This window comes from Spea bombifrons, chromosome 7 (assembly GCF_027358695.1).
Source record: "Spea bombifrons isolate aSpeBom1 chromosome 7, aSpeBom1.2.pri, whole genome shotgun sequence".
In the NCBI taxonomy this organism is placed as follows: Eukaryota; Metazoa; Chordata; class Amphibia; order Anura; family Pelobatidae; genus Spea; species Spea bombifrons.
The window spans coordinates 16,982,896-17,090,000 of record NC_071093.1 but is presented as its reverse complement, the minus strand read 5'-3'; the positions used below and the strand labels follow the sequence as shown (position 1 = coordinate 17,090,000).

The window sequence follows — 107,105 nt, the reverse complement described above, 5'->3', positions numbered from 1 at the left end:
TAACTGTGGTAATTCTTGAGCTAATACATGCCAACGAGCGATGTTAAGTTTTCTTTTGAGGGAACTAGGGAATTGTGTTATTAAAATATCAATCAGATGGATTAATGCTTTATCTACAGCATACCATCTAAAAGACTTATGAATGTGTTATGTGCTTAAGATTACAACTGATCCAACAACAGATACATCCAAACACATATCAATGAAATCACAATATGTATTCCGATATATCTCCTGAAGGCTAATGTGTCTTCTAGCTACAATAACTACACTTATCCAGGTGAATGGGTATATGGATACACTTATGAAATATGCACCGATAAACCCACCCACTGGCTTATTAAGTTAAACAATCCCTGTTCTATCTCTTCTAACTTTTAAGGTTTTTGAACTGAAAACTTTCGCTTCTTCCAGAATGCAACAGAATATTTTGGAAACAACAACAGGATATCCAAGAATCCACAATGCGGCTATGATACAACAATACAAACTTTTACTAGAACGTTCCAAATATAAAACAATACAAATAACAGTACAATAACAATAATCCCCACATTAATTGACAGACTTACAACAAATACATATATATAAGTTCCTATTTACAATATTCAAACATGCATGTTCATAGTTACCTTCCCTGAGAGCTCCAGGTTAGTGATGTTACTTTTTCTCTTTACTTTCTCTCCTCCTCCTCTCCTCTTTACTTTCACTACCTGTCCCTTGATATACTAGAGGGTCCCAATTGAGTCTACTGGGAGATCCCTGATTGGACCCTGTGGTTGCCGTAGTTACCCTTTGAAGTTATTCCCTTTGGCCAACACCACACCCTGGGGTCTTTACAATCATGGGGCAGTAAAACCCAAAGATCTCCTGATCTGATTATTGACATGACACTCTATTTTATGCGAAAACCTGTCTTTCTTCCACACACCCTTCATCACGCATATCAGTGTTATCTAAACTAAGACAAAAGGTTTCCCAAATATTTATCATTCCCGGCCACCTCCCATGCATCTTGATTTAACTAGTATTAACAGAAACCATGATATATATATATATATATACACATACACATACATACCTACATATGCATATCTACACACATGTACATCCATACACCCGCATACACCTGTCCATATACATATATATTCACACAACTGCTTATAGTGTAACAAGCGCTGACCCCCAGGGATGCGTGCATTTATCAGACCAAAACCAATCCGGTGGGCTCGCCCCCGCCGGCCGCTTTGGTGACTCTAGATAACCTCTGGCCGATCGCATGTCCCCGTGACGGCGACGATACATTCGGATGTCTGCCCTATCAACTTTTGATGGTACTTTCTGTGCCTACCATGGTGACCACGGGTAACGGGTAACGGGGAATCAGGGTTCGATTCCGGAGAGGGAGCCTGAGAAACGGCTACCACATCCAAGGAAGGCAGCAGGCGCGCAAATTGCCCACTCCCGACTCGGGGAGGTAGTGATGAAAAATAACAATACAGGACTCTTTCGAGGCCCTGTAATTGGAATGAGTACACTTTAAATCCTTTAACGAGGATCTATTGGAGGGCAAGTCTGGTGCCAGCAGCCGTGGTAATTCCAGCTCCAATAGCGTATATTAAAGTTGCTGCAGTTAAAAAGCTCGTAGTTGGATCTTGGGATCGAGCTGGCGGTCCGCCGCGAGGCGAGTTATCGCCTGTCCCAGCCCCTGCCTCTCGGCGCCTCCCTGATGCTCTTGACTCTGCCTCCTCCCCCCTCCCATACACCACTCTGCCTCCTCCCCCCTCCCATACTCCACTCTGCCTCCTCCCCCCTCCCATACTCCACTCTGCCTCCCCTCCCACACACCACTCTGCCTCCTCCCCCTCCCACACACCACTCTGCCTCCTCCCCCTCCCACACACCACTCTGCCTCCTCCCCCCTCCCACACACCACTCTGCCTCCTCCCCCCTCCCACACACCACTCTGCCTCCTCCCCCCTCCCATACTCCACTCTGCCTCCCCTCCCACACACCACTCTGCCTCCTCCCCCTCCCACACACCACTCTGCCTCCTCCCCCTCCCACACACCACTCTGCCTCCTCCCATACACCACTCTACCTCCTGTCAGCAACGGAGGTTCACAAAACACCAGGGAGTCGGGAGAGAGGCAGAGTGGTGTATGGGAGGGTGGCTCCCATACATCCCTCTGACTCCTCCCCCTCCCATACACCACTCTGCCTCTCTCCCGACTCCTTGGTGTTTTGTGAACCTCCGTTGCTGACAGGCACTTTCACTGCAGCTTCATAGAAGCCTCAGTGTAAGTGAAGGGCAGTAACGGAGGCTGTCTGTGCGATGCAGACCCCCACCAGCTGAAAGAGGATGATCCTCTGCAGGAGACCTTGATTCTTTGTCAGCCGGTGGGGGTCTGCGCGATGTGCACAGACAGCCTCCGTTACTCACCTTCACTTACGCTGAGGCTTCTATGAAGCTGCAGTGAAAGTGCCTGTCAGAACGGAGGTTCACAAAACACCAAGGAGTCGGGAGAGAGGCAGAGCAGTGTATGGGGGGGGGCGGAAGTGAGAGACCGGCCGACAGTGAGGGGAATCCAGGTCCCCTGCAGCGTTGTGGGGGATCTGGATTCTAGTGTTATAATCCGATCTCTGTTTGAGGTCGGATTATATAAGGAGAGGAGTTTGAAAAAAAACTCTTTTTATAATCGATAAAAATCGATTTGACTAATCAATAATGAAAATCGTTGTCAACGATTTTAATTATCAATTATTATCGATTTTATCGATTAGTTGTTTCAGCCCTAATTATTACATCAAGAGATAATGTCTCTCATGTGAAATATGTACAAATTTCATATAGTTGGTTTCTATAAATATATCAGAGACCGAGTGGATGACACAATAGTACTGCTGTTTGTTATGTAAAGCATTTAAAATATAGTCCTCTGTGAAAAAAAGAGTATATCATATTATTCACAGTTTGTAGGTGATAACACTTATCAGTGTTCGGTGTGTCTGTGAAGACTTCCTTAGCAATCCTTTCTATGAAAATGTTTTTAGATACTGTGTGTCTTTATTGTGATTTTTCGGGAGAATTAAATATGCGATCTCACCGATCTTCTTATGATGTGTCCCGCGGAGCTCTCACACTTACCCTGTAGGCTTTATTGACCGTGCCTAGCCGCTGCCGAGTTAGCGGATTGCTGGCAGTTGTGGGCGCAGGGAGGGAGAGGTCTGCTGAGTAGGTTAATGGAGGTCCTTGATGTCAGCAGTGTTATCCTCGTGCGTGATGGGCACAATATAGATAAAAAAAATAAAAAAAAATTGTTGATTTAACAAGTCAATCTTACTCGGTCCGGAGTGCCGTGAGCAGTGAGCAGTGTTGATATTGATGCAGGTTATGCACAGGGGGAATAGCAGGCTAAACGCGTTTTCGAAGCACACTTGGCTTCTTTTTCAATAGCTCTGTTGGTAATGAAAAAATGTGGGCCTTATATGTGGATCTGAGTGCACATGATTGGATACTTGCTAATGGGTGTTAAAACATTTGTGGAATGGATTAACAAGGGACTGGGGGGGGCGAACTGGATTAAAGGACTCTTCTTAGATCAGTTACAGTCCTATGAATTGAATGAATGACATGAGCAATGCAATAGTGGAAGGACAGTGATGTGGAACATCTAATGATATGAAAATCTCTGTACGAATGTAAGAATATAAATAAAAATAAAAAATATAATCTAAAAATAGGATATATAAAAATAAATATCAAAATGGAGGTCATGAATATTAATAATAACAATAATAATAATGGAAGGCATAAATGAAATATACACAAAAATGAAATATACATAAAAAAGGGGGGAAACATTTGTAGGAGAGGGTAGGCCCTTCTGCGGGGGGAGTCTAGGCGCTGGGTAATCAGCCTGGGTCATGATTCACCGTGCGACAATGTGGGGGCCTGTCTCTCATCACATAAAGTCAAAAATTTAAAGTTCTGCATTGAGTCCCTTTGGGGCTATTGTGTCCATCTGGAAAATCAGTTTAGATTCAGCTCTTGACATTTTGGCAATAAAATTGCCTCCTCTCCGATCTCGATGTATTGTCTGGAGAGCTGCATATGTGGTACCTCTAATGTGACAATTATGGTGTTCTTTATAGTGTGCTGATAAAGTGTGTTTTTCAAAACCTCTTTTGATGTTGTAAAAATGTTCAGCTATACTTTTTTGGGGTTCTTGATGTACGTCCTACATATTGTTTGCCACATGGGCATTGAATGATATATATAAATGTTTTTGCTATTACAGGTAAGCAATTCTCTGATAGTGTACTATAGGATACTATAGTTTCTGTTTTTTTAGGAAATGTGATTTTGCAGCTGTTACATTCTGTGCATCTATGGAAGCCCTTGGATCCCGAAATAGATGATTGGTGTTTGTTATATTGTGTGTCTTTAGTGAGTTTGGTTGTGGGAGCGATCTTCAAACCTAAGTTCGGAGCTTTTGTGAAAACAATGGGGGCTTGTGAAGGAAGTGACAGACCTATTGTTTTGTCGGTTTGTAGTAGGTGCCAATGTTTATTTATTATTTTCTTGATCTGGCGGTGTGCTGTGTTGAAGGGTAGGACTAATTTGGCTGTTTGTTCTATATTTTCTTTTGTTTGTTGTTGTGATTTGTCTATGAAAAAGGTTTCTCGGTTTTGTTGTTTAGCTTTATTGTAAGAGTGTTCGAGTAGTTGTTTGGGGTAATGTTTTTGTTGTAATTGGTTAGAGACTGGGCTTCTTGGTCAAACTGGTGTATATCTGTGCAGTTGCATCTGATCCGTCTGTATTGTCCATATGGAATGTTTGTGAGCCATTGTGGTAGATGGCAGCTATCAAACCTGATGTAACAGTTTTTTGCTGTTGGTTTGTGGTAAGTGTTGCAAACAAGTTTGTCACTGAGTACTTTTATGTTTAGGTCTAGAAATTCGATTTGTTCTGTGCTAATATTGGGGGTAAACTGGAGGTTATAGATATTATGATTGAGTTGATCTATGAAAGTTTGCATTGATTGTGTTGTATCTTTCCAAATGATAATGATGTCATCGATATATCTTTTCCAGAGGACCAGGTTCGCACCCAGGTGGAGGGATATGGTCTGTTCCTCCCAAAAGGCCATAAAAAGGTTAGCGAAACTAGGCGCGAACCTGGTCCCCACCGCGGTTCCGAGAACCTGGAGGTAGAATTGGTCATTAAAGCAGAAAAAATTGTGAGTGAGAATATATCGTATGCCTTCTAGTATGAATGTGATATGTTCCTGAGGGATGTTGCTTTTGGATAGGTAGTGATCTATTGCTTGTATTCCCTGTTCGTGATTAATAGACGTATAGAGTGAACTATCATCTAAAGTTGCTAGACACCAATTGGGTTGCCATTGTATGGTTTCAATTATTTTGATTATTTGTGTTGTATCTTTGATGTATGATGGAGTTTATTTTACATATGGTTGTAGTATGATATCAATGTATTCTGATAAGTGGGAAGTTATTGATTCTATTCCTGAAATAATAGGTCTGCCTGGTGATTTGGTTGGATTTTTATGAATCTTTGGAATACAGTAAAAAACGGGTATACGGTTTTCTGTATTAATGAGATATTCATATTCCTGTTTAGTCAAAATTTGTTGTTCAGAGGCTTTTTTACATAATTTTTGGAGTTCTCTAGTGTATGTTTCTGTTGGGTTATGTGTTAAAGTTTTGTAAGTTTTGGTGTCTGCTAATTGTGTGTCACATTCTGCGTTATATGCGTCGACATCTAAAATAACTATACCGCCTCCCTTATCTGCTGGACACATCACAATTTTATTATCTTTTTGTAATTCTTTCATTGCCCGGATTTCTTTCGCTGTTAGATTGTATATGATTTAGGGGCAGTTATGGTTGATGGGGTCTTCAGGGTTAATTTAGGGGCAGTTATGGTTGATGGGGTCTTCAGGGTTAATTTAGGGGCAGTTGTGGTTGATAGGGTCTTCAGGGATAATTTAGGAGGAGTTATGGTTGATGGGGTCTTTAGGGATAATTTAGGGGCAGTTATGGTTAATGGGGTCTTTAGGGTTAATTTAGGGGCACTTATGGTTGATGGCGTCTTCAGGGTTAATTTAGGGGCAGTTATGGTTGATGGGGTATTTAGGGTTAATTTAAGGACATTTATGGTTAATGGGGTCTTTAGGTTTAATTTAGGGGCAGTTATGGGTAATGGGGTGTTTAGGGTTAATTTAAGGGCAGTTATGGTTAATGGTGTCTTTAGGGTTAATTTAGTTACAGTTATGGTTAATTTAGGGGCAGTTATGGTTAATGGGGTCTTTAGGGTTAACGTAGGGGCAGTTATGGTTGATGCTGTCTTTAGGGTTAATTTAGGAACAGTTATGGTTAATGGGGTCTGTAGGATTCATTTAAGGGTAGTTATAGTTAATGGAGTCTTTAGGGTTAATTTAGGGGCGGTTATGGTTGATGGGGTGTTTAGGGTTAATTTAATGATGAGGACTGAGAGTTATTATTACTGAGAGTAATTTAATTAATGAAATAAAGTTAACTTAAGGTGCAGTTAGAGGTAAAGGGGTGTAAACTAAGGGGAATCTAAATCGTGGGGGAAGTGACGTTTAATCCTGTATTTATTTATAAAGGTATTCTGTCAGTGTGATGTGAATGAGTCTGTGAACAAGTGGGCAATATGACATATATGGGGGGGTATAAGGCATATCAAGGGGCACAGTGGCATATCAGGGGGTATAAGACATATAGGGTATATAAGGCATATGTGGGGAGGGTGGAGTGGCATATCTGGGAGGCATGTGGCATATCTGGGGGTATGTGGCATATCTGGGAGGCAGTGTGGCAAGCCAGGGCTCAAATGTTCATAACTGGGGGGGCAGGTTGGGAAATAAAAACACGAACTACATTTTTATCAAAGTTTGTTTATTCTGCTGCTTGTTTTTAACATCCTGTTTGTTTATTAAATTAAATTATTTTAAATAAATTATTTTTTTATCCAATTAATCGAAAAAATAAAATCGGCCAACTAATCGATTAGGAAAATAAATTTGCCAATTTAAAAAAATAGGTATGTGTATATGAGAAAGAGATATCCCTTGCTTGCAGTGTAAGTGCAGTAGTTAAATCTGTAACCTGCCACCCCAACCCACTTGACAGCTACGCTGGGATTGACAGCTGCACCCCCATATTACATTTATATTGCACGCTATTATATATGTGTCTAACAATAAAAGAGTGCCATTTATGAGTTCTGGGGCCCCATCTAACTCATTAGTTCACTGTAAATATTAGCTATAAAAGGTATTTTGTTAAATATATAATGTATAAATACCTGCAGTTAAAGAAAGTTCCTCGCACGGTGTGCAAGCTCCACAGCAGAAAGGTGTACAAACATCAACGTGGCCGTCGGACAGGCTGGTCCAAAGAGAAATCTCCCTGACCATATTATCTAAAATAAAAACATCTTCATAGAGTTCACATTTCTTTTGCTGGAGTCCTGACGCTCTCCAATTCACTTTGCCAGGAAATCAGCTGTCTTGGGATGGATACCTCAAATGGCACTCTGTGTGTGGAGAACCAGTGTAATCTTTGTACCTGCAATTGCGACTATTTCCTATGCCTGGAAAGGACATGGCCCTTCTGCTGGATAAGAACTAGTCGCACTCGCATCCAAGCTTAAATACCCGACTCCAACTGAATTACTACCTCGTCGTGGACGTATGAATGCCTGTTTGCGTAACAAGCCTCACTTTCGCTCAGTGGTCGTTGATTGGATAGAATGGCGGAATAGCGTAATTGATCTTTTTTTTTTTTTTTTTTCTTCAATATAGCTTTATTTTTTGTTGTCAAGTGGCGAAGTCGTCGGCAAAGGTTATTCGAGAATCAGTGCCGTTTCCAGTGACGCTTTTTCCGTTTCCGTTCAGAGTGCCCCCTCAAGGAGACTAAAGGCTGCAGGTAAGGGAGGTTTACGTCTAAGCGTATACTGAGGCAAGAGATCCGCTCAGCTGTTAATAATGACAGCTCAAGGGTTGTAATTGGAACAAAGATACACGTGCATAGGTTATAAATGTGGTGTTTTACCATGCCTTAGATGTGTATGGTGGTCGGTTGTATCCACTTTCCTTTAATTAATTATTCTGTTCTGGGCCCCCGTTTGCCCCAAGGATTGTCGCGTAAACCTGTTCTTTAGATTGTTGTGTTGTCCCGCTTGGTATTGCATGAGAGGCATTGTGCAGAACCATAATGCACTCACCCATTTGCCTCCCCCAACTATTTTCTGTGCAGGAGATGTGTTTGGTATCACCGTGCACATGCGGTACATACGCAGGTCCATGGAGGAGGTCAGCTGTAGCTGCAATTTCTACAGGGTCCACTAAGGTGTCATTAAATTGAAAATTGACTAAACACAGTGCACTTTTAACACAATGTTAATATGCACCTTATGACTCGTTACTTATATCATGATCTGTCGGGAAGGAAGGTGTTATAGATTTGATCTAGGGGTTTCCCTTAAATTATGTATTGCTAATATATTTAAGGGTGATATGAAGTAAAATAAATGGTCTGATAATGTTTTTTTTTTACGAGTACGTTAGATATGCTTTATGCCATTTAAAGACAGGACTTTTCATTTATTGATCCGATTCCATAGCACTGTTGCAAAAGAAAAGTACAGCATGATCATTAATGTTAGAATTGACAATAACAAAAAAGAGATGTTCAGACATACTGCTGCAGGATTAGAAGAGAGAACTCTAATCTTGTATTTTGATTACTACCTATTAATATGTTAAAATCAAAGTCTGATGCTGTATTTCTGGATGTGGTATCTCTGATGTGTCGTTTTTTAACAACATGTTACAGATGGCCTGTAATCTACAATAACCATGTCTCACAGGTATGGGCCACGGACATGAACACCATGGGCATGGAAAGCTTCACCTACCTGATTATAGGCAGTGGAAAATAGAGGGGACACCGCTAGAAGAAGTACAAGCGAGGCTAGCTAAACGAGGCTTGAGGGATCCATGGCTAAGGTATACCCAAAACAGACACGGGATTGCCTTAATTTGTGTGCTGAACTTTGATTCGGCAAGAGAAACATTAATACAAGAGAGGATGTAAAAAGAGTATCTGCGTTGCTATGTTTACATTTTTACCATGCATCCTAAAAGCTGCTGTCATGCATGTTGCATATCTTTTACATGTGTTCATAAACGGTGTCAGTAGAACAATTTTCCGGCTAACAGCAAACAATGCTTTGTTATTGTTTTAGTATGTTTTAAATATTTTTATTATTATTATTTATGAAGAGGCAGGCTCCCTACCATACTGAGCAATAAAGGAGGGAAATACTTACGTACTGATCCTTTTATCAAACATTTTAAATTGTTCGCTTAAAGACACTTTGGGGAGACCAGGCTGTCAACGTACAGCCTTTTCACCATGATCCTGGGTGATTATAAGCAATGGCTGCCAGATATGTCACTTACCCTACATACCTTGTTTGCCGCCTATTGCCACATGGTAAAAAATGTTTCTACAACATTGTTCTTTTTCCCTCTTGACACAGCCTATTCCCTAACTTGCATTTGTATTTTTGTTTCACAGGAATGAGGCCTGGAGATATATGGGAGGATATGCTAAACCTGCTACCTTTAAGGATGTCATTGCCAGAGGCTTTAAATGGGGCTTTGCTGCGTTTGTTGTGGCTCTGGGGGTTGAGTATGTCTTGTTTCCTCCAAAGAAATCTGGAGGTCACCATTAAAAGAACAGTGTATTCATTAAGTATCCAGTTTGTGTAGCACTTGCAAGAAATATATCTATTAAAAGTGGGATTGTTGAATTATATGGTGTAGCTTGTGTAATATTTTTTCATTAAGATTATGGATGCAAATGTATAGAAAGTGGAGGAGGAACATTAATAATGTACAGTAATTATGTAAAGATTCACCACAATTTTGTAACTACGACCTTCTCATGGTGGTGATGGAACGTATATACATTTTGGCTTGCAGATATCAAAATAAGGCTTGATCTTTAAATTAAATTGAGTTCTCTGTCATTGAGTAGCCTTCAACATAAATTGTACTGTAAAGTTGGCATACCATTGGAGATTTGGTAATATATGTACCATTTTTAAAGAACACATGAGTGAGCAGGCAAAACACATTTATTGTATTTCTTATGGGATTCATATTCAACTGTAGGTTATAACCGAATGGCACAATCATAAAACAAAACATGGCAACAAAAGTCTGCATACCCTTAGTTCGTAATACTGTGTATTGCCCCCTTTAGAATCAATAACGGCGTGCAGTCTAGGGATGCAACCAACGATTTTCATAATCAATTAGTTGGCCAAATATATCACAGGTAAGCTGTTTGGAGGTAAGGATGGTACTGATAAGCTGCTTGAGGCAAAGGTGGCGTTTACAAGCTGTTTGGAGGCAGAGGCTGCGAGTGATGCTTGGTGAAGTTGGGGACCGCAGGGGAATTTTCCACCCAGGGCCTGTGGTTTCTAGTTACACTCCTGCGCGTGCAGCCACATTCACCCATTTGTTGGACGCACCTACAACGAACATCAGGCAGGTGCTCTAACATACACAGGCAGACACACATGCATACACTAACATACATAACCAGACATAAATACCCAGACACACATACATACCCAGGCAGACACACATTAACATGCGTACCCAGACAGCTCGCTTACCTGTGAAGCACCGGCCTGTCTTTGATGCACCCCGCCCTGCGGGCTGCCGCACTACCTCCTTGTCCTGAAAGTTAGAGATATAAAGAGTTACTGTTGGTCCAGGTGTTAGCACTTACCTCTTTATCCCTACTTCTATAACATGCCTCCGTCTATCCCACCCCGCCAGGATTTGCCAATGGTATGTACACAGTAGCGTACCTAGCGGGGGGCGGGGGGGGCGGTCCGCACCGGGTGCCGCTCATCAGGGGGTGCCAACTTGCCGGCACCCGGCACCCCTCCAGAGACGGACAGTAATGTCCGCCGCTGGAGGAGCAGGCTCGCAAGAGAGCGGTATCGGAGGTCTTTAACAGACCTCCAGCTCCCTTGAGTGATTTTAAGCCGGTTCCCTTGAACCGGCTTAAAATCACTCAAGGGAGCCGGAGGTCTGTTAAAGACCTCCGATTCTGCTCCCTTGCGATCCGCGCGGCAACTGCTGCTGTGCAGAGGGCACTGTGGGCGCGGCTTCAATGCCGCCGGGATCTGACAACAAACCCCGGCGGCACTGAAGCCGCGCCCACAGTGCCCTCTGACCCGGAAGAAGACAGAAGAAGAGGAGCGAAGAGGAAGACTGCTGTAAAAAGAAAAGACTGCTGTAAGAAGAAAAGAAGTAGAAAAGAAGGTAGGAAATCATTCATTAAGACTGAGTGACAGTGAGAGTGGATTGGTATATGTGTGGAATCTGTGGATTGGTATATGTGTGGATTGGTATGTGTGGAATCTGTGGATTGGTATGTGTGGAATCTGTGGATTAGTATGTGTGGTATGTGTGGAATCTGTGGATTGGTATGTGTGGTATGTGTGGAATCTGTGGATTGGTATGTGTGGAATCTGGATTGGTATACGTGTGGATTGGTATGTGTGGAATCTGTGGATTGGTAAGTGTGTGAGAGTGATGGGTGTTATGCTGTACCATTTCCAATGTCTTTTTCATTATAATTATGCTCTAAAGTACATCATAACTCCCATCACTCTATACTGTTCCGTACAGTGGCAGAGCTGGGAGACAGAGGCCTTGCACCCCCACCGCAGGGTGCTGGTCAGGTTCTATGTGGGCAATGTGGACGCTGGCTTTGGGGTGTGCAATCTGTGATCTATGCCTGTAATTTAGGGTGTTTTATCTATAACTTTAATGCTGAGTTTTTATGTGAATTCCAATTGATCAATACCTGAAAAGCTGGGTTTGTGTGTTAATGTGTTGGTCTATATCTGCTATGCTATGTTTCTATACATTATTTATGTTTACCAGCAAATACAGGATTTGTATGTCTTATTCAGTTGATCAATACCTGGGGTACTGTTTCCATGTGTTGTTTATTTGATCTATACCTTCAGTGCTGAGTGATTTCCAGTTGATCTATACCTGCAATGCTGGGTTTGTGTGTTCTGTTGATTTATACATGCTATGTTTCCATACATTATTTATGTATACCTGTAAATACAGGATATTTATGTCTTATTCAGTTGCACGTGCTGTTTCCATGTGTTGTTTATTTGATCTATACCTGAACTACAGGGAGTAATTAAAAGAGAGTTGTGGTTTAGTGACGTAGGGGACAAATGGACTTTGGGGATGATTACGGGGAGAGGACCTCCCAATGTCACGGTGCAGTCAGAAGAAGGGAAGGCTGTACTGACTCTCACAGTCTTCCCCTGATCTGCAGTTGAGGGCAGTACAACATAATCCCTATCACTATACATCGATCTAGACATTTACAATAATGCAGCATAACCCCTACCACTATATACTAAGCCAGACACTGAAGTGGTAGGCCTACACCACATCAATGGCTTTGTATATAGTGATATGGGTTATGCTGCATTATTGTAAATGTCAGGCTCAATGTATAGTGATATGGATTACGCTGCCCCACCGTCAATGTGTGCTCAGTATAAAGTGATAGGTGTTATCCTGTATCACCGGCAATGTGGGCCTCGGTATATATTAACAGTTATGTTGTACCACCGTCAGCGCGTGCCTCAGTATATAATGGAAACAGTTATGTTGTACTACTGTCAGCGCGTGTTTCAGTATATAATGATAGCAGTTGTGCTGCACAACTGTCAATGTCTGCCTCAGTGTATAATGATAGTTATGTTGTACTACTATAAGTGTCTAGCTCAGTATATAAAGATAGCGGTTATGCTGTACCACCATCAATATCTGGCTCAGTTATAGTGATAGGTATTATGCTGTTCCACTGTAGTATCTGGCTCAGTGTATAGTGATAGGAGTTATGCTGTTTCACTGTAATGTTTGCCTCAATATATAATGAAATTACTTAAGCTGCACCACCGTCAATGTCTGTCTCAGTATAGAGTGATAGGCATTATGCTGTACCACCGTCACTGCCTGGCTCAGTATATAGTGATATGTGTCATGCTATACCACAGTCAGTGTCTGGTTCATATGGTATATATAATCATGAGTCGACATGGCAACACCACTATATATGCAAATGCTTAAATAAAAAGAGAACAATGTTATGGTGACTCCTGATTATAATATCAGAATTTTTTTTAGTTTATAGTGTCTTTAGCTGCTTAGCCAGTACTTAATTTGTAATGTTTGTCACTCATTTGTTAGGGTTATTAAAGAAAGCACTATTATGTTTGTTAAATGTTATTTAAACTTTTATATTTGGGGGGGGGGTGCCACTTACAGGATCCGCCCCGGGTGCCAAATACTCTAGGTACGCCCCTGTATGTACAGTATAAGTGTATAGTGTTTGAAGTTGGAGTGGTTGTGTGTGTGTGTTTATGTATCTGCAAGTGTATGGTGCTTGAATGACTGTGTGTGTATATTTATGTATGTGTAAGGTGTTAGATATTGTGTGTAGAGCTGCCCCAGACTATCATCACACCCATTCAAATCATAATTCATATGTCATGTTTCTCCCCACTGCCATCATTATATTCCTCCCGCCATCATCATCATTATATTCCTCCCCGCCATCATCTTCTTCATATTCTTCCCATCTTCATCCTATTTCTCAAACCATCATTTCCACGCCCTATTATTATCACCCTGTCTTGTACCAAAATCATCCCCCTCCATCTCTATACTCGGCATTATTTCCCCTTCATAACCCCCAGCGTAATTCCCTCACCTTCCTGTTGTATGCCTGTGTGCAAATGACTGCCTGTAGGTCCACAGAGAAGTCTTGTTTTGTGTGTCTGCCGAGCCAGATACTGTAGTGCTGTATATGGTAACAAACCCTAGCACTGTATACAGTAATAACCTGTCAGTGCTATATACAGTAATATACCCATCAATGCTATATACAGTAATTTAACTCCCTGCTGTCTATACAGTAATAACCCTCTGCTCTGTATACAGTGTTGAGAAAAAAATGGTTTTATGTCATTTTGTTCTAATAAACTCCATTTATCTGCAGACCTGGAGGCCATCGTTGTTGTCAGTCGTGATATTTTGTGTGATGTTTCCTGCTCAAACACAACACTGAGCTAATGATTTATGGCAATTCTAAGGTCCTTTCCTCCATAGACTTTTATTATTTAGGGTGTCGGGCTGGGTGATTAAGTCTGAGCCATTCTATTGTTTCCCAAAGGCAGTATGAAAAGGAGTCGGGTTGTTTGATAACAGTGAGAATGGCTAATATGCTGCTGCCTGAAGGCATTATATTATGGAGTCTGAACTACAACTGGATTAAAAAAACGAAAAAGCAAAATATTTTCAAAAAATTTTTTTTAGAAAGGGGACAGAACAATATTTTGAAAATTTTATTTCGATCTGATACTACTAATAATTTACGGGTAACCGTTATTTCTGTTTTTTGATGAACATGAAGAATGCAGCTTATCCCTGGAGTCACATTTCGGTTGACAGCACCCAACTCATTCTGTTCACAAGTCACATATGACATATTTTTATTTTTTTTTACAGTAAGTTGTTTTATTAAATACTGGAATTAACGCTAGTCTTATCTCAGCTATGGCAGTTCCCCATCAAACAGTAAAGTGTGAGTTAAGAATTAATGTATGCATTTGTACAATATTTCTTAACATGATTGTATACAAAACAAGAGATGAATAAAAAATCTATCACTTCTAAGTCTCCTTGTTCTTTATAACCAAAAAAAGACAATACCTCTGTAGTTTATCTATACATAGAAGGAGAAATGTTATAACAAGATGTCATGATCCCAAACTAGAGAGTCAGAGGCCTAGATGTACCGTAAGGATGTTTTACTTTACTGAGAAAGATGTAGATATGTGGAACTGCCTCCAAGCAGGGGTGGTAGAGGAATTTGAACATGCATACGCTCCTAAATCCTAAAGAGGAGACCAACGACTGACAGTCATTGAGAAATTGTTGCCACAAACCATGTATCTTCTTTATTTGGGGCTCTGTCACTTCATCGGAGGTTAATAACTGAAATATCTCTGCCCTGTGAAGATATGTGGATAGTGTGATCTCCGCAAAACAATTTAAAGACACTCTCTCTCTTCTCTTTCTCAAAATTTCTCCCCGTCTCATTGTCCACTTTCTCCACACATCTCTCCTTTCTTCCTACCTCTTTTCTTATTTATTATTAGACTTGGGCACCGGCACAAATATGTCTTCATATTCGACAAAATTTGTCTGTCTATTTTTTTAGGACGAAATTCAGTTTTGTTTTCATAAAATCCAATTTGTCCGTCAGGGTTGCCATGGAAACAAGAAATAAATGGATAGAAAGGGTTAAAGGACAACTGTAGTGTGAAAAAAAAATGTTTCTTTAAATCCTTTAACCTCTAATCACCTCAGAACTGCTGTAAAACTCACCTATTCATATGTAACAAATTAACTTTGAACAAATTACCACAAAGCAGCAGCCGGGAACATGTATTTCTGTATGCACAACATGGGTGCAGTGGAAATTTGTGTGGGTGCAACGACAAGTATGTTTTTTTTATTATGGGTTCAGTGGAAATGTATGTGTATGGAAAGTACGTGTAAAGTCATTTATTTTCATTATGGTGTGCAGCGGAAATGTATATAGTTGCAAAGTGGGTGCACACGCTGCCCGGACTACGCACCGGGGACTTAGAATCTCCTGTAAGTTTGGAGGAGGGAGGGGGAGGGAGTGTTAAATGGGGGGCATAATGCATTTCTGGAGGCAGAGAGCTCTGTGAAATGCCTTTTAACCCCCTTAATGCCACTCTGCCTCCAGAAATGCCTTTTAACCCTCTATACACCACTCTGCCTCCTGAAATGCCTTATACCTCCCTATATGCCACTCTGCACCATAATATGCCTTTTAACCCCCTAAATGCCAGAGTGGCAATCACACTCCTATCACCCCAAGTCAGCCAGTACATGCTGAAACCTGGCTAGCTTGTCCCCTTGTGTATTGATGCTGCCAGCAGTATGGGGTCTGCACATCACTTACAGCCACCATGTGCCATGCCATGCCCCCCCCCCTTACACATCCATCCCTAGATATGCTTTATGCCCACCTTACATCCCCAGACTCCCTGATGTCTAGTGGGGGCAGCTGGTGGACGTCTGCGCAATGCGTGTAGACAACCTCTGTCATAGAAGCTCAGGCGGAAGTGCCAGCAGTGGGGGTTGTCTGCATCGCACAGACCCCCATCGGCTGCCAGAGAGGAGGATCCAGGTCCCCTGCAGCGCTCCAGGGAATCTGGATCATAACCCTGCTGCTTCCCCGCAGCAGGACTAAATGAAAAAAACACCTGTCCGGCGCCCGGAACTGCATGTCCTAGGTGTCGGGTGATACAAATTGTGCATCCCTGCGCTAAACTCCAAATATAGACTGTACCCCCCACTTTAAAAACTTGTGGCCTATAATCGGGCAAATACGGTAAGTATTCAGTTTCATTTATAAAGCCGCTAATTGCAATTGTGTTGACTGTGTAATTGTACACTATATGACCAATAAGTATGTGGACAGCCCTCCTAACTATACTTGGGCAACGGCCAACTCTTCGTGTTAGCCTTCGTGGGGAAAGAAAATCTTTGTATTCCACGAATATTCGCCTGATTTTCTTAAAAGGGGTTAATACGGGGTTGATGCGGTACGCACTAAGCAACAGCTTTGGCGCCAGGATTTTAAAGGTCTGTACGAGCAACTCTATTGGTCGCCGGCATCAACCAATGAAGGGCACCTGCACTTCCCGCTCCATGAGTTAAAGATCCATACAAGCAACCAATAGAGTCGCTCGTACAGACTTTTAAAATCCTGGTGCCGAAACTCTGCCTGGGGAGACCATTCCACTCCCGTTAACTTCTGCGATGCTGCGTAGATAATGGGAGCGGAAATGCATAGGTTCGCTGTCAGGCGTAACTCTATTACGTAAGAGCTACTCTATTGTTCGCTGTTCGCTGGCTGGGGCCTCCTCAGGCATCAACCAATTGAGTTTCTTGCATGGACCTTCAACTCCTCACGCGAACCTACAGATTTCCGCTCCCGTTTAGTGCTGCCTAGATAAGGTAGGCTAGATGGGGAAGGGACCTGGGAGATTAGTAAACGAAGACCAACACGAAGATTCTTCGTGTTGTATGTCTTCGTATACGTTTTGATGGTGCCATGTTCATTTCTTCGGTACTTGGGCTGAACAACGCAAACACACCCATTGTGTTCGTTTTCATGTTCGCTGGAATACGAATGCACATGTCTGCTCCTATTATTTAGGTGTTTCAACCACAGCCATTGCTAACAGGTGTATAAAATCAAGCACGTAGGCAGCCATCTCCAAAGCAGATATCCTTTGCCAGAAGTCAATTCATTAAATTTCTGCCCTGCTAGATCTGCTCAGGTCCCCTGTATGTGCTATTATTGTGGGTGGGAGCATCTAGCCTTGGCAGCTCAGCCATGAAGCAGTACACCATGCACACTCAAAGAGCGGGGCTGTCGAGTGCTGAAACACAAAAAGTTGCCTGCCTGCTGTAGCATCTCAATGTGTTTTTATAGAAACATAGACAGCAGATAAGAACCATTTGGCCCATCCAGTTTGCCCAACCTCGGAATACTTTCCTTAGTCCCTGGTTAGCCTTATGCCTATCCCATGCTTGCTTAAATGCCTTCACTGTATTAACATCTATCACTTCTGCTGGATGGCTATTCCAAGCATCCAGTATACTCTCATTAAAGGTTTACTTTTAAACCTTTGGCCCTATATTTTAAGATTATGTCCTCTTGTTGTGGTAATATTTCTCCTTTTAAATAAATCCTCTTCCTTTATCATGTTGACTCCCTTTAAGTATTTAAATGTTTCTATCATGTCCCCCCTGTCACGTCTTTTCCCCAGGCTATATATGTTAAGATCCTTTACCCTTTCCTGGTAAGATATATCCTGTAATCTATGAACTATTTCACCAACATATATATATATATCCTTCTGGAGATACGGTCTCCAGTACTGTACACAATACTCCAAGTGAGGTCTCACCAGTGCTCTTTACAACGGCATGAGCAGTTCCCTCTTTCTACTGCTAATACCTCTCCCTATACAACCAAGTATTTCCTATTGTCTATTCATTGATTTTTCATGGCCAAGCAGCTGCACACAAGCCAAGGATCACTATGCACAGGGCCGGCCCGACAATGGAGCCGAGTGGGGCAACCGCTCCGGGCGGCACTTCGCCGCCCCAAGCCCCTTTTTTTTTTTTTTTTTTAAAGCGAAAGAGAGAGAAAGGGGCCCCTCTCTCTCCTCTGCGGCAAGTCTCCCTGTTCGGTCTCGGTGCTGGCTTGTAATGCTGAGTGCCGGAAGATTTCCGGCGCACAGCATTACAAGCCGGCACCGAAACCGAACAGGGAGTCTCGCCGCAGGACTGCTGAAAGGTAAGTACGGGGGCGTGGGGGGTAGATAATATGCGGGGGCGGCAGGGACGGAGGGAGAGGAAGGGTAGATAAGGGGGGGGCGGCATTTTAAAATTCGCCCCAGGCGGTATTTTGCCTTGGGCCGGCCCTGACTATGCACAATGCTAAGTGTCGTCTGGAGTGGTGTAGAGCACAGGGCCACTAGGCTCTGTAGCAGTGGAAGCGTGTTCCCTTAAGGGATCACACTCCACTATCTGGAAGTCTAATGCATGAATCTGGGTTTGTCAGGGAAACACTAGCATAGTGCCTACTATAAAGTTTGGTTGAGGAAGGATAATGGTCTGAGGCTGTTTTTCATGATTTAGGTTGGGCCTCTTAGTTCCTCTAAAGCTAAAGCATACAAAGACATTTTAGACCATTTTGGGAAAGGCTTGTTTAAGCGTGGCTGTGCCCCTGTGCACAAAGCAAGGTTCAAAAAGATCTGGTTTTATTAGTTTGGTGTGCAGAAACCTGAGTGACCTGCACAAAGCCCTGACCTCAACCCCACTGATCACCTTTGGGATGAATTTACCCTCTGAATACATGCCTTCATATCCAACATCACTGCATGACTTTATAAATGCTCTTTTGGCCAAATGGGCAAAAATTCCTGCAGACACACTCTTCAAAATCTTTCCAGAGACGTGGACACCATTATAGCCACCAAAGGGGGGGGCACTCCATATTGTGGAATGGAACCTACAACAAGCTCATATAGGTATGATGGTCAGGTGTCTGCAGATTTCTTGGTATTGAGTGTATCTGTATTATGAAATCAAGGAGGCACTGGAGAAATAAACACACATCTCAGAGGAGAATGTGAAAAAAATTTTGGGTATGTCTGCCCCTTTGCATGTGGTGACAGTCAGTTTCAACAAATATCCACATAAACAAATTTTGTAAAACCACAATATTATTAAACAGTTTTGATTGAGGCCCATGGTTGTTTTAACCCCTTCAGTCCCTTATGGACGTACCGGTACATCCAAAAAACGCATCCCAAGAATCCCTTATGGACGTACCAGTACGTATCGGACACATCCCTGCCGCTGCACGGGAGATCGGGCTGACAGCCTAGACTCCCCCTGACAGCAGAAGCCAGCATTGCCAGCTTTCTGCTGCCCGATCCAATGTAACAGCTTCCGGCACGAACGCCGGAAAACTGTTACATTTTTTAAATGCCAATCACTGCTGACGTCACCCGGAAGGTCATCAGAGGACAGGATATCCCATGCAGGGTCTTTACAGACCCTGCAGGGATATCCGATCGCTCCTATGAGGCACAAGCACTGTGGGGACTTGCATAGAGATCACAGTGGACACCACTCTCCTCCCATGCTGAAGCACGAAACTAAGAAAAGAAAAATTACCAAAATAATACAATAAATAATAATAAAAAAAACAATAAAGTGAGCTAAGTGATGTAATTGTGACCTCTAACCATTTAAAAAAAAAAAAAAAAAATATATATATATATATATATATATATATATATAAAAAATACAAAAAATAAAATAATATATAAAAAAATTACATCCCATTGCCCTAACACAACATCTAAACAGTATAACCCTCCTGGCCCCGTTCAACACTCCCAAACCCGTTAAGCCATAAGCATAAAAATTCTACGAATAATGTACACCTTATGGTATGTTCCCTATAAGTGCTGGGAAAGTATGGAAAATCTATATAAATTAGGTATTTCTGAAATCAGGACACCTGAATTGATAAACTTGGAGGGGATTTTCCATCACTTTACCTAATTTTGTGAGGATTCAGAGGGAAAATTTATAAAAAATAGGTGTTTCTTTTCTCATTTTCGCTAATTTTTACTAAATTTCTCATTCTAAAATTGCAGCTAATCATCTAACTATGGTATCAAAAAAAAGTTCTATCTCTCCTTGAAAAAACAATATATAGTTTATATGGGTACACTATTCACAGGAAAAGAGAATAATCGCTGAACCGACATAGCGCAAAAATGGCAAAATTGTTCCGGGACTTGAGGTGCCAAAAACCCCTGGGATTGAAGGGGTTAAACCTGATAGCTGGTGGATGGCAAACATTTTTTCTCCTGGACAGTTTTTGTAGTTCTGCTTTATACTTACATTTACAAGACAACCATATGTAACGTTTTGTGCAAGGTGAAAAAAGAAAAAAAACCACATCAACCACATCATTTTCTATTTCTGCTAACCTACACAGGTATGCTACTGTGCAGGGACTCAATTACTTCAGTTTACCTGGGACACTCTCCAGATCGAGCCCTGCACCCTCTGGTCAGTTTCTTCTTTCTCTGGGCAGGGAAGCAGCATCTAGCCTTGCCCATGCTATAGATACTGGTCAGTAGAATGTGAACTACATATGTGTCTTGCAAAAAAGCCCAGTTTGGTAACCCTAGTACATAGTGTCATTTTTTTAACTGCAAACATACACTTTGTCATGAACACTCACATACCTTGACAAGCCCACAATAACAATCCTACAGAAAAACTAAAAGGCCATTGAGCTCACACATCCCCTACCCCTTTCCACACATCTTAGGGAGTGACATGCACTCACAACGGTTACATGGTGTCCCCTTCCTCAGATCTACGGCTCTGGCCCTGGCCTCTCTGCTGTCTTTCCTCCAGCACAGGTACTAGACACAGAGTTCCCTGACGACTCTCTTCCAGGTGGTAGATACCACAGATATCCGTGACAGCTTTCTTCCAGGTGGTAGATACCACTGAGATCCATGACAGCTTTCTTCTAGGTGGCAGAGTTCCGTGACAGCTTTCTTCCAGGTGGTAGCCACAAAGTTCCGTGACAGCTTTCTTCCAGGTGGTAGACACAGAGATCCGTGACAGCTTTCTTCCAGGTGGTAGACAGAGATCCGTGACAGCTTTCTGAATAGTTTTAGTTAATGCCCATCAACAAACATTTCTGCCTTGCAGAATGTATAATAAAATAGACATTATTCTCTAAGTGTTCCATGCAATCGCAGCAACTATTTTCTCAACAAGATGTTTTGTGCGTCTTAAATGAGAACAAATAACAAACGCATAAACAAACCCCAAATAAAGCTTTACTAGGTAAACGTCAGTCAATATGCGGACATTTTACTGGCGACAGTCCTTCATAAGAGATCATTGTCCTGTAAAAATCGGAGTAAATAAAATCCGAAACGCCCTACTTCCTGGTAGAAAGAGCGTCGTTGGGTGGGGTAAGTTTTTATACTCGAATTAATGCTTTGGACCTCATGTATGCAATACCGAAACCAACTTAACACTGCCAGATTTTAAAAAAATCGAACACAGTACAGTCGAGAATGTCCCAGCGCGAAGATCCGAGGTATTTACTAACATGTTTACTTCCTAGAGGGGCGGAGGCAGACGGATGTGCTTTTTGGTAGTCTACTAGCTTCAAACTGTTACGCCCAGAAAGAGGTTAAATATGCGTAATTATGCGAATCCTATGTAACGTAATGTATCCATTAAACCCGGGACATCTAAGCTTCGTACTGTGACTTTGGATTATGGTTTAGTTTTTAACCCGTTTAATGCCATCATCAAGTGTGCAGCACATATTTACAGGGTTAAGGTAAGTGGCGGATGGAATAATTTCTGTTATTTCCTTAACTGTGTATGGAGACGCGACGGTTTAAATGTCCTTTATTGCAAACAAATAACTGCATAGAGCTTGGCCTGGGGTATGATTGAGGAAGTGCGACGTTTACTTTCCAGTTTGCTATGCTACTTGTATGCTTTTCGGTTGAGGAAGATATTATATGTGGTTGTATTACCGTATTGGCTCGGATATAGGCCGCCCCCGTATATAGGCCGCACCCTAAAAGTTTGGTGCTTTTTTAAAGAAAAAGTTTTTTTCTTTAAAAAGCACCAAAAAAAAAAAAACAACATTCTGCCACTCTGTCTCCCCCCCCCCGAGATATGATACCACTGTCCTCCCCCCCGAGATATGCTGCCACTGTCCTCCTCCCCCCGAGATATGCTGCCGCTGCCACTGCCCCCCCCCCCGAGATATGCTGCCACTGCCCCCCCCGAGATATGCTACCACTGTCCTCCCCCCCGAGATATGCTACCACTGTCCTCCCCCCCCGAGATATGCTACCACTGTCCTCCCCCCCCCCCCCGAGATATGCTACCACTGTCCTCCCTCCCCGAGATATACTGCCACTGTCCTCCCTCCCCGAGATATGCTGCCACTGTCCTCCCCCCCCCCCCCGACTTACCGGAGCAGACTCCCGGGTGTCTTGCGGGGCCGGCTGGGGGCATCTACGCAATACGCGTATACAACCGGAAGTTGTATACGCGTATTGCGTAGATGTCCCCCGCCGGCGCCCCGCAAGACACCCGGGAGTCTGCTCCGGTAAGTCTTGGGGGCAGAGGTAAAACGCATCGTGTGGCCGGTCACCGGCTGCGGCGATGCGGGTAAACAACCCGGAGGCTGTTTACCCGCATCGCTGCAGCCGGTGACCGTCCAGACGATGCGCTTAGACAACCTCCCGTGCCGGCACCCCCCCCATGGAAAGTGCTGGCAGGGGAGGCTGTCTGAGGACATCCGAGAGTAGGATGCAGGTTTCCTGCACCGTTGCGGGGGATCTGTATCCTAACCCCGCTGCCTGCCCGGCGCCCGGGACTGCATGTCCCGGGCGTCGGGCACTAGACCCCGAATATAGGCCGCACCCCCACTTTAAAGTCTTAAAGTGGGGGAAAAAAGTGTGGCCTATATTCGAGCCAATACGGTATATTAGGGTTGCGTAAGCTACGTGTGTGCTTTTCTGTTGAGGAAGATATTATATGGGGTTGTATTATATTAGGGTTGCGTATCATACATTATGCTGGGGGAAATAAATGGATTGGGATTTTACTGTCATCTTTTGGCATAATAATAAACCTCATAATTAATAAGTGTTATGTGGTAATCGCACGTAAAAGTGTTTTGGGGGTTGTGACGGAGCCCCCTTGTACCTCCAGCTGGATACCCCCAGCAGAACCTTGCTTCCTTGCTTACCAGCTCTCAAAAGAGCTGAGGAATGTAATATGCGTCACCGCCAGTCACCCCAACCACTAGCCGAAGCTTAGTGTAGAGTGAAGAACAAGAACAGCACGCAGAACATGGAGTGTTGCCAATTCACTCTGGCATCGTCAATGCAGAGCGAAACAGGAACTCTCTCAGAGTCACACACAGGGTTCTTATACATGTCCGGATCATGAACGAATCGTTCATTTGATCCGAATCTTTTTAGTGATCCGGATGAATCGGTTCAGTAGACTGAACGATTCATTTGTAGCAGTTCAGTCTGTGAATCATGCAGTTGTAACCTGATCCTAGAGCGAGTCATCTGCAGAGCACTCAGACACAGACTCTGGGATCAGGTTACAGCTCATTACTTCACAGGAGAACGATGACTCATAGAGTCAAAAAGTCGTTCAATGATTCATATGATTCGAATCTTACAAGGATCCGGATCTTACAGGGTTTCGAATCATTCAGAGAATATCCAGGGCCGGCCCAAGACTTAATGCCGCCTGGGGCGAAGTTTAAAATGCCGCCCCCCCCCCCGGATGCCGGGGGGGGCGGCATTTTAAACTTCGCCGACGCCATTATCTACCCTAACCCCCCCGTACTTACCTTTAAACAGTCCTGCGGCGAGTCTCAGTGCTCTGCCACAGTGCCGGCTTGTAATGCTGAGCTCCGTAAATTGACGTCACTTCCGGCGCTCAGCATTACAAGCCGGCACCGTGGCAGAGCACGGAGACTCGCCGCAGAGGAGAGAGAGAGGGGCGCCGAGCGGGTAAGCGAAAACCACTCGGCGCCCCTCTCTCTCCTCCACGTAAAAAAAAAAAAACGCAAGTGCCCCAGTCGGCTCCATTGTAGGGCCGGCCCTGAGAATATCACCATACTTTTATAAATAAATACATTAATAATCACTGCCCCCAGGATTTACATTCCCCTTTACCTCCAACTGCATCTTAAGTTAACTTTATTAAATTAATTAAATTAACCCTTAGCATTAAATTAACCCTTAACACCCCATCAACCATGACTGCCCCTAAAATTAACCCTTAACACCCCATTAAGCATAACTGCCCCTAAATTAACCCTAAACACCCTGTTAAGCATAACTGCCCCTAAGTTAACCCTAAACACCCCATCAACCATAACTGCCCCTAAATTAACGCTAAACACCCTATCAACCATAACTGCCCCTAAATTAACCCGAAACACCCCATTAACCATAACTGCCCCTAAATTAACACTAAAGACCCCATCAACCATACCAATTTATTAGGTAATTTATCTGGAGTACATGCAATTAATTTAGGGCCAGTTATGGTTAATGGGGTTTCGAATCCCAATGAAGGCAGAGAGTCGTTCAAAGATTCGGATCTTACAGTGATCCGGATCACTGTCAGATCCGGATCCCTGTAAGATCTGAATCTTTGAACGACTCTCTGCCTTCATTGACATCGCTCGAGTAAACAGGCAGGAGGGTTCATTGACTAATGAAAGGGACGGGGCCAATCGTTAGTGTGTCTGCACGGAGGGACTGGGAAACAGTAACTCCTGTGAGTCACACTGAGTGATCCGAAGATTCGGATCATGAATCGGATCATTTTAGTGAACGAGTCGAAATGGTCCGATTCACTTTAACGATCCGAACTTCCCATCACTATATACAGACATAAATACATTTTTAACAGTGGAATACGATGGCGGGAGGGACGGGAAATACTGATTTAAACAACATCTTTGGGGGGGGGGTTCAGACATTAAACAGATTAACTGAAACAATAGCTTGTCACTCCCTGGTTGGCGGTTGCATATCCTGGCTGTCTGCAAGAGTTAATCCCCCTCAGCAAGTAATGAGACAATATACTTCTGGGAGTGTCTGAAAACGTGGGGAGTTACAGGGAAAAGTTATGATATACAATAAACAATTGCAAAACTTCATCTGTGTTGGCAAAATACAATATCAATATCAGAGCTCCACAGTCTTCAGAGTCTCTCATATTAAGAAAATGTGGTAAAACCTGTACCAGGGGGGAAATCATTGGAAACTGACCCCCTGTACCTACACACCATCTTTAGAAGGCCAGGGCCCATAGTCGGTAGGGAGGAGGCTAGCCTTCAGCCCACTCCAGAGCCCCAGTGACTGAGGTTCCATCACATCGCTAATTTATGGAGATAGAGAGGAGGGACTGCGAGGTGGTTTCCGTGCTATTGGGTGTACAGGTACATTTCTGGTGTTTATAGGTTTACTGTCCAAACCTGAACCTGTAGTTTAATTAAAAAGGGAATGAAAAATTGCATGCAAAAAAATTGGGGGAAAAACTGAGGAGATGCAAGAGAGGAAAGCAGAGTTGCTCGTTAAGACAGGGACATGGAAGCGGTCGGAGGAGAAGGTAAGGAGACATTCAGAGAGATAGTGTGAAAGGGCATGACAGATTGAATCAGGGTGAGTAACAATTAATTTTACTCACCCTGTAGTAAAATGCCCTATGATTTTAGTCTGAACCATAAGGACAGGAAACAAAATTGTCTGAAAATGAATGCACAAAAAATTAAAAATTTTGTTCAAATCATTTTTGGCTCATTTACAAGTCTCATATCAACTCTCCTGGTTCTAGAAATCATTGTAGTAGAATGTGGGTATAGGGCTCTCCTTCTCCCATGCACCCCTACTGTCCAGATCTAGGCAGGACAGCCCTGATTTTGTCCCGCTTATCCCTACCTCTGTCCTGCTTTGCCAGGGCAGGCGAGAGAGGCACTTGCCTCGGGCGCAGCTGTGAGGAGGTGCACAGCCTGATCAGCAGCTGCAGGACTGGTTGGGGAGATCACAAACCCCCTCCAACATTTGTTACTTCAGACCTTGGCTTTTGTGGTCCCTAATCATTACGTGCCAGCAATTGATGCGGAGCGCCAGAATATGACGTTGTACCCCTGCACATCAAGCACTGGAACAATACTGGAACAATATCTATGCCCTTCCTCTAATTACTGAGTTTTCTAAAACAACACTGTGAGTGGCTGTATGTGAGTCGCTCCCTCTATTGTATCTACGGTATGCATCCGTTATATACCCACTGAGCTTCCGGGTTGATGTATTCTTGCTTTAGAAACCCCCTTTTAACAACCTTGTCATTTATGGTAAAATGTTCACTGACACGCTGATCCCGTGCCATGGGGGATAAAGCCTGGATTTCCACTATTGATCTTCCTGCGCCAACTAAGAAGTTTGTCCATTGTTTTATTGGTACTTTACTAGACGTGTCAACCCTGTCACAAATGAATTGACTTTGCATAGGAATCTACAAATTCCCAGAACTCTATGTATAATTACTCAAACCATTCTTGTTATTCAATTTACCACCATATAGTCATTGCATATTTTACATAAGACTATTATAGATACATTTATATTTAGATAGAACTCACAAAACATTGGGTACATATTGACAGACTAAGCAATATATGACCATAAAGTCTGACAAAGTGGAATAGTAAAACAGTATTTTATCTAATGAACAGTCATACAGGAAAACCAATAGCCATTTTAAGGTGCCCCCCTTAATTCATAATGCACCTTACTTATAGATATGTCCCTCTGTCCCCTGATATACTTTATAACCCCTGAAATGCCACTCTGCCCCCTAGATATGCAACTCTGCCCCTAATATGCTTTATAACCCCTGATATGCTTTATGCCACCTAGATATGCCACTCTGAACCCCCCAGATATGCTTTATGCCACCCCCCCTACTAACCAATGCACCCCCCAGACTCCCTGGTGTCTAGCGGGGCCGGCCATTGGACGTCTGTGCGATGCGCGCAGGCAACCTCCGCTGCCGGCACTTCCGCCGGGCTTCTATGGTGGAGCAACGGAAGGTTATGTCATGCCGGTGCTCCACCATAGAAGCCCCGGCGGAAGTGCCGGCAGCGGAGGTTGTCTACACATATTGCGCAGATGTCCACGGCTGCCGGAGAGGAGGATCCGGGTCCCCTGCTTACCCGTAGAAGGGATAAATGAAAAAGAAAACAAGCACCCGGAACTGCATGTCCCGGTTGTCGGGCGATACGAACTGCGCATCCCTGCGCTAAACCCCAAATAAAGGCTGCACCCCCACTTTAAAGACCTAAAGTGTGTGGGGGGCGGTGCGGCCTATATTGGGTCCAATACGGTATAACTTGTGTGGGTTCAGTAAATGGGAGAGGAGAAAATTACAGCTAAACACGAGACCAGCCTTGGCCACAAACGGTACGAAAAAAAAATCCCTTAACGGATTAAAAGGGCTAGGAGGCTAAACACCATTATGCATCCTAGGGAATAAGAGTGACACAGGGAATCTGCTTTTTACCTGCAGACTCCTAGTGAAACTTGGTAGTTCCCAGGTATGATAATGTGGCTATACTGGATTGTTCTAAATAACGCCCTTAAAGTTCCAGTGGACCACATTTTAAGTAACACTGTCAATTACTAGGCAGATATATAAGAACTAACCGTAGTCAGAAAGCACTTATGTGTTTCAGGAAGCTGTTTCTGGTGCTGCCACTTCTTTCAATATTGTTGCCCTCAATACAAAATAAAAATTCCATTGTTGTCATAGGGCTTTCCTTATTGTGTGGGTAGCCCCCAGTTATCATTCAAGCATGGTGATGTAGTAGTGCGTGGGTGTATGCAAACAATCGGGTTTTTCTTTTAAATGGCCTTTAAAAATTGTGTACTTTCAAGCTGGTCAAGTGAGTTCTCTGTTTTTACATAAGAAGACTGTTATATATTGAAAGGCTCTATAGTTTTGCTTTTTTTAAATGTTGTCTCTTGCCTTTAGCTTACTTTTATATAAGACATCCACATTTAAGATCATCCACTGACAGGTGAGGAACGTTATGAATGTTCATGTTATATGCTTGCGAATGATTTTATAAAGCTAAATCTCAGTATAATTTTGTTTTTACATATGAATGTATTTGGTAGAATCAACTCACCTACGCACTAACTTAATGAATACACATAAAAATGGGAATTCTGCATTAAGTAATGTAATGTAATTTTTTTGTATCTTCATTTATATAGATGCCTTCAAAAAATTCACTCTCCACTTCAAACTCATCTTGGAGAAATTTGTCACTCTGTGGAGTAATAAATGTCAAAAGTGGAATGAGTTTCCAGGAGCCACTTTCAGAAGAAACTATTTTACACATAGTAGATGAGCTGGACCCCTTAGAAGTTGAACGGATACTGTTTGTGTGTAGAGATTATGCCTGTCACATGCCAGTGCATGAACTCTTAAAGGAATTGCATGAGAAGAACATACTTAAACCTACAGGATTGGTTGAATTACTTTTTGTGGTGGAAAGGTTTGATCTACTAAAAAAATATATGCAAATGTCAAAAACAGATGCAAGTCAGTTGCTGAAGTCACACCCCAGGCTCCTTTCAGATTACAGGTAAATGTTTGAATGCCATTAGAAAGGGTCTTTACATGCTAAACCCCCAACTCTCCTGATGTTTGTTTTTTTGTAATAACTTTCTGCGAGCAGTCCATCATTTCTGCATTGCTGTTCTTGTGTTAGCATGGAGAGCTACATTTCACTCTTAACTTTAACCCCAGTGGGTTCCCTGTCCTGAAATGCAGGGATCATCTCCAACAGAAGTATAAAGGGAATCTACTATATTCAAAAAAGAGTGTTTGGGAATCATGTGTTGGGGAATCAAGTGCTTTGGCTTGGCTGATTATTATGCTCACGTTTTCTGTCTGCCTGTTAATTAATCCATATGATCCCTGGGGAAATTTTCACATGGCTCTCTAAAGATATTATGAATTCCACCCAGGGATTCTATTATTCATAGCAAAATAGTCCAATATAAATTGACTTCTTAGCAAATGGAATCACCAATAACTTGTATAGGGATGACCATTGGGAATAGTTTTGTTAGTGGCTATGTGACGTTAATAGTGTTTAAGAAGCCCTCATACTACTACTAGTAAATAAAGAAATATTTATCTGATTCATTTAGGTGGATATGTAAAGTGTATGTAGTTTAATAATGATTTAGATCTATGTGTAAACAAGTAGGTTAAATTAAAGTGCTAGGAGTTTACTAGTGCTCCATATACGTGAAATGTGCACCCATTATGTCATTTAAGTGATGAGAGATTTTCCCCTCACTTTTGATTGACATTGGTTTGTTCTTTAAATAGAGACGCCTACTATAAATGTTTAAAAACACACACACATATACCGGTATATATTTCAGTACTTACAAATCCAATCAATCTGTACAAATTATTACATTTGTTTCTTAACATTTTTTTCCTGAACTTCTTCATAGCAATACATTTGCCATTTGTGTTCTTTTACACTTTTTTCCTCTTAGGGTTCTTATGGTAGAATTCCATGAAGAGCTGACAGACTCGGATTTAGACTCACTCATATTTTTACTTAAACCCCACATGAAGAGTGGAGGAAAACTACAGAAAAAGGCATGTATTACCCTTGTTTCAAATACATTATAAGATTTTGATAGCATAGAATGCTGTATGCTGAAAATCGGCAAAAGGGCTGAATAGCTAATTTAAAAAAACTTTTTTATTGTGCGGATAATTAAACATAAAAAACTCTTCCTAGTAAAGGGAGAAGGAGTAAAATTAAATACTGCAAAAGTCTCTGGGACACATACAATATCCAGAAGGCTGTCTGGGATCCCTTTTAACAATGTAATTAATTCTGTCTTGGATCTTTTCATTGTTTTTTTTTTTCTTTCTTGAATATGGTGCAAGTCTCTAAGTCAATATATTTAATTTCTCCTATACAGCACTTCAATAGGTTGTTTTGTACCTGTCATAAATTTTGCTTAAAATCCAGTCGTCACGCTTACCATGCATAAAGTAAGTACATGATTTCTCCCATAGACTTTCCTGTCTTTAATCATCGAACTAGAGAAGATGAATCTGGTTGCTCCAGACAACTTGAAACTGTTGGATGAGAAATTCCAAACCATCAACAGAATAGATCTGCGAAGTAAACTTCTCAAATGCATCCAAGCTGGTATGAAACAAATGTACACAGGCATTTTATTGTATGCTGCTATCTGAAACTACTTTTTCCTGCTGTCTGAAAGCTTAATAATATTTACATAATTGCATTTTCCATAATTGCCTGTTTAGATAGTTTGTACTCTTTGTTTTTTTTTTAATTTTTTTTAAAGAAAATATAAGTACTCTTTGTTTTTAATACATATTGGTGGTCGAATTAAACAACACTTGCAAACTGACAGGGATTTTATTAGTATCATATGTGTGGAAAATCTTGCAGTTATGGTTCTGATCCTGCTTACATCCAATAGCAGGGCCAGCTATATTTCTAGGCAAGGATGCAAATGGGAGGTTGAAGGTATTAATGGGTCTTGTCTCACTGTCCCATCAATACTTGTAATGCAGGTGCTCAGTGTGGTCACCTGATGCAACATCATGTGACCTCCAGCTGGTAAGACAGCGGGCATTGAATAGAAGGTGGTTTGCTACCTTACCCAAAGTTAGATAAGATGATCATATGTGTGTTGGGGTTGAGTCTATGTGCGTGTGTAGCTGAAAGTGATGTGTAAGCTTGCGTGATCTGTGTAATTGGGTCTAATCTGTGTGTCTGAGATTTGACTTTGAAGTTAGATGTGTGTTTGGGTATTTTTCAGTATTGTGAGAATGATCAAAATGGTTAAAATACAACCATTTTGAATGTGATGTGTCTGATATGTGTAATGTAAATGTTTGAGACTATGTGTCATTTGAGAATACTGTGTGGGTTTGAGAGTGATAGAGTGCTTTTTACTAATATTGGCGCAATTGGTAAATATGGGAAAGAAGGCAGTGAAAATTGTTTAACCCTTTGATCCTTTCTTCATAAAATATGCAAAAATACTCTGCTTTCATGGCTATTAAAGAATTGCAAACACAACAAAGGTTTATAAAAAAAAATGCTGAATATTTGTGTATATCCCATTTATATTTTATGATTTTTAGTACACCAGTATATTTAGCAAGGGTGCCAATATTAGTGGAGGGCAGTGTATGTGTGTTTGACTGTGTATCTATATGGCTACATAGAGTGGACAGTATGGTTAAGTGGTTTATTGTGGAGTGTGTGGCTGAGATGTGTGTTGAGTACACCTGAGTGTTTGTCATTTGTTTGTGCTTTAGTATGGCTGGGAGTGGCCAGTAAGGTAAAGAGTGGTCATTGGGCTGATGTATGTTTGAGAGGTTGTGGTCAGTATAAGAGTGGTCTGTGCATTTGAGTTAAGTCAGTTTGGCTGAATACATGAATAACTCAGCCTTGTTAAATGGCCCGTCTTTTTGCGGACAATTACCCAATTTGTAAAGGATGGAATTTTATACTATAAAGGATATTGATTTCAGGCCCTGGCTTCAACTCATAAACTTGTCTTTTCAAGATAACCTCAACAAAGGATTGCAGGGACAAGGTGCTACAGGAACGTCGTAGGTAAAGAGACATCAGGGCAGTGCTTTTTTGGCATATATATTTTTTAGCTAGGGTTTATGTCTTTAGCAATTACAGACTTTGACCCTTACCTATATGTGCCTACCTTGTGCTATATTGTGTACTATGACATTCAAGGGCTACATGCGCAATTGATGTGTAAGTATAACCACTTCTGTCAAATGGATTTACTAATGGAGTGGGGGCTTTTGAGTAAATTATTCAGTTTAAGGTTTACTGTTTGGCTTTGAATTTATGCAGGAGTGAAGAGAAATTGGAGCTGTGAGATAAATACTTAAAGGGATCTAATAAAGTTTTATGTATAAGGAAGAGAAATGTTTAGATCAAGAGGTCATAATCTAAAACTAGGGAGTCGGAGGCTTAGGTGTAATGTAAGAAAGTTTTTAACTTTATTGATAAAGTGGAACAACCTTCCAGCCAGAAAAGGAGATAGGCATATGGCTATTCAGGATCTAAGACCAAGGACTGATTAATGTTTGAGTGTTTAAAGCAGGACAAAAATGAGCGGAACATAAGTCAAATGGTTCTTATCTTAAATAAAAACATATATTTGTTATTTATTTTGACTCAAATACATATTTAACATGGATTAAGGGCAGTCATTTTTCATTGATCTTATTCTGATATACCTCCATTACTTCATGTTTTGTTTTCTCATGATATGTTTTTTGTTTTTTTTTAATAAAGTTAAGTTATGAAAGTAGATAGATGACCTTTGGTATTTAGTGTAGCAATAATTTCGATAAAGGCAGGGTTGGTTGCTGTTTTTGTGTGTAAAATGTGGCCAGTCCGGCCAAGGTTAAATCATACCACTTCACCACAATTATTAGTGACTAGAACTATCTTTCTTCCTTATGGAACAATATCACAACAATATTAAATGAATACAGCATTAGATGCTCTGTCCAATTAATTTTGAATAATAACTTATACAAATAATACCCGTCTTTTTTAATACTCACTGCATTTGCTTGATCAGCTGCTTATAAATGAATGTTATATAAGAACATATGTCTCCATGTAGATGAAGACTCAACTTGCACGATGTCTTCTGGAGGATGTAGAAATATGTATTAAAAATATCTGAAACTGCTGAACCATTTTTTAATAAAATTTGCTCCACACATTTTTTTGTCTGTTTGCAGTAAATTGATTGGGCCACTTTTAAATGTTTATACGTCATTTTAGGTTGTGAGGTTTCCAGAGGACCATACATCAATGCATTTGGAGTAAGTTCTGCAATCCATAAATTAAAAGCTCTGCCTGAATATTCCTTGAAGGTAAGTATCCAATCAAAATACCAGTAATAGTGATGCAAATGATCAGAATAGTTGTATGGCAGTTATTTCAATAGTTAGAATATAACATTTTATTTAAGGTGTAATAATTATGAATCCAGGCCTTAAGGGCTGGAATCAGGTCAGGAATTCTGTGCATCATTTTATAAAAAAAAAAACTTTTTTAATTGATTGAGATGCCTGTGCACAAGTCAATATATTTCAAAATTGTGGGCTGTTTGTGGTAACCAAGAACTGGAATTGTGTACCACTGGAACAATACATTTGTTGACCGTTGCCTGGCTTCCACACATTGTGTTCACTCTTCAATTCCCAGTCCAACATTGGCATACAACAGAGGATGAGTGTATATTGAAGTCAAGGAGTTGAAGGCACACCTCCTGTAAACTCTGCTACTAACTTTTGTTGCCAAGGTTTAGACATTAATGGCTATGTGTTGTTATTTTGAAGGGACAGCAAATTTATACAGGCTGTACACTCACTACTGTACATTGTAGCAGAGTGTAATTTCTTCAGTGTCACATGAAAATATATAATAAAATATTTACAAAAATGTGAGGGGTGTACTCAATTTTGTGAGATACTGTATTCATGTGTAGAAGGCAAAGTGAAAGTGATTCTATAATTTTGCAGTGGTGGAATCTAATGAACAGATTGTTGTCTGCTTTATTTTTGTAGAATGAATTGATGCCAAAAAGTGGAATTCATTTTTTAAGTGGTAAGTGGTTTTAGAATCAAACCTTAAGAACAAAAGTTTGTTTGTTTTGTATTTATTTTATTTAGCATTTGGACAGATAATGTCATGAAAAGAGACATTTAGAAAACGTATAATGTTTAACCGACAGCTAAATCCTTAAATGTATAATGTAATGTGTTCAGGGGCAACAGTACTTTTAAATAACACACTTTTATTAGTTTTCACTCAAAAAATGAAGTGTTATTCATTGATTTATATTGCACCATCATATTTTACAGTGCTCTATAGTAAAAAGGGCATAACAAGTAGTGCATCATATAACAGTTTGGACTTACAGGAACAAAAGTTGAGGAGGATCCTGCTCAAACAAGTTTACCATCTAGAATTAGGTGGAGTATATTATAGAGGAGTTGAAAATGCAAATGTTTGAGGAAGTCAAGAAGCTCACTAGGCATATGTACAGACTGACTGAAGAGTAAGAGGAAATATGGGAGAAGAGCAACTGCAGGATTGAGGCTAGGAAAGGTGAGGCATTTGTAGGTTGGAGTAGGTGAGTCAACCTGTCAGTTCATAAGCTTGCCCGAGGAAGTGGGTCTTGAGGTTTTGAGAGGAATTGGAGGGGTGAGAGCATCACAAAAGATAGGGCAGCCCTTGGGAAGTCTTGTATATGAGACTGAGAGAAAATGAATGCAAAGGTCATTAAATGAGCACATGGACCAAGTAGATAAGTAAAGAGATGTAGGTGGAACCCCCGAGAGTCAGGATTTTAAAATTTGAGACCTTTTTTCATTGTAATCCTGAAGCATATAGCATCGACTATGGATAAGAAAGATAAGTTTGTCAGAGAGACAAAACTGTGTTGCATTTCAAAATAACTTAAAAATGCAGATGGAATATAAAGTTCTTATTTACTGTTGTCACACAGGTATACCAGTGCAAGAAACTGGGCAGTGCATTCAGGTAATACAGTTTAAAGTTTAAATATTTTATTTAGTTGTATCTAAATTGACTTAAAATATGGTTATAATGGTGAGACTGACACATTTTACATTGACACAATTCCTTTTCCCTCTCTTCCCCTATGGCCTTCATGGACCCTCTGCTTAGCCGACCCTTTAACCCCATGTGTGTCCAACAGGTTTCCTTATTGATGGCATGGACAGGGATCCACTTATGGAATTATTCACTAAAATTAGAGTTTGCTGGAGAATTGGGGTTTCATATTTATGACTTCACTATACGTTATGAAGGGGAAGAACTTGGCTGTGTGTATAATGTATAGTTAAATCAGTGAAATTTCTTTAGTCTGCTCAGCCATTAAAATATGCATTATAAAGTGTTTGGTGCTTCTAAATGAACATTGAAGTGAGGAAGCTGAAACACAACTGTTGTTGCAAACTCGCCTGTCAACTTTCTTTAATGAATAGACCTAAAATAGACTTAACCCTTTCAGTCTCCTATAGACGTACCGGTACGATAGTCTGGGTTGTCTGCTTTACAGAAATATATACTTTAGTGGGTATTTTTGGTTTATTTGTTTAAAATTAGAGTTGCAATCCCATCATACCGAATGTAAAAATTCTACGGCTTTGTAAAGAATAATGTACACCTTTTATAGTATGTTCCCTATAAGTGCTGGGAAAGTATGGAAATTCTATATAAATTAGGTATTTCGGAAATCAGGACACCTGAATTGATAAACTTGGAGGGGATTTTCCGTCACTTTACCTAATTTTGTGAAGATTCAGAGGGGAAAATATATATAAAAAATTAGTTGTTTTTTTTCCTAATTTTCGCTAGTTTTTACTAAATTTATCATCCTAAATTTTCTTCTAATTAGGGTATCAAAAGAAAGCCCTCTCTCTCCTTGAAAAAACAATATATAGTTTACATGGGTACACTATTCACAGGAAAGGGGAAATATCGCTGAACGGACATACCGGGACTTGAGGTACCAAAACCCCCTGGGACTGAAGGGGCTAATCAAGCTATAAATATATCTATGTAAATGCACTGGGAATGTGTATATACAGTCAGAACAAAAACACCGGGAATACCTATATGCCTATATTTATCTTTTTCCCTCAGGGGTGTCTAAAATTTTGCCTTCAAAAAAGCCCTATGGTTTCATCAGTTAGGTTGGTGCTTATCTGAAAGGTTTTTTTGTTATATTTAAAAGAAATGTCACATGTGCTGGGGAATTTCAGAGTTACGCATTCCTTATATAAAAGATTATAGTTTTCCAGTCTGTTTCTTTTTCTTCACACCCGCTTGACTTTCCATACATTTGGCAGCACAAAACATTCTTTATAGATTGCAAGGGGAATTCCAGCTTTTAGTTTCATTTCAGTTTCAACCAGTAGGTTTTTTTTCTTCTGTACTATTTATCGAAGTACTGACCACAAATGATTTCTAATTAGCTAATACACCCAATATGCAGCTGCAGTGCTTTTCAATGTGTCATACCTTTGCTATACAAATAGGTAATAAAATGAAAAACACAATTTTCACCAGATCTTGGTAAAAGTATTGGAAATCTGCACCAAAGCACAGTCCTTTTTTAAAAAAAAATAATAAATTTTATATCCAACATATTAATAATGTTTTCCATTCCTATTAACTTGATAATATAAAAATTGTAAATTTTAAGGCAAAGTAAATATAATGGTTTTATAGTGTACACAACTCCTATATATTTTTTAATTTAAATTACGCTATTCAAAAATACCCAGTTTAAGGCAAACCACATCAAATCACATGAAATATAAAAAAAAAAATAAGAGAAGAAATTTTCCCCATTAATTGCCAGTATATGACAAACCATAACATTAATAAAAGTATTTTTCTTTGAACACTCCAACACCTCTTAGTAAATCTATCATATATATGTTGCTGTAGGATAAAGCTTATGTGATGGCACACAAACCCACATAGGTGCCAAAACAGGCATATGGCCCACAAGATGTGGCTACATGACATAAAGGAAATACAATTTAGGCACACAAATTCCACATCTGTGGACAACCACTCCCATTATCTTCGTCATTAATCTAGCCAAGGATGATGGGAGTCTCTGATAGATCAGAAGTGTACTCTGCTCTGTAGAGGAGGCCTGCACGATTAACTGTAAACATTAGGCTTTACTTTTTTATTAGCAGTATCGCCTCTAAAGTGTAACACATAATACTTCTGCTAGAAGTCATGGCCACTGGTTGGCAGACCCCTTATACTAGCAGTTGTAGAGAGGAATGTACACTGCTACCATGTATGAGACACGTGGTTGGCTCTACTTTCCAACCATGTACCACATATGTGGTTGGTACTGAAAAGGTTAAAAAGTTACTTGAATGTGACTTGGATAAGAAACATCATCTGTTGTTCCTACAGCATCCAGGAACCCCAAAAAACCTCTTCGTTTAGTTTTCCCCATGAATTTTTGGTCAACAGATATGCTAAAATGAAATACAACACGTGAACACAATACAAACATATTTACAGAAAGCAAGAAGTGCCTTATTTGCCTTCTACCGTTTCCTTTGTCATTGTTATTTCTCATGGCTAGAAAAATAATGAATTAAATATTAAACTTGAGTGTTTTTTTTCTCCATCAGGAAGAGGTCAATGACGATGAGTATGTATTGCATCCCAAAAATGGACGTTACTGTCTCATCATTGACTGTGTAGGAAATGATGCAGGTAAGTCGACAGAGTCAGATTGAAAAACAAACTCAACAGGGCTCTAAGCAGACTACAGGCCCTCCAACTGTACCGATTTGGTCAGGAGAGTCATGATTGTCGCCAGCTTAGTCCTCCTTTATAAACCAAACGTCTCTCAATGGGTTCTCAGGCAGTGATCGAGGGAGGATCCCTACTCCCAACAAATTGTCTGACGAATGATGTCAGATAAAATTATATATTCGCTTGTATTAAGGTCCTTCACAGTAAAAACCATGGCAGTTGTAATCCATAAAGTTCATGAATGAAAAAAGGTGAATAATTAACATGTCTCGCACAAAAGATGCCTAACTAAGGACCCTAATAAATGCAAGTCTATAATTTTTTTTTATCTGATTACAAAGCAAACAGGTTAAATCAGAAATACATTTTTCAGGTTTAAAACCCTATAACTGTCTGCCTGTTATCCAGTCTGGGTTTCCATGACAATTGGTGCCGGCAGCGAAGATCAACTACTGTTTGGCTCTGGCTCACAATCCCTCCAACACCGATGACATATGTGGCTCAATCCCCCGCCAGCTCACCCAGTTATATTTTATAATCCCTACAAAAAAATGAAAAACATTTAAAAATGTTGGAAATTGATTTATACAGAAACAAAATCAATGCAAGAATAGTATTTGAAGTAGAACAACAAACAAGGGGTTTTTAAAAAACCTTTGTGTTTGGTACTTTTTTTCTGTTTCTATATCTTTACTTTTTATGTCATGGTTTGTTCAAAGCCCTAGGCAAAATATAAAATACTCACATTTCACGTTTTACCTAAAGGTAGTGCATGTTTAACACTCTCCCTGCAGCATACAAATATTCAGCAATGAACAGTAAACTATAAATTATTACTTATATTTACTCACAATAACATGTATATGCATTCATTTCTTTTTGGTCTACAGACTTATTGGAGGTAACATTTAAAAGCCTTAATTTCACAGTTCAAAAACACATGTACTGTACCACAAGGTATCTAGAAGAAGTGCTTCAGGACATGAAAACGATGGATCAGCTCCAACAGCAAGATATATTTGTGTGCATTCTTATCAGCCGTGGGGGTTCTAATTGTATTTTTGGAACAGATCAGAGATACCCTGGAATTTCTCTAGACAAAATAAGGAACTATTTCACAGAACAGTCTTGTCCATACCTGGCTGGAAAACCCAAACTCTTTTTTATCCAGAGCTATGTTGTGTGTGATACAGAGCAACAATGTGCTCCCTTCATGGTAGATGCTAGTGGGTTTGGACAACCAATTGCTCCAAGTGATAAAAAGTTAAAGTGCAGTGATAAAATACAACAAGAGCCTCATGTCTTTTGGAATCATTGTAAAGTGGAAGAGAAAAAACTACAGCATTTTCCAAGCGAGGGATCTCTATATTTAAAAAGTTTATGCAATGTACTCTTAAGACCAAGGTAAGCACCAAACCAGACAAGCCTGTTAATGTGCACCAATGTGTCCATATAAAATAATGTCTGCTTAGTTCAATCCAGAAATACACTGTGTGCACAATTATTAGGCAAGTTGTATTTTTGAGGATTAATTTTATTATTGAACAACTACAGTGCAATCCGTCACTCCTAAATGTTAAAAATGTGTGCACAATTATTGGGCAACTAAATGAAAAACAATAATTTCCCCATCTTATGTGTTTATTTTCTTCTATTAACAGTCTGGTCACGTACCAGTTACGACATGCCCAAGTGGGCTCAGCGGTTCTGTGAAAAAATGCCCCCATGTCGCCACAATCGTGGTGATCGCGGGTGCGCTACTGTACAGCCACCCCGAGCCTTTGGTCACTCCCACGGGAGCAATTCTGCAGGCTCAAAACGCACTTTTGTGGGGACCTGCCACAACGTTCCCCTGCTGCCTGATTTCTCTATGAGAGTGACAGTGCAGTGTTAACTCCTTCAATGCCACAATCGTGGCATTTTAGGGGTTAATACATGTTCTGTACGGGGCTCTGCTGCTGCAACAGCAAAAACGAGCCCCCACAAGCCCTTTGATCACTAATACAGGAGTGATCAAATAGACTCCTACCTGCAATCGTCAGTCTCCCTGATCAATGTCAGTGGCCTAAACTTGTCACTTACAAGTGATCTGATGAAAAAAATATTAAAAAAGTTTAAAAATTTAAATGCGCATGTTCCAGTTTTGACTCCATGACATGTGGGGTATTGTTGTACTCATGGGGTGTTACTGAACACAAATCAAGATATGTTTTGTTCATTTACATATCCACTCAGCAAAATTAACATGGTGAAACTGCAAAGTGGATGTGAAAAATGTTTTTTGTTAGATTAAATTTGGGAGGCGCTGGTGTCGAATCAGCTGCAAGTGACAAGCCAATATGCCCCTAACTAGATTCCCTGAGCCATCTAGTTTTTTTAAATATATACGTTTAGGGGGTTAAAATGAAATATGGGACCTCTACTGTGTCTCAAATAAGACCATGACCGAACAAACTGATCTGTAAAAATTCTATGTTTGAAAACTGAAATACGCATGTTCCAATTTTGAACCCGCAGAGCCAAAGAGGCATGCCCTACCCATGTCTATGGGGTATTCCTGTACTCGGGAAGTGTTTCTGAATACAAATCGCAAGTTGTTTCAGTAATTTTATGTACTCATGGAAAACAAATTACTGAAATACTGTGTTAAAAATAAAAAAATAAAATTTACTGCAATGTTTAGGACAGCTTTCAAAAAATCTTGTTTAGAAACAGCGATGAATGTCATTCATATTTAACCTAGGGCTGCAACTAATGATTATTTTCATAATCGATTAGTTGGCCAATTATTTTCCCAACCTGCCCCCCTGCCCCGAGTTACGCACATTTGAGCCCAGGCTTGTCACACTGCCTCCCAGATATGCCACATGCCTCCCAGATATGCCACTCCGCCCTCCCCACATATGCCTTATATACCCTATATGCCTTATACCCCCTGATATGCCACTGTGTCCCCCTGCTATGCCTTATACCCCAGAATGCCTTATACCCCCATATATGCCACTCCATCCTCCCCAGATATGCCTTATACCCCCCAGATATGCCATAGTGCCCTCATAGATTCGCAGACTCATTCACAGCTCATTCACTGCCCCCAGGATTTAGATTCCCCTTAGTTTGACCCCCCTTACCTCTAACTGCACCTTAAGTTAACCTTATTAAATTAACTCTTGCTCTTCAGCATTAAATTAACCCTAAACACCCCATTAACCATAACTGCCCCTAAATTAACCCTAAACACCCCATCAACCATAACTGCCCCTAAATTAACCATAAAGACCCCATCAACCCTAACAGCCCCTAAATTTACCATAAAGACCCCATTAACCATAACTGCCCCTTAAGTAACCCCACCTCCCCTAACTTTCAGCAGCCCAAATATTCATTTTATACTTACTGTTAGATGAGTTGCTGAGCAGTGTGGACGCTATAAGGAAATGAGCGGGCCAATCATCAGTGTGACCGCAGGGAGGACTGGGAAGCAGAAAGAGGCAGGGCCAATCATTGGCAACGATTTTCATTATTGATTATTATCGATTTTATCGATTAGTTGTTGCAGCCCTAATTTAACCCGGTAAGTGCCAAAATAAATGAAAATACCAGGCATATGTGGTGTTTCCGAAAACGGTACAAATACCTTGCTTGTCCTGAAAACCCCCCAATATATAACGTGTGGGGGTGCACTGAATGAGTTAGTGGGCAATCAAAGTTGAATAAAGTCATAGCAAAAGCACAAAAAGTGCTCTGCAAATCGCAGGTATTGGAAATTCAGATATAACCATAAAATCCCCCCAACCACTTTTCGAGGATTATTTTCCTCCTCTATGGAGTAAGATAGCTGGGAGACCTCAGCAAATGGTCCAAGTTTTAGATTTCATGGCTCGTGGAATAACATCTTCTAAGATAAACTCCCTCCCTGAAACTACTGTACCTGTTTCGTACTCTCCCCATTATAATCCCGGCGATGTTTTTGCAGACGATCCAAAAGCGACTTACAAGATTTATTTGGGCAAACAAACATCCCAGAATTTTGTTTAAAAACACTCCAGAGGCCAAAAACATTGGGGGGATTGGGTGTTGCCGGTATCCAACATTATCACAAGGCAGCTCTACTAGCTGAAGCTCTGGTTCTTTTTTCGGATCGTGAGAGGGCTGACTGGGTTGATCAGGAAACATCCTTTACTCATCCTTTCTCGCCGAAGACCTTCCCTGGCTCCCTGGGCTGATGCGTCCCCTTCTTCCAGAGGTTCTACTCACAACAAAACTCTCCCTCTACACAAGAGCACAGATCACGACTACGTTTCCCACTGTTCCTTACAGACAACACCCTGTTATCGGCTTTGAACTCGATTCTCCCACATTAAAATATCAGCACTCCACACATTTGCCTGAGAAAATGAAACTGCCTAATAATTATGTACACCTTGACAAAGGGTGTTCATCTCCTTAGGCCACAGCCTCCCTCTTTACACAAATACTCAACACCTGATATGCTTAAATCCAATAAACATTAAAGTTTATACAGCTTGGAGTTGGAAAAAATGCATATATAAAAATACTTGCCTAAGAATTGTGCACACAATGTAGAATAATGCTTCTCAGTAGGAGACCAGTTTTAAAGCATAAAGTAGCCAAGCAACTACTAGGATGGTGAGTTTGGTGAGTAAAATAATATTTTAAATATAGTAATACAATTAAAAATAATCAGACCTCTGTGATGTCATCATGACATCTTTTGGGGGTAGGGGATATCATTTTTATTAACTTTAGCCCCAATTTTTAATTATATTTTAGTGCTGTTGTATATTATATAATGTGTCGTTTAGAACAAATGCAGTACTTGTCCTTGAAAAAAGGTTAAAATTTTACATTAACATTGTTAATTTAAAATGTTCTCGGGCTTGTAACTAAGCTATTGTTTACTTTGACCTCAGGAAGCTCCATTTATTGGATACTCACACAGAAGTGAGCAGCGTTCTCAGTGGTGAAGAAGAAAACGAATGTTCTTTGGAAATGTGGCATACGCTGACAAAAAATATCTTTTTGAATTCACATTAAAGGTGCTGTTCACAACATAGATGTCTGGCAGCATGGTGCCCTTTTATGGTGCATCTGGCTTTTGCGACTACAACTCCCATCACGTTCGTCCGTATTCAGTTTGAATACGATGAGGGTTGTGTTCTAGAAATCTCAGAAGATATTTTTTTAATTAAAATAGTAAAGCAAGTGTACTTAGATATATTTGTCACAGTCTAGGTGTTGGTCCACCCCTTTTCCCACCAGGGGCTGGGACAGTTTTTGGAGTTTTGCTAAAGTTATGTTTAGGTGGCAATCCTATACACAGCTTATTCTTGTACTAGGGAAGCTTATATCTTTTATTTAACCCCTTATTATATATCATTATATTAGGTTAATATAAAATATAGAATCGGTCATAAAAAATAGTTAATTAAAGCAGAATCTATATCCCATGACATTATCCAACAATAATAATTGATATGTAATAAAACAATGTAAATCCATTTTACTTATTTAAATAAAAAAACACCTAATCTAGAACATACAGACATACTAGTTGTCTGTGCTCACATTATATAAGTAACATCATAATATAGGGCTGTAATTGTACAATTTAATGCTGCAATCTAGGCCTATGGCACATATACATTCTGTTTATTAGGTGATTGGACTGTCAATCACTGTGTGGTTACAAAAATACTGTATTTGCTCTGTTATAAGACAATACTTGTCTTATATTCAAGATCATCTTATAATCAGACCTCAAATAGAGGTCTGACTACAAGACTAAGATCCAGAACCCCCGCAGCGCTGCAGGGCACCTGGATCCTCCTATCTGACGGCCAGTAGACGTTTGCACGATGCGCGCAGACAACTTCTACTGCTGCCGGCACTTCTCCCTGGGCTTTTACGCCAGTGTGACATCACCTTCTAGTGCTCTACCATAGAAGTCCTGGCGGAAGTACCGGCCAGCAGGAGCAGAGGTTGTCTACATGCATGCTGGAGTCTGGAGCACGACGGACAAATCTTCGGGTGCATCGGTAAGCTGGGGGGGGTATAGGGGGGTGAGTATAAGGCATATTGGGGGCAGATTGCCAAATAGAGGAAATAAGGCATATCTGTGGCAGAGTGGTAAATAGGGGACTATAAGTCATAGCTGGGTTGCAGAGTGGCATATAGAGGGTATAAGGCATACCAGGAAGGCAGAGTGGCATATGGTGGTATAAGGCATATCCGGGGGCAGAGTGGTAAATCTGGGGGCAGATGTGCATAACTGGGGGGGCAGGTTGGCAAATAAAAGGAAGTAAAAACAAAAAATGCATTTTTCTCAATCATAGGTTTCATTAAATATGAAAGATAGTAATTGTGTCAAAGAAGCCTCTATGCCATGGGCTCCTAAAGGGGCCTGAGTGCCAGCTTCCTTCCTACTGACTATGGGCCCTGGTACGGAGTGCCACGTTTCCCAAAATACAAGAGACCCTAAAGACTGTGAAGCTCGGAAACAGATTTGGGGCGCCTTCTCTCTACAGCTCTGGTTCTGTCTGGCGCTGAGGAGGTTAATCGCTGGTGTCCCGACAGGAGGAAGCAACGTTTGGCGGGAGTACCCAGTTGGGGTACAGGGTGTCCCATCAAAACATATGAATTAATATTTACTTTTCCAAATTTTTCCAATAGCGTAGTCTTATTTTCAGGCTTTTTTTTCTAAATTAATATTAAAATTTTGGGAGGTCGTCTTATAATCAGGATTGTCTTATTATTGAGCAAATACGGTGTTTGCTTGCTCGATGGTTCAACCAATTTTCATAAAAAATAAACTATATTTGTACTGGACTGGTTCCTGCTCCTGGCTCTGGGTTGTTTGTGCCTATGCACCTGGGCATTTATTGTCTAGTTCATGACCTCTTCCATTGGACTTTGTCTTTTGTATTTTACTCACTCTTTCAATACTTTGTTTTGGATACCTGGTATTTAACCTCGACCTGAACTTAGATTATCCAAGTTCTCCTTTTCTTGTTTTCTCTATGATTTTGTAAGTCTAACCCTTATTACATTTCTTCTGTCATCCCTGGTACTTGTGCTACCAATCACTGTGTACTGCTACAGCTTCCACCTTCCTTCTTGTCTTAAGTCTCCCATCGTCTGCCAGTTCCTGTCTCTGTCTTCTCATGTCTTCCATTTACCATCTCACTGGTGAGCTCCTGTCCTTGCTTGTAGATGTCATCAAATAAAGGACTAGACTGCAACAGAAAATACCACTTCAAAGCAAGGTCTAGAACAAGCACTTTATTTTATGGAACATGAAGTTCAGAGATTGGCTGTGGGAATTCTGCTGTATATATATAAGTTGGACTTTATTAGCGGGATCATTTACTATAATTTATACTAACAAGGGTTACAGGGTTGGCAAGGTGTCCGTCACCACGGACTAAGTATTGTACATCCTGTGGGTGCAGTCCAGATGCTGCGGCAAATCCTTATGTAGATACTACAGAGTTATAATTGGATGTATAAAGCAGATAGACTTGGTTGCATATTTGACAGAGGTTGCTGAAAATGAAGAAATTCGGATTTTGTTAATTTAGAAATGTTTTGCAAATATTTATGTGGGTATGTATGTATATACATGTCTGTGTGTGTGTATATATATGTATATATAATTTGTGGTAGGGGTAAAACAATAGCGAATGCCCGATGGGTCTGAAATGTGCCTAGACCCTGAAAATGTTCCTTAGTAGGTAGGATAGGGGCCAAAGAAAATAACCAATGCTGAATGCAGGAGTAGAGTAGGATTTATTAATAAAGACTGTTTTAACCATGATATCATTTGTGAGGTTTTTCTTGACTCCTGTTCCAGGTTTGGGATGTGAGATCCCTGCCTTTTCTCTGTGGGCTGTGGACTGTGGGCAGTTCTTTGAAGGTCCACCTTGCTCTGGCCTATAGACACATACAGCCTGCAAGATTCATTTGCGCTTGTGTTTTGTTTCCTGCCACCAAGTGCATTCCATTGTTTCTGTGTTCCTGTGTATGACCTTCTGAGCACCCGCCTGGCTCCTGATTCCTGGCAGTAATAAACATTTGAAGAGTTTAAAAGTTTCTAAACTTAGGATAAAAGTTGTCAAATCTGGACTGAGTTGGGGGGAACAGGATGAAGCCCAAAAATTCAACAGATGTGGCTTCAAAGACATACCTTTTCGAATTTCATATACTTGCTTCCTGAGGCTGAGGAGAACCTGCTTAACGTGGGTTCAGTGTTGCTGAAGGGAAGGTAAGTTTATCAAGATGTAATTCTGGTTTTCTAAATGGGAAAATACTGGAAGGAAGCAGGGGCATTGCATAAGCCATAAGGGACAACAGTGTACTCAAATTACCCATCGCAACTTCTGAAGGCTGTGTTTCACTCATCATCCTCCAGAATACACACTAAGTTGTTTAGTGAACACAATAGCGGAGTAGACCCTTTCCAATAATTCTCGGATGAGCAGCATAGGATACCTGTTCTTGTTGGTTATTCAGTTGAAGTGAGTGCAGTCAATGCAAGATTTTTGATTCTGGATGGTCTGGTTGGGTAGGAATGTAAGAAATGTCGAGCTTTGCCACAACAGAGACACATGTTTTGTGTGCGTCGACAATTCCCCTGTTGGGAGCTGAAAGGTCTGGTTGTCGAGCTAATTTGCATGTTTTTTTTCAGAGCAACAAGGGCTGTAATATATTCTTCAACCGGACGAGGGCCTTGATCTAAAGGCCTCGTCTTGGCCTGTGCATTGGAGGTCTTACAGTATCTCACAAAAGTGAGTATACCCCTCACATGTTTGTAAATACTTTATTATATCTTTTCATGGGACAACACTGAAGAAATGACACTCTGCTACAATGTAAAGTAGTGAGTGTACAGCCTGTATAACAGTGTAAATTTGCTGTTCCCTTAAAAATAATTCAACACACAGCCATTAATGTGTAAATCTTGGCAACAAAAGTGAGTACACCCTTAAGTGGAAATGTCTAAATTGGGCCCAATTAGCAATTTCCCCTCCCCACTGTCATGTGACTCGTAAGTGTTACAAGGTCTCAGGTGTGTTAAATTTGGTGTTATCGCTCTTGTACTCTCTCATACTGGTCACTGGAAGTTCAACATGGCACCTCATGGCAAAGAACTCTCAGAGGATCATACAGCGGTTTCACAGGACAGGTTCCACTCAGAACAGGCCTCGCCATGGTCGACCAAAGAAGTTGAGTGCACATGCTCAGCATCATATCCAGAGGTTGTCTTTGGAAAATAGACATATGAGTGCTGCCAGCATTGCTGCAGAGGTTGAAGGGGTGTGGGATGAGCCTGTCAGTTCTCAGACCATATGTCGCACACTGCATCAAGCTGGTCTTCATGGCTACCAGGTTAGGAGTACAAAGACAAGCGTGTCTTGCCTACAGTAAAGCATGGTGGTGGGAGTGTCATGCTCTTGGCCTGCATGAGTGGTGCCGGCACTGGGGAGCTACAGTATATTGAGGAAACCAAGAATGCCAACATTTACTGTGACATACTGAAGCAGCGTATGATCCCCTCCCTTCGGAGACTGGGCCGCAGGGCAGTATTCCAACATGATAATGCCCCCAAACACACCTCCAAGATGACCGCTGCCTTGCTAAAGAAGCTGAGCGTAAAGGTGATGGACTGGTCAAGCATGTCTCCAGACCTAAACCTTCCTCAAACGGAAGGTGGAGGAGCACAATGTCTCTTAACATCCACCAGCTCTGTGATGTCATCATGGAGGAGTGGAAGAAGACTTCAGTGGCAACTTGTGAAGCTCTGGTCAACTCCATGCCCAAGAGGGTTAAGGCAGTGTTGGAAAATAATGATGGCCGCACAAAATATTGACACTTTGGGCCCCATTTGGACATTTCTACTTAGGGGTGTACTCACTTTTGTTGCCAAGGTTTAGACATTAATGGCTGCGTGTTTAGTTATTATTAAGGGAACAGCAAATTTACACTCTTATACAGGCTATATATTCCCCACTTTACATTGTAGCAGAGTGTCATTTCTTAAGTGTTGTCACACAAAAAGATATAATAAAATATTTACAAAAATGTGAGGGGTGTACTTACTTTTGTGAGATACTGTATGTGTGTCTTCATACAACATACCCATAGGTTGGATAAAGGAAGACCAGGAATTATGTATAGGACTTTGGTTCTGTGAAAGGGGATGAGCCCAGTGGTTCACTGGATGGAAGTGAAATCGCTGTGCAGGCTTTGATGAAATCGTAACTATATGTGCATGGTTTCAGGGAAAACAGTACTTCGCAAGATTAAACAAAAGTTCTGTACTGGTCATGTTGCGCAGAGAATATCTCTGGTAATGGAATGTCTGATGTTCCAAATTCCAATTCCCCAGAAGAGGCCAACGGTTGGGTTGGCACAGTAGAAAGTAATTGAGGAGTGCTGGATGGGATTTTCCAGAGTTCTTACCCAAGATGGAGTTGCCCAGTCTTTAGTTCCACTCCCATGGGTTTCACAATGACTCAGTTGTAATATCATGACATACCTGGTCCGTAGCTCAGGAAACAGTACGTAGTAGAAGTGACCACAACCTGCAATCACCAATAATGACCTAGCTAGACGGAATGGTACCAGTGAGAAAGAGCAGGGTATATACTGTATATGTTAATGCAGTGGTAAAGACAAAGGCACAAAAGTGGCTCTGTTTAAAACTAATACAGATCAATGAAAAAGCTAAAATGGAATTCTCAGTGTTCTGCTGCAAGATACTCGCTTCTAGCGCTTCAACATTTCACTCCTCAGCAAAGATGGCGTGGATGTCGTCATCTCTGTGTTCGTCAACCCGTACATTGTAACCAGCGCGTTTCGCATTTGTTTTTGTATGAACTTTATTTTTAACAAAAATTTCCTGTTTTTCATGTGTACGAATAAACGCAAAACAGGGTAGTCTCTGACAAAAACGAAAAGTTTTCATGATTTCTCCATTTGTCGCCACGTGTAGGCACCATTACAGCTATTTTGGCGGCATTAAAAACCGCTTTGATACGCGTTGATGAGGAAAAGTGGATGGGCTGTGTGTAGAAGGGAATGTATCAATGAACGATGGGTAGAAGTAGCCAAAAAAAATCGATAGGAACAACAACCTGTGAAAGTTTTTCTTTACTTTTTTCAGCATTTACCAAGAGAAAGGACAAGCATTAGAGATATGTGTGCTCACACCATTTTAACTTGTCAGTAGCAGCAGTTACAGACTGATGAGAGTAGTAGTATGAGACAGGGACAGCTTAACAGAGGCTGAGATTAATGCTCATTGCTCACCTACCATACTGTGAATTAACAGTAAATTTTCAGAACTAAAATAAACTGTTGTAGGGTAGATTGGAGAAGCTGCAGTGTGCTACTATAGTGTATTACAAGACTGCAGCATGCATTTTTGCCCATGTTCCTGAGTAGAGTTTAGTTGATGAAGGCACTTGCCCGTTTATGATAATAGCAAAATCTGTAATTTGTGGACAAGTTACTTTTTTATTACCTTTCTATCATATCATCTATTAGTCTTCATTGTTAAGTAAATATTGGTGATGGAAACAGGCATTCTACTAAGGTTATGAACACTGCCTTTTAGTTGTTTAAAATGTTAAACATGTTTCTGAGTACAGTTGCTATTTATGCTACCAGCCAAACCTCTAAGACAGACCTGGGCAAAGCACGGCCCGCGGGCCACATCCGGCCCGCTGAATAGCTCGGACCGGCCCGCAAAGAGTGTCCTGGTGACTCACCAATGAGTCCGGTCAGGGCCGGCCTTTGGGGTGTGCGACCTGTGCGACCGCACAGGGCGCCACACTCCAGGGGGCGCCGCCGCGGGGTCCGCCGCCGCCAGTAGCGTACCCAGCGGGGGGGGGCGGTCCGCACCGGGTGCCGCTCATCAGGGGGGCACCCGGCACCCCTCCAGAGACGGACAGTAATGTCCGCCGCTGGAGGAGCAGGCTCGCAAGGGAGCGGTATCGGAGGTCTTTAACAGACCTCCGGCTCCCTTGAGTGATTTTAAGCCGGTTCAAGGACCTCCGATATCGCTCCCTTGTGATCCGCACGGCAACAGCTGCTGTGCGCCGGGGTTTGTTGTGAGATCCCGGCGCACAGCACTGAAGCCGCGCCCACAGCTGTCCGTGCCCTCTGACCCGGAAGAAGACAGAGAGGACAGAAGAACTGAAGAAGAGGAGGAAAAGAAGCTGTAAGGAGAAAAGAGGAAAGGTAGGAAAGCATTCAGTGAGAGTGGATTGGTATGTGTGGATTGGTATATGTGTGCATGAGTATATGTGTGGATTGGTGTATATGTGTGGATTGGTATATATGTGTGTGGATTGGTATATATGTGTGTGGATTGGTATATATGTGTGTGGATTGGTATATATGTGTGGATTGGTATATATGTGTGTGGATTGGTATATATGTGTGTGGATTGGTATATGTGTGTGGATTGGTATATGTGTGTGGATTGGTATATATGTGTGTGGATTGGTATATATGTGTGTGGATTGGTATATATGTGTGGATTTGTATATGTGTGGATTGGTATATGTGTGGATTGGTATATGTGTGGATTAGTGTACGTGTGGATTGGTATGTGTGTGGATTGGTATATATGTGTGGATTAGTGTATATGTGTGGATTAGTGTATATGTGTGGATTAGTGTATATGTGTGGATTGGTATACGTGTGGATTGGTATACGTGTGGATTGGTATACGTGTGGGTTGGTATACGTGTGGATTGGTATACGTGTGGATTGGTATACGTGTGGGTTGGTATACGCGTGGATTGGTATACGTGTGGATTGGTATGTGTGTGGATGCGTATATGTGTGGATTGGTAAGTGTGTGAGAGTGATGGGTGTTATGCTGTACCATTTCCAATGTCTTTTTCATGTTCTAATTATGCTCTAAAAGTACATCATAACTCCCATCACTCTATACTGTTCCATACAGTGGCAGAGCTGGGAGGCAGAGGTCTTGCACCCCCACCGCAGGACTCCTGAAAGGTAAGTGAACTTCAAAGAGGGAAAGGGTAGATAGTTAGGAGGGGGAGGAGATAGTTAGTTAGAAGGGTAGATAGGGAGAAGGGAGTGAGGCAGGGGAAAGGGGGTAGATAGGGAGAAGGGAGTGAGAAGGGGTAGATAGGGCAATCATACTCCTATCATGCCAAGTCTGCGAGTACATCCTGGAATCTGGGTATGCCTGGGCATGATAGGAATGTGATTGCTGTTAATCATATATATATATATATATATATATATAATATTGTTATTTAATTGTTTTGTCCTATTTTGGTGTGTTACTTACTTTAAATGAAAGTGTTAGATTTCTTTATGGTATGGGGGGGTCATATTCGGTTTTGGCCAGGTAAATGCTGCACTTTCGGTTTCAGTCCAGAATTCGTTTCGGTGCATCCCTACTACTAAGCCAGACAGTGAAGTGGTAGGCCTACACCACATCAATGTTTGGCGTAGTATATAGTGATTGGGGTTTTGTTACAAGTTTTTATTCCTTTCTTTTTTTGGGATGGGGGGGCGCCAGAGGAGTAGTCCGCACAGGGCGCCAGAACACCTAAGGCCGGCTCTGAGTCCGGTGTCAGCAACGGGAAGCAGCGAAACTATGCACTCCGAAGCCTTGTTCATTTTGTTCACTTCTGTGCTGTGCTAATAGTTATTCAGGCCTTACTTATTCAAGCACCTCTACCAATGACGTAGGCTTGAATAACTTTATTAAACAGCACATAAGTTAACAAAATGGACAAGGCTTCGGAGTTTGTAGTTTCACTGCTTCCCGATGCTGAGTAAGTGATGCCACTGTAACTTCTGAGTGCCAGGATGCTCGTTGCGGACCTTGGGGAGTGCCAGGACAATCGTTCCACGCTCGTCATTGGTAAGTGTCAGGACTTTTCCCTTTGCATTGTAATTACAATAATAATAATGCTAATATTCACTTTTTTAGCTCTCTTCTTGGGGCAGCTCTCTGTGCCCTCTCCTAGGAGCATACTACTGTGTATTAAAAAAATCTATTTTCCGAGGTTAGCTGTTAACCCTTAAATATGGCGGCTAACATTAAAAAAAGAAAAATTGATGCAGAATGCCCCATTACGGCAATGTGCATGGAGCCTTCGTATGTTGGTCTGGCCCTCTAAAACCATTACAATTTCTCATGTGGCCCCATGGGAAAATTAATTGCCCACCCCTGCTCTAAGATGTAGACAACACAAAACATTTTTGATTGTCTTCAGTGAATTGCTGAATAATAAAATATAATAGGCAAAATCTGGCATTTGATTGTGTGAAATTCCTGAGTATTATTATGTTTTATTTTTATAGTGCCAACAATAAATATATTCAAGGGGTATGACAAGACAAGCATTGACAGACTAAGACAAACCAATACATTAGATGGAGAGAGCCCTGCTCGCAAGCTTACAATCAGGGCCGGACTGGGACTGAAAAGCATCCCTGGAAACTTTTGGAGACCAGCCCCATATAGCTTATCCCACGGTCGAGCTCTTGTACCCACACGCACCCCTTAAACGTACCCGAGTCACACTATTTGCCATACAAATAACTATAAAACATTCTTTTTATCACATTATTTGCATTAAAATGCCAGAAAGCACAAGTGTTAAAAGGCCCTAATAAATACATTAGACATAATGGAATTTGCTACTGCAAACATTTTTAGATGAAAAAGTTCAATTTTATTCAGTGTAACAAAACAGTGATCACATTATTCTTCATGTTCTTGTTTTTTTCTTAATGTAAACTATTTTTTCAAATTGAATAAAAGCTATTATTGAGAAAAAAAATGTTTTTGTTTTTATTTCCTTTTATTTGCCACTCTGCCCCCAGAAATGCCTTATATCCTTAATTGCCACTCTGCCTGCCTGATATGCCTTATTCCCTCCTATATGCCACTCTGCCCCATCATATGTCTTTTAACCCCCCTTTATGCCACTCTGCCTCCAGAAATGCCTTATACCCCTATATGCCAGTGGCATATCATAGGACATAGTGGCATACAGGGTGTTAAAAGGCATTTCTAGAGGCAGAGTGGCATAAAGGGGGTTAAAAGGCATATCATGGGGCATTCTGCCTCCAGAAAAGCCTTAAGCCCCCCATATAACACCCCCCTCCAGACTTACCTCTGTTTCTGGCGTCTGGTGAGGGCAGCGGGTGGAGGCCAGCATTCATGAAGTTAAAGGGGCACAGTGTGCACGTGCCTCACCTCTTCGTCCCACCCCTGTTTTCAATGTGGGTCTGCTGGCCGACCGGCCCACCGGGAAATTTCCCGGTATCCTGCTTACAATCTTGAGGGAATGGAGTGACAAACGTAAGGCACAGAGAAAGGGTGAGAGGTAGTGTGGTGGTTGTATCAATGACAAGGAAGTTCTAGCAGCTAAGATGGAATGCTTCTCTGAAGAAGTTGGTTCTTGAATGTTGGGAAGGAGGGCAAAAGCTGAATGTTCGGTGGAAGTAGATTCTAGAGCCCTGGGGCAGCCCAGTGAAATCTTGAAGATGGGGAAAAAGAAGAGGAGAAGTGATAAGTGAGGAGGAGAGCCTTAGCCCATGGGAACAACGTAAGGATCGAGTAAGAGAGTATTTGCTTATGAGGGCAGAAATGTATGAAGGAACAGTGTTATGGAGGGCCTTATGTGTTAGTACCAGGATTTTAAATGTAATTCTAAAGGTAATTGGGAGCCAGTGGAGGGTTTCACAGAGTGGGGAAGCCGCGGTCAAGGAAGATAAGCCTAGCAGCAGCATTTAAGACAGACTGTAGAGGAGAGAGTCGAGACAGTGGAATGCCAACCAGAAGAGTGTTGCAGTAGTCAAGATGGGAAACGATAAGTGAATGAACCAGTGTTTTTGTGGATTCTTGGGTGAGGAATGGGCAGATGCGAGAGATGTTTTTTAGGTGCAAGCTGCAGGATCTGGCGAGGGACTGAATGTGGGGGATGAAGGAAAGGTTAGAGTAAAGGATGACCCCAGGCATCGGGCCTTGTTAGTAAGAGAGATAGAGTGGCTATCTCTTCTTTGGTTGTAGAGGAAAAGGCAGTTAGTATGGGATGAGTGGTGGTGGGTGGTGTAGGAGGGGGTTGTAAAGAAGAGAGGTCTTGTCTAATAGTCTCGATCTTGTCTTTGAAGTGGGTAGCAAGATCTTGGGCAGTGAGAGAGGTTTGTGGTGTGGGTATGGAGGGACAGAAAAGGGAGTTGGTAGAAAAAAGGCATCGCGGGTTGGAAGAAAGGGAGGATATGAGAGTGAAGAAGTAGAGCTGTTTGGCGAGAGAGAGGGCAGAGTTGTAGGTGCGAAGCATCAATTTATATTGAGTAAAGTCTTCGCTGGGTTTGGATTTTCAGAAGTAGCGTTCAGCCGTGCAGCAGCACTTCTGAAGAAACCGTGTGGTTTTGGTATGCCACGTTTGGCGTTTCAATAGTTGGGGGTAACATTTAGTAATTGGAGCTACGCTGTCGAGGGATGAGGCAAGTGTATTGTTATAAAAAGAGGCTGCTGCGTCTGTGCAGGAAAGGGTTAAAATGGAAGGTAAGAGAGGTTCTAATGAGGCTGGTTAATGGTATTATCTGGTAATGGCCTACAAATATGAGGTGAGCGCTGTAAGTTTGTTTTGTTAGGGGTTTGTTTTGTTAGTGATTCCAGTGATCATGGATTGGGCAGAGCTGGTGGCAGGCATGTACCAAAAAGTAGCAGTCAGGCGACCACCGGTATACCAGTCCCATGTAGGCAGAACTCTTCTTGCTTGGAGTCATTAGTTGAACTACCCTACCATGAGTCAGCAGCAGCCATACCTACGGACATCCTGAATCTACTACTAGTGCTAAAATCTTGTCTACCCCACCTACCAAAGTAAGGTGTGGTTTTAGTCAAAATTACAACCAAGGATTCACTGAGGGGTCAGGATCCAGGGCGAAGAGAAAACCACAACTACCAGTGCAACTACAACCGCCCTTGGGACTACCACTACCATAAGCACTCTCCAGGGCAAAGAGGGGTAGCAAGCTGTGGCAACTTTTAAAAGTTGTGTGAGATGCAGCACAAAATAAGCATGCTAAGCAAAGGAGAGATGCAGGAGTTGGAAATAGGAATTCTCAGCAGCTGTGGCAGTAGTGCCAGCCACATGTCCTATTCCCAATCCTTTGCACTAGACCCACCGAAGCATCAGCCATTTGAGTAGTACCTCAATGGTGGAAGCCTATCTTGAGGCACTGCCACTACTTCCTGGAACTGACCCTCTGTGTTATTGGGACCAGAAAGCTGTTGTCTGGCAAAGCTTCTCTTTTCTGTGGACCAACAGTTGCTTTCATGCCAACGACTCATGTTTACAGTGAGAAGGTTTTCTCTGTGGTAACATACTCAACCTCCAGACAATAAAGCTTCCCCCAGAACTGGTTGAGCAGATGGCTTTCCTGAAAGTCAATCTTCCTAAATTAGGCTACCCGGCACTCAATATTCAAACTGGTGAGTGAGGTCTAGTGATGCCAGTGCCTGTCTGCCCAGGCCCAGTGCTCTACTACTACTACTACTGCTGCACCACTTCTTCTGACTGTTCTGGGGGAACTTTTTTGTAAAAATTTCTATAATATTGTGGTGGAAATTTTCCTATCATCTGCCAGTGCCTGTCTGCTCAGGCCCAGTGCTCTACTACTTCTGGTGCTGCACTTCTTTGACTGTCCTTACTCTGGGGGAACATTTTTTTTATTTTTATAATATTGTGGAAATTCAGTCATGCTCCATGGGACTGCATGTGCCTACCGTCTGCCAGTGTCTGCCTGCCCAGGCCCAGTGCTCAACTACTACTGCTGCACCTTTTCGACCATCCTTACTCTGGGGGGAACCTTTTTTAGAAAGTGTCAGGGACATTCCCCTTTTGGGAAAGCCCCCAAATATCCTTCTGAATTAAAAAAGGCTCCTGTATTTTATCCAAAACGTTGCCAGACAACGAATGCACCAAAAACAAAACAAAAATTTAGTATGACGTGATTTTGGATGCCGTGCACATGTCTAGATGACAGTCCTAATTGACTCATGTGTATATATATATATTTGTGTGCGGAGTCTGGGACATTAGTGTGATGAGCGAGAATAGTGAGACTGACGAAACGCCTACCTACAAGATCTGAGGTGTGCCATGATCTTGATGGACGGTACGCCAAAAAGAGGGCATACCCAAGTAATGAGAATTAAGATAAGGCGAGGGTGGGTGGGGAAAAAGCATGACCCCGACTCAACGCACTTTCAATTCATGGTGAGCTGGGAGAAGTGCGGTGCAGGCGTGGGTAAGGGGTCTGCTGCTGGATTCTGTAAAAAGAACATATGGAAATTAGCTTGGGAGAGGGCATCGACCACCATTCAAACGGGGACTGGGGAAGGGCAATAAAACCCGTATGAAAACCTGAAGTGAAACCTGTGATTAAAAAAGCTCGTAGCTGCTGAGATGGGTGACCCTGGAGATACATAGCTAACTGGTCCACATTGACCCGGCTCAGTCAGCTGTGCTGCTGCTTAATAGTACAGGCAGTTTTAGGGTGTGCCTTATAGCAAATGAAACACACGTGAAGCAACTGACACTGTGTATAATTGCATACTACAAGGTTAAAATTATTGCCTTCCCTAAATAACGAATCGGCCTGCCCAACTTATCCACCTGTGGTGTCGCTGAAGAGGATGGCTGAAGCTGCGCCCCTCCCCTATCCAAGCTGGTAGAAGCTGCCAGAGCAGCTGTGGGGCTCCAGTTGGTGGTGTGAGCTGAAGACTGGCAATTGGAGCAAAGCGGGGCCTTAATCTCCACAAAGTGTCTACAAAACAGCTCCATATCAAGCACAGCCCAATTAGTAGTGCACTGGAACTGGGAGAGAGCCGCCGCCGATTTGGCCGAAAAGGAACGGTGATAATCATAAAAACATGAACCTCCGTACTTGTTACCCAAATCTACCACATTGTACAAATAGAGGTCCAGCTCTTCTCTCCTATACGGGTGCACCGAGCAGATTATATCCCTAAATAGACTAAACACCAGCACAAACTCTGGGATAGAGAGTTTCCTGTTAAACCTGAGATCCTTAGACTTAAGAACCACTGACACATCCCCGCAAATATATGACTTATTGTCCGCGACATCATGCGTGGTAATCAAAAGAGAAGCAAGGTTAACATCTTTGCCTTCCAAGATATCCCTCGTAATACTAGCCGACACAAAATGAGCCGGGGTGACAGCAGGGTTAGTGGGGCCTGTACCTAAAGGCAGAGGGGCTGCCGGCTGTTGACCAGGACCAGGCTGTGCGACATGGGCGGCCAGTATACGACTACCGGTGTTCATTCTCTCCAACGCTTCCGTACGTTGTTGAAGCTGAGAGAGAGAATTCAACACTTTATGAATCTGGACTAGCGAGGTATTAACGGACTGCAGAGACACAGCCTCCGAAGTTGAGGCTTGTGCAGTAGTGGGAAACAAAAGTCTGAATAGTTCAGCCTTTCTGGCCATGGCTGGATAAGCTATCCCCCGTTTCTGTAACTCCGCTGCAAGCTTGGGAATAGTCCAGGCACTGAAGGACTGATTGCTACCCCGGTACAAATCTTGAAAGTCAGAGATGTTAGACATGACGGCTGGGAGAAAACAAATGGATAAACTGCGGTCACTATGAGAAAACACAGTAGCAGAGAAGAGGGAGGGAGGGAGTGAATACCACCTGGACAGAGCAGTGCGAGATGTGAGCCGAGGTGGAACCCCCACGACCATAGGGTAACAAGCTGGACATGCGGCTACCTAGGGGAAATGTACGTGCTAGGGCCCGGTATGCCGACCTGATCCATGTGGACTGGATGGATCAATTAACCCCTTCAATCCCCTATGGACGTACCGGGACGTTCAAAAAACGCCTCTCAAGAATCCCCTATGGACGTACCGGTACGTCTAGCCCTTCTTGCAGCGTCAGGGACACATCCCTGCCGCTGCACGGGAGATCAGGCTGTCATTTGACTCCCCACTGACAGCAGAAGCCGGCATCGCCGGCTTTCTGCTCTCCGATCTGATGTAACAGCTTCCGGCTTTGACTAGAGAAAGCTTCTTAAGATTCAGATGGACTAGAAAATTACGTTTATGATCTAAATTATAGAATAAACTGTAATAACTTTTAAAAGCTTCACTAATTTGAGCTGGCAAAAGTAGAGAGTCATTAGCAAATATTCTGTTTACTATATTTATTTAATTTCTGAACTTTCATTTGTTGGTATCAGCTCAATTGTTACTGCAATATAATTATTTGTTTTAACAATTGTATTTTTCTTTTTGTTTTTTCTACAAATGTAATTTTAATTTTAGACAAAATTTCCTTAATCCCATTAACAAGAAAAGAAGAAGGATTTAATTTAGTAAGGGATTTCCTTTTGGCTAAAGAAATGTATAGATCAGTAAAAGTTTTGCTATTTTTTTTCAAGAATTTTCTTTTCCTTTTCCCATTATCTCATCTATTCTCTTTGTCTTTATCCCCCCTTTTCTCACTGTCCCTTTCCTTGGTATATCTACCACTTCTATTTATCCTTTCTCTTTCCTTTCTTCTCATATCTCATTATCCCTCTACTTTCTCTATCTCTCTTCTTTCTCCCTTTCTCTCCTTTTATTCATTATCTCTCCATCTTTTCAAATTTTTCTTATTTCCCCCCTGTCTTCTTATCTATCTTATTTCTCAGTATCCTCCCCTTCTCATTACCTCTCCCCATTATCACCACCTCTCCTTATTATTACCCCTTCTCTCTATCTCTCTCCCTTGTCTATATCTCCCCTTCTCCAGATCTGTGGTGTGAGTGCAAGATCTGTTTGTACAGGCTCCAGTCTCACTGCTCCATCGCACTGCACAGTGCTGTGTGTTGAGATATTATGTCGTATTACGTCATATGCCGGGGCTCAACATTAATAGCTGGTTCGCTTCAAGAGGCTCCCTTGGGGAGACATAGGTCTGCATAAACAGACCTCACACCTTCTTTTTTTGGGCCAGTTAGCGGGAGAGCTATGAGCTTCCCAAGCGGCCCTGCCTATCCAGTGCCACCGGCAGCATTTCAGTTGGAGGAGCACAATGGGAGCCCCCTAGCGACTACAATGTGATTAAGTAGCCTCTTATAGTGCATATAAAGACCAAGGTGTAGCTTCTTAGATCAGATGATTAGCATTTAGATCCAGGATGCTTTGCACCTCTTTAAGTAATTCTTCAGTTAGATCTGGTAGAATAGTGTGAATTGCTTCTAATTTCTAGAAATAGTGGAGCATGGTCAGACCATACAATACAGTTGTGCTTAAAAATTTGCATACCCTGGTAGAAATTGTAAAATGTTGGCTGAAAGGTTGGTTATCATATGAAGCCATTTATTATCACACAGTTGTTTGGCTAACCTTTAAATTATAATGATAACAGATATCACCAAATGGCCCTGATCAACAGTTTACATACTCTTGAATGTTTGGCCTTGTTACAGACACACAAGGTGACAAACACACAGGTTAAAATAGCACTTTCCCATATTTCCCATACCTGAGGCTTTTTAACCCCTTAATGACAAAGCCCCTACATGTACGGGCTCAAAATGCATTGTTTTCAATGGGTTTAGGGACCGCTCATTGTCCTTAAGGGGTTAAATTGCAATTAGTGTCTGTAGTCAATGAGTTTGTTAGCTCTCACGTGGATGCACTTAGCAGGCTAGATACTGATCCATGGGGAACGGAAAAGAACTGTCAAAATACCTGCGTAACAAGGTAATGGAACTTTATAAAGATGGAAAGGGATATAAAAAGATATCCAAAGCCTTGAAAATACCAGTCAGTACTTTTCAATCACTTATTAAGAAGTGGAAATTTGAGGATCTCTTGACACTAAGCCAAGGTCAGGTAGACCAAGAACAATTTCAGCAACAACTGCCTGTCCTGGTATACGTCACTGTCACACAACACCCCAACATGTGTTCAGTAACATCTCTTGAGTACAGTAATACCACCCATGCATGGTTTTGCCTGGTTGTTTGGGAAGTTTTTCAAACTGGCAATTTGACATGTGGTCATCCTTCCCCCTGCTCTTTTCTTTATTACAAAAACTTTGCTCTCCTCACCACAAAAGCAAATACAGTGGACAAGAGAGTTACATTAGTTATCTTTAGTAGTATGCCTTCCTGGCAGTTAACTCCAGTTTTGCACTTAGACATTTTGCACTTGTCAGGATCACAGAGGCTCGGGATTCGCCTTGCAGCTCTGTTTCAATAGAAAACAAAACTCCCACAAGCCAACTAGACCTAATGCTTATGATTTCTATGATTTCACATATTTTTTTTTTACTTTCAGTGGTAAAGCTGAGAGGTGCCATACAGAAAGCTGTTAGATTGGGTGACCAAGAGAAGGAAAGCAGGAGAAGCAGGAGACCTGTGGTAGAGAGACCTGTAAGCTGTTACTGTGTGATGTTCGCATGTGTGTGAAACAGTATACTGTTAGCAGGGGCAGTAACTAGAGTATTTAGCACCCGGGCCAGATACTGTATGTGGCACCCCACCCACACACACTCAAAAAAATGAATATATATATGGTACAATGTAATTCCCACCACTATACAATAAGCCAGACATTGACGGTAGTGCAGCATAACCCCTATTACTATACACTAAGCCAGACATTGACGTGGTAAGCCTCTGTCCCTGAAACAGCCTGCCTGTGCCTCCTCTGCTGCTCAAACAGTCTGCCTGTGCCACCTTTGCGCTGAAACCACCTTTGCTCCAGAAGCAGCCTGTCTGTGTTAACTCTGCCCCTGAAGCAGCCCGCCTCTGCCACTTCTGCCACTGAAACAACCTGCCTGTGCCAAGTCTGCCCCTGAAACAGCCTGCTTGTGCCAAGTCTGCCCACATTAGGTGCCACCAGGCACCCCCCTGATGAGTGACTCCCCCATCAACCTTTAGGCATGCTATTGAGCATGTTGCTGTATGGTGGGTGGGTGTCAGCATATGGTGTTAACGTTGTCCCAATCACAGAGCTCAAAGGGTTTACAATTCATTATGGGCACAACTGGGAGCTGTATAGGTTTTGTCAGGAGGCTCCAGGTAAACTAACTCTTCTCGGGTCACCACAGAGAAACTCTAGGTCGCGAGAGCACGACTGCCCATCCATAGCCCCAAAAGAAAGGGCTATGAGTAGTTGGACCCTGGATGTACCCAGGTATGATTATATGCCTGCAGGAAGGCCCCAAGATACATAGTTAAACATTTTAAGATATTATTCCCCTATACATGATGTTATTTTCTTCTTTTTGTTAATTTGATATTGATATACGCAATAAAGCTTCAGTTTTATGACATCTAAAGACGTTCACAGGCTTTTTTCATTCCATGACTACCAGGAGGTCATCCAGTTCTGATTTTTTATTTAGAAATGTTGCTTTGCTGCACCCTGCTGTCAAATTTTATATACAAGAACAGCAAGACACTGCATTCAGAAATGATTAACCCCCTCATGACAAAGCCTTCACATGTACAGGCTCACAGTGCTTTGTCCTTAATGGGTTTAAGGCCAACCTATTGTCCTTAAGGGCTTGTGTCAAGGCTCTACTTAGAGCGGTGCCAGGGCCAGGGTGACTTCACTTTTTCACTCCACTGGTGACAAATACTGAGAATGCAAGAGCTCAGTGTTTTCTCAGGATGACTGCCCAGCAACCAGGGGCGGTTCTAGGTTCTAAAAACATCTGCCGAAGAGCAGATTAATTGTAAAATGTGCACACCAAAATTTTTACCTACCCTTTCTGTATATAGGCATGTACTTATTATTTCATAACTTTTGTATCAATGTTTTGCATGTAAAAATTATGCTAGGTAAAATAAAAGCAGGCCAAAAGAAAAGCAAATACTTTTACCCAGCTACTTTCCACCTTAAATAATAATAAATATACCACACATACCAACTTCTTTATTTACACATCATCAAATTGTGCAAATGTTTTGGGGCGATGCACTTTTAAGCAAGGTGGTGCTGCTGCTCCAGAACATTTGCTCAATTTAGTGAAATGTAAATTCAGCGTATATTGTACTTTTAAAGGTTTTAAAAATACCTCAGTTGTCTAGGTAGTGCTTGAACCCATTTAACCTCCATAGGACATACTGGTACATCCTTAAAACGTGAGCCAAGAAGCCCATTAGGATGTACCGGTACTTCTATCAGTGGCACCTACTGTGTTGAATGAATTATATGCAATTTTTTTAGCACTCACAATAATTATTATTTGCATGGTTCTATTGTTTCAAATGAAAGCCCTATTTTTTCTGAAACAAAAGGATATATAATTTTTGTGGGCACATCAAACACAGAAAAGGAGGAATCTTGATTAAACCAACAAGTGGTAAAAATATGTAGGGTACTAAAACTCCCAGTAGTAAAGGGTTTAAGATATCTTGGCGAAATGCAAAATTAGTTTTTTAATCCTCCTTTTTAGTTTTCCTTTTTCATGCTTATATGACCGTGGAAACTTTTCAATAATACTTTGAAAGCTATTATAACAAAAGAGTCTCACTTATCTTAATAAAAAATAATAATACTGACATTAACAGAAGCACATTATGGTTGAACAAACTCGGGGAAAATTGCAAAAAAACAACAACAAAAAAACCCACCTCAGGTGGTTGGGGTACAAAATATACAAAATAACTCTGGTCATGAAGAGGTTAAATGATGTAAAAATTGTTTACCACAGTCAATGACGTATACTGCAATTGTTATAGATCCATCCAACTAAACAAATTATATACTGTCTGCTCCTCTGCATATAACCTGCATATAACCTGCAGGAATAAAATAAGAGATTTGGTTAGTTTAGGTTACAGTTTACTGAGCAAAGGAAAGAACTCCAAGGTGGCAGATCACTTTACGCCCAAAGATATATATATATACAATGATGCAAGCATGCACATTTATGTGTCATTTCTACAACTAGGAAGTGGCTATTACCAAGTAAAAGCAAGTAGACGCAAGCAGATGTGGGAGGGCCTACAATGTCAGAAACACTCCTGGAAGTTCCAGCTGAGTTTCAAGTGTCTAGTTACAGGAAGTTTAACGTACAGAGAGAAACAGACAACTGTGAAATAGTGCTTTTAATTTTATTTTTGTTTTAAAAAAATTCATACCCAAACTCTCTGAACAATCCAAGGAACATTTAATAGGTGAGTGCCTTTTCTTATTCACTTGATGTGAATTTTGTGAAAGTGACTTCTGTGAAAGTTTTTTCTTTTTCTTTTGGTTTTAGGCCGACTGTACTTTCCTCTTAGACTGCTTCCTGATGTGTGCACGGCATTAATACCACTCAGCAAGTGGTGTATTTGGAAGGAAAGCATAATGATTATTAATTGGGTAAAGAAAATGAGAAACTAAACATTAGATGATTAAATTGACATTATATAAACCATAACCAGGTCTCAATCATGTTATAATGTAAAATGAAGTTTATACACAAAATAGTTTGTCATAATTAAATGGTAATTATGCCGGTGCACATTCATTCTAAAATTCCATCTCACCCTACTTATACACATAACACACAAACACCTACATATCCATGCTCACACACACACACACAATTACACATCCATGCTCATATACACCAAATTACACATCCATGCTCACATACACACAAAAATACAAACACATATACATAAATCCCACCACTGCTGCTTTCTCTCCGGCAGCTCGTAAACTGTTCAGACAGCGACTGTTTCACCGACTGGTGCGACCCCTGTAGTTTCGCCAGTGATACCATGCTGGAGACTGTATTTCTGTATAACATTACATCTGTGAAGAACTGGACAATCTTCTTTTCTCCAAGCTAGATATATTGAGTTCCGTTAGGCTTTCTTGGTATTTTTTATCCAGAACAATTCACAATGTTACCAGCCCTCCCCTGGACTTCCACCAAAATGTCAATATCCTTCAGGAGATAGGAGTCTCCAGGACTGTACAGAATACTCTATATAAGGTCTGACCAGAGATCTGATAAGTGGCAAAACCTTTCTGCTACTAATTCATCTACCTACACAACCCAGAACACAGCTGGCTTGTTTAAACAATTTATTGCATTGCCTGTTTACTTCCTTAGTCCCTCTCTTCTGTTGTCACTGACAGAGCAGTGCCCCTGATACTATATTTTGTCTTTGAAATTTTAAGTTTGAAGTTTATTGTTTTTTAGCCCATGCAGGTCTAGTCTTAGTACTAGAATAACTACAATACTTATTGTAATAATAACTAAATATTGTAACAATAACTGAGGCAGGTTGCCATGTAATGCAACATTAGGTGACCCTGACAAGATAGGCTCTATGAGAGGTAGGGTATGTCTAATAAGGATGCCTGTAGAAAGATGTCTCAAGGTCTGTTGGTTTCGGGACCTTTCAGAGGAAACAGGTGATTTCGGTGCTGGCCAGAGCACTGGGAAGCCAGTGCCTTGACCTGGAGTATGGCATGACTTAGGCAAGTCCAATTTTCCTTCCCATAATTTTATTTGTTCAAGAAAAACACTGACACCTTTGTTGGGTTGAGAAGGCCACAGCTTTATTAACATGAGATATGAAAATATTAACATGAGTGGATAAATAACAATATATTTTCATAATACCACAACTGGGGGAAAGACCGGCAAACCTGTCACCCACGGCTAAGCACCAGCCCTAAACCAACTGATATTTTTTAACCCCCTAGCCGCAAAACACCAGCTCAGAGGGCCCAATGTACTAATCCAATAAGTACCACCACCTGCTGGCTAGCCGTTGAAGCGACCCCATTAGCAACGAACAATTCTATTAACTAGGCCGGACCCCCCCACACCTTATTTATCCACCCCTTCACCGCCAATACTCGGCTGTGACAAAAACACACGAAGAACCCCCACCAATAAACAGGGCGGGCGGTTGCGTTCAGCAACGAGGTTAACTAGTTAACTGAATGAATATGTTATGTGCTCAATTCATGTACCTTTTATACCTTTTTTTACAAATCCGGTGACCTCTGCTTCACCTCCCTACCACCTTTAAACAATCCTGCTAATTAAATTGTTAAACCCTTCATGGTCAGGCTTTACTGCCCCAGTCATGCAACCCTTCAACTAATTGTTTCCAGGGCTTCCATTATTTTGAACTGTTTCTATTTTGAACCTAGTTAAGATTTGGGGAGGTGGCTTAGAAAGCAATCAGGTTCAGTTCTGGTATGAAAACACATCCTAAGTATAGGAAGTTAATATTACTTCTTCCTCTGGTCCTGTTCTGTGGTTGTATTTGCATTTAGTGTTGCACTGCCTACAGTTTTTTTAAGTCCCCAAAGTGAATAACAGTATTGCTGATTCACTATCTTGTCCACATTGTGATCATTTTACCATCTGGCCCATCTGGCTCGTGTCACAGAGCAATTGAAGGCAATTGAAGGCTGACTCTGGTCCTTTCCACCCAGGCTTTCTATGTGATCCAAGCGAGTTAGAGGACCAATTCTCAACATTTTGTATTGGTCACCTTTATAGTAGGAAAATTGCTGTTTTTGATTGCTGGATGGCGGCTTTGGCATTTAAGACAGGCACTAAAATTGGAATGGAGGGCCTAGCGTTCCACCTAGAAGTCGGTTCATTTCATATACTTTGCTGGTGGATCTGGTGTGCCAGCTTCCAGGGGTATGTTGCGCCTCTGAAAAGTTAAGCTTTTTCAGTGCACATTTGTTCTTGTATTTTGGGGGACTTTGCAGGTTGTCTAGTAGGTGAACCTAAACCATTTAGTGCAAGGGGACTGCTGTTTCATGCTCTATCTGTAGTGAGTGATTAAGAGATTAAGATATCTTAATTAGACCAATAGGATACTGACCTTTATATTGTAAGGGCATTTGCCTCTCATACCTGGGAGTCAGGCCTTAAGTATAGCTGGGGCTATCATGGATTAGTCTCATTTGTCTCAATTTCAGTTTTCCTGCGTTTCAGTGTTGACTTATAGGTTTAGGTCACTCTGTGTATAATTTCAAGACCTATTTCTTACTGCATTGAAGCAGCAACAGAGACAGCTAGATGGTGTCGTCAGTCAGTAAATTGGGTGATAGGAACTCACACCATTTTTGGTGGGTAAGGTATATATTTGGATTTGTTTTTCTGGATCTTTAGGTGAGTCCCAGGGCTTTACTTTGTATGCCGGATGGTGAGACTGACCCCAGAAAGATTATGGTCAAGTTGCTTGGTTTCCAAGGTATGCAGTGGGACATGGTTTCCTGAGAACTGTCTTGCCACCTCAGTATACACGGGATTCCTCCTGTCTAGTGAGAAACATGAAGACAAATTTTGGCAGCTAATTCTCAGACAGTATTTGTGTGGCCCAATAATTATTTAAAGGGGGCATTAGGAATTTGTGGAAGTGATAGGATTCACTGGAGGAAACAGGTTCAGATATTTGGATGTTGGTTTTACAGTCTGATCTGGGGAGGGCCCTAGATGTGTTGGGAAGTCAGTAATTTTTTCAAGAAGTCTTATATTACTGGCGTCAACCAGTTCGTAGTGTTATTGTTGACTGTTATGGTGCACGTGTTAACTGTCTTTAGATATGGTTTTACTCATGGTGTAAAAGCCTAAGGACTTATGCCCTGGTGATGCAGATCATGCGGTTGGTGTGCATTTAGGTGTCAGTAGTTGCACAAACTAAGTTTATACCACTTATACCAGCTATTGATTGTTTATGTGTGGGGGTTTCGTAACCTTGTTTACCAATACAGTTAATTTTTGGATGCTTATGTAACGTGTTGCCTGTGTAACATTGATTGCATATTTCTGTATGTTATTTGTGTGATGTTGTGGTGAGACAGTAATCAAAAAAATTTGTGTGTGTGCTTTTTTTGTATATATACGGAGTTGGGTTGAAGTTACCTCATTCAAGAACGCAATAGGCACATTTATGTTCTGCAATATATCATTCTATGCATTGCTAATAAATAGTCTGCTGGACAAGATGACTCCTCCTAGAAGCCTTATTTCATCAATTTATCTAATACGCATGGGACATTACACTAAAGCTATGAGTACTATCATGTTTACTTTTTTAATTTCTTTTTAATTAATTAATGTATTATTTAGAAAACATTGCTTGTATGTGCCATTTTCTCTTGTTTACTTTTATTATAAATGTATGTATGTATGCACTCCATACATAGATGTTTTAGACGTTAATACAAAACAAGGATTTAAGCATGAATAGGATAAATATAAGACTATCATGAAAGACTATGCCAAGTTGCAGGTTTTGAGGTACAAGAGGGAGTTGGGATGGATTGTGGATTGCTCATATGGTTTTTCTAAATGAATATATTTGTCTCTATTTTTCTACTAACCTTTATGTTTATTGTTTCATTGTTTAGGTAAAACTGGCACTCTGACTGGCCCATGCAGGTGCCATGGAATTTGTGAACCTGCTTTACCAGATTGATTCTGAACTGGATCATTCAGATGTTCAGTCTCTTAAATTTCTCTGCATTGATCTCTTATCTAGCAAGAAACTGAGTAAGATTGAGTCAGGCAGAGAGCTCTTTGACCAGCTCATGCAAAATGGATTCATTGACAAGAAAAACCACTTTCTTTTGGCTGAACTTCTGTATATCATTGGGCAGCACTGTCTACTCAAGGTTCTTGACTATAACAAAGTGTCTGTGCAAGAACTTCTGCCTACCCATGGGAAAACAACATTGTATAGGTATGCTTTCAAAACATCTCACTGGACCTAGTGATAATGCTTGAAATGTTACAAGCACTAAGGACAAATTTTATCTTCAGGATCTATTTAATGCTGGGAATGCAAGTCAGTTGCATAACTTCTCACACATTTCTATATTGGCATAAATAGGTGTCACTTTTTTGCGCACCATTGCCAAACAGAATTGTTTGCAAGATGGTCCTATCTTTGCTTAGGCTCATGCATTTCAACCCAATGCCGTGCTTAAAAGCTATGTCTAAAAAGCAGAATTGAGGGACACTGTATAATCATGAGCAAGGAATGAAACAATGGCATATATTGAGTCATGTTTGCATGTCTCAGTATTGTCCTTACTGTTATAATCGTATTTCTGTTCTGGTTACTTGTCCTAGCCTAAGTCCCTGGATCTTTACTTTAGGCTCTGAGTCTAAATGAGCCCCACTGTGCATAGTCAGATTACATAAGGGCTAGTTTAAAGACCCTTAGTGCCAGGGGCAGGCTGGCACAGAGGGCAGAGAGGCAATTGGCCCCCTTGGACTGGCCCACTAGTGGAGGCAGGAAAGTAACACGGTCACATGTGTACAGTGTTTGTGCACAAACAGCTGTTAAAAAAGGTTCTGAAAAAGGTAAGGGAGTAAGAGAGTGAGCGAGGGGTAAATTTATATATATGTATGTATGTATGTTAGCATGAATGTGTATGTGTAAATATGTGTTAAAGGAAGTGTGTGTTAGGATAAGTGTGTATGTGTAGGCTTTTTAGACAAGCTCCTCGAGTGCCAACTGAATCTTTCTCCATCTGCGCTATCAAATCGTGAAAAGCACAGCAATCTTACCACTGCTTTTGGTCGGTTCATTGGAGCTGTTGTGCTCTTCTTCCCTTTCCCCCGGGAGCCGAGTGTGTGTTGCCTGCTTCAGTGTGGAGGGGAGTGCTCTCCTTCACGCTGCCACTCTCCATCTAAGTAGCTGCGTTGGTGCTGCGGATCATCTAAGCCACCACCTGCATTCACTTACCTGATATGGCTTCAAGGGGTCCAGCGGTGATATCGACGAAGATGTCTCGCGTGTTGCTGCCGGGGTCCGGCTCCTACGCGGAGGAGTGTTGGGACTCGTGGTGCATGGTGCGGAGATCAGCCTGTGAGCCCACTCGTGTTTGGGAGACATCATACCTGCCCGCGTGTCTTGGACTGGAGGTGAGGAGCTGTGGTCTTGGTGCGGTTCCCCCTCGGGCGAACAGTGGGATTGGGGCTCTCCCCCGGTCTTGGCATATCCTACCTCTATCATACAGCTTTTTGCTACCTATCTTGAAGATTTCTATAAGGCGGATTCATCTAATTCTGATTTAACCTCCCATATTTTTCAAAAGGCTGGTATTCCTAAATTGTCCCCAGATGATAGGGAGCCTCTTAATGCCCCGATCACACCCTTGGAGATCTCCTCTTCGATCAAATCTCTCCCTAATGGTTAAACCCGCGGGTCCGGATGGCCTAGGTGCCAAGTATTATAAGCTTTTGTCCACGTACTTACCGGTACACCTTGCTGGGGTTTATAACCTATTTCTGTCTGGTGAAGTCCTGCCTACTGAGTTCATGGCCTCACGGGTTATAGTTCTCTCGAAACCACATAGGGATCATACTCTGTTGTCCTCATACCGTCCCATTTCCTTATTAAATCAGGATCTTAAAATATTTGCTAAAATAATGGCTTTCCGTTTACAACCTATTTTAATGAAAATCACTTCCTCCTCTCAGACGGGGTTTGTGAAGGGTTGTCATTCCACGCAAAATGTTAGAAACCTGATTGCTGCCATTGTGACCTCTAACCCCTTAACGACAATCCCCGTACATGTACGGGGTTGCCGTGCAACGGGTTAACGACAATGCCCGTACATGTACGGGCTGCCGTTAAATAGCTGCAGCGCCGCGATCGCGGCGTTTTCGCCGCGATCGGCGGCTTTGCAGCATCCACGGAAGCCTCACAAGTGAGGCTGACCGTGGATCCGGGGAGGGCAGCCCTCGGCAGCCCTCCCCGGAAGAAAAATGGCCGCCGCCGCATCGATCATCAAAGATCGCGGCGGCGCCCGGCTAAAACTGCTTAGGAAGCGATATGAATCGCTTCCTAAGCATAAACTGTGTTGCTGACATGCCTCGATATCGAGGCATGTAGCAACACAACCCCCCCGACCCCCGATCGCCTTGTGATTGCTCCGAGGAGCAACCACAAGTGCCATCCTGTGAATGACGTTGCCGTCATTCACAGGATGGCATTAACAATAGAAATGAGTTCATAGAGGGTCTATCCAGACCCTCTTGAGAACTCTCGAGCTCCTCCTGCAGGTTGAATGCAGGTACTGCATCCAACCATGCAAGGTCAATGGAGCCCAGCTCACTAGTGAGAGTGACTAGTAAAAAAAAAAAAAAAAAAAATTAAAAAAAAAAAAAAAAAAATGTTTCAAAAAAATGTCAAAAATATGGTAACATGTAAACATCCCCGCTGTCACCAAAAAAAAAAAGTTTTTAATAAGCAAGTCCTAAAATTTTTACAAAATATGTCCTAATATCTTTACAAAAATTCCATTATGGAAAGAGTTAAAATATTGGCATTACAAATGCCCATAGGGTGTCTAGTATTAAAAAATATATGATTTGATGGGGTAAATTGAATTGGCCGGGTTCAAAGATGTCCCAAATATGGGACATGGGGCAGATGTCTAAATGGCAAAAAAATACACACCTCACAAAGGCGGCCTTTTACCTCCCAAATAACCCTACAAACCCATGCATGTGGGGTATCGCTGCGCTCAGGAGATGTTACTGAACACATATTGGGGTGTTGTGTGACACGGACATATACCAGGAGCGATAAATTTATACAACATGTGTGAAAAAAATACAAAAATAATTACTACCATAAAGTTTCACAAAGGGTAGTGGTAAAATTAGTGCATTGAAAGGGTTAAAATACCAGCATTTCAGATACCTTGGGGTGTCTAGTTTTTAAAAATATATGATTTGATGGGGTAAATTTCATTGGCCGGCTTCAAAGATACCTGAAATGGCACATGGGGGGAAGAATTACCAGATTTGGAAAAAAAGGTTTTGAAATGGCAAAACGCTACCTCTACTTATTGCCCCATAACGTGCAGAAAAAAGCAAAAAAACATAAAAACATTGGGTATTTCTAAACTCAGGACAAATAGTAGAATCTATTTAGTAGGTTTTTTCATTCGTTTTTGCAGATGAGTAAAAGTTTTCTGTTTAAAAAGTGAGAAAAAGTAATTTTTTAACAAAAAATCCCCATATTTTATCATTTTTTTTATAGTAAATTAGATGATATGATAAAATTAATGGTATCTAAAGAAAGCCCTGTTTGTCCTGAAAAAAACAATATATAATATGTGTGGGAGCACGAAATGAGAAAGAAGAAAATCACAGCTAAACAGGAACACTGAAAAACGTTAAAAGAGCCATTGTCCCACAATATACTACGAGTAAAAACCCCTATTGTCCTTAAGGGGCTAAACTAACGAATAGTAAGAAATCCATTGTTATTAGTTGTGATGTGGATAAGGCCTTTGATAGAATATCTTGGTCCTATCTTGTTCATTTTTCCGTTCCATCGCTTTGGTCTTCCGTTTATACATGTATTTAGGGCACTGTGGCGCAGGTCACTGTGAATAATATTAATTATCATTGGTTCCCCTTGGGGAGAGGCACGCGTCAGGGGCGTCCTCTATCTCTGCTTTTTTTTTCAATTTGGCAATTGAGCCCTTTATTTGTATCATTGAGTGCTCTGTGGAATTTAAGGTAATTCCAGTGGGTACTGCTGAATTGGATTTGCCGCTTTTGCGGATGACCTCCTGTTGTTTCTATCTGACCCTCGGGCAGCAATGCGTCCTCTTCTTCAGCTGTTTGACGAGTTCCATAGGGCGTCCGGATTTTTGGTTAACCGTCTTAAAACGGAGGCGGAGGCGCTTCCCATCGTTCAGCAAGCGCGGCAGGGCTGGGGTGGCGATTTTTCATGACAGGGGTAGCCTTGACTCTCGGGCTATGTTATCCCAGTTAACCCCCCAATAAAAACACAGACACCAAATGTGGGATGAATAAAGGCCACAGCCGATTTATGAACGTCATTGCCACGCAACCTGTAAACATAAAAAAGGTGCATTAACACGGCAATGACCCATATACAATAAAACACCCGTAAGCTTGTCAGGACCAACCGGGGCCGAACTGTAAGCATCACCTTATGGGAGGGCATACGGTGATGCCCCTCCCCCACCCGAGGTTCCAGCAACCGCCCAGCCAGGAACCTCCCACCGACACTTTAACACCAGTGGCAATAACCACATAACACCCCCCCCCGGCAACCTGGCAAGCTACCGCCCCCCGGCTGTGACAAAATCCTGAAACAAAACAAAGAAAATTAGTAAACAAGGTCACATAACCACATGAAACATCACAAAATAAACGAGGGAGGGTGAGACAAACACACTGGGTAGGCTGGCACAACAAAAAGCCCAGAACCCCTTTATGCCCCAACCTTATATACCCCCCTCAATTCCTCCCCCTCCCTGCTGAACTTTCTTTGACCCCCTGACCTAGCCCTGCTCTGCATCCCTGTCAAGGCCCCCTCCGTTCCATTCAGACTACGTGGGCATCATGCCAGTGGACACATTCCCCTGTTTTGAGGTATTTGGGGCTTTCTATTCCAACCCAACTGTACAATTTTGTCCCTCTGCTGCATCAAATGGAGTGTTCCTTTAAAATGTGGTCTAAATTCAATCTCTCCTTTATTGGACGGTGTCTTCTTTCCAAAATTGCTCTATCCGATCCAGATTCTCCCCATAATAATAAGCTACTGCTGCATTTTTGTGGCAGGATAAAAAAGCCAGAATAGCGATGGTCAAACTCCAACAGCCGGTCTCTAATGGTGGGGTAAACCTCCCGAATTTGACTGACTATAACTTGGCAGCTAATTATCGCTTTGCCGTTGATTGGATACTAGATTGTTCTTGGTTTGCGGATTCTGGCTTGGAGCAACAACTGTCACGTGAGGTTTCCTTGGCTTCCCTCCTGCATCTTCTCAGATTCTCCTGGCCTGAGGGTCTTCCTTCTAATCCTCTGTTGTACCATACTACAAGGGCATGGGAGCATGTCAGGTTGCGGTTTGGGCTTGAAGTTTTGTTCTTCCAGATTCCCCCCATTGGTACATAATCCACAATGCCAGCATGGCGGGAAGATGTGATTTTCAGGTGTTTAGCCCGAAATGGTGGCCATTTTATTAACGACTTCTTAAATCAGAAAATGGGCAAATTGTTGTCTTTTGTGCAGTTCCGGGATATGTTTTACCCCATCATTATGCACCCTATACATTACTTGCAGCTGCCTAATTATGTTCACACGATCTTGCAGGGTCTTTCTCCTACTAATATTGTTAATCTGCTGGATTGCTCTACCCTGGTGTCTTCCTCTAAGCCGCTCAAGATTTACAACTCTATTAGGCGCCTGATGGCGTGGGATAGGCAGGTAGGTGGTGTGGCATCCTGGTATAATGAGTTCCCTGTTCTTGATTTGGTACTCCAAGCTTATGTTAAGTACTCCAAAACCCTTGTTTCTCAAGATTACAGCGAAATGTTTCTAAAGATATTTCATAAGGCCTATGTTACCCCTAAGCTTGGCTTCTCCATGGGCCTTGCTGAGCATTTGCTTTGTCCAAAATGCCAAACGCTAGATGCTGACCTTTTTCATGGCCTATAGTCATATAGCTCAATCGTTCCCTTCTGGGATGACTTGCAATCGTATATATTTCTAGAACCCTAGCCATCCCTTTTCAAATCACAGCAGAAAACGATTTTTGGCTTGTTATCGCAGGTTACACGGCCTGGTGTGATGGGAGCTAAGTCATCACGCGCCATATTATCTCAGTGGATCTCCCAACACCCACCATCAATAGCAATGGCCCTCTCTCGTTCACAATTTATCTTCCACATGGATTGGCTTGAATCCATCCTTCACAAGAAGAGTAGAGCTAAACAGTTCTTTGGCCGTTGGTCGCCTAGATAGGGAGGCTCACCAATCGCTTTTTAATGCATTTAACACCATGGAATGGTACTGCCTGCAGGTTTTGAGGGGTCTTCATCCTATTGTTGGGGTTTAATTTTCGTGCCTCTGTGTTGGGGGTCCTAGCTAGGTCGGGTGGGTCTTGCCCGGGTTTGCAGATTTTTTTTGTATGATGGCGTCATGTCGTTCTATGATATTACCCTCATTGTCCAGCTTTTGGTCATGTGTAGGCGCTGTATTTATTTTTTGTTTCCTCTTTCTTTAATTGCCTTCCTTGTCTGGTTATGCTTCTCTGACCAATAATGCAATTAAAAAAAGTTTTTATGTGTAAGTATGTGTAAGGAGTGTTAGCATAAGTTGGGATGTATAAGCGTGTGTTAGCATGAGTGTGTCTTTTAGTGTGTAAATGCGTTTTAGGGCGAGAGTGTGTGAATGTGTATGTGTTAACAACAGTGTGTAAATGTCTGTGAGAGTGTGTGTAAATATATGTGTCATTGCATATGTTAGTTACTGGGGAGAAAGGGAGTATTGGAAAAACTTTGCTTTACCTGCCTCCCAAGCACTGAAGCTTTAATAAAAAATAAAAAAAATGATCTAGTATTTTAATCTCCCTATTGAAATGGAATTTGGCGTTTACCAAAACCCAGGCCCGGACTGTGACAAAAAATAGGCCCGGGCATTTAAGACTGAGCAGCCCATTTTTATTTATTTATTGTTAAAGCCCACCCTTCATGTACCATCTTTGCATTTCCCCAAATCACTTAAACATTCATGATAGACACAAACACTTACTCACTCATTCACACAAATCATTAACACATATTCATCCACACATGAATTCATTAATTCTCATATGCATTCACACAATTCATCCACACATTTATTCATTCATTCTTGTACGCATTCACACTACCCCCTCTCCCTATCCCCTTCTTATCTGCCCCTTCTATGTTCCCCCTTATCACTATGTACCCCCTTCCCCATTTCTCAATATGTATGTACCCCCTCTCACTAGCTATCCCCTCTACTCCTTTCTATCTAACCCCTCCCCCCCTCCCTTACCCTACTTATCTTACTTACCTTGTTGCCGGAGTAAGCAGCAACTGCGACCGGGTCCGCCACTCTAGGGGGCCGGGCAGCCCCCACCAGGGCCGGCCTTAGGGGTGTGCGGCCACACAGGGCTTAAATTAAAACATCGGGGTTTTTTTGTTGTTTTTTTTTAAACTTTATTTAACATCCTCCATGTTAAATAAAGTTAAACAAACTTTATTTAACATGAAGGATGTTAAATAAAGTAAACAACCCCCCCCCGATGTTTTAATTTAAGCCCTGTGCGGCCGCGCACCCCTAAGGCCGGCCCTGGTTGGGGCTGCCCGGCCCCCTAGAGTGGCGGACCCGGTCGCAGTTGCTGTGGGCTTAAGGGGCAGGTGCCCCTTATGCCCTGCATTAATGCAGCCGCATAGGCCCAGTCAGTCCGGTCCTGACTGAGCCTATTTTAAGGTAGGGGCCTGGAGCTGCAGCTCCATCAGCCCCTACGTCAATCCGGCCCTGGGCCGCCCGGCCCACCAGGAAAAATGCCCTGTGTGCCCGATGGCCAGTCCGGGCCTGCCAAAACCTGTATGTTTTAAAGAATGGGAGCCAATGACCAGGGTGAAAATGTATTTTGAGGCATCCCACCAAACATATTATTTTTAATTATTATTATTATAATAAATCTCGAGTATAAAAGTGATGGGGATGTTGGGACCCTCTTGTTTAAATTAAAACGACCTTCATTTTCAAACCACAGGCGAATGCTGTTTGAGATTTCTGAAAATGTCACCACTGAAGACCTAAAAGACATAATGTTCCTCCTGGAGATTAAGAAAAAGCAAAAAGAAAGCAGGGTAAGCATGAGAGGAACAGAAAGAGAGTTATTAATATAAGCATTTCAATGGCCAGAATAGACACTTTTTTATAGGGAGAGTTATGTGTTTAAAGCAAGCACTGTCTGTCATCATGTTAAAAAAATATGGGAAAACGGAATGACTTATCTTTCCCAGGAATGTTGCCCTTGATATTTGTCCCTAACTCTCAATATTGGCTATAATCAGAGCTGGCGGAAAAGCTGTGGGTGGCTGGGTGTGGGATCAGGGGCAGAACTGTGGACTGAAGGTTTAACAGTACTTTTCCAGTTCTGAAAATAAAGCAAATCTGGAGACTTCACAACCATAGTTATATGTATGCCGGAAAAGAAAAATAGTTATGCATTTGTTTATTATATCAGTAATATAGACATATATGTTGCTGTTTATAAGCAAGCCTGATGTTGGCTATGTATAAACCAGTCACTGACAATATAGTTTCAAAATGTTAACATGTACATAAGATCACCTTTGAATCCTTACCTTTATCTTGACCAATGTAAACCCCTACCATAAATTGCAAAGCTATACCTCCCAAGTGCATAGATTTTGTAAGGATACTCCCTCTTTAAGACCAAATCCCTCTGGTACTCTTTTCTAGGGGCTCAGGCTATGAGCATATGTTAGTGTTCTTCAATTTGTGTATATAAAAGCAGAAAATGTGTTTACAAATTTAATTATTTGTTTGGATAAAATATATTCTTCTTAATGCCTTACTTGGCTGCCTAAATTGATATCCGTAGGTTGCAAAAGCATATAAATCTCATAAATCAATTATTAATGCCAAATCTGTAGCCACACCTTGCAGGACGCGGCCAGGACTGCACACTGATGTCGGTGGGCGGTCCCGCTGCCGTCAGCGGAACCACCCACAACATCAGCGGGGCCGCCCACCAACGCCAGTGTGCAGTCCTGGCCGCATCCCAAAAAGGAAAGGCTCTGTGTAACCGGATCCCAGAAGTTCCCAGGTATGTTCATAGCAGAAATAATGGTTACACTAGATGGAATGAATGGTTGTTATTTGTCGTCAAAATCTACATGTTCATTTAACTGATGTTCTGTTTTAGTTTAAGCAATATCAGTTTTTAAAGTTATATCCCAGACCCAATACATGCTGGATTTATTTTACATAGACTCCTAAAATATTTGAATTGTAATGCATGTACATTGAAAGTTTGACGGTGTCATTCTCCATCCCTCCCTTACTGGAATGTTCATTCCTTAGCCAGCAGCCCAAATTAAACACCCACTGATATTGCAGATTAGGAGGTTTTCTTCTGCATTCAGTATTCATTGAGATCAAACACCTCTGTGTTTTATGAATAAGTGCAAAGTAGTTTTGAGGTGAAAGGTGAAGTAATCTATACCTGTATTTTTTGATGTAACTTTTTTAAGTTACAACTAGCAACTTCTGCCTGATTGTTTTGTCTTGATAAATTATAGTATCCCGGTTTAAATATTTTAGAATCATCTTCGTGGTTAAAATATGTTCAGATCAATGCCATCATAGAATTTGACTGCAGATAAGTACCATTTGGCCCATGTTAATCTGCCCGCTTTCCCTGATGTAAAGACTAAACCCTTAATTAGCTCTTGGTCTTAACTTAGATTCAGAGCAGCTATATGCCCACCCCATTCATGTTTAGATTCGCTGACATGAACAATGAGGAAGGAGCATGAAAATAGAAATAACAAGTTTTAATTATTTTTCAGACATTTCTTGATCTGCTGAGCTATTTGGAAAAAAAGGAAATCATCTCTGAAGATAACTTGAAAGTTCTTGAGGGTGTCTTCGAAAAGGTTTCTCCTGACGTTTTGAAAATAATTGATAACTACAAGAATGAGAAAGGTATAGTGTGCGTTTTTCTAATGTGCATAATTTTTATGGTTTTCATCCCATTTTGTTCAAATTAATGAAATGATGACTTTTAACAAATTCTAAAATATGACAAATTAAACTGATGCCCTTATATCTCATTTTACTCTCCTTTGTACACACATTTATTCAATAAGGGATACATCACTGGTGCCATTGGTCGAATAACCAATCTAAAAACATCATGATGCTTTAGCAAGTAGTCCTAATATGAGTGTCTTATGTTTTCAGTAGGAAAGCTAGCTTACATATTGACAATGTGGAGAAGCTCTGAACAGAGTTTAAATTTGAATTGCAATGGATTTTAGGTAGCATGTAGACTGAACTTGCAGTGGTGATAGATATCATGTTTAACTTGTAACATGTCACATTGGCTATTCAAACTCTGAGGATTAAACCCTGAAGATTATTAGATGGTCTGGTTTGTGACATTGGTTTAGACTACATGTCACTGTTGTCAGTGGCTCAGGTATACACCTGCCATCTGTAGCGTGCAGTCTGCTGGTTCTGGGTGCTGACAACATGCCTGGAATCTGCAACTCTTGATTGCAAAAAGCCCTGTTTGCAGAGTCATGGTTATCTGGGTGTTCCTGATACAGCAGTTTTAGTAAAAGTGATATTTCAGGCCCAATTTCTTAATACATGCTGTTTCATTTTACATGGACTCCAAATGTTGTAATGCTTGTATACTAACAGATTTTATTTTTTTACATTTTATTTCAGCAGCGCAACAAAGCCAAGGAATACCTGAACCAAACATAAATAGAATAGAACCAGAAGATTTAAAAACACCATTGTCCATTCAGGTACAATGTAGGGATGGCTTTACCAGGGATATATAGTGGGGATATAGTACCTAAAACAAAAAAAGTTATAAATTAAATTACTTAAAATGGGAAACACCTTTTGAGGATGGGGAGGGGGGTCATCTTTTTTTCACATTTATGTTTTGTGTTTCCAAAACAGGCTTTGTCCCACCTGGAAAAGCAGTGGCCAAATGATGGTAAGCGTTTATATTGATTTAATCTGGAACTGGTTTCAAGTTTAGTACTTTTTTAAGGTACCACATCTATAGTGATTTGGCAGGTGTTCCAATAAGTCTCTGCTCTGCAGTGTATACATATTTCTTTATTTGGCATTTACCCAAATGGGTGATTCTTCTTGCACGTTATGGAGGTAAGTGTCCATCAAGGATGAAAATTCTGATATGAAATAAACCAAGTGTTGAATGTGAAACATTAATATTGTAATATCTGCAATAAAGTTGTTATATATAATCCACTTGTTCTTAAATGTTGTGATTTGGAATAGAATTCCTCTGCTACCATACTCTAGTATATTATATTGCTTTAAGTGTTATTAGGTGTTCGAAGCAAGTTGTGAAAATTATATTTACAATTATATATTTTTTACACAAATATGACAGGGCTTTGTGCAAACTGCACCCAGTTGACAAAGCGAAACGTGTTAAGTAGACTTTCTGTTCTGTCAGGTGGTCAGGTGTTCTCTTTTTTTGTATTATTTATTTTCCCTTTTTGTTATTTTTTTATTTTAATAGTTACATATGGTAAAAAAAAGAGACATGTGTCCATCAAGTTCAGCCTGTTAATTGCTGTTGATAAAAAAAATTTAAAAATCCTGTTTGTAGCTCGAATTTTGCAACAAACTAGGAAACCAAAATTCCTTCTGGACTCCAGAATGGCAGTCAGATCTCTCCTTGGATCAGGAAGCTATTTCCCTATAATTTAAAAACTATATCCCTGAATATTATGTTTTTGCAAGTATTCATCCAGTTCCTGTTTAAATGTCTGTAAAGACTCTGATAAAAATACCTCTGCAGGCAGATAATTCCACACCCTTATTGTTCTTCCTGTAAAAAACCCTTTCCTTTGCCTTAGACTAAATCACTTTTTTTCCAGTCTAAATGCGTGACCACGTGTCCTATGCATAGCCTGTTTATGAATAGATTTCCAGACAATGGTTTGTATTGGCCCCGAATATTTTTGTATAATGAGGCTTCATTTTTTTAAACTAAACAGATATAAATTAGTTAACCTTTCTTCATAACTGAAGTGTTCCATTCCTTTTATTAATTTTGTAGCCCGCCTCTGCACCCTTTCCAGTGCTATGATATCCTTTTTTAGAATAGGTGCCCCAAATTGCACAACATATTCAAGGTGTGGCCTTACCATTGATTTATAAAGAGGCAAAATTATATTTTTATTCCACACATTGATGCCTCTTATTAGACATGACAATACCTTCCCGGCCATAGCAACTGCCAACTGACATTGCACGTTGTTGCCTAGTTTGTTGTCTATAACTATTCCCAAATCCTTCTCATTTGTTGTTATCCCTAATTCACTACCGTTTAGGGTGTAAATTGCTTGTGTATAATCTGCCATTTGTGTGCACAGTCCCCCAGTCTATCTAAATCCCTCTGCAGCAAAGTAACATCCTGCTCACATTGTATTACTTTACAGAGTAAAGTAATTTCAGGATCATTTATAAATATGTTATGGTCCCAGAACCAGGGCCGGACTGGGACTGAAAAGCAGCCCTGGAAAAATGTGGAGACCAGCCCCATATAGTTTATCTCACGGTGAAGCTCTTATACCCACACGCACCCCTTATACACACCCGAGTCACACTATGTGCCATTCTTTTTATCTCATTATTTGTATTAAAATGCCAGAAAGCAAAAGTGTTAAAAGGCCCTAATAAATGAAATACATTACACATAATGGGATCAAAACATTTACTACTGCGAACATTTTTAAATGAAAGAGTTCCATTTTATTCAGTCGAACAAAACACTGATCACATTATTCTTCACGATTTTCTGGTAAGAAACTTTTATTTCTTTATTAATTCATGTAGACTATTTTTTTCCATATTTAATAAAAGCTATGATTGAGACATGTTTGGTTTTTATTTCCTTTCATTTGACAACCTACCCCCGAATTATGCACCTCTGCCCCCAGGCTTGCCACTCTGCCCCCTGATATGCCTTCAAACCCCCTATATGCCACTCTGCCTCCAGAAATGCCTTATACCCCCTACATGCCACTCTGTCCCATGATATGCCTTCTAACCCCCTATATCCCACTCTGCCATATAGGGGGTTAAAAGGCATATCATGGGACAGAGTGGCATTTAGTGGGTATAAGGCATTCATGGAGGCAGAGTGGCATGAAGGGGGTTAAAGGCATATCATGGGGCACTCTGCCTCCAGAAAAGCCTTATGCCCCCTATATGCCACTCTGCCTCCCTGATATGCTTTATACCCTCCTATATGCCACTCTGCCCCATAATATGCCTTTTAATCCCCTATATGCCACTCTGCCTCCAGAAATGCCTTTTACTCCCTATGTCACTCTGCCTCCAGAAATGCCTTATACCCCCCATATGCCACTCTGCCTCCCTGATATGCCTCAACCCTCCTATATGCCCCTCTGCCCCGTGATATGCCTTTTAACCCCCTTTTTGCCACCCCACCTCCAGATATGCCTTTTGACCCCCTATATGTCACTCTGCATCCAGAAATGCCTTATACCCTATATGCCACTCTGTCCCATGATATGCCTTCTAACCTCCTATATGCCACTCTGCCATATAGGGGGTTAAAAGGCATATCATGGGACAGAGTGGCATATAGGGGGGTATAAGGCATTTCTGGAGGCAGAGTGGCATAAAGGGGGTTAAAAGGCATATCATGGGGCACTCTGCCTACAGAAAAGCCTTATGCCCCCTATATGCCACTCTGCCTCCCCAATATGCTTTATACCCTCCTATATGCCCCTCTGCCCCATGACATCCCTTTTAACTCCCTTTATGCCACTCTGCCTCCAGATATGCCATTGACCCCCTATATGTCACTCTGCATCCAGAAATGCCTTATACCCCTATATGCCACTCTGGCATATAGGGGGTTAAAAGGCATATCATGGGACAGAGTGGCATATAGGGGGGTATAAGGCATTTCTGGAGGCAGAGTGGCATAAAGGGGGTGAAAAGGCATATCATGGGGCACTCTGCCTCCAGAAAAGCCTTATACCCCCCTATATGCCACTCTGCCTCCCTGATATGCCTCAACCCTCCTATATGCCACTCTGTCCCATGATATGCCTTCTAACCCCCTATATGCCACTCTGCCATATAGGAGGTTAAAAGGCATATCATGGGACATTTTTGTTTACTTTATATGGCAAGCCGATCCAGCTTGCCATATTAAATAAAAAATAATATATGCCACTCTGTCCCACGATATGCCTTCTAACCCCCTATATGCCACTCTGCCATATAGGGGGTTAAAAGGCATATCATGGGACAGAGTGGCATATAGGGGGTATAAGGCATTTCTGGAGGCAGAGTGGCATGAAGGGGGTTAAAAGGCATATCATGGGGCACTCTGCCTCCAGAAAAGCCTTATGCCCCCTATATGCCACTCTGCCTCCCCGATATGCTTTATACCCTCCTATATGCTCCTCTGCCCCATGATATACCTTTTAACCCCCTTTATGCCACTCCGCCTCCAGATATGCCTTTTGACCCCCTATATGTCACTCTGCATCCAGAAATGCCTTATACCCCTATATGCAACTCTGGCATATAGGGGGTTAAAAGGCATATCATGGGACAGAGTGGCATATAGGGGGTATAAGGCATTTCTAGAGGCAGAGTGGCATATAGGGGGACACACTTACATACACACACATGCCCATTTTTTTTGTTTTTAACAAATACAAAAAACATACAGTACAAAAAATACATTATTTTACTCACCTTCTACTTCTCTTGACTTCCTGGTAGCTGCACACTGTTCTCCTCTATGCTGACAGGATGCCACTGACCTGACATCCGGTGCTGCAGCAGTCTGAGCGCGAGGGGGCGGAGCTTCCACCTCACGCTGCTCCCATCACTATGCAGCCATCAGACTGCTGGGAATGCAATCTAAACGGCCGGTGCGTGCTGATGCCGCCGGCCGGAGCTACTTTAACACTTTTCTTTTTTATTTATATGGTAAGCTGGATCGGCTTGCCATATAAAGTAAAAAAAAAGTATTAAAGCAGAGGCGGCCGGCGGCATCAGCACGCACCGGCCGTTCAGATTACATTCCCAGCAATCTGATGGCCGCATAGTGATGGGAGCAGCGTGAGGGGTGAAAGGTCAGTGCGAGGGGGCGGAGCTTTCACCCCTCACACTGCTCCCATCACTAGACGGCCATCGCACACGGCTGCTGGGTGCTGATGCCGGCCGGCCGGCCGGCCGCATCAGCACCCAGCGGCCGCTTTGATTAGATTTCGGGCAGCCTGGGGGGCAGCTCAGCGGCTGTCTTCATGGCCGCCCAGCCCACGGACCTTCCGGCCCACCGGGAAATTTCCCGGTATCCCGGTGGGCCAGTCCGGCCCTGCCCAGAACAGAAACCTGAGGGACGCCACTTTTGTCCAGCTTGGAAATTTACCATTTATGACAACTCTCTGTACTCTATTAATAAGACAATGTTCTACCCAAGAATTGGCATGTAGACCAATTTCTTTCAGTTTGAATACTAACCTATTGTGTGGAACTGTATCAAGCGGCTTGGCAAAATCTAAGTGGAATACATCCACTGCATCGCTGCATCTGCACTTCTACTTAATTCTTCATAGGATGCAATTACGTTAGTAGTGTGACCTATGTTTCATAAAACCATGCTGATTTTAGCTAATAACACTTTTCTTCCCAATGAATTCCGAATATTATCCCCTAATAACCCTTCAAATACTTTCTCAACTATCAGAAATTAAGCCCACATGTCTATAATTTCCAGGCAAAGAGTTTGAACCCTTTTTGAATATAAGAACCACATCTGTCTTCCTCCAATCCTCTGGTACAATTCCTGAAAGAAAATAATCATGGGAGATTAAAAACAGAGGTTCACTTATTTCCACACTTAGCTCCTTAAGTACTCGTGGGTGAATACCGTCAGGCCCCAGAGCTTTGTTGACATTAACTTTCTTTAGTTGCCGCAGCTCCTTGTCCTGAGTCATCCAATCACAATTTGTCTGCAAATGCCACAAGGTTATAACAATTAACAAATGGTAATAATAAGTAACTAAGAGTTCAGTAATGCAGCCAACCATTTATTTATTGTACCTGGTAGCATTCAGTGGCTGATGTTAAGTGACTTTAAAAACTACTTTCTTACAGCTTTGCAGTGCCCCTGGACAACTCTCGTATTCTTCAAGCTCAGACTCAAACCACCATAATGCTTATTATTGACCATATCATGTAGCCAGTACAAAGTTTGGAGATGGTACAGACCAGCCAAATTGTTACAAACATATAAGATAACAGATAAGTGAATAGGGCCGATATGGAGAAATAACGGCTTTTACAATAACCTGTAAATGTTGTTAAATTAAACCTCCTGGTAATTGTATGCTACTGTTTTTTTTACTGGAAAGTTACTGCATGTATACCATGTCTAATTAAAATATATATTTTTCACTTCAGACACTAGGACAGAGAGCGTGAGAGAGCATATCCAGCTTGTACGTGGAGAAGCTGAAAGAGAAGGTAATCAACTTTTTTGTCTTTTTGAAAAATATGAGATTTTTACTTGTTATATTCTAATAACCCTGGGAATCAAAACTTGTAAACAGTTTTACACTTATATTTCACTCACTACTTTTCAATGCACATTGGAGTCCATTTGCATTGAACTTCAGTATAATGAATTAGAGTTCTATTTACATAATTAAAAGGTTAGCACGTTTTCAAGACTATCTTGGTCTCTTCTTCAGACATATTATACCTGACTAATATACAGGCATATGTACAAAATGCCTGAAGAAGAGACCTAGATAGTTTCAAAAGCTGCAATCCGTTACATGTCAGTTAGCCAAATAATGTATCATCTTTATTAAATTTACTTTGTCTCTTTCTATGGCTAACACGGTACAAATAGAGAGAACATATGCATCCATTACATTACTTTCATCACATCAGCATTTGTTCTCGCTGTTTGGTTGTTTCTATTAAACAAGGGCATCTGCCATGCCAACAAACTCACATCTCAACTTAAGACTGAAAATACCAGAACACCAAATTGGTGAACACAATGTTATGTGTTTGGGACCAAAATATTAAATGCTTTGTAAATTTGGGGCATTGCAAATTAACTTATACCCAGGGATTTCAGTGGAAATAATTTCTTGCCACTAATTGACTCCTTCAAGCAGTCAATCAGTGACGGCAAAATGGCACCATTTATGAGCTACAGCTTCCCCTAAAGGTAGGTAATTTCATTAATTGTTTTTACATGTTTAATGAATTCATGTTTAAGTACAACCTTTTTTAATACGCATTTTTTACACAGTAATGAGATTATCTCTTGGGAGCAATTTTAGTGAAAATGAAAAAGGTATTCTTAATAAGGCCACTTAACCTTTGTTTACAACAGCAACCTTAGTGCTGTAGAATCCATTAGGCACACACTTATTGCCCGAATGGATGTATAATCCAGCTGCTACTGTAGACTTCCACTGAGTAGGCTACTATAGCCATAAGACAGGAGTTTAGCACGGTCACAAACATGATCCACAGTTAGGGTGACCACATTTTGCCATTTTTCCAAGACACATTAATTTCACATGTTGCAGACCAACATATACACAGGCATGTGAAAATAATGTGTGTCCTTGTAAAATGGCTGAATAGTGGCAGAATGTGGTCACTTTGTCCACAGTACAAGTGCAGTCGTTCTCACTGCAGTGGAGGAATGAAGCCACCTACTTGACAAGTATGGGGGTTTGTGGGTGTGTGTCTGCGAGCACAAGTTTGTGCATGCAAATGCCTAGGGCCTCTAGAGGATCTTCATCTAGCACTAAAACTAATTTATTTCTAGCTGAGAGTGTTGTTCCCACATTCCTGCTTTATCTTAAGAGTTAACACGATTTACACTAAGTGTACTTACTTAACCCTTGCTTATATTCATTATATAGAAAAACACCATTTAGACTCTACAATTTTTGATTTTGCAGATGACAACATTGGAAACCTTGAAAATAAAATACATATGCTCAGGCTCAACCAACATGCTAGACCAGGAACAAGTGCTGAGGTTAGTCTAAATCTGTCATATGGTTCCACCGTCAAATGATTCCTGGTGCTGTGAACTATCATTAATTCCTAAAGGTGTGAATGCCTTGTGTTTACACAATATGCAAGCCTGCAATTGCAAGGAGTCAATGTGGTTGATCGGTGAGAGCCATTAACAAAAACGTATCCATTGTTATTTTTCACAGGACGATCTTTATGCAATGAATAGCACGCACAGAGGTTATTGCTTGATCATAAGCAATTTAGACTTCATGCACAGCAGTTCAAGACAAGGGACAGAAAAGGATGAAGGTACATTTTTAATATAATTTGCTCAGGCATGTCCCTTACTCCAATGATAGTTTTACCCAAGGTTGTACAAACAATTCAAAATACAATTCTGCAAGTTAGATAAAACTAATGAGATCAAACCTTTTAAAAAACTCAGTTTGGGCATATAATGGTTATTATGGCCCCAGTGTTCTGTGTGTCAGAATTCTGCTACGAACTGTGCCATTACCGCTGAAAATGTAGCACCTAAATTTCATCCCCACTCTTAAGGGTCAGCATTGATCTTCCTGCACTGTGCTATCAGACTCCCATGTCACATGGATTATGGACCTGATTTATTATAAATATTCACAGGGGGGATTTAGGGCTGGCTAAAGGGAGGGGAGCACAAATAGTTTAGATATGCATATAATTTGCTTTCATTTATTATGTTTGTAATTAAGTCTATGTCTTACATTTCTTTAGATAGGAAGTACTCTTATTAAAAATTAAATATATATTTACACTTTTTTCTGCATTTTTTAGAGGAGCTGAGGAATGTATTTAAATGGCTTGGATTAGACGTGGAGACACACAATGAGCAATCAGCAGAAAATATCCATACATGTATGAAGGATTTTGCCTCTAGAGACCATAGTGAGAGAGACTGCTTTGTATGCTGCATCATGACACATGGTGAATCTGGAATGATTCTGGGAAACGACAATGTGACTATACCAATTAATGATATAATCACTTATTTCATCCCTGATAATTGCCCAACCCTATGTGGAAAACCTAAACTGTTTTTTATACAAGCATGTCAAGGAAAAAAAAGCCAGGATTCATACCCTATACAAGATGATGCCTCTGTATCTCCAAGGAAATATGTTATAAAAATTCCCACAGATGCAGATTTACTAATAGGGATGTCAACAGTAGATGGATATTACTCTTACCGTCATGTGAAATATGGAACGTGGTACATTCAAGCAGTATGCAAGAACTTGGCAGAAATGGTTCCGAGGTTAGTAGTCTAGTACTCTAGTAAAACCCCCATTAATTTAATTAAGTAAACATGGTGCTAAATACTTGTTAGGTATATCACCTATGTGACAATTCCAGGCATATCAAGTAGTAGGATGACTACTCTGAGTGTGTGGAGATAGTTGCCAGCAACTGGTGCCTACTTGTCTGTCAGATGTGTGGACATCTACTAAAGATATAGTTAAGGGGAAAACCTGTAATGTTGTAAAATATCCTACAAGATGTCCTGATGTGGTTATTACATCAATTGTGAGTAATGCTAAACATTTGTATATACACAGAGTGATTATTTTTAAATGAGGTTTCAAGTCTTACCTCCATTCCTGATTGAATGGAAACATAGTTGCTGCCTATTCTTTTTTACATTCAATTAAATACAACAGATTCACAGTATAACAAAAAGGGTTTTCTTTCCTTAATAAGCAAATACATTCTTCCACTTCAAATTTCAGTGTTAGGAAGAAACAAAGCTGTGTATACCCCACATCCTGGCTATTTGGAGTCATTATTATATATGTGGATCACCTTGTAAAGACCACAACTACGTTTGCTGCCTCATTTTACATCTTTACCCTCTGAATTTAAAAGTGTTTTCTTAATTCTACTTTTGACCAATAACTGTTATCTCTCATATTTTTAGGGGTGAAGATATTTTGTCCATTCTCACAAAAGTCAATAATGATGTCAGCCTCAAGGAAGATCAAGAAGGAAATAGAAAGCAAATGCCCCAGCCTACCTATACCCTACGAAAGAAGCTTATATTCCCTGCCCCTTCTACACCTTATACGCCTAAAAAACCCTGATTTCTACTATATAAATGAACTGGTGCTCATTGTGGATATATTGATTGAGGATGCTACCCACTGGTGTAACTATAGGGGTCGCAACTGCGACCAGACCCATGCCTCTAGTGGCCTGGTACAACCCCTGTCTCCCCATGCCTTTCCAAATCGGTGCGGTCCAGGTCGGAAGGGCCCTTTCTAAACTTTTTTGAAAGGGCAAGGGGAGATAGGAACATATTGGGGTAACATAACGCCACATGACCCCACAGTGAAACCGAGGCTGCTCGCACACAGTGCGCGAGCAGCCAGAGGAAAAACTGCAGGAGCAGTGAAAGGTAAGCTGGGGCTGGAGGTGGGATATACCATATTTGTTCATTTATAAGATGACCCTGATTATAAGACTACCCCCCAGAATTTGAATATTAATTTAGGAAAAAAAGGAAAAGCTTGAATATAAGACTACCCTATAAGAAAAATGTTTCACTAGTAAATATTTACATGATTTTTTATGATATAAATGCCTTATATGCCACTCTGCCCCAGTTATGCACAGCTTGCCCCCCAGATATGCCTTAATCCCCCCTATATGCCACTCTGCCCCAGATATGCCTTTTAACCCCATATATGCCACTCTGCCTCCCTGATATGCCTTTTAACCACCTATATGCCGCTCTTCCTCTCTGATATGCCTTTTAACCCCCTATATGCCACTCTGCCTCTGGAAAACCTTTATAGCCCCCATGCAACTCTTACTTACCCCCCACATGCCCCGACTTACCGATGCATCCCTAGACTTGTCCCTCGTGCTTCAGATTCCCTGGTGGAGTCGGTGGAGGTCTGTGTGTGGAGATCTCCGCTGCTGCCGGCTGGTACTTCCGCCGGGGCTTCTATGACTGAGCACCGGAAGGTGATGTGACGCCGGTGCTCAGTCATAGAAGTGCCAGAGGAAGTGCCGGCAGTAGTGGATGTTGCCGGTGCTGCCGGCACCTCCGCCGGGGCTTCGATGACAGAGCGCTTATAATTGAGCAAATATGGTATATATATATATATATATATATATATATATATATATATATATATATATATATGTACATGTGTGTGTGTGTGAGCATGCATGAGTACTTGTGTGTGAGCATGGATATGTACGTCTGTGTGTGTTCGATCATGGACTTGTAATTGTGTATTTTATTTGATTAATTATCTAACTATCCCACATATTTAGGCACAAACCAAACTTCTAACAAATCATATTTTCCCACCTCAGGCATTAAACCCATTTTTTTATTTTCTGTTTTTTTCTGATCTGGACACATTTTATCCTCAACCACATAACGGCCAAAATAGTATTGGTTTAAAAACGGATTTTGCTCAAAACTTTTTATAAAACACACCTCTACCTACTGCTCATGTGTCCCTCTTCACAAATTATCACTTACAAATGTAAGATAATCTTCTCATTTTTATGATATTGGAGCTACAAATAAACAAAGTATGTGTCTGTGCCAATCGCTCCACATTTGAAGTCTCCCTTACCTTAAGCTGATTCAGCTTGTCAGTCCCAAAGCTCAGATTCTCATGGAGTTTACACTGGCATGTGTCTCGGTCAGACATTGGAAAGGTGTAACCCAAAAGATGGCAAAACAGAGAATAAGAGATATTCCCAAGGTTCTCTGATTTCTGATCAAGTTTTTCATGGGGTCCTGCAGGAACCTTTTCTGCATCTTCACTTTATGCAATGTGATTATTTAAAATTGATTTATGAATGTGGTTAATAACTCAACCCTGTCACAAGTTTACAACCTCAAAACAATGACATACATGACCGAGTTATGTGTGACGGGGTTGTGTTTTTTTTTGCTCAAAATGGCTACTGCTCCTCATGAGGTGTAAGAAAGGAAGACTACATGGCAGCAATGAATTGTTTGTGTGACAGGGTTGAGTCCAGACCGAGTGACATAACTTTATAGCCTGTTTTTTTATGAAATATCCTGCATTTATTTTTTAAAACATTTTTCACAAGAAAGAAACCAAATAAATACTTACATTGTTGTCAAAAATTATGGACGCTTTGCACATTTTATTAATTAATTGTAAAAATTCAGTGAAGTGCCAGGGACATGACAAAATGCTTGGTGTAAGATAGAAATACATACTTTTATGAGAATAATTGTTTGAATGCCATTATTATTTTTATTCATTATAACGTACATACCAAGGTATACATAGATACCAAGTGGTGAACCATCACTTTAAAAAAAGCTGAGGGACTGAAATATTACAGAATCTCAGGAATTACCCAGCGATGTTGGCCAGTGGGTGGAGTGAAAAGCATTGTCCCCCCTTCTTTGTACTAAAAGCTGTGCAACCCATTTAAAAGAATAATCACACTTAGAACCAGGGGAAGGATTAAGACAGAAGAGAGTTGTGTCATGGTTACCATGGGAATAAAGAGTTTGCAGGAAAAGTGTTTGGTCAACTGTATCAAAGGCTGCAGACAGGTCCATAGGATTCAGGAGAAAAAAAAATAACACTTTGCATCTACAGTGGAGAGGGCCATTTGACTATACTTGGCACTTCGACCAAAGGTAGTTGTGAATTGCCAGCCCTCAATTATATCTGAAGAACGTTAGGAATGCATGAAAAGGGTGACAATATTATTTCTGGGTTGCTCTACAATAATCTTACATTGTCTTTTTCTATTTTCTTAGGAAAAAAACAATGTATAGAGGAATCTATAAAATGATACCAAATATCTTCCAGAGCATCAACCAGTATTCAATATATATCTACAGCCTTGATCTGAAAGCATGAGCGTTTATTAAATAAATAGTGGGTATATTTCCCACATCACACACCTTCGAGTAGCTTTAGTTACAGTTACATCTGAGGTTTCAATTCTTATTACTACAAAATTAGCCACAAACCACACGTAGCCTCCGGCCATACTGTAAAGCAGTACTGTTCATCCTCTTATCCTTAAAGAAACCTAGGTATCTAATTCTATGTCACTTAATTTAAAATTGATGCCAACAACTTTCACTAGATGCAACTGTTCCCGACCAAATACCTTGATGTACCACAGGGGCCCTCATTGGGCCATAGACATGTAGATGATGCTAAATCAAGGTCACTCAGGAGTTGAGGAAATTATGTAAGGCTCCAAGGCAGAGTTAGGAGTATGGTGAGAAGAGCTTGTCTGTGCTTCTGCCTAATAACACTGGAGAAAGCTGAAGAGAACGGCGTATTGCTAAATTATTTACCTTGTTGCCTGATCTCGGGAGTTATCTGGTGAAAGAGAACTGTGATAAAGGAAAGAAGAAGGAATTGCATGATCCGTTTGCAGTAGATAGGCTGCTAACAGAGTTACTTGGGGTAAGTGGAGAAGTCCTCCCTGTTTGTCACGGCTGTTACCTGGTGGGAGATAGTCTCTGCAATTTCCAGGGACACCAAGTCAGCAGAGGGAAACCAAAAGTGGATTGTGTGACCTGTTCACTCCAGTTAGAGAGAAGGGAACATTAATAGAGACACACGGTATTATAGGAGGCTCCCTAGTTGTGTGTTATGGGCTGCTATCCGGCGGAAGAAAGCTGAGACATATCACAGAGGGTCTTAACCCATGAAGAAAGCTGGGTATTGTTGGAAAGAACGGTCTACCCCACAGCATATGGTGTTTTGTATGCGGTTTGCAACTGGATCAATGTTAGCTAAAGACAGCTGCAGACAGATGTGATATTGGAAAGAGCCAGAATTTATTTATTATTATTGCAGTGATATCTTTCACGAGCAACTTGGAGTTCACAAAAGTACTTTGTCTCTACATTTTTGCTCATACATACTTTTTGACTTATACAAGGAGTTAAAGCAGGTTGTTTTGTATTCACTTTTAGCAAGTCTCACATTACTGATACTCCCTTTGTGATACTTGTTTTGGATGCTATGTTTTGGTTACATGCAACTCTATGCTTCATTGATACTGCACTTATTTCCTGTTTGGTTGTTTCCTGTATCATTCTTAAACATGGCTTCTATACACTAATAGCTTGCACTGTCATACTACTATTACTTATACTACATGAAACAATACTTGTTATAGTAAGGAACACTTAATCTTAAAGAGGGCCCCGCAGTCCAGTCCTTCTTTAAATGTCCATAAAACAGTCCATGATCTATTGCACACTCCTGTAAGAAAAGTATGTCCTCATTTAGCGTCAGTAAATATGCAAACAAAGCAGCCCTTCTGACAGAGCTCCTCAGACTCCTCACATCAACGTCCCTCTCACCTTCAGAGTCCGATACACTGCTGTAATCCATGATGAAAAAGGATCAGACAGACAAAGTCCCATTACAGCAACATCTGCACAGCTCTGTATGTTCCGAGCCACCTTCCAGACAGATGACTCCGGAAGGTCTCCTTGCTCTGACTTCCGCTTTGATGATTCGACTGCATCATCTCCAGGGCTCCCGGAAAACTCTACTTTGGATTCCTCTGTGTTGTCTCCCAGGACCTCCACTTCAGCCCTCAGAAGGGGTGCCAAACAGCATTCACTGTCAGACCTCCCCTCTTAGGCATAGGACCAACGGGATACTCTACATCCGCTTCCATCAGAGCAATCGCATGCGCAGGGTTAATGGATAGTAGGGATTGGACGGTCTCCTCTACAACAGCTGTAGTTAATGATTGTTCCGGACTTGATGGTGAGATCCCACTGCTGGACTTTCCACCTCGAACGTCAGGATTGCTCTCAAGGTCTCCCACAGGAATGCGACTCTCATGGCTGGTAGAAGGACCTGCACAGGGACATAAAAACACATTGGGATCCGCAGGACCCACCACTGGGGAGGGATCCATTGGACCCGAAACAGCCTGTTCCTTCTTCTGACTGCTTGGCATTACTGATCTCACTGCATCCAGCACAGCAGGATCATCCAGTGGCGGCATCACCATTACAGGCTCCTTCAGGTCAGCTGTAGAGGAGGACTTACTTGGACCTGCATCTAGTTTGCCATGCCGTCCAGCAGTCATATCTGCCCAGGACCGCCAGGGCTTGCTGGGACAGTCCTTATATACATGGTCTGGCTTGCCACATCCGTTGCATAACTTGGACTTATCATAGCTAGCGGTGAGGTGGCCCCATTCTCCACAGTTCCTGCATAGGGGTCTAGGGTCAGCTGTGCAGGTCGCCTGAGTGTGCCCATAGCCCCCGCACCTCCTGCACAGGAATGGCATCCCTGGGTAGAAACAGTATACCCTGTTGCTACCGATCTAGAAACTCTTGGGGAGGGATGCACTATTCCACCGACCCCTTCCATGTGCTCTTTTAACTGCACAAGGAAACTCCTCTTACCGTTCCAAATAACCATCTCATCTTATGCCTTCTGTGGGCTAGATACTTTATTGCAATAGCGATATAACCAGGCTATAATAGCTTCGTCAGACACGTATGGGTTATACATATGAACAGTAAGAGGGATTTCCTCACCTCCATTCAGCAACGTGAAGCGGAGTCCATCCAATCGAGGGTCATCTTTCTTTCCTCTGAGGCTCTTGTAGATGTTCAGTCGTGTTACTACATATCAGTGGCGACTCTAGAAACAATATATAGGGGGGGCACACAAGATACCACAGTCAAACTGGGGGGGGGGCATTAATAATTTCCACCATTAAATCATATATATTGCCAAAAGTAATGTGCTATGGAATTATACTTTTGTTATTGGACAATACAATACTTGATCATTCAACATGGGAAGCCTGAAGCCACAATTTAGTACGACTAATCCTTGAAATCCTTAACACAATACCTTAACTTTTGCACTAAATGATTTCAGGGCATAATATTAGATCCTGCTGCTGATATAAATATATATCAGTAGCGTACCTAGCGGGGGGGGGGGCGGTCCGCACCGGGTGCCGCTCATCAGGGGGGTGCCAACTTGCCGGCACCCGGCACCCCTCCAGAGACGGACAGTAATGTCCGCCGCTGGAGGAGAAGGCTCGCAAGGGAGCGGTATCAGAGGTCTTTAACAGACCTCTGGCTCCCTTGAGTGACTTTAAGCCGGTGAACCGGCTTAAAATCACTCAAGGGAGCCGGAGGTCTGTTAAAGACCTCCGATACCGCTCCCTCGCGAGCCGCGCGGCAACTGCTGCTGTGCGCCGGGGTTTGTTGTCAGATCCCGGCGCACAACACTGAAGCCGCGCCCACCGCCGTCCGTGCCCTCTGAACCGGAAGAAGACAGAAGAAGACAGAAGAAGAGGAGCGAAGAGGAAGAAAAGGAGCTGACTGCTTTAAGAAGAAAAGAGGAAAGGTAGGAAATTATTCAGTGAGAGTGACAGTGGGAGTGGATTGGTATGTGTGGATTTGTATGTGTGGAATCTGTGGACTGGTATGTGTGGAATCTGTGGATTGGTATTTGTGGATTGGTATGTGTGGATTCTGTGGATTGGTAAATGTGGATTGGTAAATGTGGATTGGTATGCGTGGAATCTGTGGATTGGTATGTGTGGATTGGTATGTGTGGATTGGTTAATGTGGATTGGTATGTGTGGAATCTGTGGATTGGTATGTGTGGATTGGTATGTGTGGATTGGTAAATGTGGATTGGTATGTGTGGAATCTGTGGATTGGTATGTGTGGATTGGTATGTGTGGAATCTGTGGAATGGTAAGTGTGGATTGGTAAGTATGGATTGGTACATGTGTGAGAGTGATGGGTGTTATGCTGTACCATTTCCAATGTCTTTTTCATTATATAATTATGCTCTAAAGTACATCATAACTTACAATATACAACATACAATACAGTGGCAGAGCTGGGAGACAGAGGCCTTGCACCCCCACTGCAGGACTCCTGAAAGGTAAGTGAATTTCAAAGGGGGGAGAGGGTAGATAGTTAGGAGGGGGTCGATAGGGAGAAGGGAGTGAGACGGGGGGGGATAGGGGGTAGATAGGGAGAAGGGGGTGAGAATGGGTAGATAGGGAAGGGGGCAGAAGGGGGTGAGAATGGGTAGAAAGGGAGAAAGGAGGGTAGCAAGAATATTGAAATAAAGAGTCAGAATGAGAGAGTGAAAATGAATGGATTAATGTGTGGATGAATTGTGTGAATGAGTGAGAGAATTAATGAATTTGTGAGAATGCATTAATGAATATGTGTAAATAATTTGTGTGAAAGAATAAATGATTTTGTGAATGAATTGTGTGAATGAAAGTGAATTAGTGAGTGACTGTAAAAGTGTTTGTGTTAATCATAGGTGTATAGTTTATTTTTTCAAAAAGGCAAAAATGGTATAAGCAGGGTGTTTATGGGACAAAAATGGCACAGGCAGGGTGTTTATGGGACAAAGATGGCGTACAATCGGCTGTTTGGGAACAATGCTGACTCATGCTGGGCTGTTTGGGGGCAAAGATGGCACGTCCTATGTGTGTGCTGGTCAGGTTTGGGTGCTGGTCAGGTTCTATGTGGGCAATGTGGACGCTGTTTTTTTTGGAGGGTTATTAAAGAAAGCACTATTATATGTTCAGTAAATGTTATTTAAACGTATTTATTTTACTTATAAGTTATTAATTTATTTTTTCAGATTTCTTGTTGTTTACAGTTGACATACAGTTTATAAATTGGTGCAATAAATATTCTTGCCAACATAATTTTGTAGATGTCTTTACATTTGGGGGGGGGTGCCACTTATAGGATCCGCCCCGGGTGACAAATACTCTAGGTACGCCCCTGATATATATATATATATATATATATACCGTATTTGCTCGATTATAAGACGACCCTGATTATAAGACGACCCCCCAAAATCTGAATATTAACTTAGGAAAAAAAGAAAAAGCCTGAATATAAGACGACCCCAAAGGAAAAAAGTTTTACCAGTAAATGTTAATTCATGTAAACTCTTTTTTTAATAAAAGCTATGATTGAGAAAAAGATTTCTTTTGTTTTTATTTCTTGTATTTTCCAAACTGTCCCCCAGTTACGCACATCTGCCCCCAGGCTTGCCACTCCAATATGGCACTGTGGCCCATGATATGCCTCTTAACCCTCTATATGCCACTGTGCCCCATGGTATGCCTTTTGACCCCCTATGTGCCACTCTGCCTCCAGAAATGCCTTATACCCCTATATCCCATTCTGGCATTTAGGGGGTTAAAATGCATATTATGGGGCAGAGTGGCATATAGGGAGGTATAAGGCATTTCAGGAGGCAGAGTGGCATTAAGGGAGTTAAAAGGCATTGTATAGAGCACTCTGCCTCCAGAAATGCCTTATACCCCTATATGCCACTCTGCCATTTAGGGGGTTAAAAGGCATATTATGGGGCAGAGTGGCATATAGGGAGGTATAAGGCATTTCAGGAGGCAGAGTGCTCTATTAAATGCCCCCTTAACGCCACTCCAGAAATGCCCTATGCCCCCATTTAACACACACACACCCTATAACCCCATTTAACTAACACACTCTCTCTCTCTCTCTCTCTCTCTCTCTCTCTCTCACCCCCTCTCTCTCCCCCCCCTCTCTCTCTCACCCCCCCTCTCTCTCTCACCCCCCTTCCCCCGCTCTCCCCCCTCTCTTACCGGTGCTTCCAGCCGGGGCAGCGGGTTGACGTCGCCTTCTGCTGCAGCCGGAAGGAGGTGTGGCTAGCAGCGGGGGTTTGTATGCGTCCGTCGCGTATACTTTCCCCGACTCTGACAGTCGGGGAAGGTCTATGCGACGGACGCAGACAACCCCCGCTGCTAGCCACACCTCCTTCCGGCTGCAGCAGACGTTGTCTACGCGCATCGCGTAGACGTCAACCCGCTGCCCCGGCAACAAAGCAGGAAGCACCGGTAAGTGTGTGTATGGGGGGGGGGTCGGGTGAGACAGGAGGATCCAGGTCCCCTGCAGCGGTGCGGGGGATCTGGATCTTAGTCTCCTAATCAGACCTCTATTTGAGGTCTGATTAGAAGACGACCCCGATTAGAAGACGAGGGGTATTTTTCAGAGCATTTGCTCTGAAAAAAACCTCGTCTTATAATCGAGCAAATACGGTATATATATATATTAGACCCCGCTGCCCATATATATTAATATTAGCCCCAGTTGCCGATATATATATTAATATTAGTCCCTGCTGCCGATATATATATAAATATATATATATAAATATTAGACCCTGCTTCCGATAGCAGGTATAGATCAACACATTAACACACAAACCCAGCTTTGCATGTATAGATCAATTGAAATTCACTTGTGATCTCAACACTGAAGGTATATATCAAATCAACAGAATCAGACATACAAATCCTGTATTTGCAGGTATACAATAATAATATATGAAACGTAGCATTGCAGGTATAGATCAAATAAATACATGGAAACAGCATTGCAGGTATTAATCAGCTGAACAAGACATACAAACCCTGTATTTGCAGGTATACATAAATAATGTATGGAAACATAGCATACCAGATATGGATCTACAGAATAACACAGAAACCCAGCTTTGCAGGCAGGTATAGATCAATTGGAATTCACATAAAAACACAGCATTAAAAGTATATTTAAAACCGCCTAAATTACAGGCATAGATCACAGGTTGCACACCCCAAAGCCAGCCCTGGCGTCCACACTGCCCACATAGAACCTGGCCAGCACCCAGATAACACACATAAGATTTGCCATCTTTGTCCCATATACACCCTGCCTGTGCCATCTTGGTCCCCAAGGCTCAAACATCCTGCTAGTGCCATGTTTGCCCTTCCACAATTATACATCTATGATACACACAAACACATTAACTCATGCTCTCCCTCATTCAGACAATTCATCCACATATTAACTCATGCTCTCCCTCATTCAGACAACTCATCCACATATTAACTCATGCTCTCCCTCATTCAGACAATTCATCCACATATTAACGCATGCTCTCCCTCATTCGGACAATTCATCCATTTTAAGAAACTACGCCCCTTGGAGCTTCAAATGAGGGGCTACATGTATTTCTAGGACAAAAGTTGAGTGCACAAATAATGATGGAATATGTCGCTTTGGCTAGAAAATATGTTTTTTCTAACCATAGCGACATGTTCATTTGTGTCTTGCACACTCCAGGTTTGTACTAGAAACACATACAGCCCCTCATTTGATGCGCCAAGGGGTGTAGTTCTTGCAAATGTGTACTTTTTGTGCCATAATTGAACTTCCTATGTGAGCAGTGATGCCACATCAAGGCTTCAACCCTAATTACTGATCATTCACACGCCTTTCATATCTCCATTCACTCGCAGAAGCACACACCATACTTTCCATACATTCACTCACAGAAGCACACACCATTCTTTCCCCTTACAATCCCAAAGAAATGATGGTAAAGGGAGAAAAAAAAATCACTTTTACAGCAAAAATAAGTCTTGCAGTAAAAATGCAAGGCGCTGCAGGGATGAGATGGTTACTCACGTACCGCACAGGCTAAATGGCTGATTTTAATAATATTTGCAGTTCTTCAGGATTTCAAAAATTTGCTTCCCTCAACCGTTGGCTAAATTTAACCCCATGATCAAAGGGATCGTGGGATTAAAAATTATTATTGGCCATTTTTAAAAAGGGAATGTGACTTTTTATAGCTATATGATCACTGTGGTAACATTGGCTACCACAGTGATCATTTAGCTAGAATACTTAAACTTTTTTTTTTTTTTTTTTAAAGTTAAACTACTTTATGTTTAAATAATTTAATTTGGGGCAATTTTGATCTTTTTTTATCTGCCTTTAGAGACCCCCAAATCATTTTTTTTACATTTTTATTTTTTTAACTTAGTATTTTTTATTCTTATTTATTATTATTTTACAGGAATGTTCCATTCATATGTCTTTAGGCAGTAGATGTCCTTAAGATCCATCCAAGTGTTTTAATTAGCACCTCCTCTACAACATACTTTGTTCCTTTTTCTTCCTTCTCTCTCTCTCTCAGGAACTTCAATCTTGATTGAATTCCTTAGTCTTCACAGACACATAATTGATAGTTGCAGGCATTTTCCTTTCACCAGAGCAATAAATTACTCTGGCTTAAACGACTGTTTAAACACAATCAGGGCCCATACACACCACAATGCAAGGGCAAGGACAAGGACAAGGGCAAGGGCAAGGGCAAGGGAGAGGGCTGCAAGTAGACTAAACAGGGACCCAAGCCAAACAATGCAAAGGCCCAGACTGAAGGGCAGAGCAGGTATGTAAAGTGCAGGGCTAAACTCAGGTAACAAGGCTCAGCTGTCCCAAGTAATTGGATAGGGGTGCTCCTGAGAGGGAAGGGTGACCACTAGTGGCTGCAGGTAGACAATAGTTCAAATAGTTATTGCATAGTCCAGGCTGGCAGGGTGGACTAGAGGACTGCATTGCGCAGGCGGTCTTGCTGGTGTTGCGGGCGGGAGTGGGAGGTCAGACACTGTACTAGCGGGTCCTGGTAATCCTGCGCAGTCCCGCAAGGCTGCCTTCCCGCTGCTCCCTCACAGCATCTCGTCTCTTGCTCCGCCCAGGAAACACAGCGGAGTCACGTGATGTGACGTCACTTCCCGTGTCCAATCCCGTCCCGCTCCCGCCACATATGTGGTCAATCCCGGCCGCTCCATTTAGAGGTTTTGGTGCCAAAATATGAAAAAGTCTGATGTCACTGTTTGGTAGATTATGGTGGCAATCTTCTATGTGGCATGACCGTAGCCTGTAAGTGTAGGCTCCTGTAGTTCTCTGATTCACCACCAGAGGACGCATTGAAGCGTTTGGAGGTCTTTCTCTCCTCCGGGGTGGCTGGAGCGGTAGCTGGCTTATAGAGGGGGGTCTCCCTCTCCTTTGTGGAAGCTGCTGGCTGGTGCATAGGGGTCTCCCTCTCCTCTGTGGCAGCTGCTGCAGGCAGTGGATAGGTCAGGTAGGTGACACATATTTTTCTTTATATATATATATATATATATATATACACACACAAACACTCACTGGCCACTTTATTATGTACACCTGTTCAATTGCTTATTAACACAAGAACACAAATAGCTAATCAGCCAATCACATGGCAGCAACTCAATGCATTTAGGCATGTAGATGTGGTCAAGACAACTTGCTGAAGTTCAAACCAAGCATCAGAATTGGGAAGAAAGGGGATTTAGGGGAGTTTGAACATGGCATGGTTGTTGATGCCAGACGGGCTGGTCTGAGTATTTCAGGAACTGCTGACCTACTGGGATTTTCACGCACAACCATCTCTAGGGTTTACAGAGAATGGTCTGAAAAAGAGACAATATCCAGTGATCGGCAGTTGTGTGGACGAAAATGCCTTTTTGATCTCAGTGGAGACTGTTTCGAGATGACAGGCAACAGTAGAACCACTCGTTACAACCAAGGTATGCAGAATACCATCTCTGAACGCACAACACTTCAAACCTTCAAGCATATGGGCTACAGAAGAAGAAGACCATACCGGATGCCACTCAGGCTCACCAAAATTGGATAATGGAAGACTGGAAGAATGTTGCCTGGTCTCATGAGTCTCTATTCCAGCTGCGACATTCAGATGGCAGGGCTAAACTTTGAGGTGTCAGACAATATCCAAAAACTATATACCTTGGGGTTCCGAATTTTATAGATATCTTTATCGAGTAGCATGAGAGAAATCAGGCACACATACAGAAGTTTGAAGTCTGTTTTTTACGGCACATAAGGGCTATATAATATATATATATATATATTTATATATATATATATATATATATATATATGTGACAGAATGACCTGTCATACAGGGCCCCAAGTACTCAAAGATGCCTCCAGCCTGGCTGCCAAACAGGCAGAAACTCCATTGTGTAAACTAATCCCATTAACAGGATGGCTACCAGGGGGATATTCAGTAGCTAAAGGGGATTAAAGGTTGGGTTGCCTACATGTACCTGTTTATCAATGTTAATTTATGTTAATAAAGTTCTTTGGCTATATCAGTCTATGTTTTACAACAATAAACTGTTCATTCCTGCTGTACTCAATTCAAGGTAGTTGTGTCTACTTATTGGGTACACATAGCAGGGTTCCAAGGTGTGCATGCTGGGTGGTGCTGGAAGTTATTCCGGGGACAACATGTGGGCGATCTCTGGGAGTTACTACAGCTCTCTTGGTGAACCCGTTACAATATATATATTTATATAAGCTTATTGCAAAAAAATAATGCCCTATTCTAACCCAATCATTTTGCGTAAAATAACAATATGCAGTAACAGGAATAGAGGGTGGGCAACAGATACTTGTTGTTACTTCTGCAATATCTTTTTACCTGGTTTCAGCAGAAACCGGTCTTATCTGGAACACTGTGGTCTTGCATATTTGAGAGACCCAAATGTGGGACAAAGTTTATCCTATATTCCTTCACAGGCCTAAACAACATGAAAACATGGATCCATCCTGCCTTAAATCAACAGTTCAGGCTGATGGTGGTGGTGTAATGGTTTGGGGGGACATTTTCTTGGCACACTTTGGGCCCCTTAGTACCAATTGAGCATCATTTAAATGCAACAGCCTACCTGAGTATTGTTGCTGACCATGTAAATCCCTTTATGACCACAGTGCACCCATCTTCTGATGGCTACGTCCAGCAGGATAATGCACCATGTCACAAAGCTCACATCATCTCAAACTGGTTTCTTGAACATGACAATGAGTTGACTGTACTCCAATGGCCTTCACAGTCACTAGATCTCAATCCAATAGAGCACCTTTGGGATGTGGTGGAAGGTTAGATTCGCATCATGGATGTGCTGTTGACAAATCTGCAGCAACTGTGCCATTCCATCATGTCCATATGGACCAAAATCTCAGAGGAATATTTCCAGCACCTTGTAGAAAGTATGCCAAGAAGAATGAAGGCAGTTCTGAAGGCAAAGAGGGGTCCAACCCGGTACTAGCAAAGTGTACCTAATAAAGTGGCCATTGAGTGTATATTACCTCTGAAACAGTTAATTAAATTGTTACAATTGTTCTAAACATAATTCAATCCCAAATGTATACATAAATTCCTAAAACGTATTGGTATAAAAAAATAAAATAATAAATATGACTATTTTGTATTGATTTCATTTTAGTAAAAAAATGCTGTAAATATATATATATATTGTGACAGTGTAAACCCCAGGGAGATCCTTAGTGCGGCATTTGTGTACAGGTGCTATCCCCCCGTGGGAAGTGCCGGCAAGGAAGATTGTTAGCGTACATCGCGCAGACGTTCACCGGCTGCGGCGATGCGAGCATAAACAACCTCCGCTGCCAGCACGTCTGCACGAAGTGCTTTAACAATCTTTGTTAAAGCACATCGAGCAGACGTGCCGGCAGCGGAGGCTGTTTACTTGCCGGTGAACGTCTGCACAATGCACTTAGACAATCTCCCGTGCCGGCACTCCCCCCGTGGAAAGTGCTGGCAGGGGAGGCTTTCTGAGAGCATCGGAGAGTAGTATGCAGGTCCCCTGCACCGTTGCCGGGGATCTGTATCCTAACCCTGCTGCCTGCCCGGCGCCCAGAACTACATGTCCTGGGCATTGGGCGATACGAATTGCGCATTCCTGCGCTAGACCCCAAATATAGGCTGCACCCCCACTTTAAAGACTTAAAGTGTGGGGGGGAAGTGCGGCCTATATTCGGGCAAATACGGTATATATATATATATATATATATATATATAATTTTTTTTTTACAGTATTATTTCAAAGCAGCTGAGGGACTAGGAAAGGTAAACTAAACATAGGTGGGAGTGTGTTAAGGAATTTTTTGAAAGAATGAAGGCAAGGGGAAAGATGGATAAGACAAGGAAGGGCATTCCAGAGCATGGGGCAGGCCCTGAGAAATTCTCTAAATGTTTGCGTGTAATGTTTACACAGATATTTAACTACATGAATGTAGTAGCGTCCAGTTTTCCGGTACCTCTTACAAATAAGACAAAAGACACTTCTTTATTTATTTTTTTTTAAAACTTTATTAATTGTCAGAGATGGAATTTATTTGTCCGCGGTGCGGACTAAATAACTATAGCACCGCGGCACTCAACCTTTATTAATATTTCACAAAGTGTCAACGATTATTCACACAACACATTTGACACATTATATCAATATCTATTGTCAAATGAACGTAAACACATAACCAATTGTCAACAATTATTAACCAAATAATAACCAAATTGCTAACCAAATAAGTAACCTGCTGGTATGGGCGTATCCACCTGTATCCCTGCTGGAACTGCCGGCGTCCCCCAGCGCGGCAGTCACACGACCATACGATTCACAGGGGCGAATGCCCCTGGAGTGTCCTGCACTTATACCTCTGTGCACCACAAGTAACCATACCTAGATGGTTAACTCCTGCATCGTACCAGCGTAAAAACCTGAGAACTAATGCCGAAAATTAGGGGAGGGACGGGCGGGAAAACACTCTATAGTGCAATACACCCCTATAGTGCAATACCCTTCCTTATATACCCCACAGGGAGGGTAATTACCCCCTCCCATCTGCCCCAGCACGTGCTAACAATTTAACACTTTCAGCGCCAACATTTTGCCGAGTCATCCCTTAACCCAGGGGTTCTCAAACTGCGGCCCTCCAGCTGCTGCAGGACTACATCTCCCATAATGCTCCTTCAGCTAAGGGGCTGGATGAGGAGTATGGTAGATGTAGTCCTGCAGCAGCTGGAGGGCCGCAGTTTGAGAACCCCTGCCTTAACCCCTTAGCCAAGCTTGACCATGGGTACCTCGTCCGCACTACATTCATGGGGCCCCTCCGTCCAATTTTTTTCCCTCCGGGGCTGTTCTTGACTGCATGCAATATACAGAGACTGAATTCCTCATTTTAGAGACATATATGCAGTTAAGAGAACATTATCAAACAATCAACGCTCAATAGAGATAACATTAACTGCGGTAGCATTCTTGCAATGAAACATGCAACAGTTCAGAGATCCCAGCAGAATTAGTAAGCAATATGCAGTTATGCCTTTATTACCCCAGCGCTTGTAGTAAATATGGTGCAGACCAAAGATCAAAATAGAGCTTGTAAAGAATCTGTAGACTGCAGAGAATATACACAAAAACACACAAATAGCAAATGGAGTTATCAGCAGTGTGCGTTGCGTTATATGATACTGACAATAATAGAATAGTCACTAATAAGTAAACCACAGGCTGGGTGTATAATTTACAGTGCTGCTGGAGAAATATATAACATACCGTATTTGCTTGATTATAAGATGACCCCCCAAAATCTGAATATTAATTTAGGAAAAAAGGAAAAACCCTGAATATGAATATAAGACGACCCTATAGGAAAAAGTTTTACCAGTAAATGTTAATTCATGTAAACTATGTAAACTATTTTTTTTAATGAAAGCTATGATTGAGAAAAATATTTTGTTTTTAATTACTTTTATCTTCCAACCTGCCCCCCAGTTATGCATATCTGCCCCCAGGCTTGTCACTCTGCCCCATAAATGCCTTAAACCCCCTATATGCCACTGTGCCCCATGATATGCCTTTTAACCCTCTAAATGCCACTGTGCCCCATAATATGCCTTTTAACCCTCTATATGCCACTGTGCCCCATGATATGCCTTTTGACCCCCTATGTGCCACTCTGACTCCAGAAATACCTTATACCCCTATATGCCACTCTGGCATTTAGGGGGTTAAAAGGCATATTATGGGGAACAGTGGCATATACGGAGGTATAAGGCATTTCAGGAGGCAGAGTGGCGTATAGAGGGTTAAAAAGGCATTTCTGGAGGCAGAGTGGCATTAAGGGTGTTAAAAGGCATATCATAGAGCACTCTGCCTACAGAAATGCCTTTTGCCCCCCATTTACCCCCCCCCCAAAAAAAAAAACTTACCGGTGCTTCTGACTCCCGGTGTGGTACGCAGCAGCTTTGGCGCCAGGATTTTAAAGATCTGTACGAGCGACTCTATTGGTCGCCGGCAGGGGCCTCCTTTGGCAAATTCTGGTTGTTGGAAAGTATGCCAATGGTCTCCCTAGTCGGAGTTTCGCCATCAGGAGTTAAATGTCTGTACGAGCGGCTCTATTGGAGCTCCCTGCCGCAACCAATAGAGTCGCTCGCACAAACCTTTAACTCCTGACTCCTTTAACATCAGGAGCCAAAGGTCCGTATGAGCTTTAACTCCTGAAGCAGGGAGACCAAGTTTCGGCACAAGGATTTTAAAAGTCTGTACGAGCGACTCTATTGGTCACCAGCAGCAGGCTCGTCTGCCATCAACCAACTTCATTGACCATTGGCATACTTTCCAACAACCAGAATTTGCCAGAGGAGCTCCCTGCCGGCAACCAATAGAGTCGCTCGTATAGACCTTTAACTCCTGATGGCAAAACACTGCCTGGGGAGATAGTCTCCCTGCTCCGGGAGTTAAAGATCTGTACAAGCAACCAAAAATGGGTCAGGAAATTCGGTGCCACGTTCGTTTTCATGTTCGCCCGAACACGAATGCACAAGTCTTATATATATTAAGATCCTTTAACCTTTCCTGGAAAATTTTATCCTATAATCCATGAACCATTTTAGTAGCCCTTTTCTGAACTTTCTCCAACAAATTTATATTCTTCTGGAGATACGGTCTACCTACCTTTAAATCCTCAGAAATAATTACCCCTAAATCCCTTTCTCGCACATTGAGGTTAGGACAGTATCAAATATTCTATACTCTGTCCTTGGGTTTTTATGCCCTAGATGCAATACTTTGCATTTATCCACATTAAATGCCAGATAAGGAAGGTGTGATGGCAGTGGGGGTACTCCCAGGATCAGCATTGGACACCTACATACAATAAAGGTTGACACAGACTACCTGTGGTGATCCCCATTGAATAACATGCTGGTCAGGCCCCAATTGGTCACTCTTCCTATGGAGAAGGAAGGGATTTTTATTAATTGGTCGTCTGCTCAGAAGATAGGAGTCCTCTGATGAGTCCCTCTAGTCAATGGTTTATTTGTTATAACACTTAATTAAAATTGTGGTTTATTGTTTTATCATCTTCCCATTATTCTGGTGTTAATGAAAGACCCGATTTGTCCCTAATGAGAGAGTACTTCTCTACACTCAGTACTAGTAGTTGTCAACTTTCTTGGGTGCAGGGCTGCCATCAGAAATCTTGGAGCCCAGTACATGCTTAACACCTGGGCCCCATGCCCCTCCCATCATTACACCCCATGTCTATCCCACTGTCCATCTCATTGTTCCACCCATCACCTCACTTTAAGATCCTCCTATGAGCTTAGACACACAGTAACTGACGTATTTAGTAATTTACACACACATACTAACATACGCACATATCTACACACACATATAGTAATACACCTACAGACAAACAGAAGATATTTTTTTTCTAAATAAACCTTTACTTTCTTTTTTTTTTTTTCAGTGAATATATGGGATGGCACAGTCAAGCCCAGGTAATTAAAGGAAGGGGGAAAAAAATAGAAAAATATACTGGGGACCTTGTTTTAGTAATATAAAGCTTAAATAAATTTTACATTTTGACATTCATGTGGCTCACGTTCACCTAAGTTACAATTCTACCTCTGAGCTCTATGTATATGCTTTGGAATGCACGCTTTCATTTTTAAAATAGGCGTTTCAGGAAATAAGAGGCGGTGCTCTTTTTGCTGTTCTCTTAAGAAGGAACTAGTTAAGAGCAGAAAAAACTCAACAATTCTTCCGAATTTCAAGTAAGTGCACATGTTAGAAATATCTTACCTTTATTTTTTTTTCTTATTTGTATCAGTTAATGTGACTTTATTTGAATTAGGTTTTAAACAGTAAACTAATTGGTTTCTGTGTTGTTGATTGAAAAAAGCAGTAACAGGAAGAACTACTTTGACTTTGAAATGCTTTGACTATTTCAGTGACATAAAAAACAATACGTAGCAACTGCGACAAAAACACAATTTCACATATATGTTAACATTTCTAAGGAACAAAGACATAAAGTATGTACACTGTTTTTTAAGATCTTAATAAGTTTCATGTGCTTAATTTTACACCACTGTAGTGCATAAGGTACAGCATTTAACACAAAATGTGTTAGGTTATTAGATATGTCTTGTTGGGACAAGAAGTGCTCTGTGTGGACATTTGTGTTAGATTTTAATGATGCGTGCATTTGATTGCCTTCGATTATACACCAATACAACTCTTTTCGGGTGGTTCAAGGAAGTGGTCCAAGGAAGGCAACACGGTCATGGGCGGCCAAGACTTCTTGATCCACATTGGGGGCAGAAGCTTCCCCATGTGGTCAAATCCAACAGATGAGATACTGTAGCTCAAATTGATGAAAAAGTTAATGCTGGTTCTGATAGAAAGGTGTTAGACCACACAGTTTATTGCTTATGGGGCTGCATAGCCACAGACCAGTCAGGGTGCCCATGCTGACCCCTATCCAT

The 107,105-nt window shown here is 41.6% G+C and overlaps 3 protein-coding genes across 5 annotated transcripts; all 3 read left to right on the top strand.

Moving 5' to 3' along the window:
• Positions 1-7,846: 7,846 nt before the first annotated feature.
• Positions 7,847-9,876, top strand: NDUFB3 (NADH:ubiquinone oxidoreductase subunit B3). Its single transcript, XM_053472262.1, has 3 exons — positions 7,847-7,980; positions 8,924-9,062; positions 9,637-9,876. Exons 2-3 carry the CDS (start codon positions 8,926-8,928, stop codon positions 9,791-9,793), a joined length of 294 nt encoding a protein of 97 aa, XP_053328237.1. The 5' UTR covers positions 7,847-7,980; positions 8,924-8,925; the 3' UTR covers positions 9,794-9,876.
• A 12,080-nt stretch (positions 9,877-21,956) lies between these two features.
• On the top strand, positions 21,957-43,594 carry LOC128502432 (CASP8 and FADD-like apoptosis regulator). Its single transcript, XM_053472263.1, has 10 exons — positions 21,957-22,188; positions 28,685-29,058; positions 29,990-30,095; positions 30,525-30,660; positions 33,313-33,404; positions 34,101-34,140; positions 35,045-35,079; positions 37,731-37,815; positions 38,748-39,261; positions 42,792-43,594. The coding sequence occupies exons 2-10, from the start codon at positions 28,685-28,687 to the stop codon at positions 42,913-42,915; spliced, it is 1,506 nt and encodes a 501-aa protein (XP_053328238.1). The 5' UTR covers positions 21,957-22,188; the 3' UTR covers positions 42,916-43,594.
• Positions 43,595-62,950: 19,356 nt separating this feature from the next.
• Positions 62,951-88,178, top strand: LOC128502423 (caspase-8-like). Of its 3 annotated transcripts, none has more exons than XM_053472250.1 (11): positions 62,951-63,097; positions 67,302-67,633; positions 75,482-75,578; positions 77,310-77,445; positions 78,199-78,278; positions 78,439-78,475; positions 83,971-84,033; positions 85,500-85,579; positions 85,764-85,869; positions 86,374-86,854; positions 87,515-88,178. In XM_053472250.1, exons 2-11 carry the CDS (start codon positions 67,338-67,340, stop codon positions 87,675-87,677), a joined length of 1,539 nt encoding a protein of 512 aa, XP_053328225.1. In that variant the 5' UTR covers positions 62,951-63,097; positions 67,302-67,337; the 3' UTR covers positions 87,678-88,178. The 3 variants fall into 3 exon arrangements, with proteins under 3 accessions (XP_053328225.1, XP_053328224.1, XP_053328226.1); XM_053472249.1 differs by having other exon boundaries at positions 78,196-78,278; XM_053472251.1 differs by lacking the exon at positions 67,302-67,633 and having other exon boundaries at positions 78,196-78,278.
• The last annotated feature ends 18,927 nt before the right edge of the window (positions 88,179-107,105 follow it).

Excerpts from the sequence above, each read along its gene's own strand:
- NDUFB3 (XM_053472262.1), top strand. The coding sequence starts at position 8,926 with ATGGGCCACGGACATGAACACCATGGGCATGGAAAGCTTCACCTACCT. Across the intron at positions 9,063-9,636 it reads TTGAGGGATCCATGGCTAAG|GAATGAGGCCTGGAGATATA; the intron begins GTATACCCAAAA and ends TTTGTTTCACAG.
- LOC128502432 (XM_053472263.1), top strand. The coding sequence starts at position 28,685 with ATGCCTTCAAAAAATTCACTCTCCACTTCAAACTCATCTTGGAGAAAT. Across the intron at positions 33,405-34,100 it reads TGCCTGAATATTCCTTGAAG|AATGAATTGATGCCAAAAAG; the intron begins GTAAGTATCCAA and ends TTATTTTTGTAG. Across the intron at positions 39,262-42,791 it reads AATGTACTCTTAAGACCAAG|GAAGCTCCATTTATTGGATA; the intron begins GTAAGCACCAAA and ends CTTTGACCTCAG.
- LOC128502423 (XM_053472249.1), top strand. The coding sequence starts at position 67,338 with ATGGAATTTGTGAACCTGCTTTACCAGATTGATTCTGAACTGGATCAT. Across the intron at positions 84,034-85,499 it reads TGGAGAAGCTGAAAGAGAAG|ATGACAACATTGGAAACCTT; the intron begins GTAATCAACTTT and ends TTGATTTTGCAG. Across the intron at positions 85,870-86,373 it reads AGGGACAGAAAAGGATGAAG|AGGAGCTGAGGAATGTATTT; the intron begins GTACATTTTTAA and ends TGCATTTTTTAG.